Consider the following 144179-nt stretch of genomic DNA (forward strand, 5'->3'; position numbering starts at 1 on the left):
AGGCGATGTCAGAGGAAGGCCCAAAAAATTGCCAAAGACTTCAGTCACTCAAGCTATGGACTGCTCTCTCTGGTACCATCTGGCAAGCGGCACCGGAGCATCAGCTCTCGAACCAACAGGCTCCAAGACACCAACAGGCTCCAAGCCATATGACTGTTGAATAGTTAATCAAATGGCTACCCGGAATATCTGCACTGACTCTCTTTTGCACTGACTCTATGCGCACTCTCATGGCTCTACCCACACAGGCACACACTTACACTGACACTCCCACACAAACACATACACACTGCTTGTATTTATGAGAGGTATTGACATGTTGAATGCACCAAGCTGTCTGTTTGAACTACTGGCGCACAGCTCGGACACCCATGCATACCCCACAAGACATGCCACAAGAGGTCTCTTCACAGTCCCCAAGTCCAGAACAGACTATGGAAGGCACACAGTGCTAAATAGAGCCATGACTACATGGAACTATATTCCACATCAAGTAACTCATACAAGCAGTAAAAAACAGATAAAAAAAACACCTTATGGAACAGCGGGGACTGTGAAGCAACACAAACATAGGCACTACACATGCATACACACACACACACACACACACACACACACACACACACACACACACACACACACACACACACACACACACACACACACACACACACACACACACACACACACACACACACACACACACACACACACACACACAATAGCATAGGCACTATACACACATGTACACATGGATTTTGTACTGTATATATGTGGTAGTGGTGGATTAGGGGCCTGAGGGCACTCAGTCTGTGATTGAATTGTAATGTTTTTAAAATTGTATAAACTGCCTTCATTTTGCTGGACCCCAGAAGAGTAGCTGCTGCCTTGGCACCTGATGTATTTGGTGCATGTGTCAAATCCAATATTATTTAATTACATTTATATTTACTATACATCTGCACGTACATTACATTACATAAGTCCTCCGAGTGAGACTATATAAAAGGCTCATAAGGGTATTAGCATTTTTGTGGCACATTGTCAAAAAGGGTCAGCATCCACTGATAATCTCTTAAATGTAATGCCAAATATCTAAATCCAATCATAACACTTTTCAAAACACCTGTTTATGAACGTAGCACAGCGCAACACTTTTAAACTGCCTTCATTACACAGAGTGACACGCTAATCAGCATTAGCTGCAGATGTGTTCTTTTTTTATAGGTATGGAGTGATTATGGATTTTTGTACTGTATGTAACCAACGCCTGGGGGCAGCAGTGTGTCAGCTGGCTGCTGCTGCTAGCCCAGCACACCCGACAATTTTAGCATGTCTCCATGCATGGTTATAACCCCTTCCCCTCACATCGATGTGTGCTTCAGAAGGCTACTGACTCTAATCCAAAACTGCTGCTGTCGCTTCCGTTTAGAGTGCCTCTGATTAGACTGCAGGGGTCCACCATAAATAAATAACTCCTTTCTTCTCCATTTTTTTTCTTCTGTAGCACAGAGATAATATTAAGGATGAGATATGAAAGAGTTTATGAATAGGTTGAGCGGGTTATGTTGCTGTTTTTCGACGCCCGACATGCCATTTCCCCCCCAACGCACACATGGATTACAAGGAATATTGGATGGTTGGTTTTATGAATGTCCATGGAGATGTTTTAGTTGGAGGTTAGAAGACAATACAACTCATTTCATTCTCTTTTAATCACTTCCTATAAATGTCAGATTTTGTGATTTTGCGATATACAATATTTGATGGTAAATTTGATTGTCATAAAACTATTGTTAACAATGGAAATTACATTTACATTTTACATTTAAGTCATTTAGCAGACGCTCTTATCCAGAGCGACTTACAAATTGGTGCATTCACCTTATGATATCCAGTGGAACAACCACGTTACAATAGTGCATCTAAATCTTTTAAGGGGGGGGGGGGGGGGGGGGGTTAGAAGGATTACTTTATCCTATCCTAGGATTGCTGTTTATCTTACCCTTAGCTTTACTTGATATTCATCTACATTTACCTGCTATTTCACTAGAACCTTTTCCGTATACGTACATGTAATGTATGTAGGAGACCTTTCAAATTTGCCTATATTGAAAAAGAAGGGGAGAAATGCCATATCTGACAGATCAATGGACTTCCTTGATACAGTATACACAATCTTATTACGATTAAAGAGGGGACTGTCTTGGAAATCCCAAAATAGTTTCCAACAAATCCTGATCAAAGAAAAAGCAGACTGTCTATGTCTGGTTTATGTGTGTCTATGGCTCTGTGTGCCAATGATGACGCTCCTCAAGTCTTCAAATGGGTCTTGTATAAACATAATCAAACTCTGAGGGCCGGATGATGTTGGAAAATCAAATAAATAGAGAGCAGTCGGTACCATAAACATTTGAGGAAGGATACCACAGAGCCATTCAAAAGGATGGCTACCCATTTGGGCTGTTTCATCCTGGCTGGAAAATGGCTCTTACAGGATGATTCATGGGAACATCACTAAGGGCAGAAAATAGAACCCAAATTTAAGGTTTATGGGAAATACATAATCTGCATTCATGTGCCACTGTGCCTCAAACGAAAAGTGGACTGAATATGGAACCTTTAAATACAGTATTTCAAAGAAGAGGAATGAGTGAGCTTTTTGAGTTTTGAGGCTTTCATCATATTTTACTTGGATGTGGAGAACTGAGGCAGTGGCTATATTCTAATGAGGGCCCGAGAGAGTCCTCTCAATGATGGCTGCCAGTCTTCAAATACCCAGTTAAAAGAACAAGAGGTGGAAGGGTGGCAGAATGGAAATGACTCTCTTTAGTCACACAGAGAGATGAAGCTCAAACACACCTTGTAAAAGGTGGGGGATAGACTGAAGATAGTTTTTGTAGCTGTCTGAAGTGGTTTACATACTGTACATTTAAATAACATTATAAAGGGAGATCTTGAACAAGATATTCCACTTGATACAGACAAAAATGAACAATATCACAGTTACGTTCCAGCACTCCATGGCACTGTGTGTGGCTATGCGTGTGCACGTGTGTGCTTAACTTGTATGAAAATTCATACTAATTGGACACTAATGGCTCATTGAGCTTGGAGCTTTCCCTATGACAACTGCAACCAGGCACACTGCTGAACCCCCCACTGCTGAACCCCCCACCCACCCCCAGCACACACACACACACACACACACACACACACACACACACACACACACACACTCAAGTCACTTGTTGTAATGCTCCTCTGAGGAATCCCTGTCACACCCTCCCTTAATGACCAAAAATGAGAGCAAGAGAGAAAGAAAGAAAGAGGAAAGAGGATACAGGGTGTGTGTGTGTGAGCTGCTCTGTATTCTTTGCTCCCACCGTGATGCAGAAGCTCCAGACTGAGCTATGACTCATTAACAGCACTAAGTGAGATCTCTCAGGTCAGACAGCGAAGAATACAGATAGATAGAGGTAGAGACAGAGAGAGAGAGGGAGAAAGAGAGAGAGAGAAAGACAAAATATGGAGAGAGAGAGAGAGAACGAGAGAGATAAGCAAAACAACCAGCCGAACATGTTCACATATAAATGTGGTCAGAACTATTCACATCGTTTTGATGATCTCCCCTAAAGACTGGCAAAGACTATAGCAACATCATGACACTTCCTCTTTACTATATGTACAGAATTGCATATGGTATCATCTTTATACTGCATACAATATGCTATATAAACTATACTGTATGCTGCTGGCTGGTATATATACTGTACTTTAGCCTTTAATACAACATCACCTGTCTGGTGGTCCCTGGTCACCGTAGGCCCATTAGGACTTGGAAACATTGAGTCATTTAACCCATTCTGCCATGACATAACCCTTAGTATAAGCCCTCTCCTCTGTGAGTCAGCAGAAAGACAGACAATGCAGTGGCAATATCACAGCGCCTCTGACAAATTGGTTACATAAACAAGCCTTTACTCCTGCCTGCCATTCCAGTCCAATTACATGGCTTTTAGAGGTCAGGGAAAGACACAGATTTCAGAGGAGATTAGGAGTCACTCCAGCAACCCCAGCTACAGTCCTCTCAATGGGACTTCTATGGTCTTATTCTTCAGCAACATCACAGAGGGAGAGAGAGGAAGAAGGATAGGTGGTAAAGAGGGAAATTTAGAAAGGAGAGAGAGAGTGAGAAAGTCAGAGAAAGAGAAGAGAAAGAGAGTTAAGGTTTGTCAATACAGTCCCTTTAGTGTAAGATAACATTCAACTGGATGGTGTTGGTTTACAAATGCAGTGGTGTAAAGTACTTAAGTAAAAATACTTTAAAGTACTACTTACGGTGGTTTGTGGGGTATCTGTACTTTACTATTTATATATATTTTTTGGTTTTACTTCACTACATTCCTAAAGAAAATAATGTACTTTTTATGCCATACATTTTTCCTGATACCCAAAAGTACATTTTGACAGGAAAATGGTCCAATTCACGCACTTATCAAGAGAACATCCCTGGTCATCACTATTTCCTTTGATCTGGCAGACTTACTAAACACAAATTATTTGTTTGTAAATGATGTCTGAGTGTTGGAGTGTGCCCCTGGCTATCTGTAAATCCATTTATTTTACTCAAATTGTGCTGTCTGTTTTGCTAAATATAAGGAATTTGAAATGATTTATACTTTTATGTTTGATACTTGAGTATATTTTAGCAATTCCATTGAATTTTGATACTTAAGTATTTTTAAAACCAGATACTTTTATACTTTTACTCAAGTAGTATTTCACTTGGTGACTTTCACTTTTACTTGAGTAATTTTCTATTCAGGTATCTATACTTTTACTCTAGTATGACAGTTGACTACTTTTTCCACCACTGTACAAATGCATAGGAAAGAAATACGGCAGACAACATTGGAACACCATACATTTTCCTTGACACCCAAAAGATAATTTTTTGCAGGACAGGAAAGTGGTCAAATTCCCACACTTATCAAGAACATCCCTGGTCATCTCTACTGCCTTTGATCTGGCGGACTCACTCAACACAAATGCTTCTTTTAAAAATGACAGTGGCTTGCGAAGTATTCACCTCCTTGGCATTTTTCCTATATTGTTGCCTTACAACCTGGAATTAAAATTGATTTATTGGGGGGTTTGTATCATTTCATTTACACAACATGCCTACCACTTAGAAGACGCAAAACATATTTTTTATTGTGAAACAAACAAGAAATAAGACAAAAAAACTGAAAACTTGTACGTGTATGACTATTCACCCCTGCAAAGTCAATACTTTGTAGAACCACCTTTTGCAGAAATTACAGCAGCAAGTCTCTTGGGGTATGTCTCTATAAGCTTGGCACATCTGGCCACTGGGATTATTGCCGATTCTATATGGCAAAACTGCTCCAGCTCCTTCAAGTTGGATGGGCTCCGCTGGTGTACAGCAATCTTTAAGTCATACCACAGATTCTCAAATGGATTGAGGTCTTGGCTTTGACTAGGCCATTCCAAGACATTTAAATGTTTCCCCTTAACCACTCAAGTGTTGCTTTAGCAGTATGCTTAGGGTCATTGTCCTGCTGGAAGGTGAACCTCCATCCAGTCTCAAATCTCTGGAAGACTGAAACAGGTTTCCCTCAAGAATTTCCCTGGATTTAGCGCCATCCATCATTCCTTCAATTCTGACCAGTTTCCCAGTCCCTGCTGATGAAAAACACCCCCACAGCATGATGCTGCCACCACCATGCTTCACTGTGGGGATGGTGTCTCGGGGTAATGAGAGGTGTTGGGTTTGCGCAAGACATAGCGTTTTCCTTGATGGACAATAAGCTCAATTGTAGTCTCATCTGACCAGAGTACCTTCTTACATATGTTTGGGGAGTCTCCCACATACCTTTTGGTGAACACCAAACGTGTTTGCTTACTTTTTTCATTAAGCAATGGCTTTTTTCTGGCCACACTTCCGTAAACCCAGCTTTTTGCAGTGTACGGCTTAAAGTGGTCCTATGGACAGATACTCCAATCTCCGCTGTGGAGCTTTGCAGCTCCTTCAGGGTTATCTTTGGTCTCTTTGTTGCCTCTCTGATTAATGCCCTCTTTGCCTGGTCCGTGAGTTTTGGTGGGCGGCGCTCTCTTGTTGCTTTGTGGTGCCCCTTGCTTAGTGGTGTGGAAGACTCTAGGGCCTTTCAAAACAGGTGTGTATATATACTGAGATCCTGTGACAGATCATGTGACACTTAGATTGCACATAAGTGGACTTTATTTAACTAATTATGTGACTTCTGAAGGTAATTGGTTGCACCAGATCGTATTTAGGTGCTTCATAGTAAAAGGGGGTGAATACATATGCACGCACCACTTTCAGTTCTTTTAATTTTACATTTTTTGATAAAGTTATTTTTCTCATTTCACTTCACCACTTTGGACTATTTTTTTTGTCCATTACATTAAATACAACAAAATAGGAAAACCGCAAAAAACAAGAAAATTGTGCCATCTGGTTTGCTTAATACAAGGAATTTTAAGTGATTTATACTTTTACTTTTGATACTTAAGTACATTTTACCTATTACATTTACTTTTGAAACTTAAGTATATTTAAAACGAAATGCTTTTAGACTTTTACTCAAGTAGTATTTTACTGGGTGACTTCCTATTAAGGTATCTTTACTTTCACTCAAGTATGACAATTGGGCACTTTTTCCACCACTGACAATACCCCATAATAACAAAGCAAAAACAGGTTTTTGGAAATGTTTGCAAATGTATATAAAAAAAGAATATTACATTTACATAAGTATAAAGATCCTTTACTCAGTACTTTGTTGAAGGACTTTGGCAGCGATTACAGCCTTTGTCACGTTCTGACCAGTAAAGGGGTTATTTGTTATTGTAGTTTGGTCAGGACGTGGCAGGGGGGTATTTGTTTTATGTGGTTCGGGGTTTGTGTTTATGTAGAGGTGTGTTTGGTTAGAGTATTCCGGGGGGTTATGTTCTATATTTCGTATTTCTATGTTCTGTCTATGTTGTGTATTTCTTTGTTGGCCTGGTATGGCTCTCAATCAGGAACAGGCTGTACATCGTTGTTGCTGATTGAGAGTCATACATAGGTAGCCTGTTTTCACCTGTCCCTTTGTGGGAAGTTGTGGTTGCATAGCTGTGTGTTTAGCCTGCAATCCTGTTCGTTCGATCGTTTTCTTGTTTTGTTTGTTACATGTTCAATAAAGTTACTATGAGCACTCAACCCGCTGCGTGTTGGTCCACTACGTACGACGACACTTACAGCCTTGTATCTTCTTGACTATGACACTACAAGCTTGGCACACCTGGATTTGGGGAGTTTCTCCCATTCTTCTCTGCAGATCCTGTCAAGCGCTGTCATGTTGAATGGAGAGCGTTGCTGCACAGCTATTTTCAGGTCTCTCCAGAGATGTTCGATCGAGTTCAAGTCTGGGCTCTGGCTGGGCCACTCAAGGACATTCAGAGATTTGTCCCGAATCCAAACCACGTTGTCTTGGCTGTGTGCTTAAGGTCGTTGTCCTGTTGGAAGGTGAACTTTAACCCCAGTCTGAGGTCCTGAGCGCTCTGGAGCAGGTTTTCATAAAGGATCTCTCTATACTTTGCTCCATTCATCTTTCCCTTGATCCAGTCTCTGCTGTTGAAAAACATCCCCACAGCATGATGCTGCCACCAGCATGCTTCACCGTAGGGATGGTGCCAGGTTTCCTCCAGACGTGATGCTTGGCATTCAGGCCAAAGAGTTCAATCTTGGTTTCATCAGACCAAAGAATCTTGTTTTTCATGGTCTTAAAGTCCTTTAGGTGCTTTTGGCAAACTCCAAGCGGGCTGTCATGTGCCTTTTACTGAGGAGTGGCTTCCGTCTGGCCACTCTACCATAAAGGCCTGATTGGAGGAGTGCTGCAGAGATGGTTGTCCTTCTGGAAGGTTCTCCCATCTCCACAGAGGAACTCTGGAGCTCTGTCAGAGTGACCATCGGGTTCTTGGTCACTTCCCTGACCAAGGCCCTTCTCCCCTGATTGCGCCGCTCTAAACTTCTTCCATTTAACAATGATGGAGGCCACTGTGTTCTTGGGGGCGTTCAATGCTGCACAATTGTTTTGGTACCCTTCCCCAGATCTGTCCCTCGACACAATCCTGTCTTGGAGCTCTACGGACAATTCCTTTGACCTCATGGCTTGGTTTTTGCGCTATCATGCACTGTCAACTGTGGACCTTATATAGACAGGTGTGTGCCTTTCCAAATCATGTCCAATGAAGTGAATTTACCACATGTGAAAAAAGTCAAGGGGTCGGAATTCTTTCCGAATGCACTGTAGATTTCCATAACTTAATACATTTCTGATAACCTACCTTAATCATTTTATCACTTCTATTTTAGCCAAAGCTTTCTTCTGTATTTTTGGGTGTATGAGCCCTTCTATATACGTTTTCCCTGGACAGTGCTTAGCTGTGTTGCATTACTGCCACCAATGTTCTTATGGAAACAACCCTGGATTACAGGCAACTAAAACAGAAAAGCACAGACGTTTTAGTGATATAAGCTGCTTATAACATTAAATGGATTATCAATAACCGCTGATACTGGTTGATCCTTTTTAATGAATACAATGTGTCAATTAATCTCCATTTGTTTTACTGCAAAGAGAAGCTCCTTGTTCTGCAGTTGCAGTTGTTTAAATCTGAGTTAATATTGCCACCTCATGGCCATGTTAGACTGTACATCCATACCTAGAGGATGCTGCCTCTGTCTGGAGGACATGTTGTCATATTACAGGGTTAATTGGTTTACTGATTAGATTTTGCACTGTGACTGTTTACAGAATTATCTTTCTATGGATCCGTCACACCTCTTAATCTCCAAAACTCAAAGTCCCAGTCTGAATGTCATATATACTGACCATTTGTTATGCAATAAACTACTCAGATTTGAACTAAGGTATAGAGATGGTTAGCTAGTCTTTTAAAAAGAAAGACAATTTAAGAATTTGACACTCTTTGAATGTCATCGGGCTGATCAAATAGAAAGAAGGCTTACCTGAAAAGAATAGAAAACTTACCTGACTAAGGTAGTTGTGTTGAACCACCACAGGTCTGTTGGGTCAAAACAAGGGTAAAGCTGTCATAAAAAGTGGGTCTTTTTTGCAGAGCTTTGTCACCCAACCACCCACCAACTCATTGCATTTACACTTGAGAGTTTTGTGTGTGGTTTCTGTAAGTTAGAAACATTTAAATAGTGAGAAACATGCATAAAGAGTAAATAACCATTACAAAGCACCAGACTCAAGCAAATTACACATGTAAAAGGTAAATGCACATGAATAAGAACATGCGTATCGGCTATGGGCCTGCAGCGGTGCCAGTAAATACATTGGTCAAGTTTGTCTTGCATGGCCCGGTGCCCCGGGTGGGTGTAGTTTGGTTCTTAAAGGTCATGAACAGTCAAAGTCATGTTTTTCATGAAATTGGATGATATTTGGATAAAGCCAGATCAAAGTATGATGACCAAAGTATGAAAAATTACTGTTGCTTCTACAGTGATACAATTTGATCATATAGTTCCTGATCCCCTCTTCCATGTAAAACACTTGTATTCATTATTAAGGGAATAGGGTGACATCACATTAACTCTAATTTTAATACACTAATGGTAACATGATATTCTCTTACCTAACTTAAATAAGTACTGCCTTGTAACCAATATCAGAAAAGGCGTGTTTGCAGAGCGGCATGGTTAAATTAGCTACAGTTGAAGTCGGAAGTTTACATACACCTTAGTCAAGTAAATGTAAACTCAGTTTTTCACAATTCCTGACATTTAATCCTAGTAAAAATTCCCTGTCTTAGGTCAGTTAGGATCACCACTTTATTTTAAGAGTGTGAAATGTCAGAACAATAGTACAGAGAATGATTTATTTCAGCTTTTATTTCTTTCATCACATTCCCAGTGGGTCAGAGGTTGACATACACTCAATTAGCATTTGGTAGCATTGCCTTTATATTGTTTAACTTGGGTCAAACGTTTCAGGTAGCCTTCCACAAGCTTCCCACAATAAGTTAGGTGAATGTTGGCCCATTCCTCCTGACAGAGCTGGTGTAACTGAGTCAGGTTTGTAGCCCTCCTTGCTAGCTCATGCTTTTTCAGTTCTGCCCACACATTTTCTATGGAATTGAGGTCAGGGCTTAGTGATGGCCACTCCAATAACTTGACTTTGTTGTCCTTAAGCCATTTTGCCACAACTTTGGAAGTATGCTTGAGGTCATTGTCCATTTGGAAGACCCATTTGCGACCAAGCTTTAACTTCCTGACTGATGTCTTGAGATGTTGCTTCAATATATCCACACAGTTTTCTTTCCTCATGATGCCATCTATTTTGTGAAGTGAACCAGTCCCTCCTGCAGCAAAGCACCCCCACAACAGGATACTGCCACCCCCGTGCTTCACAGTTGGGATGGTGTTCTTCGGCTTGCAAGCCTCCCCCTTTTTCCCCCAAACACAATGATGGTCATTATGGCCAAACAGTTCTATTTTTGTTTCATCAGACCAGAGGACATTTCTCCAAAAAGTACCAACTTTGTCCCCATGTGCAGTTGCAAACCGTAGTCTGGCTTTTTTATGGCGGTTTTGGAGCAGTGGCTGCTTCCTTGCTGAGTGGCCTTTCAGGTTATGTCGATATAGGCCTCGTTTTACTGTGGATATAGATACTTTTTTTGCCTGTTTCCTCCAGCATCTTCACAAGGTCCTTTGCTGTTGTTCTGGGATTGATTTGCACTTTTCGCACCAAAGTACGTTAATCTCCTGGAGACAGAACGCGTCGCCTTCCTGACGGCTGCATGGTCCCATGGTGTTTATACTTGCGTACTATTGTTTGCACAGATGAACCTGGTACCGTTTGGAAATTGCTCCCAAGGATGAACCAGACTTGTGGAGGTCTACAATTATTTTTCTGAGGTCTTGGCTGATTTCTTTGGATTTTCCCATGATGTCAAGCAAAGAAGCGCTGAGTTTGAAGGTAGGCCTTGAAATACATCAACAAATACACCTCCAAATGACGTCAATTAGCCTATCAGTAGCTTCTAGAGCCATGACATCATTTTCTGGAATTTTCCAAGCTGTTTAAAGGCACAGTCAACTTAGTGTATGTAAACTTCTGACACACTGGAATTGTGATACAGTGAGTTATAAGTGAAATAATCTGTCTGTAAACAATTGTTGGAAAAATGACTTGTGTCATGCACAAAGTAGATGTCCTAACCGACTTGCCAAAACTATAGTTTGTTAACAAGAAATTTGTGGAGTGGTTGAAAATCGAGTTTTAATGACTCCAACCAAAGTGTATGTAAACTTCCGACTTCAACTGTACATAGCTACTCTACCGGCGCCAAAATTTGACTGTAGGGTGTCAGCAAAAATAATTAAAAGTTGACCTTATTCGACTATGGCAAAGATATACAGTATCAGTCAAAAGTTTGGACACACCTACTCATTCATTCACGGTGATTCCCACCGTGAAGCATGGAGGAGGAGGTGTGATGGTGTGGGGGTGCTTTGCTGGTGACACTGTCAGTGATTTATTTAGAATTCAAGGCACACTTAACCAGCATGGGTATCACAGCATTCTGCAGCGATATGCCATTACATCTGGTTTGCGCTTAGTTGGACTGTCATTTGTTTTTCAACAAGACAATGACCCAAAACACACCTCCAGACTGTGTAAGGGGTATTTGACCAAGAAGGAGAGTGATGGAGTGTTGCATCAGATGATCTGGCCTCCGCAATCACTTGATCTCAACCCAATTGAGATGGTTTGGGATGAGTTGGACCGCAGAGTGAAGGAAAAGCAGCCAACAAGTGCTCAGCATGTGAGGGAACTCCTTCACGACTGTTGGAAAAGCATTCCAGGTGAAGCTGCCAAGAGTGTGCAAAGCTGTCATCAAGTCAAAGGTTGGCTACTTTGAAGAATCTAAAATATCAAATATATTTTAGTTACTACATATATTTTGGTTACTACATGACTCCATATGTGTCCTTTCATAGTTTGATGTTTTCACTATTATTCTACAATGTAGAATATAGTAAAAAATAAAGAAAAACCCTTGAATGAGTGGATGTGTCCAAACTTTTGACTCGTACTGTATGTGTGTTTCCCCTTTCATCTGTGTCTGGTGTTAGCTAGTTACTGGCTAGCTCGGTCTTCAGTCAGCATGGAACAAAAGGGGGGAATAGTCGTTAATAACTTAGACGCAGTTGTCAAGTCAACACATCTGTCAGTGCTGATGTGAACTGCATCAGAAGAGACATGCAAAATGGGAGATGTATATAAAAAGAATGACATCGTTGTTGCAATTTCACTGTTTGAGTTGCTTTGTGGACCACAAAATTTGCTTGCTAAGCCTGTCTTTTAAGACTTCCTGGGAGTTAGCAATGAGAGAAAAGGTACTTTTTCAAAAATGTTGAGCATTTATATCCAAAACAAATATTATGGGGGATATTTTAGTCACTCAATAGGCTATTTTACATGAGAATCAGTGACTGTTCAGGAACTTTAAGTGAAATCTCCACCCACCCAGGGCACTGGGCCATGCAAAACGAACTCTGCCATTAACATGTGTAGGTCTACTGATATATGGACTAAAACAAGACATTCAGAAGCTAACCAAATGCAAGAAACACATTACATACTATGTTTAGTGAGTAAAGGTATAAAGAATTAGACTAGCTCTACATAAAGATTGCAACCATTTGTTTGGTACAGTACAAACTTGCACATCCTAGCTTATTAGCATGTTAGGGCTACAAACACTACCAAACAAACCAAGACAACATCATGACTCAAATTGACTAGGCCTCAGTTTCCCAAAAGCATCTTAAGGCTAAGTTAATCTTAGAACCATAGGATCCTATGGTTCCTTTGATAAACGTAAATGCTTTTGGGAAACTGGGCTTTGGCCATATCCGCTCCTAAGTTCTCCCGAACATCTGCCCATTTCCCTCCCTCTTTTTAAAACTCACCTGACGCCCATGGGGAGGGCACTGGTGAAGTGATTGGTCAGTATACGGAAGCAGAGATTGCCTGGCTGGCTTGTCAATAAATAACCTTGAAGGTGCACGGGCTTTCTTTACATAAAGAATTGCATGCACAATGGAATTGTGTGGCAATATTTATTTAATTAGCGTTATTGCTCACACGCACACCTTTCTTTGCTAAAATAAATATATTCAAAACATGCGTCACAAAGTTACCTTTCATCAGTAGTCACAATAGACATGCATTCACTCTGCTGTAATATGATTATTCATAGCCCAGACCTCATGGGCATTGTACATTTGATTAAGCTAGTATTGATACTCCATGTACTGTGAAAAAGATAATTGCACACATTTTCTCATACGTCTGCTTCTGCTCTGTACAACGGTTGTACTTTTTCTGACTGTGTCAATATTCCCTTTGACTCCGACACCCTCTGCAATTGTTTGGACAGTGTGAAACATGCCTCTAAGAACATAATACTAGTTTGTTAGTTTGTGAGAGTACAGACAGCCTAAACTCAATGGCTACTCTCAGATGTACTTAGCAGAGGACTTAGCATGGGTCCTCAGATCCTCAAAAGGTTCTATAGCTGCAACATCGAGTGCATCCTGGCTGGTTGCATCACTGCCTGGTATGGCAACTGCTTGGCCTCCGACCGCAAGGCACTACAGAGGGTAGTGCGTACAGCCCAGTACATCACTAAGCTAAGCTGCCTGCCATCCAGGACCTCTACACCAGGCGTTGTCAGAGGAAGGCCCTGAAAATTGTCAAAGACCCCAGCCACCCCAGTCATAGACTGTTCTCTCTACTACCGCATGGCAAGCGGTACCGGAGTGCCAAGTCTAGGACAAAAAGGCTTCTCAACAGTTTTTACCCCCAAGCCATAAGACTCCTGAACAGGTAATCAAATGGCTACCCGGACTATTTGCATTGTGTGCCCACCCAACCCCCACAACCACTCTTTTTACGCTGCTGCTATTCTCTGTTTATCATATATGCATAGTCACTTTAACTATACATTCATGTACATACTACCTCAATTGGGCTGACCAACCAGTGCTCCCACACATCGGCTAACCGGGCTATCTGCATTGTGTGTGTGTGTGTGTGTGTGTGTGTCCAAACCCCTCTTTTATGCTGCTGTTACTCTCTGATTATCATATATGCATAGTCATTTTAACTATACATTCATGTACATATTACCTCAATTAACCCGACTAACCGGTGCTCCTGCACATTGGGTATCCGGACAATCTGCATTGTGTCCCGCCACCCACCACCCGCCAACACCTCTTTTACGCTACTGCTACTCTCTGTTTATCATATATGCATAGTCATTTTAACCATACCTACATGTACATACTACCTTAATTAGCCCGACTAATTGGTGCCTGTATATAGCCTCGCTACTGTTATAGCCTCGCTACTGTTATAGCCTCGCTACTGTATATAGCCTCGCCACTGTTATTTTTTTGTCTTTTTACTGTTGTTTTTTCTTTCTTTACTTATCTATTGTTCATCTAATACCTATTTTTTACTTAAAATTTTAACTGTTGGTTAGGGCTTGTAAGTAACCATTTCACCTGTTGTATTCAGTGCACGTGACAAAAACTTTGATTTGATTTATATTATGTGTCAAAAAAACTCAAAGGCTTCACCCATCATAACTTCTGAATTTAGGCCATGTGTTTACCTAGTGATATGCAAGAGTTATTACATGTAGATATGCAAAAAGTATTACATAGATAACAAATATATCATATCTGTTCATCTGCAGTGCTACTAGCTTCCACAAACTCATAAATACTACATTACCTAAGAGGAGTGTGCTAGAATTCTGTAGGAGTTCAGCCAGAGGAAGAGATACAAACCATATTGCCTCGGGAAAATCTAGCTATGATCAAAGGATGAACTGAGATATAATGCATTCTAACTGTGATCAAACCTTTCAACTCTCCAGTGACAATAATAAAAACGCTAGTGTCCTTAATTGAAACAATAACAAAGCAGTCACACCGCCTCTGTTTTGGTAAAAAGCTGAGGGGTGGGCCCAGAGAAATGTAACCACTCTCAAAATCATAGACAGAGCTATGGATGCAAGGACTAACCATCCAGGATATCAAAATTAGAGTTCTAATCATGTTTTGAGGCTATACAGTGTCTGTTTACATTAACATTGTTTACAAACATTGGAGTAAAACAAGCTTATATTTTGGGTTCTGATGAGGTATGACATTTATAGTTATATTCTCCAAGAATCAATGGGTTTATCATTAAAGTCCAAAAATATATGTAGGTTTTTTTTTTCTTCAATTTATGCTTTCGCCACAAGTACGAGAATAGGATGAGTCAACAACATTATTTGGATATGAGTTAACGGAATATTAACTTTTAAAAGTTACATTTTCACAGACGGTAATGTTAATACTCTATGTCCTATAGAGGCAAACAGCAGATGGCATAGTTTTGGGTGTCCGGGATGCTTAACTTAGCTTAACTTTCTGTGGTGCTATGGAACAGAACAGTAGTCTTGAATTATGAGTCTTTATCCATATTCATAGAATATGTGACGTAAAACCGAAATGTATAATAAAACAATTTAAATTGAACGATTTACATGATCGTTCCATAATGTTAGTTCTGTTCATTATTTAAAATGGTCCATTGAGCTGACATTCTGCTCCATATTCTTGGACTTGGAACGCAGCTCAGAGATCTATGTTTTGATAGCTGAGCTGATGTTAACTGGGTGTTTGGCCACTTCTGGAGAGTAGCACCTATGATATAAAAGGGGAAAAGTAAACACTTACAATAAAGGATGAAAGTATATACTGCACAAAGGCCTGTAAATTGGGTCCAGCTTTGTTTTCTCTAGGGGGAGCCAGGCGCAGGGCTGGAGAGTGCGGAGCTGGGTTGTGCAGGGGAACACGCAGGGCTGGAGAGGGCGGAGTAGGTCGAGCAGGAGAAGCGATTTTCACCAGTTTCCTCACATCTATGAGGAGCCCAGGCACATCTAAAACTCATTGATTAGATTGAAGAAGGTTTAGTAGTGAAATAACATCTTTCAGAGGTGGGCTACAGCAGATGTGAAAATCTTATTGTTTCTGTGAATGTACAATGTTAGACGAAACAGCCAAGCTGGGTCAGCTCATTTACTGACACTGGCAAACATGCCTTACACAAGCATTACTAAAATGGCAGTGGTGTAAATACTTTAAAGTACTACTTAAGTAGTTATTTGGGGTATCTGTACTTTACTATTTCTATTTTTGACAACTTTTACTTTTACTTCACTACATTCTGTCACACCCTGATCTGTTTCACCTGTCCTTGTGATTCTCCACCCCTCTCCAGGTGTCACCGAGCTTCCCCATTATCCCCTGTGTATTTATACCTGTGTTCTCTGTTTGTCTGTTGCCAGTTCGTCTTGTTTGTTCAAGTCAACCAGCGTTTTGTGTCTCAGCTCAGCTCCTGTGCCTGCCTGCCGACCTGTACCTTTGCCCCCCTCTGGATTACCGACCTCTGTCTTACTCTGACCCTGAGCCTGCCTGCCACCCGAAACTGTTCCCCCACCTCTGGTTTACTGACCCCTACCTGCCTTGACCTGTCTATTGCATGCCCCTGTTGGAATATTAAACTATTGTTTATTTGATGTGGTCTGCATCTGGGTCTTACCTTCATACCTGATAGTACAAACTAGCCATGACTAACCCAGCTGCCACGGACTAACTGCGCAATGCCATCTCCTCTCAAGGAGCCTCCATTGGTAGGCACAAGGAATTGCTTTGTGGGCTGATGGAGGGGGTCCAAACGTTGGCTGAGCGCCATGACCGGGTGTTGGACATGCTGCTGGAGCAATTCCGCGAGTCGTCTGGGGGGCAGCCTGCCACTGTGGTAACCCTACCGCCCCTCAGGAACTCGGTGGTTAGCAGCGCCGCCCCACCGGCCACACCACCTTCCCGAGAGCCCTGGTTACCTCCTCCGGAACGCTTTAATGGCGAGCCGAGCACCCGTCGGGCATTTCTAGCTCAGTGTGCCCTTATTTTTGAGCTTCAGGCCTCCTCCTTCCCCTCGGATCGCTCCAAAATAGCCTACCTCATCACGCTGATGTCTAGAAGGGCTCTCCCCTGGGCTACCGCCATATGGGAACAGCAGCCGTCAATATGAGCGAGCCTGGAGGGGTTCGTGGGAGAGGTGAGGAAGGTTTTTGATGCTGCCTGGAAGCTAATCCAGAGAGAAGCTGCCTGGAAGCTAATCCAGCTCTGGCAGGACACCCGCACTGTGGCCGACTATGCAGTGGATTTCCATAAGTTGGCAGCGGAGAGTGCATGGAACCAGAAGGCACTGTTCGACATGTTCCTGAATGGCGAGGTTAAGGACGAGCTGGCGGCTCAGGAGTTACCCACAAATTTTGACTCCCTCACCGCTTTGACCATCTGCATCGATGAGAGATTGCGGGAACGACGGATGGAGAGGAAATTTGATTTCACTCGCATGTCCAGGGATTGCACCTCGCCTCCGAGTGATCCCGGAAGTCCCCGACGGTCCTGTGGCCGAGAGCACCCGAAATTTCCTGACCTTCCTCCAGAGTCACCGAGGAGGGCCGAGGCACTGTTTCCCAAGCCCATTCAACTAGGCGGTGCTGGGTTGTCGCCAGCGGAACGGCAACACCAGGTCAGCACAAGGAGCTGTCTGTATTGCGGAACGTTTGGTCATTTTTTGACCTCTTGCCCAGTAAAAGACCAGGCTCACCAGTAGGAGCGAGTACTCTGGTGGGCCATATGGGGAACTTTTCTGCTTCCCTTACTCGCACTCCTTTTCATGTCATTCTGCTGTGGGGAAACCAGTCAAAATCTCTCCGGGTCCTCATTGACTCTGGGGCTGATGTGAGCTTTGTTCAGTCTGGAAGCCACACTGGCTTCCAGACTGAACATCCCCACTCCGCCCCTCTCCATTCCCGTGAATGTTAGAGCGTTGGACGGGTGCTCTATAGGTCAGGTCACCCATAACATCACTCCCATCAACCTACGTGTGTCAGAGAATCACACCGAGACCATTCAGTTCCTGCTCATCAAGTCCCCCCAGATCCCTGTGGTGTTGGGATTCTCCTGCCTCCAGCGACACAACCCACTCATCAACTGGTCTACGGGTGCCATCATGGGCTGGAGTCCATTCTGCCACGCCCATTGTCTGAAGTCGGCGCAACCTACCCGGGACGTCTTCCTGGGTCCTCGGTGGTGGTTACGGACCTCTCTACCATTCCCGCGGAGTACCAGGATCTCCGGGAGGTGTTCAGCAAGTCCCGGGCCACTTCCCTTCCACCGCACCGCCCCTATGACTGTGGGATTGTCCTTCTCCCTAGCACCATGCTGCCCCGGGGGCATCTGTTCTCGCTGTCGGGACCTGAAACCAAGGCTATGGATGACTACATTGGGGACTCCATAGCTACTGGATTTATCTGTCCCTCTTCCTCTCCCACTGGCGCAGGGTTCTTCTTCATGGAGAAGGACAAGATCCTGCGCCCGTACATTGACTACCAGGGACTCAATCACATCACTGTAAAGAACCATTATCCGCTACCACTCATTTCCTCGGCCTTCGAGCCACTCCAGGGGGCCACTGTCTTCTCCAAGCTGGATCTATGTAACGCCTACCACCTGGTGTGGATACGAGAGGGTGACGAGTGGAAGACCGCCTTCAACATGGCCAGCAACCACTACGAATATCTGGTCATGCCCTTTGGCCTCCCCAACGGCCCTGCCGTGTTCCAGGCTCTGGTGAATGATGTTCTCCGCAACATGCTGAACCGGTTCGTATTCGTGTACATTGATGACATCCTCATCTTCTCCCCCCCAAGAACACGTGCTCCATGTCCGGCAGGTTCTCCAGCGCCTTCGGGAGAACCAGTTGTTTGTTAAAATATTCCATCAGGAGCAGGCAATAGACAGGTCAAAGCAGGCAGGGGTCAGTAAACCAGAGGTGGGGCAACAGTACCGGGCGGCAGGCAGAGGTCGGTAATCCAGAGACGGGCAAAGGTACAGGTCGGCAGGCAGGCACAGTGTCAAGGGCAGGAAGAGTGGTCAGGCAGGCAGGCTCAGAGTCAGGACAGGCAAGGGTCAACACACTGGCAACAGACAAACAGAGAACACAGGTATAAATACACAGGGGATAATGGTGAAGACAGACGACACCTGGAGGGGGGTGGAGACAATCACAAAGACAGGTGAAACAGATCAGGATGTGACAGTACCTCCCCCTCTAGGGGTGCCACCTGGCGTCCTACCTGGGCGCATACCTGGTTGACCGGGGTGTCGGCGCTGAAAATCCGCGATGAGGCCTGGGTCCAGGATGCCATAACCTTCCCAGTCAATCAGGTATTTGAACCCCCTGCCCCGAGGTCGAATCTTCAGGAGACGCCTGACTGTGTAAGCTGGTTAGCCGTCGATGAGACGGGGGAGAGGGGTGGGCCTGGAAACAGGAGACAAAGGGCTGTAAAACATGGGTTTGACTCTGGACACATGAAAGGTGGGATATATGTGAACGGTACAGGGCATCAGAAGATGAACAGCAGAGGGGCTAATGTTCTTGGAGATGGGGAACGGGCCAATAAACTGCGGGGAGAGTTTGCGGGATTCCACCCAGAGGTGCAGATCCCGGGTGGACAGCCATACCTTCTGCCTGAGACGGTGCCGGGGTCCGATGGCGATCCGCTTGTCGTCAATACCTGGAGGCGGTCTTGAGTAGGGCTGACCGTGCTCTCCTCCAGGTACGACAACAGCGGCGGACAAACATCTGGGCAGAAGGGTATGCCGACCTCCTCTTCCTGCTCATGGAAGAGCGGGGGCTGATACCCTTCTGCCCAGATGTTTGTCCGCCGCTGTCTCAGGGAACACTAAAACGGTGATAGGCACATGACAAAGCTGGGAAGGGTGTTGTGGGCGTATTCCACCCACACTAGCTGCTGGCTCCAAGTGGTGGGGTTGGCGGAGACCAGGCAGTGCAGGGTGGTCCCGAGGTCCTGGTTGGCTCGCTTCGACTGGCCGTTTGACTGGGGATGGAACCCGGAGGACAGGCTGGCCGATGACCCAATGAGGGTGCAGAATGCCTTCCAGAACCGGGATGAGAACTGAGGGCCGTGGTTGGAGACCATGTCCACGCACGGGCAGTCCATGGATCTGGAAGACGAGCTGCACCATGAGCTGGGCCGTCTCCTTGGCATAGGGTAACTTGGGAAGAGAAATGAAGTGGGCGGCCTAGGAAAAGCGATCCACTACGTTCAGGATGGCAGTGTTGCCATCAGACGGGGGGAGACCCGTGACAAAGTCCAGAGAGATGTGAGACCAGGGACGATGAGGGACGGGCAGAGGTTGGAGGAGGCCAGCCGGAGCTTGTCAAGGGGTCTTGTTCCCTGCACAGCCCGTGCAGGCGGCGACAAAGACGGTGACGTCCGGAACCATGGTAGACCACCAAAAGCGTTGTCGCATGAAGGCCAGGGTCCGCCGGGAGCTCGGGTGGCAAGCCTGCCACAAGGAATGGGCCCACTCCAGGACTGCGGAGCGGACAGCGTCAGGCACAAGCATCTGGTTATCTGCCTCCCCAGCTGAGTTCCATCGCCAGGCACGAGGTGGGAAGGATGGTCTCGGGCCCTGGGGTGGTAGCCGTGGGGTTTTAGTGGTGAGACAGGGCATCCGGTTTGACGTTCTTGGACTTGTCCAAGACGTTCTTGGACTTGCCGGTAGGAGAGGGAAAAGTTGAACCAGTTAAACAGCAGGGCCCATCTCGCCTGCCTGGAGTTGAGGCGCTTGGCGGTGTGGAGATACTCCAGGTTTTTGTGGTCGATCCACACAATGAACGCATGTTCCGTCCCTTCGAGCCAGTGCCTCAAAGCCCTCTTCACCGCAAGAAGCTCCTGATTCCCCACATCGTAATTCCACTCCGTGGCGGTGAGGTGGTAGGAGAAGAAAGCGCAGGAATGCAGCTTAAGGTCCAGGGCAGAACATTGGGACAGAACAGCCCCCACTCTGACATCCAAAGCATCGGCCTCCACGACGAACTGAAAGGAAGGGTCCGGATGAACCAGGATCGGAGCTGTGGTGAAGTGGTTTTGAAGGTCCCAGAACGCCCAGTCCGCAACCTTGGACCACGTGAACGGAACCTTGGTAGAGGTGAGGGCAGACAGGGGGGAGACCAGGGTGCCGTAACCCCGGATAAAGCGGCGATAAAAGTTGGCGAACCCCAGGAAGCGTTGCAGCTGCACCCTGGACGTAGGCTGAGGCCAATCCATCACCGCTTTCAACTTCTCGGGATCCATCTTGACGCTCCCAGTAGAGATGATGTAGCCCAGAAAAGAAATGGTGGAGTGATGGCACTCGCACTTTTCTCCCTTAACTTCAGGCTAGGGTCCTTTTTTCTCACTTTCCGCCTGACTGACGTGCCCAAAGTAAACTGCCTGTTACTCAGGCCCTGATATGTATATAATTTGTACCATTGGATATAAAACACTTTGAAGTTTGTAGAAATGTTAAAATAATGTATGAGACTATAACACAATTGATATGGTAGGAGAAAATCCAAAGAAAAACCAACCTGAATTTACTTTTTGAGAGCCCATGCTCTTTCAATGGAAAGCATAGGGGCATATGCAATTGTAAACAAAATGCTAGATGTAAACAGTCTTTGTTGAAGGTTTCAGGCTTGTAACTTGAATAATGAAGAAGGAATGTGAGTTTTAGTACTACACCAGTTTGGAAATCTGTGTTTGATCGCGCGATGAAGAGGATTCGCACCTGCTAATTTTGCTTTCCTATTGAACATACTTCTTTCCGTATGAAATATTATAGTTTAATTACATTTTAGGGTACACGAGGACTGAATAGAAACATATTTTGACAAAGTTTAGGTGTAGTTATTCGGATTCCTTTCTCTGCATGTAGAACAAGTGGATTACTCAAATCGATGGTGCCAACTAAATTGACTTTTTGGGATATAAAGAAGGATTTTATCTAATAAAACGACACTACATGTTGTAGCTGGGACCCTTTGGATGACAAATCAAAGGAAGATTTTCAAAAAGTAAGTGAATATTTAATCGTTATTTGTGAATTTATGAAACCTGTGCCGGTGGAAAAATATTTTGATGTGAGGCGCCGTCCTCAAACAATTGCATGGCATGCTTTCGCTGTAATGGCTACTGTAAATCGGACAGTGCAGTTAGATTTAAAATAATTTAAGCTTTCAACTGATATAAAACACTTGTATGTAGCTACATGTTTAATATCCATAATTTTTATGATTATTTATTTGAATTGTGGATATTATGGATATTAACTTCCACCGGAAGTTGTCCCGCTAGCGGGACGCCTAGCCCTTAAACTATTGTTTATTCGACGTGGTCTGCATCTGGGTCTTATCTTCAGACCTGATACATTCCTAAAGAAAATAATGTACTTTTTACTCCATACATTTTCCCTGACACCCAAAAGTACTCATTACATTTTGAATGCTTAACAGGACAGGAAAATGGTCAAATTCACGCAATAATCAAGAGAACATCCCTGCTCATCCCTACTGCCTCCGATTTGGCAGAGTCACTAAACACAAATGCTCAATTTTTAAATGATGTCAGAGTGTTGGAGCATGTCTGTTGCTATTTGTACATTTTAAAAACAAGAAAATAGGTCCATCTGGTTTGCTTAATATAAGGGATTTGAAATTATTTATACTTTACTTGGACTTTTGATACTTAAGTATATTTAAAACCAAAGACTTTTATTCAAGTAGTATTTTACTGGGTGACTTTCACTTTTACTTGAGTCATTTTCTATTAAGGTATCTTAACTTTTACTTAAGTATGACAGTTGTGTACTTTTTCCACCACTGTAAAATGGTGAAATATGTGTGGGCATGGATGTTCAAAATGAAAAGACTGACTGGTTTGTAGCATCACTCAGACATCAAGCGGGTCCATAAAAACAACAAATGTGCGTAAGGAACAAGGTGTTCGTTGGGGTTACCTAAAACACTATTAGTAGCCATGGTATCAGTTAGCTTTCAATACTAAATAAGGGGAAAGCCTATTGCAAAAATGTTTGCTTCAGTATAGCTCAGCGGATAAGAATCAAGACTATTGCTCAGTATTACCTTGAAGAACCATCTCCTTCTGTCTGTCATTCTGCTGTTACAGTTCAAAGTTCTCCTGTTTAAGTTTGGAGATCTCCTGCTCCAATTCATCTACTCTGTTCATGAGCTTAACGCTGTGGTGGTACTGTTTAAGGACTGGTACTGTTTAAGGAACAATTCAGCGGATGTCATCTTCTGACTTCTGGGTATCATATGAATGCCAATATGGGTGAATGACAAATGCTGACAATCACTGTTCATTGAACACAAGAGGGACAATTTTGAAGCAGTAATGAAACCTAAATAATCCTTACCTTTGGCTGCAAGGGGGTTGGGCTATGAATACCAAACAAAAATACAAAATCAACATGTAAAGTGTTGGTCCCATTTTTCATGAGCTGAAATGAAAGATCCCATAAATGTTCCATATGCAAAAAATGCTTATTTCTCAGAAATGTTGTGCACAAATTTGTTCACATCCCTGTTAGTGAGCATTTCTCCTTTGCCAAGATAATCCATCCACCTGACAGGTGTGGCATATCAAGTAGCTGATTAAACAGCATGATCATTACACAGGTGCACCTTGTGCTGGGGACAATAAAAGGCCACTCAAATGTGTAGTTTTGTCACACAACACAATGCTACAGATGTCTCAAGTTTTGAGGGTGTAATTGGCATGCTGACTGCAGGAATATCCACCAGAGCTGATACCAGAGAAATTAATGTTCATTTCTCTACCATAAGCCGCCTCCAATGGCGTTTTAGAGAATTTGGCAGTACGTCCAATTGGCCTGACAATCGCAGACCACGTGTAACCACGCCAGCCCAGGACCTCCACATCCAGCTTCTTCACCTGCGGGATCGTCTGAGACCAGCCACCCGGACAACTGAAGAAACGGAGTATTTCTGTCTGTGGGGAAATATTGTGGGGAAATATTTATTCTGATTGGCTAGGCCTGGCTATGCCCTCTCAGGATCACCCATGGCTGTACACCTGCCCAGTCAAATGAAATCCAAAGACTAGGCCATAATGAATATTTCAATTGACTGATATCCTTACATGAACTGTAACTCAGTAAAATCATTTAAGTTGTTGGATGTTGCGTTTTATATTTTTATTTAGTATATGTCAGTTGAGTTGTCTGACTTGAACTTATTTGGGTGGAACAGATGCCCTCTTCCTCTGCTTTGGAGCCTGGGGTTGGACATCGTTATTACTGTCAATTTATTTGATCTTGCTTATTGTGTGGAATCGGTTGTCTGAAACAAATACAAGGTTGAAGAAGACATTTACCAGAGTTAGGGTCATTGGTTAGGCTTAAGCCAACCTCTTTCCCACTCTAAATGGCATTTAGCCTGGCATAACTATAGCGTGGAGGTTTGACTACTATGAGGGAAAGGAGGATACGTAGTCAGTCGCACAACTTATGCATTTAACCCAACCCCTCTCAGGGAGAAGTTGTTGTTGGGGCTTCAGGCTAGGTGGGATGCTAGCGACCCACCTCGACAACATCCGGTGAAATTGCAGAGCGCGAAATTCATAATACAAAAATCGTAATATTAAACATTCATGAAAATGCAAGTGTCAGACATTGTTTAAAAGCTTATCTTCTTGATAATCCAACCGCGTTGTCAGATTTCAAAAAGGATTTACGGCAAAAGCATACCATGCGATTATCTGAGGACAGCGCCCCGCATACACCAGCATTAAAAACATTTTCCAAACCAGCAGAGGCGTCACAAAAATCTGAAATAGCGATAAAATAAATCACTTATCTTTGAAGATCTTCCTCTGTTTGCAATCCCAAGGGTCCCAGCTACACAACAAATGGTCGTTTTGTTCAATAAAGTCCTTCTTTATATCCCCAAAAAGTCAGTTTAGTTGGCACGTTTGATTCAGTAATCCACCCGTTCTCCTCGTTCAACATGCAGACAAAGGAATCCCAAAAGTTACCGGTAAACTTCATCCAAACAAGTCAAACAACATTTCGAATCAATCCTCAGGTACCCTAATATGTAAATAAATGATACAATTTAAGACGGAATGTAGTATGTTCAATCCCGGAGATAAATAACGAAGTGCGTGACCTCCTTCATGCGCGCCACAAGACTAGAGTCCTAATGAGAAACACCTTGAAAAACTACAACTACTTGCTCATTTTTCAAAAAGCAAGCCTGAAACCCTTTCTAAAGACTGTTGACATCTAGTGGAAGCCATAGCAACTGCAATCTGGGAGGAATTCCTTTGAATTTCCCATAGAATAGCATTGAACTAGCCTGTGAAATCCAAAACATTTTTTTACGGATGGATTCTCCTCGGGTTTTTGCCTGCCATATCAGTTATGTTATACTTACAGACATTATTTTAACAGTTTTAGAAACTTCAGAGTGTTTTCTATCCAATGCTATCAATTACATGCATATAATAGCTTCTGGGCCTGAGTAACAGGCAGTTTACTTTGGGCACGTCAGTCATCCGAACTTCCGAATACTGCCCCCTAGCCCAAAGAGGTTTTAACTGCCTTGCTCAAGGGTAGAACATAATATTTACATCTTGTCAGCTCTGGGATTCGATCCAGCAACCTTTCAGTTACTGGCACAACACTCCTACCCGCCAGGCTTCCTGCCGCCCCCTCTATGGACAACAGTTGCAAAAATTCCAGACCAACACCCATGCAATGACCAACAGACCAACACCCATGCAATGGAACTCCTTATTTTTATGCCCAACCAAATAAAATGTGGGTATGGGTGGTGGTTAACATCATGCTATTATCTAACCTGTTACCATTTGAATATTCTATTCTTGTTAAACTTATAAAAGGTCAATTTTCCACCTGACATTTTGCAGAGTGAACTCTTTCTCCTGATGTTCCTGTGTGGACTGTTTTCTCCTTTCTCATTACTATATTCTCATAAAAGCTACTATAAGTGAAGAGGGTGTGCACACAGCATTATGGGCCAACCAAAATTTCCCCTGGGTGCTGACGTAGGGCTTCTTTTTTACTTCTTTTGACTTTATATGGCGGTTGGCAACCAACTTTACAGTGCATTACTACACCCAACTGGAGTGTGGACGTCAGTTCATCTTTCAATCTTTCAATGGGAATATGCTCTTAAAAACCAATGAGGAGATGGTAGAGGCTGGACTTGCAGCGCGTTGAGCATCACAAATAGAACCTATTTCTATTTTAGCGCCTGGCCACGCAGACACTCGCTGAGGCGCACAAGCAGTGTTGGTGCAATGATTGAATAACATGTATGTGTACATTTATTTTTCAACGCTCACGCACGCGATGCAAGCAGCGTAGCTAGCTAGCATTAGCCAAGCACACATGCAATATTGGTGGACCAGTCTACTTATCATATCTTTCCATTTCATGTGAATTTCATGTGAAATCCTAGGAATAGATTTGTATTGTTAACTTACCTATCTTCATCTCCTTGAACTTTCAGCTTCCTGTTATGCGTTGACTGTTTGACTAATTCTAGAAATTCAAATTGTACGACCTAGCAAGCTATGTCTCTCTCCTACATTGAGCTTGTCATTGTGGTGACTCGTTGACTGCAGAATTTAAAATATTTCTAGCTAAGTCACTACGTTACCCTCACGTTGGGTGTTCACTATCAAGTGGTAAATTGCCGCGTGGTGCTTAGGCGGCCCAGAGTGGCTCACTTGTGGGCGTGCTGGTAGCATATGCCAGCCTATAGCAGCACCTTCGGTTGTGCGTCAAGGATTCAGCATAGCAAGTGTGTATGAAGGTCTGGTTATTAAATGGGTAAATAGTTATATAGTAATATGTTCTAAAACGCTCTGGTGACAAACACACTTTGCTACCCTGTTTCCAATCGTCCACATGGCTGGGAAAACCTATTCAAGTAAGTAAATACATTTCTAAAATGTAAAAAAACAAACAATGTATTATTAGCTAACTCGCTATAGTGCAGGCTAACTCAAATGAGCTGCTAACGTAGCTAACAGTAGTTAGCTTTCTAGTCAACTTTACATACTGTATAGATAGCTAGCTAAGTGAATAAAACACAACCAGCTACCCAACTTCATATTAGCTAGCTATCTTGATGTATTTATCACTGTAAAATAAACTCCAAATGCATTTGTAGGTTGCTAGCTAACAGCCATGGAGGAGGGTGAAAGGATAGCAGCCCCAACTGTCAAAGTGAGAGAGTAGGCTATTCTGGACAGGGCAAGTACTTTTGTGTAGTTCCAGTCCCTAGAAGTGAGGATGGATATAATAGTAACATAATATTCAGTGCGGTCCAATTTGACTATAATGAAGTCTGTTTCTTGTGAGGTTTTCTGTCCTCAGACACAGAGAGCTGTGAAAGAATGTCTGCAGATGAAGAGGTCCCAATGAAGAGCAGTGGTTCTCAGTCCTGGTCCTGGGGACTCAAAGGAGTGCACATTTTTGTTTTTGCCTTAGCACTGCACAGCTGATTGAAATGATCAACTCATCTTCAAGTGCTTCAAGTGGTATTTATGTATTCATTTGTGATGCTATCCTTGATATGATCCTGCTATTGTCACATGCTACACATGCACATGTGTGTGCACATGCATCTATCAATCCAATGTTATAAGGGATATTATACAGTACTTTAGTAATCCTAAATGACCTGGTGATGTAAAAGTCTAATAATGACATTGTCTTCCAAATTCCTACAGATACCTTGTAACTGGAGATTCCTTCAAAAGGATTGCCTACAGTTACCGTGTAGGGCACTGCAATAATAGTATTCTTCCATTTACTTAGCTATGTCAACTGCAGTTATTCAATTCCTAGTTTCTCTCCCTCAGATGAGGGTGCTGTTTAGGTAAGGGTGTGATGTCTGTACAAAAACTAAACAGACTATTTTAAGTCACCCATATTGAAAAATGTAGAACAATTAGACACCCTATAACCCACACCTACACACTCATGTATAAATCTGTTTGATGGACTGTGTTGCGTAGTAAGCAGGCTCAGGTGTATAACTTTGGCTCCTACTACTTTCAAAGAATAGGCAAGAGAGCCAACCTTGGAGAATAGTAAGAAACTTCATTATTTCTATAACTACGCTATATTGTTTGCCCTCGTGTGTCTGTGCATGATTTTCAGTATAACGTACTCTGCAGCCACTTAGTGTGGACACCATGTGAGGCCACACACACAGAGATTCCTGTTGAACACTCTCTTTAACTACCTTTCTCAATAAAAGTCTCTCTCCTTCACTTCATCCCTCTCTCCCTAAATCCTCTAGGTTATATCAGCTGTGTCGGTGAACCCCTCTCACATATGAACTGGCTACATAGAGGGCACAGCATGATCAGAGGTGAGAGGTCACTTGGTCGGGTCAACAGGAAGTATTATTAAAGAGATGCTTTACATTGAAATACAGATAGAGATGCAGTAGTCCTGTAGGTAACTGCATCTCTATCAGTTTTGCATTTTACATTCTGATGATTAACAGTGTTAGAATAAACATCTCTCTCACCTGCGGGTATGTTTTTATTTTTATTTTACCTTTAACTAGGCAAGTCAGTTAAGAACAAATTCTTATTTTCAATGACGGCCTAGGAACAGTGGGTTATCTGCCTTGTTCAGGGGCAGAACGACAGATTTTCTACCTTGTCAGCTCGGGGATTCGATCTTGCAACCTTTCGGTTACTAGTCCAACGCTCTAACCACTAGGCTACGCTGCCGCCCCGTTTTGATGTGAGAGAGGATGCCAACCCCCAGTCCCCTCATCGCCACCTCACCCACTCTTAAGATAACCTTTGGGCCGACTGGGAGCCCAAGGCTGGTTAGGAGACACCACTAGAGACACTATTATGTAATTGTGATGAACTGAGAGAATATTAACGTAGCACAGTGATTCATTAATCATATGCTGCCTTCCCTGCTCCTCTGTTCTTACCACTTTCCCTTTCTGTCTTTTACACCTCTCTCGCCACCTCCTCTTTCTTCCTCTGTATTTCAATGCACACCAGATGTGCATTGAAATACAGATTGAACTTGTATTTATAATATTACAAGTATAATATTTATAATGCATATATTATGTATTTATAACACTTTGATAATGAACTTCTTTCAATAAATCATGTCACATTCTCTACTGGTTGAAATTAAGTCTCTCGTTTGATTAAATACTACACCTATCCTGTGTTTATCAGATCAATGCAGATGAAGGAAATTAGATATTGAGATTAACTGGTTTTAGAGTATTTACATGATGCATAGGAAGTGTACTGTACTGTTTTTTTAAAATTCTATTTCTGTATATAAGAATTACAAATCTGCCTTTAACTACTTAAATCATGTTTCTAGTCCATTGCATAGTTACAATGTGTAACCACTGATGTCCCAGGACCATGATTGGTAAACACTGTTGAAGTGTATAATTGTACTACATACATGCACACAGCATCATTCAAAGACTGGAATTTGATACTCCTGGTATTGGATATGACTGAAAAATAATCTCAAAGACATTCATACCTGAACTGTACCTTTATTTGCCAAAGTAGAATACATGATCAGTGAATATATTAAATGTACATATACAACTTGCATCCCAAAGTTATATTATATTCTACTCAATCCATAGGCTTCATTAATGTCATTCAGACTGTTTTGACATTGATACAACTGGCTATGATAGCTGAGGTTCATAGCTAGGTTCTGAACTAATATATATACCAAACGTTTTAGGGTCCATACACAGACTGGCTACATAGCTAGCTACACATCCATAGGCATACAGGTATTTTTTTATCCTCCACTGCACAATAAGCAAAAAAATAGTTAGCTAGCTACGTTACTTCATATCTGCATAGCATGGCAAATATCAGCAAGGCAAGCTTTAAAAAATTGTAATTTAAATTTGCTGTATATGCTTTAGCTAGCTAACGTTAGGTTCTTTACATCCACTGTTTCTCAAGGCGACAGCCTGGGTTGCTGGTTGTTTCAGGAGCCCCTAAAACATGGAACAACCAGAATTACAATTTCATACTCATGTCAACAACACCCATAAAGCTAGCCAGCTAGCTGGCTAATGTTAGCTGGTCAGCTAGCTTGCTAAATCGCGATTTTTGTAAATGTACTTTATGACAAAAGAACATGCATTATGCTCTCAACTGTACATTTTTTTTGCATGATTCATTGTGATGTTATATTCACTTGCTTTCGTCCTAGTATTTTTGTCAGCCATCGTTGTTGAACAAAGTCTCCAGCCTTGGGTCGCGTAGGGTCAAATTTGTCATGGGAACCACTCGATATGATTGGTCATTGCTCAGCGGTCGCCGCTGGTGATTTGCATGAAGTTGGGAAAAGTGTATATTTTTCACCTCCTCCCACGCCACCTTCACACTGCCCAAAGATCCCCGCTATATCCGCTTCTCACCACTTTCCTTCCATTGAAAATTGTGTTTACCACACGGCACCGCATGCTAGTGAACACCGGCATTAAGTTTCGACTACATAAAAGGACCCGCGTAAAATAAAGGCAAAAAAGGGGAAGCTAGCTAGCGCTAAAGCTAAGGGAGTGGTTGTTGTTACGAATGACCAATTATGCCAAAAAGAAAGTATCCCCCTAACACAGAAGAACAACTGAGAGATGGAGTTCACAAAAATACTTGGACAAGATGGAAACTACGGTGACTGTTAATGTTTGCTAACAATCTAACTTAGCTAGCTAGCTAGCATACACACATTTAGCTCATAACATGTTTCCACGGCGCTAGCACCAAAGTTCATATAGCTAGCTAGGTTAAGAAGTTACACATTATCTTGTCATTTAGAGGTAACGTTAGTTTAAGTCAAGTTAACTCGCTGGCGAACCAGCTTGAGGATTTAGCTAGCTAGTAGATCATCTTAGCTAGCTACTGTCACCCAGTTAGCCCAGAACACTGAACTGATCGCCGATTGTGGCTTTCCGTAGGACGGACATGGTCACAATCCTAATCTGCCAAATGCCTTTTTTCCATAGGAGAATTTCCAGAACCTTGACAAATCTCGGATGTAGTAAAGAAAGAAACACCGACTTCACTGTTCCATAAAATGTGAGTACTCATCTTTTGATAGGACTGCCACAGTTGTTATAGTGTTGTACAAAGTTGATATGATGTTCCCATTAACCTCTATGGGCTAGGTGGGACGAATTCGTCCCACCTACGTAACAGCCACTGCCAGCCTGTGGCGCGATTTTCAAAACCTTAAAAATCCTATTACTTCAATTTCTCAAACATATGACTATTTTACAGCCATTTAAAGACAAGACTCTCGTTAATCTAACCACACCGTCCGATTTCAAAAAGGCTTTACAACGAAAGCAAAACATTAGATTATGTCAGCAGAGTACCAAGCCAGAAATAATCAGACACCCATTTTTCAAGCCAGCATATAATGTCACCAAAACCCAGAAGACAGCTAAATGCAGCACTCACCTTTGATGATCTTCATCAGATGACAACCCTAGGACATTATCCTGTTAGGGCTAGGGGGCAGCATTGACACGGCTGGATAAAAAACATACCCGATTTAATCTGGTTACCACTCCTACCCAGTAACTAGAATATGCATATACTTATTACATATGGATAGAAAACACCCTACATTTTCTAAAACTGTTTGAATGGTGTCTGTGAGTATAACAGAACTCAAATGGCAGGTCAAAACCTGAGAGATTCCTTTACAGGAAGTGGCCTGTCTGACCATTTGTTGAACTTCTTTTCCATCTCTATCATTTACTAAGGATCTCTGCTCTAACGTGACACTTCCCACGTCGTCCATAGGCTCTCAGAGCCCGGGAAAAAACAGAATGTCGTCATTCCAGCCCCAGGCTGAAACACATTATCGCCTTTCTCAAGTGGCCGATCAAGAGACACTAGCTTATGCGCGTGACCCCGACCGCCCCCGCCTTTGGGATTTTTTCCTCTGTTTGCCGAAAAGGAGATTCCCTGTCGGAATATTATCGCTTTTCTACGAGAAAAGTGTCGTAAAAATTGATTTTAAACAGCGGTTAACATGCTTCGAAGTACGGTAATGGAATACTTAGAATTTTATTGTCACGAATTGCGCCAAGCGCGTGACACTTCTTTACTATTTCGGATAGTGTCTGGAACGCACGAACAAAACGCCGCTATTCGGATATAACGATGGATTATTTTGGACAAAACCAACATTTGTTATTGAAGTAGCAGTCCTGGCTGTGTATTCTGACGAAGACAACAAAAGGTAATGAAACTTTAATAATAGTAAATATGATTATGGTGAGTGCTAAACTTGCCGGGTGTCTAAATAGCGAGCCCGTGATGCCTGGGCTATGTACTTAGAATATTGCAAAATGTGCTTTCACCAAAAAGCTATTTTAAAATCGGACATATCGAGTGCATAGAGGAGGTCTGTATCTATAATTCTTAAAATAATTGTTATGCTTTTTGTGAACGTTTATCGTGAGTAATTTAGTAAAATGTTAGCGAATTCCCCGGAAGTTTGCTAGTTCTGAACGTCACATGCTAATGTAAAAAGCTGGTTTTTGATATAAATATGAACTTGATTGAACAAAACATGCATGTATTGTATAACTTAACCTCTCTAGGCTAGGCGGGACGAATTCGTCCCACCTACGTAACAGCCACTGCTACCCTGTGGCGCGATTTTGACTGAGAAATTTTGTTTGAGAAATTTGACTGCACCAGATACTGACTGTTACTTTTGATTTTGACCCCCCCCCCCCCCCCCCCCCCCCCCCTTCGTTTAGGGACACATTATTCCATTTCTGTTAGTGGTATGTCTGTGGAATCTGTTCAGTTTATGTCTCAGTTGTTGAATCTTGTTATGTTCATACAAATATTTACACATGTTAAGTTTGCTGAAAATAAACACAGTTGACAGTGAGAGGACATTTCTTTTTTTCCTGAGTTTATATTTAGTTCTGGATGCCCCAATGAAGTGTTTGTTTAAGGTCTCTGATGTGGTCCATTGGTAGATTGGCATTATGCATCATTGACTGGTTTTCCTTAACAGTTCAATATGGTGGTTTTACCACAGGGGCAAGTATTTCTCCTTGTTTCTCTGTCTCTATTTCAATCTCTCTCTCTTTGTCTGTCTTTATTAATCTAAATCTCTTTTTATACCCCCGCCCCTTCTCTTTTTCACATGAGTGAGAGCAGAGTAAATCCTTGATATGATAACATAAGGTCTTTGTTGTGGCCCCTTGGTAGATTGGCGTTATACATCATTCTATAATAGCTTATCCAAAACAGTAAAATATGTTGGCATTACCACAGGATCTCTCTCTCTCTCTCGTTTTTCAGATCACGAGTGAGAGCAGAGTAAATTCTTGATATGATAACATTATTGGCATGTTTTTTAAATTAGTTGTTAATTTCTTTCTTACCAAGGATACTGATGAGATTGTCAGTGATGCAGAAATGCCAAACCAAACACTGGATCATATAGCAACACATGGTTGTATGGTTGTGGACTGTGCCTATGGTTGTGGACTGTGCCGACAACCTGGGGTGCAACACATAAGGGGAAATTGAACATCATTGGTTTTAAACATGTTTAGATGAGAAACCGAATGACAGAGATCACCAAACCAATGGGGAGACATTGCTGAGACTGAAGGGCAGGCTATATTGGGCATTAAAGTCTCATCTGCCATTTTGGGTTTACCGAAGTTTGATTTGATCAATGGAATGTTCCCTGACTACATGCACTGTGTGTTACTTGGCGTGTGAGACAGATGGACACTTTATGGATTGATTCTAAGAGCTATGCACAGCTATAATACATTGGTACACAAAACCAGATAATTTACATACAGTATTCATCCTCTTTGGCGTTTTTCCTATTTTGTTGCATTACAACCTGTAATATAAATTGATTTTTATTTGGATCACATGTAATGAATATACACAAAATTGTCCAAATTGGTGAAGTGAAATGAAGAAAAAAAACTGAAAAGTGGTGTGTGCATATGTATTCACCCCCTTTGCTATGAAGCCCTAAATAAGATCTGGTGCAACCAATTACCTTCAGAAGTCACATAATTAGTTAAATAAAGTCCACCTGTGTGCAATCTAAGTGTCACATGATCTGTCACATGATCTCAGTATATATATATACACACCTGTTCTGAAAGGCCCCAGAGTCTGCAACAACACTTAGCAAGGGGCACCACCAAGCAAGTGGCACCATGAAGACCAAGGCGCTCTCAAAACAGGTCAGGGACAAAGTTGTGGAGAAGTACAGATCAGGATTGGGTTATAAAAAAATATCCGAAACTTTGAACAGCCCACTGAGCACCATTAAAGAATATGGCACCACAACAAACCTGCCAAGAGAGGGCCACCCACCGAAACTCACGGACCAGGCAAGGAGGGCATTAATCAGAGAGGCAACAAAGAGACCAAAGATAACACTGAAGGAGCTGCAAAGCTCCACAGTGGAGATTGGAGTACCTGTCCGTAGGACCACTTATCATGACACAAGCTGAGACCCAAATGCAGACACAGGAGGCAGATGGTTGGAGTTTAAGATGTTTAATAAATCCAAAAGGAGTAGGAAAGAGAATTGTCATGGACAGGCAAAAGGTCAAAACCAGATCAGATTCCAGGAGGTACAGAGTGGCAGACAGGCTCGGGGTCAAGGAAGGCAGAATGGTCAGGCAGGCAGGTACAGAGTCCAGAAACAGGCAAGGGTCAAAACCGGGAGGACTAGAAAAAGGAGAATAGCAAAAGCAGGAGTACAGGAAAAAAACACTGGTTGACTTGGAACACACAAGACAAACTGGCCCAGAGAGACAGGAAACAGGGATTAATACACTGGGGAAAACAAGCAAGTGTGACGCCACTTTAAGCCATACACTCCACAGAGCTGGGCTTTATGGAAGAGTGGCCAGAAAAAAAGCCATTGCTTAAATAAAAAAATAAGCAAACACATTTGGTGTTCGCCAAAAGGCATGTGGGACTCCCAAACATATGGAAGAAGGTATTCTGGTCAGATGAGACTCAAATGTAGCTTTTTGGCCATCAAGGAAAACACTATGTCTGGCGCAAACCCAACACCTCGCGATCCCCACAGTGAAGCATGGTGGTGGCAGCATCATGCTGTGGGGATGTTTTTCATCGGCAGGGACTGAGAAACTGGTCAGAATTGAAGGAATGATGGATGGCGCTAAATCCAGGGAAATTCTTGAGGGAAACCTGTTTCAGTCTTCCAGAGATTTGAGACTGGGACGGAGGTTCACCTTCCAGCAGGACAATGACCCTAAGTATATTGCTAAAGCAACGCACGAGTGGTTAAGGGGAAACATTTAAATGACTTGGACTGGCCTAGTCAAAGCCCAGACCTCAATCCAATTGAGAATCTGTGGTATGACTCAAAGATTGCTGTACACCAGCGGAACCCATCCAACTTGAAGGAGCTGGAGCAGTTTTTCCTTGAAGAATGGGCAAAAATCCCAGCGGCTAGATGTGCCAAGCTTATAGAGACATACCCCAAGAGACTTGTAGCTTTAATTGCTGCAAATTGGTGGCTCTACAAAGTATTGACTTTGGGGGGGTGAACAGCTATGCATGCTCAAGTTTTCAGTTTTTTGTCTTATTTCTTGTTTGTTTCACAATAAAAAATATTAGTAGGCATGTTGTGTATATCAAATGATACAAACCCCCCCAAAATATATTTTATTTCCAGGTTGTAAGGCAACAAAATAGGAAAATTGTGAAGGGGGGTGAATACTTTCCAAAGCCACTGTATATGCATCTCATGAGAAAGAAGTTAGATTTGTAGCAAATTATACTTTTTGTACAGCGACAACACCTCTGCCACACCTTATTAGATTTTCCCCAAAAACAAATAGCAGGTGAATAGCACGCTATTCTCATGCTTAAGTTCAAGGTCAGAATACACATAGAGAGAAAAGTGCATAAAGGACGAATTATGTTTCATTTACTCGCACTATAATCAGGTCAGAATCGGGGCCCCAGTCTGGAATCATTAGGACCCTGAACAGCTTCTACCCCCAAGACATAAGACCACTAAAGAAGACTGCTAAAAAAGCTAATCAAATGGCTACCCGGACTAGCTGCAATTGACACTTTTTTTGCACTAACTGTCTTGCACTGACTCTATGCACACACTCACACACTACATACGCCCACACAGCTAACACACATACACATACATACTGACGCCACACAGACACTCACACCTCAAAAACCCACTTTCATACTCAACACATACGCTGCTTTTACTGTCTATTAACGATCCTGTTGCCTAATCACTTTACCCTATATGTACAGTACCAGTCAAAAAATTGGACACACGTACTCATTCAAGGATTGTTCTTTATTTGTACTATTTTCTACAATGTAGAATAATAGTGAAGACATCAAAACTATGAAATAACACATATGGAATCATGTAGTAACCAAAGAATTGTTAAATAAATAATATATTTAAATATATTTTAGACTTTAGATTCTTCAGAGTAGCCACCCTTTGCCTTGATAACAGCTTTGCATGCTCTGGTGTGCCTTGTTAAAAGTAATTTGTTTAATTTCTTTCCTTCTGAATGCATTTGAGTCAATCAGTTGTGCTGTGACAAGGTAGGGATGGTGTACAGAAGATAGCCCTATTTGGTAAAAGACCAAGTCCATATTATGGCAAGAACAGCTCAAATAAGCAAAGAAAAATGACAGTCCATCATTACTTTAAGACATGAAGGTCAGTCAATGCAGAAAATGTCAAGAACTTTGAAGGTTTCTTCAAGTGTAGTCGCAAAAACCATCAAGCGCGATGATGAAACTGGCTCTCATGAGGACCACCACAGGAAAGGAAGACCCGGAGTTACCTCTGCTGCAGAGGATAAGTTCATTAGTTACCAGCTTCAGAAATTGCAGCCCAAATAAATGCTTCACAGAGTTCAAGTAACAGACACATCTCAACATCAACTGTTCAGAGGTGACTGCATGCATCAGGCCTTCATGGTTGAATTACTCAAAAGAAACCACTACTAAAGGGCACCAATAAGAAGAAGAGACTTGGTTGGGCCAAGAAACACGAGCAATGGACATTAGACCGGTGGAAATCTGTTTGGTCTGATGAGTCCAAATTTGAGATTCTTGGTTCCAATCGCCGTGTCTATGTGAGATGCAGAGTAGGTGAACGGATGATCTTCGCATGTGTGGTTACCACTGTGAAGCATGGAGGAGGAGGTGTGATGATGTGGGCGTGCTTTGCTGGTGACACTGTCTGTGATTTAATTCGAATTCAAGGCACACTTAACCTCCATGGCTACCACAGCATTCTACAGCAGTACGCCATCCCATCTGGTTTGGGCTTAGTGGGACTATCATTTGTTTTTCAAAAGGACAATGACCCAACACACCTCCAGGCTGTGTAAGGGCTATTTGACCGAGAAGGAGAGTGATGGAGTGCTGCATCAGATGACCTGGCCTCCACAATCACGCAACCTCAATCCAATTGAGATGGTTTGGGATGAGTTGGACCACAGAGTGAAAGAAAAGCAGCCAACAAGTGCTCATTATATGTGGGAACACCTTCAAAACTGGAAAGGCATTCCTCATGAAACTGGTTGAGAGAATGCCAAGAGTGTGCAAAGCTGTCATCAAGGCAAAGGGTGGCTATTTTGAAGAATTTAAACTATAAAATATATTTTGATGTGTTTAAGACTTCTTTGGTTAATACATGATTCCATATGTTATTTAAATAGTTTTGATGTCTTCACTATTATTCTACAATGTAAAAAAATGTAAAAATAAAGAAAAACCCTTAAATGAGTACTGTACATACAGTAGCTGCCTCAATCACCTCATATCCCTGCACTTCCACTTGGAACTGGTACTCCCTGTAAATAGCCATGTTATTTTTACTTGTTATTGTTATTACACCCTAATCCTAATTCTGTTGTTATTCACTTTGTATTTATTCCCCATGTCAGTCTGCCCAAACAGCTTTGACTTCTAAACACTGAGAGGAAAATCATCCTGTGCTCTTGAAAGTTTACTTTCTGGAGAAAACTCATTAACATGCTAACTTGAGCTGTATATTCCCAATACAGTACTTCCCAAAAATATTTTGATTAAAAACTCTCGCACAATTTTAGGCAGTTTATTTTATTACATTAATCAATATTGAAACATCAAATAAACATGCAAAGTATAACTATCTATTTACAACAATTTCAGCAAACAAAATGTCTACATTCAAATGTTACAGTGTGAACACATTTTACAGGAAGATGTCCCAAGAACGTTGACGTCAATAACACAACATCACCTTGAACATTTTAGGAAAATAGGTTTCTCCAACGTTGGCCAATCAGTCTGTCAGAGGCAAGTGGGTAGGGGAGGGAATGTAGAATAGTACACTCTCATTGGTCAGGTTGGTTGCTTGGACTTGCAGTACCTGGACATGTGTCCTGTGTATCATGTATCCTGCCATTGCGGATATTTATCCAATACTGTGTCCATTCACTGCAGCAAAACAGATCACTAATTATGTAGTTACATCTTGGGAGAGGAGACATTGAGTCTGGAGTCCAAAAAGAGGGGCTCACTTGACAACATTATTAAATAGCAAACACATTTGTTGCAAATCCACAGTAAAGGGAAATTGGGAATGGGAATTTGTGGGATTCTCGTGAAACAAAGGGAATATTTCCTTAGTGGTTTGATTTAGTGGATTATTTTGCTCCATTTTGGCACTGGCTACAGTAGCGTAGGGGATATCAGGGGACCCAACACAATGACCATGTAACATACACTGTAAGTTGACCGTCATGATTTAGCACTGATCTACATATATTAGTTCAGTGCATTTTTCTTCTTTACCATAGACCAGATTCTAAGAGATCAAACTTTACTTATAAAGTTGCTCTAGCAACATAGAGAAGCATTTTGTATCAAAACTGTAGTAAGTTCAATATAAGTGTACATTCAATGTAAGTAACATCTAAGTTTGGTCCCCAGTGACAGTATAATTGAGGGCAGTTCTCTATAATATTAGATTTTTAGATAGCCTCCGTTTGTATTGCATTACAATCAATACTTATCTTCCCTAGTCTAGCAAACAACCCAATGAAAACCCAAAACAAGCAAAGAAACAGAAAGCAAAATAAAGTTATTGGTAACCGTGCAAAACAAAACCGAAATAATTGTCTTTCTATTTTCATCAGTAGTTAGCTCATTATCAAAGATATTTGATATTTCATTCTATTGCACTGAACAAGACCATGTTTGGCAGAGCAAATGCATTGGATTGCATTTTAGAAAAAGAGAAGGCTAGAAGAAAACCCTTATGGCGAAAATGAGATTAACACAAATGTTAATGTTGCATTCTGGCGAATTATTTCAAATATAAACTTCCATTATGTACATTAATTAAGAGAATGCATTACGATGATCAATATCATCATCATGAAACAAATCATTATGTTGTTATTCTATGCTCTGGACAACCTACTTGTCAATGGCTTTACGGAAATGGGTGAAAGCATTGTAACAGAAAAATGCACTTAATATTTAGGATATAAACAAACATGCATAGATTGTGAGACTGTGTCTGTCTGCACAGGACTATGGAATGTTGCAGTGTTCCTTTTGCATGCTGATATAGCATGCTATTACCTTCGATGTAGGATTTTTCACGCAGCAATGGGAACTAAGAATTAATCATTTCAAAATGTACGCAACAAAGTCAAAAGAGAACCATGAAGGATTACAAATCAAATTGAAATCTTTGGTCCTTTGGTTACTTAAATGTGAAAACATTATCGGGAATATATGACATTCGTCATCACACACAACACTCACACGACAGAGAACAAGGACATTGACAAAAGATTGAGGAAGCTTTGCATGTTAGTTCAACATGCAAAGCTTCCTGGATGATGAAACGATGATTGATGATGACATCCTGTTAAAATACAGTAGAGGTTTCACCTCTATTTAAAATGTCCTAAAACATCTAATACAAGGTACTAGCTTAACGATTAAGATGGCATGTATCACAAAGCACAGTGGAAAATACTATTTACCAGCTCCAATGAAACAATACGGCATATATCACTGTTACTCGCGTGTCCAGTAGGAGCTGTGTATCCACACCATTCTATTGCATTATTCCAGTTAAGGTGCTGGCAGTTGTGTCCCTTGTAAAACATACTGGAAACAGAATAGTATGATGAAAAATTAAATAAAATAGTTTATAGGTGCCTTTGAGAGTAAATTTCCATAATGTGGTGGAGAGAGGAAATGGTAGCGAGGGGGGGTGAGAAAGAAAGAGAGTGGATGAGAGAGAGAAAAAGAGAGAGAGTGAAATGTCTTTATTCTTTTGAACTTTTGTGAGTGTAATGTTTACTGGTAATTTTGGTATGTTTATTTCACTTTTGTTTATTATCTATTTCACTTTCTTTGGCAATGTAAACACAATGTTTCTCATGCCAGTAAAGCAACTTAAATTCAAGGTTTAAAAAGGCTTCTAAAGTTTGACATTTGTACTTTAAAATGTCACACTTGATTTGCAATAATGAAAAATGTATCAACCCCTACAAAAAAAGTAATTATAGTCCATATAATAATTCACATTTCATGTTGCTGCAGGATAATTTTCCTGCTGTAGAAAACTGGCTCATATTAAGATCCTACATCTGTAGGTCGTCTATGACCATCAGCAGGCGAGAATAAAATAACAACATGGAAATCAATCAATTATGAAAGCTGTAATGAGCTAAATAAGGTATAATAAATGTGGCATGGTTGACTGTACACTATGCCTCACTCATAACATGAATGTAAAAATGTGCATTGTTTAAAAAAAACTAAAAAAAACACGTATGAATCACAGACAGAAACATACCCAAACACACTCCCACACCCCTGTGATTACAAGTACAGGTAGTATGTCCAATAGAGGAGGTTGACGAATACAAAGGAGAGGGGGAAGGTCATCCTGGAGTAATTGTCTATTAAGTGGGGATTCTCCACATGGCAACAGTTTGCAGCTTTGCGTAGGACCTTGCGGAGGAGGACCAGGACAATGAGGCATCGGTTGGGGGGCTCCTCAGGGGCCTCAGGCTTGGCACTGCCAGTGGGGCTGGAGGGGCAAAGTACCAGCTCAGCTGTGGCCGCTAAGGCCGCTTCATCTACAGCAGCTTTCTCCTTACGCCTCTTGGCCCTGTTGTTTTCAGCGGCGATGGTGGTGACCATGCCATTCATCTCCTCGTCAAAGCCTCCCATCTGGTGACCGTACTGGAGGAGAGGAGGGAGAGAGAGAGAGAGAGACAGTGAGAAGAGGACTGAAGAGTCGCCCCAATCAACTGATGTTCTCATCTGAAATAAACAGAAAAATGGTGGAGATACTTACATCCATACAGTACGAGCAGATGAAACATGGCAAAGGTGATGAAGATGATGATTCTGATAATGATGGGGATGACGATGACGATAATAATAATGCTGATGATGACAATGATCAAGATCATGTAAATTATTGCAATGCTAATGATGATGAACATGACAATAATAACCGCATGACTGACGTTAACAACACTGAAGGCCTCACCATGACAATGTTGGCGTCGGGATGGTTAAGGGTGCAGAAGTGGGCCACGGCGTACTCGATCAGGGCTCCAAAGATGAAGCTGAAGCAGATGCCCAGGTACACGTCGATGGCTTTGATGAAACAGTTGGCGTTAGGCAGGGACGTCCTGGCACCCATCATTAATGTGGTCATGGTCAGAACCGTGGTCACTCCTGTCACAGTACACAACACAATGGTTGGATGATTCATTAAATGTTTGAAATCATCAAGATGTCCAGTGTCCTGAAGTTTTCATTTCAATTCACATATAACAACACAAACCCTAAGGCTTAATGACGGACTACATCTGTAGTCACTCCACACATGAGGAATTCAGCTTGAGTTGACTTACCTGACATTAATACATTGAACAAAAATATAAACGCAACATGCAGCAATTTCAAAGATTTTACTGCATTACAGTTTGTAAGGAAAATCAGTCAATTGAAATGAATTAATTCGGCTCTAATCTGTGTAACCCTCTCACCAGGCTCGAATATGACTCTCACAATATTAACTTATGCAGAGTATCTCAGCAGCATGGGATGTTAGGTGAGAAGGACATCTCCAATAAGAATTCCTATTGTAAACTATCTTGGGTTATGACAATAGGGTATTAATTTCAGATTAAAAGATTATAGGTTTCTGTTATTGAATCAGGATAAACCATCCCATGCATTAAATTAAATTGAAACAATCAATGACTCCACCAAGGCAATATACATAACGTTCCATATGTGTATTAAAACCTTTTCAAACACAAATACATTTTCAGACACAACATCAAAAGAAATAAAAAATAATCCCCAATGAGTCGTGCACAACCCGTGTCCAAATTATTTCAAGTTTGCTTGAATAAACCGTTGGCGCGCGTTTGAGCTAAAATAAAATGAAGACACCCAAAAATATCCTGAAGCACCTCACGTTGTGGTTACTCACTACTTGGTCGATATTCCCTCAGCGAAGTATGGCAGTTCCATGCAGGTTTCCTCACAAAGTCCAAGGCAAGCACAGCTACCCATGCAGACAGTACTCCTTAGCCGTAACCGATATCCCATGGGAACACGAACTCGTTAAGCTTCCCAAGCCATTATCTCCCGATGTCACTCGATGCTAGGCTAACCTCAAGGCAAATACCTCCACGACGAGACGGTAGCTTCAGTCTTTACTAAGTTTTAACAAAATTATAACAACTCTTTTATAAAATAAAACATGTATTTCCCTTCATACCTTAGTAGGTATGGGTTTTGTTCTAGTTCTGTCGTCTTCTTTTATAATTTTTCTTCACCAACCTTCCTAAGGTAAAACGTCCATCCTTTCATCAAGGTCTTTTTCCCTCTCTTTTTTCCCAGGCCTCCCTTTAACCAGATCAACTCCCATTGGCCACAACTTAACAAGCGACCGTATTGGTCAAAACTTAAACTTCAAAATAAAACAAACTATTCATTTATACATTAAATAAATATTTCTTCAAAAAGCATAATGCATTAACAACATTACAGTTTAGGAGCAATTCAATCATCTTTTAAATATAATACCAATTAATTATAACAAATAAACTCTATACCTGGTTCAAACAAGGGTATTACATATGGATTTCACATTACTGGGAATACAGATATGCATCTGTTGGTCACAGATGCAGTACCTTAAAAAAAAGTAGGGGCGTGTTGTTTGACAAAACTGCACACTTTAGAGTGGCCTTTTATTTTCCCCAGCACAAGTGCACCTGTGTAATGATAATGCTGTTTAATCAGCTTCTTGATATGCCACACCTGTCAGGTAGATGGATTATCTTGGCAAAGGAAAAATGCTCACTAACAGGGATGTAAACCAATTTGTGCACAACATTTGAGAGAAATATGTTTATTGTGTATATGGAAAATATCTGGGATCTTTTATTTTAGCTCATGAAACATGGGACCAACACTTTACATGTTGCGATTCTATATTTTTCAATGTACATCAGGCTAGATGTATAAGTAATATTACAGTTATGTGAAGGTAAGCTAACAGGAGTATGAGTCACTTGTGGAACAGTCTGTTTTCTCTAACCGCCTGCATTCTACAGATGAAGGATCTCAATTTGATCACCCTTTTGCAGGATAACCTTCCTGCAATGCAGGAACATTTTTTACTTATAGTGTATTTTAGGTTCAAAACAACAAGCTCTCACAGTCTCACGTCAGAATTAGACATTCTTCCATGTTTCTCAAACGTCAAATTTCAAAATTGTTTCAAGTGTTTGGTTACTTCTCTGTATCATTCCAAGTTTAAGTTAAGGCATTAACTCCGAATTCTTAAGGTTAGGAATGAACTCCGAATGGTTAACCTGTCTGGGCTAGGGGGCAGTATTTTCACGGCCGGATGAAAAACGTACCCAATTTAAACAGGTTACTACTCTGGCCCAGAAACTAGAATATGCATATTATTAGTAGATTTGGATAGAAAACACTCAGAAGTTTCTAAAACTGTTTGAATGGTGCCTGTGAGTATAACAGAACTCATATGGCAGGCAAAAACCTGAGAAAAATCCAAGCAGGAAGTGAAAAGTCTGAGAATTGTAGTTATTTTTATTCTCTATCGAAGCTACAGTGTCTGTGGGGTGACGTTGCACTTCCTAAGGCTTCCATTGGCTGTCTAAAGCCTTCAGAAAGTGGTTTGAGCATTTTCCTGTCACTGGGCAGATAATAGGAGCTCAGTTACTGAGTGGTCTGCCTGGCAACAAAGGGATTGGATATGCTTGGTCCCGCGAGCGCGCCCCTCCTTCTTTTTCTTCTTGAATGAATATGCTATTGTCCGATTGGAATATTATCGCAATTTTACGTAAAAAATACCATAAAGATTGATTTTAAACAGCGTTTGACATGCTTCTAAGTACGGTAATGGAACATTTTGACTTTTCGTCTCTCGTTCCGCACTCGCGCGTTATTATGCCTTTGGATAAGTGATCTGTACGCATGAACAAAACGGAGGTATTTGTACATAAATATGGATTATTTCGAACAAAAACAACATTTCTTGTGGAAGTAGCAGTCCTGGGAGTGCATTCTGACGAAGATCAGCAAAGGTAAGAGCATATTTCTAATACTAATTCTGAGTTTAGGTTGCCCCGAACTTGGCGGGTGTCTGAATAGCTCACTGTGATGGCTGAGCTATGTACTCAGAATATTGAAAAATGTGCTTTCTCCGTAAAGCTATTTTAAAATCTGACACAGCGGTTGCATCCAGGGGTAGTCTATCTATAATTCTTAAAATAATTGTTATATATTTTGTCAATGTTTATGATGAGTATTTTTGTAAATTGATGTGCACATTCACCGGAAGTTTTGGTGGGAATACATTTTCTGAACATCACGCGCCAATGTAAAGTGCTGTTTTTGGATATAAATATGAACTTTATCAAACAAAACATACATGTATTGTGTAACATAATGTCCTAGGAGTGTCATCTGATGAAGATCGTCAAAGGTTAGTGCTTCATTTAGCTGTGTTTTGGGTTTTATTGACACATGTCCTTGCTTGGAAAATGGCTATGTGATTATTTTTGTCTATGTACTCTCCTAACACAATCTACTGTTTTGTTTTCGCTGTAAAGCCTTTTTGAAATCGGACAATGTGGTTAGATTAACGAGAAGTCTATCTTTAAAATGGTGTAAAATAGTTGTATGTTTGAAAAAAGTTGAATAATGACATTTTGTTGTTTTTTTCCCACGTAACCCATAGAAGTTAACCTGTTAGGGCTAGGGGGCAGCATTTGCACGTCTGGATAAAAAAAATGTACCCGATTTAATCTGGTTACTAATCCTACCCAGTAACTAGAATATGCATATACTTATTATATATGGATAGAAAACACTCTAAAGTTTCTAAAACTGTTTGAATGGTGTCTGTGAGTATAACAGAACTCATTTGGCAGGCAAAACCCTGAGACATTTTCTGACAGGAAGTGGATACCTGATGTGTTGTATTACCTTTAAACCTATCCCATTGAAAAACACAGGGGCTGGGGAATATTTTGGCACTTCCTATTGCTTCCACTAGATGTCACCAGCCTTTACAAAGTGTTTTGAGTCTTCTGGAGGGAGATCTGACCGAACAAGAGCCATGGAACGATGATGTCCCATTAGACACCTGGCGCGCGAGTTCATGTTGGGTACCCTCGTTCCAATACGTTATAAAAGAGTATGCATTCGTCCACCTTGAATATTATTCATGTTCTGGTTAAAAAAGGCCCTAATGATTTATGCTATACAACGTTTGACATGTTTGAACGAACGTAAATATATTTTTTCCCCTCGTTCATGACGAGAAGTCCGGCTGGCTTAGATCATGTGCTAACAAGACGGAGATTTTTGGACATAAATGATGAGCTTTTTTGAACAAAACTACATTCGTTATGGACCTGTGATACCTGGAAGTGACATCTGATGAAGAGAATCAAAGGTAATGGATTATTTACATAGTATTTTCGATTTTAGATCTTCCCAACATGACGTCTAGTCTGTATCGCAACGCGTATTTTTCTGGGCGCAGTGCTCAGATTATTGCAAAGTGTGATTTCCCAGTAAGGTTATTTTTAAATCTGGCAAGTTGATTGCGTTCAAGAGATGTAAATTTATAATTCTTTAAATGACAATATAATATTTTACCAATGTTTTCTAATTTTAATTATTTAATTTGTGACGCTGACTTGACTGCCGGTTATTGGAGGGAAACGATTTCCTCAACATCAATGCCATAGTAAAACGCTGTTTTTGGATATAAATATGAACTTGATAGAACTAAAAATGCATGCATTGTCTAACATAATGTCCTAGGAGTGTCATCTGATGGAGATTGTAAAAGGTTAGTGCATCATTTTAGCTGGTTTTATGGTTTTGGTTACCCTGTCTTCGAATTGACAAAACATTACACACAACTCTTGTAAATGTACTGTCCTAACATACTCTAAATTTATGCTTTCGCCGTAAAACCTTTTTGAAATCGTAAAACGTGGTTAGATTAAGGAGATGTTTATCTTTCAAAGGGTGTAAAATAGTTGTATGTTTGAAAAATTTGAATTTTGACATTTATTTGGATTCAAATTTGCCGCTCTTGAAATGCACCTGCTGTTGATGGAGTGCACCACGGGTGGCACGCTAGCGTCCCACCTAGCCCATAGAGGTTAAGGTAAGGCATCTGCCTGGTGGGTGTGCTTCCTGGTTTGAGAAGCAGTGGTTTACCGATACAGATCCTTGCGGGGACAGAAGACTGGCTGATCCAGAAAGAGACCCAGGAGAGGACCACCAGCAGGCTGGAGGGAACGTACGTCTCCAGGATGAAGTACAGGATGCTTCTCTTCAGCTCAAAGTGGAAGATCAGCTTGGGGTAGTGGCCTGTGAGAGAGAGACAGAGTGAGATGACAGCACAGAGACATGAGAACAAGTGTGCAAGTAGAACCCAAAGGTTCCTGAAGGTTTCAATTTACTACCAACCATCAATTTAAAAGATGAACGTGGCTAACATTTATTGGTAGATTATAATTTATGTTGAGTTGCTTGTCATGCCCATAATTGCCAAAAGCTTCTTGCTGCTAAATATCATTTTAGGCACCCCTAACTAAATGTGTCACGCACGCTAGTGTTTCATCTGTCACAAGAGACTAAAACTAAACAGTAGCCAAACGGTAGTATATGTGTGAAAGGATAATGTTAGAGGTAGGACGTGAAAGTTGAACCTGTTTCATAGATGGCCTCAGACGCAGAGGTGTAGTGGTCCTCTACTGTGTACTGAGCCAGACGCAGAGTATCCAAACCACTGACCGACTCATTCCCTCTGGTCCAGTAGAACATCACATCATTGATGTTGTAGCCCCCTGTATAGAGAGAGAGGGAGAGAGAGAGAGAGAGAGAGAAGAGAAGAAAGATGATGTCAAGTCAAAAACAGCAAGATAGGTAATGGGGATCTATTGCACTAAGTGGCTATATGTTTTGAAATAGCACTTTATCACACATACCAATGTACTACTTATGCATCTAAAATACAAACTACCATCCATAAAATTATTAATAAAGGTTAGCTGGTCACTGAGCTGTAAGTGTGCGACAGCCACAAGTAAGCTTTACAATGTTAATGTTTTATTCAAACTACTTTTTATTAAATATGTTTATTTAAGTAACGTACAGCAACAGCCCTCCATTGCACATTGTGAAGAACTGTGACAGTAAGACTGAATAGGAAATGCTAATTCAAATGCAGGGCAAAAGAAGGGGGAAAAAAGAAGGCCCGAAGGAAAGAACGGCAATGAGGACATCACTGCTTTAACAGTTTCCTTCCTGCCTAACACGACAGCGGGTGATTCATACATATTTCACGTCTTATATATATCAGGTGGAAAAAGTACTCAATTGTCATACTTGAGTAGAAGTAAAGATACCTTAATAGAAAATGACTCAAGTAAAAGTGAAAGTTACCCAATGAAATACTACTTGAGTAAAAGTCTAAAATGTACTTAAGTATCTGTCACACCCTGATCTGTTTCACCTGTCTTGTGATTGTCTCCACCCCCTCCAGGTGTCGCTTATTTCCCTGGTGTATATATCCCTCTGTTTCCTGTCTTTCTGTGCCAGTTCGTCTTGTATGACTTTCAAGTCAAGAAGCTGTTTTCCTGTACTCCTGCTTCTATTATCTTTTGCTAGTCCTCATGGTTTTTTACCCTTGCCTGTTTTCTGGACTGTGTACTCGCCTGCCTGACAATTCTGCCTGCCCTGACCTCGAGCCTGCCTGCCACTCTGTACCTCCTGGACTCTGAACTGGTTTTGACCTTTTGCCTGTCCATGACCATTCCCTTGCCTACCCCTTTTGGATTGTTTAATAAATATCAGGAGTCAAACCATCTGCCTCCCGTGTCTGCATCTGTGTCTCGCCTTGTGCCCTTATAGTATCAAAAGAAAAAGTCTAAACCATTTAAAATTCCTTATATTAAGCAAATCCGATTGCACAATTTTCTTTTCTTTTTTTATTGATGGAAGCCAGGGGCACACTCCAACACTCAGACATGATTTACAAACAAAGCATTTGTGTCTAGTGAGTCTGCCAGATCAGAGGCAGTAGGGATGACCAGGGATGTTCTCTTGATAAGTGTTTTCAATTTTCCTGTCAAAATGTAATGAGTACTTTTGGGTGTCAGGGAAAATGTATGGAGTAAAAAATACATCATTTTCTTTAGGAATGTAATGAAGTAAAAGTTGTCAAAAGGATAAGTAGTAAAGTACAGATACCCCCAAAAACTACTTAAGTAGTACTTTAAATTAATTTTACTTGAGTACTTTGCCCAACTGCATAATCCTACAGTCCAGCTTACATAGGATTTAGAAGAGCTCACAGTGACACTTTATAACAGTGCACATAAACATTTGTTGTAAAGTGCTTACTCAATGTATACTGAAATCTGGACAGAAGGTTCAGGAGGGCAACTTAATTCCCTTCAATATTATTTATTGCTGACACGTTTTAGAGCAAGCTGTTTACTTTAATTGGCCTACATTTATAAGGAATAAAGTCATAAGCTACATAGGATCAACATTTCTTCCTGATAATATAGCTACAGCGCCGAAACAGAAAAGTCTCAAAAGTTCAAAGCCCAACCACCTGGCACTTCAGGCGGGCTAAAGCAAACACTCAAATGATTTTAAATAGCATTTGAACCCAGGTCTGCTCCGAAATACACGTTTTCTATCCCCACGTCAACCTTGTCTTTAGAGATTCATTATGAGACGTAGTTTAGTAATTGACCTGCAGAGGGAGACGTAGAATAAGAAGCCCTACGACACGGCTGTGACTGGAGGAGAAGAAATCTCCATTAAAACGGGACACACAGAATCCCCATTTCCTGTGTGCTTCATTACATTAAATACTCATTATCTTATGGCTCTTACTCTACCCTCTCACCATCTCCCGAGAGACAAAACATGTGTGAAAATCCAGGGAGTCATAAGTTATTGAGGAAAGTGTGTTTAATGTAATGTAGAGCACCCCGATGAAAAGTAACAGAGACATTGAAGCCGCTGAGGATCTCTTGTTGTAACTTTTTCAGTGTTATGTTTTCCCTATTACCAACGGATTGCAGAACTCATGATATTGTGACTGCCGGGTCAGGGCAATGTGCAAATTTGGTATGAAGCATGTGCCGGCGCCGTGGTCCTGTGCAATAGCGCGGAAATGGTTACATTAGGAAATTAGGGGCTGTCTTAAAGTGCTCTGAAGCCTGAAAAGTGTACTGCACTGCAGCCTGGAGAGATGAAAGCTTTTGCCTCTTAAAATATCCTGCTCACTGAGACACTGAGATGAGGGCATCTTAAAAAATGTCTGCATACAGACTTTTAAAATCTTCAAAACCAAATCTCGCTACAGTGTCCTCCACTGTGGTGAGCGTGGTCTCCTCATTAAGCAACAATCAAACATGGCTGTGAATGTCTTCCGACTCCAGGCCTTTTCTGCTGTCAGTAGCCACTAAAATATGTCACCGCCATATCTATCTAAACACCTGGTGCTCGTCTTGTCTTTAAACTTCCTTGTTGGAAGTAAAGTGTGGGCTGTGGAGAGAGGAGGAGCGGGGTGCAATGTTACATTTTTGGCAGCACATTAAAAAGAATGAAACCTCACAGTCTGGCTCTTTTCAGTGTGCTGCTGAAGCAAGGCTGTGGAAGTCTGGGATGCACAGTATACGTTTAACCTGGCAGTAATGTAAAGGGGAAAATCCTTGACTTACCTCGACATGTATTGAGTGGGATGAGTGGGACAGGAGCTCCCTCTGGTTGAGTTTGTTGTTGACATGATGTTCGAAGTGTTGCTTTGGCAGCGATTTGGCTATAGCTTAGCACGACTTGCTGTCATTAAAGAGTGTGGAGGTGAGCGAAGAAGAGGGAGGGAGAGATAGTGGGAGAGAAGGATGAAGAGAGAGAGAGAAAGAAAGAGAGAGAGCGAGGAAGAGAGAAATGAAGGGAAAAAGAGAGACTTCTGCTCTAAACCCTTTGCGTTCCTCCCTTGCTAGCTCCCTGCTGTTTTGAGCTTATGTAACACAGAGCTACAGCTAGAGCTGAGGCTGTATCAGAGACAAGACAGGCGTGATCCCAATATGTGGATGGCTGGTGAGGGCTGGTGACTAGTGTGAAGAGGGTTTTGGGGCCAGCCAAGGATAAGAAGCTGGGCCGACGGGGGCAGACACTGTCCCTGTTTCCATGAGTTACAGGCAGCTTTGGGTATGACCCAGTTTTGCCTTATGTATAATAAAATAAATGGGGAAAGTACACCTACACATGAACACACCCCTGCTCGCTTTCTCTCTTTTTCGCACACACACACTCTCTCTCTCCCTCTCTGTTTTCAACAAAACCATCAAACCTAATCAAGCCCAACAGCTCCTTTCCTTAGTATTACAGTTGCCAAGGCACCCTAGTAGCAGCTTAGGCAGAGAGCTCTGTACATTTTCTTACTATTTATTCACTTTCAAGTGTTTTTCTGTTTGAAGTCTAAGTCTATTTGTTTCCTGCCCGTGAATTCATGGCAAATCAGCTTTCTTAAAATAATAAACAACAAAAAATAGGCGTATTCCAACCGAATGAAAACACACTAGCTAGCCAACTAGCTAGCTTGGTAGCATTACTAGCTAGCTAGTGTGTTTTGATTTGATTCTAATACACCAGTCTATTTTTTGTTGTTTCTACACTCTCCTCGCTGACAGTGATGATTTCATTGCTCAGGAGATTTCCTCTAAAGTTATGTAGTAAGCTGACTTTCATCATTATCCTGAGTGTATGGAGAGCTCAAAAACGTAATCTCGTTTTAAAAGACCAGAGAGAGTCAACGGCTACAGAGAAGTCGCAGTCAGACGGCGGGGACGGCGAGGCACCGGTGAGACACCTTGAATGGAGAGGAAACTGTTTTGACCATATACTCCCTCTGCTCAAGCTATGTGGTTCCCTCTTGACTGTTGCTCCATCTGATGGAGGCTTCAAACACTCAAAACGTTCAACTGTTGGCTGACAATCATAGTCCAGACCTACTCTGTCATGTAGCTGTTTATTTTTTCAATGTTTTAATTTTGCTTTTTCAAGGGCTTTGAGATTCTTTCTGTAATGAAAAGCACTTTAGAAGATGAATAAATTATTATTATTATTACTATTATTAGACAGCCACATGTTTAGCTGTAGAAGTTCATCTGAAGTGAAATCTTACAGCTCTCCAGTTGCAGAGTGCAGGTCTGCTTGTCCATGGGGTACTTGGTCAGGTCCATGTTGCAGGCCACAGTGGTGGTGATCCTGGAGAGATGAGAGAAAAACGCAGGTCAACAGTTGTCAACCTCAAAGGTTTCTTTCCCCCTGGCCGAACCACCTCATTGTTTACCCATGTATTCCTTCTGGCCTACCTCTGAAAGAACTACTACAACTGTTTCTGTCCCTGGTCTCTCCTCAATCCTAACCTTCGTTTTCAGGTATCTAATTTAACCTGTTGGGGGTAGGGGGCAGTATTGACACGGCCGGATAAAAAACGTACCCGATTTAATCTGGTTACTACTCTTGCCCAGTAACTAGAATATGCATATAATTATTGGCTTTGGATAGAAAACACCCTAAAGTTTCTAAAACTGTTTGAATGGTGTCTGTGAGTATAACAGAACTCATTTGGCAGGCCAAAACCTGAGAAGATTCTGTACAGGAAGTACCCTGTCTGACCATTTCTTGGCCTTCTTGATCATCTCTATCCAAAACAGGGGATCTCTGCTGTTACGTGACACTTCCTACGGCTCCCATAGGCTCTCAGAAGGCGGCAAAAAGCTGAATGGTGGCTTTGCAGGCCCTGGCTGAAAAACATTAGCGCATTTTGATAGTGGTCGATCAGAGAACAGAGACTGGAGGCGCGTGCACGAGGCGACCCCATGTTTTTATTCTTTCGTCTTTGAACGAAAACAACGACTCCCGGGCGGAATATTATCGCTTTTTTACGAGAAAAATAGCATAAAAATTGATTTTAAACAGCGGTTGACATGCTTCGAAGTACGGTAATGGAATATTGACAAATGTTTTGTCACGAAACGCGTCCGGCGCGTAACCCTTCGTCACCCTTGGATAGTGTCTTGAACGCACGAACAAAACGCCGCTATTTGGATATAACTATGGATTATTTTGAACCAAACCAACATTTGTTATTGAAGTAGAAGTCCTGGGAGTGCATTCTGACAAAGAACAGTAAAGGTAATCAAATTTTTCTTATAGTAAATCTGAGTTTGGTGAGGGTCAAACTTGGTGGGTGTCAAAATAGCTAGCCTGTGATGGCGTGCTATCTACTCAGAATATTACAAAATGTGCTTTCACCGAAAAGCTATTTTAAAATCGGACACCTCGATTGCATAAAGGAGTTCTGTATCTATAATTCTTAAAATAATTGTTATGTTTTTTGTGAACGTTTATTGTGAGTAATTTAGTAAATTCACTGGAAGTGTTCGGTGGGAATGCTAGTTCTGAACGTCACATGCTAATGTAAAAAGCTGTTTTTTGATATAAATATGAACTTGATTGAACAAAACATGCATGTATTGTATAACATAATGTCCTAGGCGTGTCATCTGATGAAGATCATCAAAGGTTAGTGCTGCATTTAGCTGTGGTTTTGTTTTTTGTGACATTATATGCTAGCTTGAAAAATGGGTGTCTGATTATTTCTGGCTGGGTACTCTGCTGACATAATCTAATGAAATCGGACAGTGTGGTTAGATAAAGGAGAGTCTTGTCTTTAAAATGGTGTAAAATAGTCATATGTTTGAAAAATTGACGTTTTTGGATTTTTGAGGAATTTGTAATTCGCGCCACGCCTATCATTGGATATAGGAACAGGTGTTCCGCTAGTGGAACGTCTAGATGTAAATTAAACAAATTTTAGATTCTTCAAAGTAGCCACCCTTTGCCTTGATGACAGCTTTGCACACTCTTGTCATTCCCTCAACCAGCTTCATGAGGTAGTCACCTCGGATGCGTTTCAATTAACAGGTGTGCGTTGTTAAATGTTAATTTGTGGAATTTCTTTCCTTCTTAATGCGTTTGAGCCAATAAGTTGTGTTGTGACAAGGTAGTAGTTGTATACAGATATCCCTATTTGGTAAAAGACAAAGTCCATACTATGGCAAGAACAGCTCAAACAAGCAAAGAGAAACGACAGTCCATCATTACTTTAAGACATGAAGGTCAGTCAATCTGGAAAATTTCAAGAACTTTCAAAGTTTCTTCAAGTGCAGTCGCAAAAACCATCAAGCGCTATGATGAAGCTGGCTCTCATGAGTGCCGCCACAGGAAAGGAAGACCCAGAATGACCTCTGCTGCAGAGGATAAGTTCATTAGAGTTAACTGTACCTCAGATTGCAGACGAAATAAATCCTTCACAGAGTTCAAGTAAAAGACACATCTCAACATCAACTGTTCAGGGGAGACTGCGTGAATCAGGCCTTCATGGTCGAATTGTTGCAAAGAAACCACTAACTAAAGGACACCAATAAGAAGAAGAGACTTCCTTGGGCCAAGAAACATGAGCAATGGACATAGATTTTTTATTTAACCTGGCAAGTCAGTTAAGAACACATTTTTATTTACAACGACAGCCTAGGAACAGTGGGTTAACAGTCTTTTTCACCTTAGCAGCTTGGGGATTCGATCTAGCAACCTTTCGGTTACTGGCCCAATGCTCTAACCACTAGGCTACCTACCGCCCCATTAGACTGGTGGAAATCTGTCATTTTTTCTGATGAGTCCAAATGTGAGATTTTTGGTTCCAACTGCCGTGTCTGTGTGAGACGCAGAGAATGTGAACGGATGATCTCTGCATGTGTGGTTTCCACCGTGAAGCATGGAGGAGGAGGTGTGATGGTGTGGGGGTGCGTTGCTGGTGACACTGTCTTTTAATTATTTAGAATTCAAGGCAGACTTAACCAGCATGGCTACCACAACATTCTGCAGCGATACGCCATCCCATCTGGTTTGGGCTTAGTAGGACTATCATTTGTTTTTCAACAGGACAATAACCCAAAACACACCTCCAGGCTGTGTAAGGGCTATTTTACCAAGACGGAGAGTGATGGAGTGCTGCATTAGATGACCTGGCCTCCACAATCACCCGACCTCAACCCAATTGAGATGGTTTGGGATGAGTTGGACTGCAGAGTGAAAGAAAAGCATCCAACATGTGCTCAGCATATGTGGGAACTCCTTCAAGACTGTTGGAAAAGCATTCCAGGTGAAGTTGGTTGAAAGAATGCCAAGACTGTGCAAATCTGTCATCAAGGCAAAGGGTGGCTACCTTGAAGAATCTAAAATATATTTTGTACAATGTAGAAAATAGTAAAATGAAAAAACTTGAATTAGTAGGTGTGTCCAAACGTTGGATTGGTACGGTATGTGCTCACTCACATGATACAGAACAATGCAGTTTATCATTGATGGGGGTTGTGAATCAATTAACCTGTTTGGGCTAGGGGGCAGTATTGAGAATGTTGGAAAAAATATGTGCCCATTTTTAACTGCCTCCTACACCAACTCAGAAGCTAGAATATGCATATTATTGTTCAGGTTTGGATAGAAAACACCCTAAAGTTTCTAAAACTGTTTGAATGGTGTCTGTGAGTATAACAGAACTCCTATGGCAGGCAAAAACCTGACAAGGTTTCATGCAGGAAGTGGCCTGTCTGACAAGGAGTCGTGCGTCTTGCATCTGTTTATTGAAGAGTAAGGATCTTAGCTGTAACGTGACAATTCCCAGGGCTCCAATAGGCTCTCAGAACCCGGGAAAAACCTGAACGATGACGAGGCAGCCTCTGGCTGAAACAGATTATCGCCTTATCCAAGTGGCCGATCAGAGGACCATTGAATGAGGCGCATGCACGATTCGCCCCCGTGGAGAAATTTCATTCGGCTGTTTAGCTTATTGCAGATTCCCGGTCGGAATATTATCGCTTTTCTACGAGATAAATGGCATAAAAATTTGTTTTAAACAGCGGTTGACATGCTTCGAAGTACGGTAATGGAATATTTAGACATTTTTTGTCACGCCATGCGCCATGCGCACGACCGTTATTTACCATTCGTATAGTGTCTAGAACGCACGAACAAAACAGAGGATATTTGGATATAACGATGGATTATTTGGGACCAAACCTACATTTGTTATTGAAGTAGAAGTCCTGGGAGTGCATTCTGACGAAGAACAGGAAAGGTAAGAACATTTTTCTTATAGGAAATAGGATTTTGGTGAAGGCTAATCTTGCCGGGTGTCTAAATAGCTAGCCGTGATGGCTGGACTATGTACTTAGAATATTGCAAAATGTGCTTCATCCGAAAAGCTATTTTAAAATCGGACATATCGAGTGCATAGAGGAGTAATGTATCTATAATTCTTAAAATAATTGTTATGCTTTTTGTGAACGTTTATCGTGAGTAATTTAGCAAACTGTTAGTAAATTCCCCGGAAGTTTGCGGGCGGTATGCTTTTTCTGAACGTCACATGCTAATGTAAAAAGCTGTTTTTTGATATAAATATGAACTTGATTGAACAGACATGCATGTATTGTATAACATAATGTCCTAGGTGTGTCATCTGATGAAGATCATAAAAGGTTAGTGCTGCATTTAGCTGTGGTTTGGGTTTTTGTGACATTATATGCTAGCTTGAAAAATGGGTGTCTGATTATTTCTGGCTGGGCACTCTCCTGACATAATCTAATGTTTTGCTTTCGTTGTAAAGCCTTTTTGAAATCGGACAGTGTGGTTAGATTAAGGAGAGTCTTGTCTTTAAATAGCTGTAAAATAGTCATATGTTTGAGAAATTGAAGTAATAGTATTTCAAACGATTCAAAAATCGCGCCACTGAATTCAGGTGGCTGTTACGTAGGTGGGACGAATTCGTCCCGCTTTGCCCATAGAGGTTAACAGAAGCCTTGGGCTACTGTCCGTTCAGCACCAGCATACCAGTCTAAACAAGTCATCACCACAGACAGCACCTACAGTGGGGGGAAAAAAGTATTTGATCCCCTGCTGATTTTGTACGTTTGCCCACTGACAAAGAAAGGATCAGTCTATAATTTTAATGGTAGGTTTATTTGAACAGTGAGAGACAGAATAACAACAAAAATATCCAGAAAAACGCATGTCAAAAATGTTATAAATTGATTTGCATTTTAATGAGGGAAATAAGTATTTGACCCCCCTCAATCAGAAAGATTTCTGGCTCCCAGGTGTCTTTTATACAGGTAACGAGCTGAGATTAGAAGCACACTCTTAAAGGGAGGGCTCCTAACCGCAGCTTGTTACCTTTAAAAAAGACACCTGTCCACAGAAGCAATCAATCAATCAGATTCCAAACTCTCCACCATGGCCAAGACCAAAGAGCTCTCCAAGGATGTCAGGGACAAGATTGTAGACCTACACAAGGCTGGAATTGGCTACAAGACCATCGCCAAGCAGCTTGGTGAGAAGGAGACAACATTTGGTGTGATTATTCGCAAATGGAAGAAACACAAAATAACTGTCAATATCCCTCGGCCTGGGGCTCCATGCAAGATCTCACCTCGTGGAGTTGCAATGATCATGAGAACGGTGAGGAATCAGCCCAGAACTACACGGGAGGATCTTGTCAAAGATTTCAAGGCAACTGGGACCATAGTCACCAAGAAAACAATTGGTAACACACTATGCCGTGAAGGACTGAAATCCTGCAGCGCCCGCAAGGTCCCCCTGCTCAAGAATACATATACATGCCCATCTGAAGTTTGCCAATGAACATCTGAATGACTCAGAGGACAACTGGTGAAAGTGTTGTGGTCAGATGAGACCAAAATGGAGCTCTTTGGCATCAACTCAACTCGTCGTGTTTGGAGGAGGAATGCTGCCTATGACCCCAAGAACACCATCTCCACCGTCAAACATGGAGGTGGAAACATTATGCTTTGGGGGTGTTTTTCTGCTAAGGGGACTGTACAACTTCACCGCATCAAAGGGACGATGGACGGGGCCATGTACCATCAAATCTTGGGTGAGAACCTCCTTCCCTCAGCCAGGGCATTGAAAATGGGTCGTGGATGGGAATTCCAGCATGACAATGACCCAAAACACACGGCCAAGGCAACAAAGGTGTGGCTCAAGAAGAAGCATATTAAGGTCCTGGAGTGGCCTAGCCAGGCTCCAGGCCTTAATCCCATAGAAAATCTGTGGAGGGAGCTGAAGGTTCGAGTTGCCAAACGTCAGCCTCGAAACCTTAATGACTTGGAGAAGATCTGCAAAGAGGAGTGGGACAAAATCCCTCCTGAGATGTGTGCAAACCTGGTGGCCAACTACAAGAAACATCTGACCTCTGTGATTGCCAACAAGGGTTTTGCCACCAAGTACTAAGTCATGTTTTGCAGAGGGGTCAAATACTTATTTCCCTCATTAAAATGTAAATCTTTTTATAAAATTTTTGACATGCATTTTTCTGGATATTTTTGTTGTTATTCTGTCTCTCACTGTTCAAATAAACCTACCATTAAAATTATAGACTGATCATTTATTTGTAAGTGGGCAAACGTACAAAATCAGCAGGGGATCAAATACTTTTTTCCCCCACTGTATACCCCTATAGAAAATTCAAGGTGTGTCAATAAGCAGAAGCAGAGACATGCTGTTCGTTCAGCACCACCCCATCTGGGGTGCGTTCAGTTCGCTTCAACGTTTGCCTTGTTGCGTGACGGTTTGTACTGAACAACACATTTAATTTGAGGTACATTTGCTCCTGCTTGGTTGGTATGGTGAGGCGTGGCCTGATCAATAATGGTTTGACCATCTGAAATCACAAAACTGCTGACTGTATCTGCCATCTGGGCCACCATAATCACGTTTTTCAACTGATCGTTCAGTACAGTGCTGTTTCCGTTGAATTCAATGTTGTACACCGCTCTGTCGTACTGAACGCAACCCAGTGTAAACAAATCTTTGTAAATAAACATTTGTTGTTCATTTCCCTGCCTAGTAAAAAAATTGAATAAATGAAAAGGGGACCTATCTAATTCCAATAGTTCAAGGACTTTGCATTGTTGGATCCATCTGTGTGTGTGTGTGTGTGTGTGTGTGTGTGTGTGTGTGTGTGTGTGTGTGTGTGTGTGTGTGTGTGTGTGTGTGTGTGTGTGTGTGTGTGTGTGTATGTGTGTGTGTGTGTGTTTCTCCCACCTCAGGGCGTAGAGCACCGTTCCATTGGGGAAGATCCTGATCAGCCTGTTCTCCACAGTGATGTCATGGAGGAAGGACTTTTTGGAGTCTACGATGAAGGTGTCTGGTACCCAGAGCAGCTCCACCAGCCTGCCGTCCAGACTCAGGCTCTTGTTACCCTCAAACACCAGGCGCTCGTCTGTCCAGCGCTGACGCAGGAAGATAGTGGCCGTGTAGTCCTAAAGTTCAATTCCAAAGGTCACCATAGTGCAGTGGTACTGCAATAACATTACAGCTTCAAGTCTAAACACTGATTATGTAACATAATAAACATACTGGAATGTAATATGTATTTTATTATCACAATGTATAATGTGTCATATGACACAGGAAGTTGTCTCACCATGTTGATCTCTGATATGGTGTCAATGCTGGCAATGTCCAAACTCATGCCCACAGTCACTGGCCCATCTACAGAGATGAGAGATCGACACACAGAGAAAGGGTGAGAGGGGAAGGAGAGAGAGGAATAACAGACAGAAAGAGAATAGAGAGAGAGATGTCCTTGCTTTACTTTCCGTGTCAATAAAGTATACTGAATTGTACTCAACACAGAGAGGGAGGGACAGAAAGAGAGAAAGAAAGAACAAGGGAAACTGAACAAGACATGAAAGAGAGGATTCAAAACACCGTGAGGAATCATAAAAGCAGTAAAATGAAAGTACTGTTATTCAAAATGCCTCAAGACAAAAAAATAATCATGTTTAAGAAACTTATTGCTGAATACTTGACATCAGTGGCAACAGCAAGAGTGTCGCATGCAGCCCCACACATATATGAATGCTCCTCTTTTCCCCCTCTCTCGTTCCCTCTTTTTCTTTCACTTACCCACTCACATTCTTGTACTGTATAACACTGTAGTATTCCTGCTTTTGCTTGCCAAAAATACGGTTGCCTAACCTTTGCGCATGTGTAATCCTGTATGTATGTATGCATGCATGAATGGGTAAGTCTGGACCCCAGGAAGAGAAGTGGGTGCGATTGTAACAGCTAATTGGAATCCAAATAAACAAATACTTGCGTGCATACCAAGCTCACCTACACTGAGGACTCTGTAGAGAGAGAGAGAGAGAGTATGTGTACGTGTGTTTGTATTTATGTGTGTGCATTTCTATCCTTTCCAGGAAGCTGCCCTCTTGTGTGGGGTTCATGGCAATCAGGAGTGCACTCATCTCTGCTAATTACGTTTGCTCTGATTCGGTTCAGTCTCAGCGATCACTAATCAAATGGTAGGCACATTTAGAGGGATTCTCTGAAGCAGCAACAATGACAAGGGATTTGTGAGAACTACAAACACTGTGCGGAGGATCAAAGGCTACAATACCTTTATGTCACTGTCTCGAGGTTACACTGTATGTAAGGGATTCCGTAATAGGAAGTCACACTGAGTATGCATGGGAATTGTGTCTGCTCAGACAAATAACATACTTTGTCAGCTGCTTACTCTTGATATTAATAGCTTAGCCCTATGAATCAAATCACCATCTGTGTTTTGTATCATGTATTTATTAGTATTTAGTAAAAGCGAATGTTCGTCATTCACATACTGTGCATTGGGAATGAGATTGCTTCCATCTGCCAGGTAAAAGCTCAGGGAGATTTATGCTTAGCCAAAATATGGTAATATTGAAATTAATATTGGAATATGGTAAGCCACACAATCACACAGACAAAAAAAACACGCACGCACGCACGCGCACACACACACACACACACACACACACACACACACACACACACACACACACACACACAGCTCCTTTGAGCCTCATCTCATTTTCCAGGGATGTGTGCAATTTCCCTTACTGTCAAAAAAAGGCCTGAGGTACTTGTTGTATCCTTTCATCAGCTTCTGAATGGTGGGAGGCAGAATCTCTCCCTCTTTCACTTCAGCGCTGAGCAGCGAGTTCTCCAACATCCTGAGGAGAAGAAAAGAACGGCAAAAGAACAAATTCAATAATTTTGTGTCCTTCCCCTCAGTGCATTTATCCTCAGTGCATATCAAATGGTTCCTGCTATTCAGCCTGACTATCCTATCTCTGTGCTTTGCCAGTTGAGCTCAACGGTACTTTCTGAATAACTTAAGCTGTGGTAAGAGAAGCACCAGATTAAAAGGCCTCCAAACAACTTGGAATGAAAAGGGAGAAAAGAACAAAACCTCTTTTTCATAATTGGTTTACTTCGATCCCAAATGGGTCAGAATACTTGAAACATTCCATCATCAGCAATCTTCAACTCCCCCCTCTTCCTCTACACGCTTGAATCTGCTCATCTCCTGAGCTCAGATCAGCTTCCATATGCAGTTCCACTGATTGTTCTCCTTAAAGGCATGTAGCGTTGTAGGGAGATGATTATTTCACCAGGGATTGAGGGGAGAAGAACACTGTAGAACACATTCATGCACCTTCCCCCGTGGTGGTGCTGTCCGTTTGTGCATAACAATCTGGAATCAAAAAATGCTCGCAAATGGATGAAGCCCTGGAGCTTAGTTAGCGATGTAAGCAGATTAGGCCAAGTGTAGTAGGCAGACACAGTACATTCATCTTCATACGCTAGCAGGCATGTATGTGCCCTAATTGTGCTCACAGTCAACAGCCACTCATTTTCAGTCACTTGAGTTAATTATCTGTTCAAACAAGGTTAAAGGATTTTACTCATGAGTCCAAAGAGCATTCGTTGCTGTGTTGAATTTAAAGTCTATTTGTAGACTTTTCAACACTGCCACAGTTTCAGAAGTTCACATAAAACTTGATGAACGCATACAGACAGTGACTTGTAACGGCAGTAGCGTTTGACACTATCTGAGAAAACTGGACTGTTTATAAGTTAAAAGGGATCTTAACTAGCTTTAAAAGCCTCTAGTAAGTGACTTTTTTAAGTGTGCTTTAGCTTCTAGTAATCAAATTCCCTACACAACTCTCAGACTCAACCATATTCTAACAATGCAAAGACACGTCATGAATCCAGATGAACTTAAATGCATTCAGGACAGTCTTTAAATAAGAATGACTTTAAGAGTGACTTTTTTTTAAATTGGCAAGACAGGAGCACATTCACTCATAACACCCGAGACTTGTTCTACCTGACCATGTCAAAATCGTTTACAGGATTCCGTGAGCAAAGTATTGATGAAACCCTTCCAGGAATGTGTATGACAGGCAGGCTTCACTCCAGCCCTGGAAAGGAAAAGTCATATTTGTGACAGGGCCCTTCATTATGAAACTGGGTCACCTCGAATGACCCATACCTACACACACACAGTGTAAATGAAGGGGAGGAGATGGGTTAAAGAAGGATTTTTAAGCATTGAAACAGTTGAGACAAGGATTGTGTATGTGTGCTATTCAGAGGGTGAATGGGCAAGACACAATATTTACAGTAAGGGCCTTTGAACAGGGTATGGTAGTAGGTGCCAGGCTCACCAGTTTGTGTCAAGAACTGCAACGCTCAAGTTTCCTGTGTGTATCAAGAATGGTCCACCATCAAAGTACATCCAGCCAACATGACTCAACTGTCACACCCTGATCTGTTTCACCTATCTTGTGCTTGTCTCCACTCCCTCCAGGTGTCACCCATTTTCCCCATTATCCCCTGTGCATTTATACTGTGTTTTCTGTTTGTCTGTTGCCAGTTCGTCTTGTCTCGTCAAGCCTACCAGCGTTTTTCCTGTACTCCTGTTTTTATTTCTAGTCCCTGTCTTCTAGTTTAGCCAGTTTTGACCATTCTGCCTGCCCTGACCCTGAGCCTGCCTGCCGTTCTGTACCTTTCGGACTCTGCTCTGGATTACTGACCTCTGCCTGCCCTTGACCTACTGTTTGCCTGCCCCCTGTTTTTGTAATAAACTTTTGTTACTTCGAACTGTCTGCATCTGGGTCTTACCCTGAGGTCTGATATCAACTGTCGGAAGCTTTGGAGTGAACATGGGCCAGCATCCCTGTGGAATGCTTTCGACAACATGTAGAGTCCATGCCCCAATGAATTGAGGCTTTTCTGAGGGCAAAAGGGCTGGAGGTACAACTGAATATTAGGAAGGTGTTCTTAATGGTTTGTACACTCATTGTAGTCTGCTGGGATCTATTATTTTGGAGTGAGATGGGGAGAGAAAGAAAAACAGGATGACAAAAAGAGAAAGCGCACAGTTACGTGAAAGGTTCTGTCTGTACAATGAGAAAAATGCTCATGATGATTAATCCTAGAAATCCTCTAGAGTCCACATCAACATTATGAGATAATAGATCATAAAATCATAAGATTGTTCTCCCATTAGATTTATTCCCCACCAAACCTATAACCTATTTCAGACCCAATTTCAACCCCTTTGAGGGGACGAAGGTGTGAAAGAATCCCACTACTGCCCAAATGTCTACACTATAGAAACACTGGAGGAAGCATTCTCTCTCCTACCTGCCAAACAGTCTTTAGCTTCATCCTGTGAGCTCTGACATTGTATACAGAGAAGTGGACCTTTGAAGGCCCCCAAGGGATAGTCTGGAGAATCAAAGGTTAATATTCCAAAAGGATTCTTCGGCTGTCAATATACAATAACCTTTTCTGGTTCCAAGTAGGGTTCTACATGGAACCAAAAATAGTTATTCAAAGGGTCCTCCTATGGGGAAAGCTGAAGAATCCTTTTAGGTTCTAGAAACTAGCTTTTTTTCTGACTGTGTACCAACACATACCCGCAGCATACTATGGTACTAGTGGGCATTTTATCTACTCAATCATTCGCTATATTGTTAGTGTGTAATGTGTGTGTACTGCCGGCAGAGAAGTCAGGCGCAGGAGAGCAAAGACTATGTACAACGGTGCAGTTTAATAATAAAACCACCGTGAACAAACACAATAAATAAATACAATGGGACAAAACCCTTCGCACGCCAGACATAACATGCACAAACTCTTACAATCAACAATACCGGACAAGGGCATGTGGGGAACAGAGGGTTAAATACGCAACATGTAATTGATGGGATTGAAACCAGGTGTGTGGGAAGACAAGACAAAACAAATGGAAAATGAAAAGTGGATCGGCGATGGCTAGAAGACCGGTGACGTCGACCGCCGAACGTCGCCCGAACAAGGAGAGGGACCGACTTCGGAGGAAGTCGTGACAGTAGCGTGCCGACACTGGCCCCGGGGACGACCCTAACCCTAACTCTCGTGTGGTGGGAGGGCGGTGGAACTCCTGCAGCATTGAAGGGTTCAACACGTCCTCGACCAGAACCCAGCACCACTCCTCCGAACCGTAACCCTCCCACCACACGAGATACTGAAGGCCCCTCGCCCGGCGCCTCAAATCCAGTATGGAGCGAATGGAGTACGCCGGGGCCCCCCCGATGTCCAGAGGGGGCGGAGAAATCTCCCGCACCTCAGACTCCTGGAGCGGACCAGCCACCACCGGCCTGAGGAGAGACACATGGAACGAGGGGCTAATATGGTAATCGGGTGGAAGTTGTAACCTATAACAAACCTCGTTCACTCTTCTCAGGACTTTAAATGGCCCCACAAACCGTGGACCCAGCTCCCGGCAGGGCAGGAGGAGGGGCAGGTTTCTGGTCGAGAGCCAGACCCGGTCCCCCGGTGCGAACAACGGGGCCTCACTGCAGTGGCGATCTGCGTTCTCCTTTTGGCGCGTCACAGGGGAGTATGGGAGTGGGATCCATGGGCCGCTCCTCTGTGTCATACAGCCGAGACAATGCGTCTGCCTTCACATTCTGGGAGCCTGGTCTGTAGGAAAGGGTAAGGGTAAACACAAAACGGGTGAAAAACATGGCCCACCTTGCCTGGCGAGGGTTCAGTCTCCTCGCTGGCCGGATGTACTCCAGATTACGGTGGTCAGTCCAGATGAGAAAAGGGTGTCAAGCCCCCTCAAGCCAATGTCTCCACGCCTTCAGGGCCTTGACAACAGCCAACAGCTCCCATTCCCCCACGTCATAGTTTCACTCCGCCGGGCTGAGCTTCTTCGAGAAGAAGGCACAGGGGCTGAGCTTCGGTGGCGTACCCGAGCGCTGAGAGAGCACAGCTCCTATCCCAGTCTCGGACGCGTCCACCTCCACTATGAACGCCAAAGAGGGATCCGGATGGGCCAGCACGGGAGCCGAGGTAAACAGAGCCCTCAAGTGACTAAAAGCCCTGTCCGCCTCAGCTGACCACTGCAAGCGTACCGGGCCCCCCTTCAGCAGTGAGGTAATGGGTGCCGCTACCTGACCAAAACACTGGATAAATCTCTGGAAAACCCTAAGAACCGCTGCACCTCCTTTACCGTGGTGGGAGTCGGCCAATTACGCACGGCTGAAATGTGATCACTCTCCATCTCCACACCTGAGGTGGAAATGCGATACCCTAGGACGGAGACGGACTGCTGGAAGAACAGGCATTTCTCAGCCTTGACGTACAGGTCATGCTCCAGCAGGCGACCAAGCACCCTGCGCACCAGGGACACATGCTTGGCGCGTGTAGCGGAGCATATCAAAAATGTCATCAATATACACCACTACACCCTGCTTGTGCAGGTCCCTGAAAATCTTGTCAACAAAGGCTTGGACGGGGTACTCATAGTGCCCTGAGGTGGTACTGAAAGCCGTCTTCCACTCGTCTCCCTCCCAGATACGCACTAGGTTGCAAGCGCTTATGAGATCTAGTTTGGTGAAGAAGCTTGCCCCGTGCATTGACTCAATCGCTGTGGCTATGAGCGGTAGCGGGTAACTATACCTCACAGTGATCTGGTTCAGACCCCAATAGTCAATACACGGGCGCAGACCTCCCTCCTTCTTCACAAAAAAGAAACTCGAGGAGGCGGGTGAAGTGGAAGACCGAATGTACCCCTGATGCAGGGATTCGGAGACATATGTTTACATAGCCTCCATCTCCGCCTGTGAGAGGGAATAGATGTGACTCCTGGGAAGTGCAGCGTCTACTAGGAGATTTATCACACAATCGCCCCCTCGATGGGGTGGTAATTGAGTCGCCTTCTTTTTAGAGAAGGCAAGAGCCATATTCAGGGGGAATGCACACGGTAGAGACCTGGTCTGGACTCTCCACCGTAGTAGCACCAACGGAATCCCCTAAACACCTCCCTGAGCACTCTCGCGACCACCCCATGAGAGCCCTCTGTGGCCAAGAAACAGTGGGGTTATGAAAAGCTAACCAGGGTAGGCCTAGCACCACAGGAAACACAGGAGAGTCAATAAGGAAGAGACTAATTCTCTCCTTGTGACCCCCCTGCGTCACCATGCCCAGAGGAGCGGTGACCTCCCTAATCAACCCTGACCCTAATGGTCGACTATCTAATGCATGAACGGGGAAGGGCATAGCCACAGGAACAATGGGGATCCCTAAACTATGGGCGAACGCTCTATCAATAAAATTCCCAGCCGCGCCTGAATCGACAAGCGCCTTATGCTGGGAATGCAGGGAAAACTCAGGGAAAGTGACATACACAAACATATGTGCAACAGAGGGCTCTGGGTGAGAATGGTGCCGGCTCACCTGGGGTGATGCCAGAGCGCCCTGCCTGCTGCCTCGATACCTAGACAAACCAACCGGCACCGACCGGCAGTGTGACCTGCGGCCACAGATGGTGCACGAGCTGGAACCCCCTCCGGTCTCCCTGTGCACCGCCCCTCCCAGCTCCATGAGTATAGGAGAGGGGGTGCGTGGGGATGGAACTAACAGACACCGATCTGAACGTCCGCGGGTAGCCAGCAGGTTGTCCAGCCGGATAGACAGGTCCACCAGCTGGTCAAACTTGAGGGTGGTGTCTCTGCAGGCCAACTCCCGACGGTCGTCCTCGCGCAGACTGCAACGATAATGGTCGATCAGGGCCCTGTCGCTCCATCCCGCGTCGGCAGCCAGGGTCCGAAACTCCAGGGCGAACTCCTGGGTGCTCCTCATCCCCTGCCTCAGATGGAAGAGGCGCTCACCCGCTGCTCTACCCTCGGGCGGGTGGTCGAAGACGGTGGGTGAACTCCACAACAAACTGGTCCAACGCCGCATCTCCCTCTCTCCACACGGCATTGGCCCACTCCAGGGCTTTCCCGGTGAGGCACGAGACGAGGGCGGACACCCTCTCACAGCCCGAAGGAGCCGGGTGGACGGTTGCCAGGTATAGGTCCAGTTGTAGTAGGAACCCCTGTCAGTTCGCAGCCGTCCCCTCATATTCCTGGGGAAGGGAGAGACGAATCCCACTAGGCCCCGGAGAAGGAGGGGCGTGTAGTGGAGACACCGGTTGTGCTGGTGGAGGCGCTGGGAGAACTCCCCGCAGGAGAGCAAAGACTATGTTGCAACGGTGCAGTTTAATAATAAAAATCACCGTGAACAAACACAATAAATAAATACAATGGGACAAAAACCTTCGCACGCCAGACATAACGTGCACAAAGTCTTACAATCAACAATACCGGACAAGGACATGTGGGGAACAGAGGGTTAAATACACAACATGTAATTGATGGAATTGAAACCAGGTGTGTGGGAAGACAAGACAAAACAAATTGAAAATGAACGTCGTCCAAACAAGGAGAGGGACCGACTTCGGAGGAAGTCGTGACAGTACCCCCCCGTGGAGCCGCGCGCTGACACCGGCCTCGGGGACAACCCGGAGGGCGAGGCGCAGGGCGATCCGGACTAAGATGGTGGAACTCCTGCAGCATTGAAGGGTCCAACACGTCCTCAACCGGAACCCAGCACCTCTCCTCCGGACCGTACCCCTCCCACTCCACGAGATACTGTAGGCCCCTCGCCCGGCGCGAACAAGGAGAGGGACCGACTTCGGAGGAAGTCATGACATTGTGAAAAAGGTCAATAAAAATACAATATTAATATACACCAGTCAAGCACTTTTCCCTAGATGAAAGCCTTGCCTCTGTGTAGTGAGAAATCCCAGCATGCACTCTGACAGACCTGGTACACCTGCCTGCCTACTGCTTCATCAGCTGACACAGTAAGGCAATAGTCATGCTGCATTCATAACCAAGTGGCAAGTGTGAATTTCCCAGTTGTGAAGTCATAAATACCAGTTGGATACATTCATGTGCTTTGAACTCGCTGAGAAATGCATATTGGCTGATGGCCAACAAGCTGCGTCAACCATAATCTAAAAGTACAGCTTTCATGCTTGTAAAAATGTAACAGTTCAAAAACCATATTATAGATAGAATTTTATAAATAATATTTCGTTGTTACATTTAAAGGACAATTTTGCTACTTTTCAAACTCATATTCATTTTCTCCAGCACCATACCAGTGTGCATATACAGTGGTTCCTTAATTAAAAGTTACGAGCTTATGCATTGACTGTTTGTGGTAGATGGTGGCATTCTGTCATTGCACCACACTATCACAAGGGGGAGTTAGAACGCTGATCTATCAGTAGTCTAAACTGTGGCAATTAATGGAGGCGTTTTCGGTCTGAGTATCTCCTTTGGCACTAGAGTCCTGCATCAGGCAACAACAACAAAAACTGTTGGTGGTCCTGGAGTTAAGAGAGAACGTGGGTAAATACAATGGGGGAATTTCACTTGACATGTGGACTGACAATTTTCCAAAAAATAGGCACGGTGGGCTTTTGGTTTCTCTCCCTCTAAAAACAGAAATAAATAATAAACTGGCTTTATTTACAAATTAGTAAGAATGTCTCAACCCATGTTCAAGAATGGCCTTTTTCCATATTTTCAGATTACAATCGCTTACTATCGATTATTTGAAATGAAATAATCTCCAAAATATCGTTATTTTTTTAACAAAGTGATTATTATTATTATTAACCCTGCATTCTAATTATATAAAAGCCCCTTAAATATTCTCACAGATCAGATTTGCCCTAACAAAAAATGCCCCTTAGATATTCATTTAGAATCCTCCAATCCTCTAAATTTTATAATTGGCGGAGTCACATTTTTAGATATACTGTAGGTGACATGAGTCTCACTAGTGTTGAGTAATGTGCTGTTAAAAGTGTTGTAGGTCTTATTTATTTCTTTTTATTTTACCTTTATTTTACTACATAAATGTCTACTTAGTCTGCTGTTGTCTTGACCCAGTTTATGCCCTCATTTGCAATGCAAACCATAACGAATTACTATGGGAATAAATGGATAGGCAAGTGGAAGGGGGGAAAAGTAAGGAACTTCTCTGTCGGCCCAGGAGGCCTTCTGAAAATGTTTTGTCATTGTTTCTGTGACCAAAATGTTTATTGACATTTAAATTACATTCTTTAAGAGTCTTGTTTAAGTAGTATTTTAGTATTTTGATACTTTGTGCAAGGCAATTGATAAGCATGAAAAACTTTGGTGATGGGGCCTCCCGAGTGATCACTGCACCTGTACATAGCCCATCTATAATTTAGCCCAAACTACTACCTCTTCCCCTACTGTATTTATTTATTTTATTTATTATTTTGCTCCTTTGCACCATATTATTTATATTTTAACTTTGAACTTTCTTCAAATTATAATTCTACAATTCCAGTGTTTTACTTGCTATACTTTATTTACTTTGCCACCATGGCCTTTTTTTGCCTTTACCTCCCTTATCGCACATCATTTGCTCACATTGTATATAGTCTTATTTTTGTCTATTGTATCATTGATTGTATGTTGTTTTACTCCATGTGTAACTCTGTGTTTTTGTATGTTGTCGAACTGCTTTGCTTTATCTTGGCCAGGTCGCAAATGTAAATGAGAACTTGTTCTCAACTTGCCTACCTGGTTAAATAAAGGTGAAATAAATAAATATATAAATAAAATAAAAGTGGGGCAGTTGTCTAAGACACTGCATCGCATTGCTACAGATGCTGGTTCGATACCCGTGCTGGCCGCGACCGGGCGACCCATGAGGTGATGCACAATTGTTCCAGCATCGTCCGGATTAGGGGAGGGTTTGGCCGGCCGTGCAGTGGGCTTTTGGTTTCTCTCCCTCTAAAAAACAGGGAGAGAAAACAAGCATAGCAGGCTGAGAATTCTGCAAACAACATTTCTAGGATGGGCTACCAGCAGAACAATTCGATTTTTTCCTTTTATTCAGATTACAACCGCTCACTTTCGGGTTATTTGAAAACAAAATAATCTCCAAAATATCATTATTTTTTAAACAAGGACTTGAAAATGAGATCTGCAAACAACATTTCTAGTCCGTGAATGACAATGGTAAATGACTGTAATTAATACATTCGTTCAATACATTGGAATACAAAATAAGCCGTCCATCCACCCATTATGGGCTATTAGCAGGACAATAGACTCTTGCCAAGAAGGAGGGTAGGGGGAGAATTGTATCGTTAAGGATGAATGTTTTCAGTTTATGTCAAAAAAGTTTGATCGGGTTTAAATCAGGAGACCTACATGTAGAGATGAAAAAAACATTTGTTTAGATATACTGTAGGCCTTCCGTAGGTGTTGTAGGTCTTTAATTTATTTTGATTTTTATTTTGGTGCTACCCGTTCGAGGGTAGGGACTGTAACCACCAGAGGACTTGAAAATGAGCCGGAGCTGAGAGGATCACCAAAACTAAAGGTATTTTGGTATTAGTACATTTTCTTTAAAAAAATGTATATAGCCTATCAATGTGTATGCATACTGTGTAATAAAATCGATAATTGTGTACTAAAAATGTGAATATGTTTTTGCAGAGCATACAATTATGCCGACAACCATCCGTGGAGATCAGTGGACGAAGGGCTGGACAACAGGCCGCACAGAAAAAAAGGCATGGTTCCACAGAATACCAACTGGGATGGATCCAGAGGCAAATGTGCCTTCTTCATCAACATCTTTATGCTTTCGTTAATAAAATAATTATAAAAATACTCTCGCCAGCTTTGATCCATGCCTGGGCCTGCAGGACGCACATTTCTTTGTTTGTCAGACGAATCATTGGGTAGAAACTACAGAACAGTACAAACAAGAGAACACGCATGGTTATGTAATGTTCTGAAAAAAAATAAGATATATTGGTCATATTGGGCATGGCTCCCAAGTGGCGCAGCAGTCTAAGACACTGCATCTCAGTGGTTCAGTCCCTGGTTCAAATCTAGGCTGTATCACATCTGTCTGTGATTGGGAGTCCCATAGGGTAGAGCACAATTGGCCCAGCATCATCGGGGTAGGCTGTCATTCTAAATAAGAATTTTTTCTTAACTGACTTGCCTAGCTAAAAAAAATTGTAATGTGTTTCGTTTCGTAAATATGAATTCACATTTGTGGTGCCACTAAATAAACAATGAATTATTTAAATCAATATTGTCAATATTTTTATTATCATTCAAAAAATATATATAATGGAGGGAGGTGGGACAGGGAGTTAAAACCTGTTACGGCTAGACGGTAGCGGAACGTTTCGACAACATCCGGTGAAATTGCAGAGCGCGAAAATCAAATTAAATTATTCAAAATATTTAACTTTCATAAAATCACAAGTGCAATACACCAAAATAAAGCTTAACTTCTTGTCAATCCAGCCACCATGTCAGATTTCAAAAAGGCTTTACGGCGAAAGCAAACCATGCGATTATCTGAGGACAGCACCCCACCATACAAACACATGAAAATCATATTTCAACCAAGCAGGTGCGACACGGAAGTCAGAAATAACGATATAATTCATGCCTTACCTTTGAAGATCTTCTTCTGTTGGCAATCCAATATGTCCCAGAAACATCACAAATGATCCTTTTGTTCGATAAACTCCTTTTTTATATCCCCAAAATGTCCATTTATTTGGCGCGTTTGATTCAGAAAAACACCAGTTCCAACTCGCCCAACATGACTACAAATTATCTAATAAATTACCTGTAAACTTTGTCCAAACATTTCAAACACCTGGGAGGGTGGCTTCGGCTCTCGTCCAAGCTCGGATCCCCGCATCGCCATGTCGCCTGGGTTGCGCCCAACCGGCTCCATCCCCCCTTTCCCCGTTAGGCACGGCCGCATGGCACACCCCCTTTCCCCAATTAAATAGAGACTATTTCCCACTGGCCTACACACAATACGCCATAATGTCAAAGTGGAATTATGTTTTTGTAATATTTTACAAATTAATAAAAAATGAAAAGCTGAAATGTGGAAAGCCTAAATAATTTCAGGAGTAAAAATGTCTAAAACCATGTTTCACTGTTTTCATTTTGCGGTATTATGTGTAGATGGATGGGAAAAAAATATATTTAATCAATTTTGAATTCAGGCTGTAAAACAAAATGTGGAATAAGTCAAGGGGTATGAATGCTTTCTGAAGGCACTGTATGTTAAAACTGCATGTTTCAATGATCTGCGGTTATAAATAGGCCTAAATTGATTCTCTGTGACATCACATGGTAGGATTAAACGTAAGGGAGGATATTTTCTTGCTCCCTACGTGGATGTGAATCTCAATGTTTGAAAATCAGTTTTTTTATATGTTTTAACTTTTCATAATGTTATCGGGTAGAACTTTTTAACGTAATATTTTTTATACAAAACCTATAAATGTGTCATTTTCACATATGTAATACACTGGTATTGTGCTGGAGACAATGAAAATGATTGGAATTGCCCTATAACTGCCGAAAATGCTGTTATCAAGGTATTTCCGTAGTAGGTGACGTCAGAGGTCTGCATGTGGGAGAAGTCGGGGTTCAGGGATGATAGATGAGTTTCCCACTAGTAATTATCAATTGGTGGGCCGTCCAAGTGGATTTTTCCCAGTCATATGTGGTAAATACCCACTTCCCACTTGGTTACGAATGCAGCATGACTGATATAATAGTGCTGGGCAGCTGGTCCTTTCCAGCATTATTGGAACATACAGTGATCCCAATAACTGAAACAATGACAACACTGCTGTTAGGAATTGGGGATATTGGTTGATTACTCACTCTCTCTTGCTCTGGCTTTTGTGATCTCTAATCTCTCCCCCACTTCCCCCTCTCGCTCACTTTCCTTATCTCTCTCAATGCTTCTGCGGCATTGAGAGAGGCATCCTCCACAAAACATCTCTGCAGAGAAAATTATTTATCTGTAAAATACCAAATCACACTTATGGCCAGTGAAATGGTTCTCAAAGACCAGTGCCACAGTGGGACTGGTCATTGAGTGGGGCCGGTTCTAGGACTTTAACGACCGTCGTAAACTTTCTCTCTCTCTTGCCTTTGCAGTTTCCAAGAATGGAATGTCTGAGTGGTATAGAGAGAGTCTTGCCCAAAGAACTTCAACATCCAAAAGTGGATAATGAAACAATATTTCTAAACATAAAGAATGTGGGAAATGGTCAGTGGGGATCCAAATAATGATTATGTCGTATCATTTGTGATGTCATTAAAGATGGTATAACGGAAACATTGTAACTTTAACCTCTACGGGATCGGTCACCCCGTATTGTATTATCTTTTACTAGATCTTTTACTAGATCTAATGTGTTATATTCTCCTACAATGATTTCACATGTCCACAAACTCCAAAGAGTTTCCTTTCAAATGGTATCAAGAACATGCATATCCTTGTTTCAGGTCCTGAGCTACAGGCAGTTAGATTTGGGTGTGTCATTTTAGGCAAAAATAGAAAAAAAGGGTTACAATCCTGTTAAGAGCTTTCACAATGTATATGTCAGAATTACATCTAAATGTTGTAAAACGAACGTGATTAAATATGAAACTATTTGTGAGAAGATGTAATGTGATTTTAGATTTTAGAGATAATTGTTTTTCATGTAAAGTTTTACCCAGTCAGTAACCACGCCCATGTGAGCACAGACATTATGCCAAAAGGATGGAACGCCCCTTTTACCAGTTTGCTTATAAAGGACTCCAAAGAATTAACACATTTGACCAGAATATGCTGGGTTGCTGCCGGTGTGGAAAGTGGTTATAGCAGTACCCTGAATAATCAACCATTGAGACCAGAAAATGTGGAGGGTGGCTATGCGTTGAAATGGTTGCAATTTAAATATAGACCAGTACATTCACGGGTTGCTACTGGCGTGTAAAATTGTTTAAAACTACTAGACAGTAATACAGGCAGCGCGAGCTGAATATTTAACAAATGGTCTAAAATTACAAGACCCTCTGAAACTCGACGAGTGAAGAAGACTAAGACATGCACTGCTTGCAACTCTGCATTATTTTGTTAGTTAGTAATAAATAATTAAGCCAATTTGTGTAAACCGAGTCATCATGTAGACTAGGGTTCGTGCAGATTTATAGAATATTGCGACATTCAGAATGAGACTGATATGAGGTAAAAATACATTAATAAGTGACTGTTATCTATAGATATGAATATATCTTACAGGAGTTTAATTTGGGAGAGTGTAACTCGTTAAATACGTTTTCCCATGGTGCCCCAAGTTACTGTAGAGAGGGGATGGGGGGTTGAGGGGATGGTGATGCAGTGTGTTGGGGTGGGGGAGTCAACCCCATGTGGAAGCCTCCTTTTCAGATCTTGTTTCAGTGTAATAGCGCTTCCCGGGGTCCCTGCTCACACAGAGATGAGGCCGGTGTCAGCCGAGGCAGTGCTCACGCATTTCACAACAGATTAATTCAGTCCAGCACAGCCCCTGCAGAGATCTGAGTAACACTTTCCACAGCCCCTCTCCCTCCTCCCTCACTCCTCATCCCGCCCACTCGACACCTGCACACTTCCATCAAAACCGCTCTCTACCTCTTCCATCTTTTAATGGCAATCCCACTCCCCCACTCTCCTGTCTTCTCCCGTAGGAACAATCCCTCTGGCGTATGGCACGACATTCCAATCCCGCTCTACAGCAAGAGGAATGGGATACATCTAGATCACTGTAGATCTCTGTATAATTTATTTAAACTATTCTTTTTCCAATCATGCCAAATATGGCGAGGGTTTGGTGCCCAGAAGATGTTATGTGAAGCAGTGTTGGTGTAACTGCAATCATTGTACATATCAGAATACACAAGTCAGAATCGGGATACAAATTAGACCACGGAAGTTAATGTTTCAAGTTTTATTAGTGGCATGTATGGGATACACATGGTACACACCATCCAACAAAATGTAATCTATATTCAAGGCCATAGTGCCTAGTAGACTGAGTAGACTGTTATGCATGAAGGATCCTTGCACCTCAAGGTAAAAATGTAATCATGCAACTTAATTTCTCAAATGCCAACTAATGACTTTTGAAATTCGATGAACTGTTTCAATGTGCCCTTTTGAGTGTACACTTTTGACCTCCTCCCCCAGCCCAAGGCTAAGTCAGAAGAAGCATTCATTCCCCAGTGACAGGCAGGAAGGGAGAACAGGTGAAAACAAATGGCATCAGCCACATCCTCAGTGTGCAGTTGAAATGTTAGTTGGCTGCGCACTGGATGCTTCGCCTGTCAGGTCAAATTAAAAGACATGTTTTTTTTCATACTCCTGAGAATATAAATGTTTCTGCTGTGAAATGGGATTTGACGAAAGACTGTGCTGTTCTCTTACGAGATTATTCATCCCCGCTCTGTTGGGACTTAAGCAATGTCCTCAGACCTTCACCCACTCGAAGACATTGAGGATGGCACAGCAAAAAAAGTCCTTGTGGGTTCTGTGTCTGAGGCGTTCAGATAAAGAAACTGATGTTTCTTTCTTCCCTGCTATCCTAGCTCCCAAAGCTCTTTGACTTATGGTTGGAGAGGAAAACTCTCTTGCCGAATACTTCATACTTCCTCTCCCAGGCTACTGTGTTTTGAATTCTAAACATGAGTCCCCTAAGTACCCTGAGCGTCAAACTTATTCTCCAAATGTGCACCTTCAGCTGTTTTACCCAACTTAGCAATAAAGTTAGAAAAGTTATTTTAAATAAATTCATATTGGTCAGCATAAAATCAGCACCAGATAATGCATGGGTATTCTTTGGCAGCCATGTATTTCATGCGCAGTGTGCAACCTTTTATTGGCACCTATTGCACCTATCTCTGTCTACCTGTCATCTTGGGCTTACTAGCACATGACATACAATGGAATCTTACATGCCAAATATAATATTTCAGATACATTTCTGCTATTTATTTCTACCTGCAGGCTGCAATGTTTTATTCATTGGCTTTATTTATTTTACCATTATTTATCTAGGCAAGTCAGTTAAGAACAAATTCTTATTTTCAATGATGGCCTAGGAACAGTGGGTTAACTGCCTTGTTCAGGGGCAGAACAACAGATTTCTACCTTGTCAGCTTGGGATTCAATCTTGCAACCTTTCGGTTACTGGCCCAACGCTCTAACCACTAGGCTATATGCTGCCTAGCCAGCATACAGCATTGGGATTTTATGACCAGTTTTTTTGTAAAAGAGCCACTAAAGCCTACTGTATCTCTGTGTGTGTGTGTGTGTGTGTGTGGCTTGCTGATTGTCTGGGAGTCTTTTCTATGTGATTTTCCAGCCTATTACCCATAGATAATTAAGCTGACGCATTGCTAACTTGGCAGCTACAACTGTCATGGCCTCTGCAAACTCTACAATGACGTACAATGAAATATTCAAGCACGGTTGAGCCACCCTCAATCAACTGGCTTTTTCCTTTATTTTGTTAATGTTTTTACAAGATTTTTTAACATGGTGGTTTGATCATGTAGGATCTCATGTTTATAATGCAATATGTATACATTACACTACTCCCTCTCCAGAGCAAATGTTCACCGTTCAAGTCAAGAACTTACTACATACAGCGAAGTTGTAATAGTTGTGAAAGTCAATACATGGTCGATACTAGCTTTGTGTGCAAAAACACAACATGCTACTGTAAGGATTTTAATGACACATTTTACATTTTAGTCATTTAGCAGACACTCTTGTCCAGAGCAACTTACAGTAGTGAATGCATTCATTTCATACATTTTTTTCTCCGTACTGGTCCCCCGTGGGAATCGAACTCACAACCCTGCCGTTGCAAACACCATGCTCTACCAACTGAGCTACACGGGACAATGATGGCAAAATTATGGCAAAATGATGGCAAAAGCTATATCTTCCGCCCCTGCTCAACAGGCCACCAAACAGCATACAATGCTACCCACAACAAAAATAGATTGTTCTTGAGTTACCCAAGACAGAATCCCATTGACATTCAAAGGGAAACTTAGTGATTAACCTGTCTGGGCGAGGTGGCCACCCTAGTCAACAGCCAGTGGAATCGCGTGGCGCGAAATACAAATACCTCAAAAATGCTATAACTTCAATTTCTCAAACATATGACTATTTTACATCATTTTAAAGACAAGACTCTTGTTAATCTAACCGCATTGTCCGATTTCAAGAAGGCTTTACAGCGAAAGCAAAACATTAAATTATGTCAGGAGAGTACCCTGCCAAAAATAATCACACAGCCATTCTCAAAGCAAGCATATATGTCACAAAAACCAAAACCACACGCTAAATGCAGCACTAACCTTTGATGATCTTCATCAGATGACACTGCTAGGACATTATGTTATACAATACATGCATGTTTTGTTCAATCAAGTTCATATTTATATCAAAAACCAGCTTTTTATATTAGCATGTGATGTTCAGAACAAGCATACCCACCACAAACTTCCGGTGAATTTACTATATTACTCATGATAAACGTTCACAAAAAACATAACAATTATTTTAAGAATTATAGATACAGAACTCCTTCATGCAATCGCGGTGTCAGATTTTAAAATAGCTTTTCGGCGAAAGCACATTTTGCAATATTCTGAGTACATAGCTCGGCCATCACGGCTAGCTATTTTGACACCCACCAAGTTTGGGGCTCACTAAACTCAGAATTACTATTAGAAAAATTGGATTACCTTTGCTGTTCTTCGTCAGAATGCACTCTCAGGACTTCTACTTCAACAACAAATGTTGTTTTGGTTCCAAATAATCCATAGTTACATTCAAATAGCTCCATTTTGCTCGTGCGTTGAGGTCACTATCCGAAGGGTGACGCGCGAGCGCATTTCGTGACAAAAAAATCAAAATATTCCATTAACGTACTTAGAAGCATGTCAAACGCTGTTTAACCTGTTGGGGCTAGGGGGCAGTATTTTCACGGCTGGATAAAAAAACGTACCCGATTTAATCTGGTTACTAATCCTACCCAGTAACTAGAATATGCATATACTTATTATATATGGATAGAAAACACCCTAAAGTTTCTAAAACTGTTTGAATGGTGTCTGTGAGTATAACAGAACTCATTTGGCAGGCAAAACCCTGAGACATTTTCTGACAGGAAGTGGATACCTGATTTGTTGAATTACCTTTAAGCCTATGCCATTGAAACACACAGGGGTTGATTAATGTTTTGGCACTTCCGATTGCTTCCACTAGATGTCACCAGCCTTTACAAAGTGTTTTGAGTCTTTTACTGTGAGATCTGACCGAACAAGAGCCATGGAACGGTGATGGCCGATTAGACTCTGGCGCGCGAGTTCATGTTGGGTACCCTCGTTCCAATACGTTATAAAAGAGAATGCATTCGTCCACCTTGAATATTATTCATGTTCTGGTTAAAAAAGGCACTAATGATTTATGCTATACAACGTTTGACATGTTTGAACGAACGTAAATATATTTTTTCCCCTCGTTCATGACGAGAAGTCAGGCTGGCTTAGATCATGTGCTAACAACACGGATCTTTTTGGATATAAATGATGAGCTTTTTTGAACAAAACTACATTCGTTATGGACCTGGGATTCCTGGAAGTGACATCTGATGAAGAGAATCAAAGGTAATGGATTATTTACATAGTATTTTCGATTTTAGATCTCTCCAACATGGCCGTTTGTCTGTATAGCAAAGCATATTTTTCTGGGCGCAGTGCTCAGATTATTGCAAAGTGTGATTTCCCAGTAATTATTTAATTTGTGACGCTGACTTGACTGCCGGTTATTGGAGGGAAACGATTTCCTCAACATCAATGCCATAGTAAAACGCTGTTTTTGGATATAAATATGAACTTGATAGAACTAAAAATGCATGCATTGTCTAACATAATGTCCTAGGAGTGTCATCTGATGGAGATTGTAAAAGGTTAGTGCATCATTTTAGCTGGTTTTATGGTTTTGGTGACACTGTCTTTGACTTGACAAAACATTACACACAACTCTTGTAAATGTACTGTCCTAACATACTCTAAATTTATGCTTTCGCCGTAAAACCTTTTTGAAATCGTAAAACGTGGTTAGATTAAGGAGATGTTTATCTTTCAAATGGTGTAAAATAGTTGTATTTTTGAAAAATTTGAATTTTGACATTTATTTGGATTCAAATTTGCCGCTCTTGAAATGCACCTGCTGTTGATGGAGTGCACCACGGGTGGCACGCTAGCGTCCCACCTAGCCCCAAGAGGTTAAAAAGTCGCGTTTGACAGGATTACCAATGCCTTCAATATGGCAGACCAATCCGAACTCCTCTCTCGGCATGTCCGCCCACTCATTATTTCAGCCAATCATGGCTAGTGGGAAGGTTGCTAACTTTTTCTGTTGCTTAACCGTCAAGGATCGTAATTTAACAATTTTATTCGTATGTACAGATGGCATACAAGTTTGTTATTAAGGCGGATGAAAGTTCACATGTTCGAGAAGGCATTTCTGCCAAAAAATGCATTTTGATAAAAAAAAACATCTCTCCTGTGAAGTCGTGACTAGCGACATACGCCTAGTTTCCTGAATTGGTCACAAATGTAAATTTTGTGTTTCCTTGGGAGCAGCAGAGCCTGAGGAGGATATGAGAGGAAGCGAGACAGTAATTAGGTAAGTGGCTTTGGCTATATGGAAGATGACTCAGGGGAGGAACAGAATACAGAGGACGTGAGGTGCTTGTTAGAATCTAAGGTTCAGTCCAAACCCTGCATTCCCCTGTCTCCAGGCTGGTCTAATTGCTGATGCAGACAGTAGAATGTGCTGCTTTGCTGAAAATGTTTTTTTCCTCAGCAAAGGAAAATAATTTAAGGGACAATCATCAATTTTTGGATTGAGACAAAGCTGGAACTACCAAATAGATGACCTGGGACTTGAACTTATCTCAACAGAACACTACTTTAGAGATGTATAAAAAAACATCTGATTTTGGAGTGTAATGTACCTTTAAAACTAAACTAAACATCTAAAACAGAACCATCAAATATAGATGTTTATTAACGCAATCTATAATTACTCTTTACAAACTTTCCATCCCATTAGTGCACTAATTGACTTGTTGGGGGGAATGGTTGACCACCCAGAAAAAGACACTCAATAGGAGAATTACTTTGGTTTCTTCCACAACACTGGATAAGACATAACAGGCATGTTAATGAGAACCTGTATAAAAAATAAAGATATACAAACAACTTTGTCTTCCTGAGGGGTACACCATGAAGGAAGCGAGATCTACTCAAGGTTTTCTAAAGCTAGCCAGCTTCACTTAGCTTCACATTCCAGCTCAGGCTTCATTCGCACTATGACAGTGGATATTGCTCGTCCGCCTGCCGCCAGTGGTGTAAAGTACTTAAGTACAAATACTCTAAAGTACTACTTAAGTCGTTTTTTGGGGTATCTGTACTTTAATATTTATATTTTTGACAACTTTTACTTGTAGTCGACTACATTCTTAAAGAAAATATTTATGTATACATACATTTCCCACTGACACCCAAAAGTATTTGTTTCATTTCGAATGCTCAGGCAGGACAGCAAAATGGTCTAATTCACTCACCTATCAATATAACGTGTTGTCATCCCTACTGTCTCTGATCTGGCGGACTCAATAAACACAAATACTGTGTTTGTAAATTATGTCTGAGTGTTGGAGTGTGCCCCTGGCTATCCGTAAATTACAAAAAACAAGAAAATTGTGCCACCTGGTTTGATTAATGTAAGGAATTTGATATAGAGCATTTGCTTTTACTCCAATATGACAATTTACTTTTTCCACCACTGTACTTACAGTAAGTGCATTTAAAACCAGACACATTTAGACTTTTACTCAAGTAGTATTTTACTGGGTGACTTTACATTTTTCTTCAGTCATTTTCTATTCAGGTATCTTTTTTTACTCAAGTAGTACAATTGAGTAACTCTAGCAGGCTTGTAACTGTACATGCTTGTCACAGGTTTTCATTGAAAGCAATGAAAGAAAAGTTATCTTGGAAATTCAGCAGGCTACGGTGGGCAAATAGTCTTTTAGAAGTGGCGCCTTTATGATATTGCTTATCGTTAATGGCATCTTTGGTGCGTTTTGGTGTGCTGATCATTGCATAAGCACCTTTTTTTCCCACTCCCATCGATAAAATAATTGTATTAAGTCATACAAAGCTGTACTGTGCATTAAGTTTCGAATGCATTCTGTCACTACTAAATGTGTAATATAATAGGTATTTTAACGTTACTATTTTTAAACACACAAAAAACATTTGATAAAAATATTTAATCAGTCATCTTCATCAAATTAAGGGGATGATGATGCAACCTTTGCAAGAGGGAGGGAATCTGATAGCATTGTTCATCAACTCGAGACTCAGACACTTCATTCAGGGTAAATGGAGTTAACCCTGAGTTAGCCTGCCCAGGAGCAGGTTAGTTTTGAAGGTTTCGTTTCCATTGAAATGTACCTGGCTAAAAGGTGAGCCACTTTTGTGGTACCGGTTATCCCAAGTTCAACTCAGTTGACCAAAGTTACCTTGGTACCTCCTCAAACCTGATTCATAGTATAGGGCTCTGGTTTTGACTAGCCAAGCAAAATGAAAACAACTGTGAAACAGTAGGCCTGCACACCAGAGATTTAAACAATTTGGGCAGTACATTTCACTATGAAAATTACCACTTTTTGGTCTGTCTAGCAGACAGGAGTATACAGTGCGTTCGGTAAATATTCAGACACCTTGACTTTTTCCACATTTTGTTACCTTAAAGCCTTATTCTAAAATGGATTTAAAAAAAATCTCATCAATCTACACACAATACCCCATAATAACAAAGCGAAAACAGGTTTTTAGAAATGTTTGGGAAATTATTCAAATTATAAACATAAATACCTTATTTACATAAGTATTCAGACCCTTTGCTATGACACTTGAAATGCTGTTACCATTGATCATGCTTGAGATGTTCTACAACTCTATTGTGGTAAATTCAATTGATTGGACATGATTTGAAAAGACACACGTCTATTTAAGTTCCCACAGTTGACAGTGCATGTCAGAGAAAAAAAACAAGGCATGAGGTCGAAGGAATTGTCCGTAGAGCTCCGAGACAGGATTGTGTCGAGGCACAGATCTGGGGAAGGGTACAAAAAAAAAATCGGCAACATTGAAGGTCCCCAAGAACACAGTGGCCTCCATCACTCTTAAATGGAAGAAGTCTGGAACCACTAAGATTCTTTCTAGAGACGGCCGCCTGGCCAAACTGAGCAATCGGGGGAGAAGGGCCTTGGTCAGGGAGGTGACCAAAAACCCGATGGTCACTCTGACAGAGCTCCTCTGTGGAGATGGGAGAACCTTCCAGAAGGACAGCCATCTCTGCGGCACTACACCTATCAGGCTGTTATGGTAGTGGCCAGACGGAAGCCACTCCTCAGTAAAAGGCACATGACAGCCCGCTTGGAGTTTGCCAAAAGGCACCTAAAGACTCTCAGACCATGAGAAACAAGATTCTCTGGTCTGATGCAGCAAGATTGAATTCTTTGGCCTGAATGTCAAGCGTCACGTCTGGAGGAAACCTGGCACCATCCATACGGTAAATCATAGTGGTAGCAGCATCATGCTGTGGGGATGTTTTTCAGTGGCAGGGACTGGGAGACTAGACAGGATTGAGGCAAAGATAAACAGAGCAAAGTACAGAGAGATCCTCAATGGAAACCTGCTCCAGAGTGTTCAGGAACTCAGACTGGGGTGAAGGGTCACCTTCCAACAGGACAACGACTCTAAGCACACAGCTAATACAACTCAGGAGTGGCTTCGAGACAGGTCCCTGAATATCCTTGAGTGGCCCAGTCAGAACCCGGACTTAAACCCAATCGAACATCTCTGGAGAGACCTGAAAATAGCTATGCAGCAACGCTCTCCATCCAACCTTAGAGAGCTTGAGAGGATCTGTAGAGAAGAATGGGAGAAGCTCCCCAAATACAGGTTTGCCAAGCTTGTAGCTTCATACTAATGAAGACTATGCTGCAATTGCTGCCAAAGGTGCTTCAACAATGTACTAGAGTAAAGGATCTGAATACTTTCGTAAATGTGATATTTCAGTTTTTGGAATTAGCAAACATTTCTAAAAACCTGTTTTGGCTTTTGTTGGGGTTCCTTGTTCCTTGTCAATCATTGGCTTATTGGTGAAATCAGCAATCAGACAATATCTTTAATTAAATCAATCAAACCTTTATTAATGCAATTGCAGACAGAAGTTGACAACGGGAACATAGCATGCATGTTTCCGAGGAAGTTCTGCAAAATAGGAAAGGTCCAAGTTACTTCCAATATGCTTGCAGTCAACCCCTAGTGATTTAACTGCCTACGTCAACACCTTCTACTCATGAGACCAAGCCCATGCATATACAGTTATACAAACTTGCAGAAGAGAACAATAGTCCAGTGTTTTCTAAGGGCTCAGCAGTAATTTTCCACTCCCGTGTGGCTTACAGTGGTATGTCTGACTTGTCTCTTATCTCTTTCACTCCCCTGCAGGGTTCTGTCTATGAATCTCTTTTAGCCTTGAGGCGCTTTCTCACAGACACCCTGTTTTGACTGCAATAACTCACACATCTCTCAGACCATTTCTTATAAGAGAGACTAGAAAATAACTGTGGAACAATATTAAACCTTATAATGCATATATATATATAGCTAATCTGTGGTCCAGGACCCTATAAATGTAGTTGGGGAGGGGTCTTACAGCACTTCCCCTTCTATTAATACAACATAAGCATAATCAATTATTATAATACATCAATCATTTGGTGCAACCCCTATCATGACCCCAAGGTGACCCCATCCCTTTGTCATTATGGGGTATTGTGTGTAGATTGACGAGGAAATAAACACAACAAAATGTGGAGAAATTCAAGCGGTCTGAATACTTTCCGAAGGCAATGTAATCTTGAATCTGCTTTTTTACGTGTCTTCTCAAACTCAACCCCACCTAGTTGCTTCTTTTCTCTTGTGAAGGCAGCTATCAACAGATGCGCCCATCTTGAGGTGTAATACCACTGTGTTATCGTGTTTGTAGGAGTATAAAGACTGTGCATTAGCTTTCAGATTTGATAGACATTCTATAAATATCTCAAAGCAATCTATTATGACTGTGACTGATATGCGAATGTTCCTTCTAAAACCCATAGGCATGGTGTTCCGTAGCTGTTCCCTATTTGGCCAGTAGATTAGAGATTTCAAGTAAAAAAAGAGCACATCGACATTACAGGAGAATGTTTGGGACACAGTGGATACAGATACTCTAAACATGTGGCTTAAAGTTGGACAGGTGTATTTAGCCTGTGGCGCATAAAGAGCAACATGAGTCCCTGGAAGGCAGTGAGGTATGACCTTGCTCGGGGTAGACCTGGCCACACAATAATTAGTCAAACCTGTGAAGTAGAGTACTTTCACATCAGAATCCTGAAAAGACTGACGTAAACATGAAGTAATTTACAGTAGACTGTAGTGTATGGTTTTTCATTTCATTCATTGTCTCAATGTCTGATGCTGTCAAGTTTGTCCAACATCACCATCCCTCTCCACAGCATATAAAGCCTGTGCCAAGGCCACATCTGCTTCTTCACATCTCTTCTTTTCTCCTCAGCCCTCATCTGGGTCCTTTCATATCTGGAAAAGGACGAAGTAGTAGAAGCAGAAATTGATGCTGCTGCAGCATTGCTCATCTTCACAGTGGGAATCCAGTCGACATGGATGTCTTGATAAGAGGTCAGCTGGTGAACCTACAGTACATAGACAAATAATAAGCACACCTGGAGCTCTATTTTAACAAACCTATCGCAATAGTAAATCTTAGTGCTGGCGATAGCATTATAGGTTTGGGGGTGTGTCAAAAATATTTTTGTTATTTTCACAACCGGAATAATGAGCGCAATAGCTGGCGGTGGTGCGAAAGGGCTGGGTTCTGATGAATAAACATAGGCTGTAGCATTCGCACTGATTTAAGGGCTAGGTCTATTGTAAATTGCAGTCTCGACATGCCAAATGCCACGTTTTGACAATAAGAAAGATTAAATTCACTAGGCTATTGATAAGGCCTGAAAAGACAGTATAACATTTGAATACAATTCTAATAAAAATGAAACAACTTGTTTTAAATAAGCTGTGTTTATATACAGTTACAGGCACCATGATTGATCCCCATGGGCGTATAATACAGACAAGGCAACTTAGAGTATGGAGGGTTACACGCAAATAAAACTTTTCACGGGAGCTGGATAAAAATCCAATATAAAGAGAAAAGAGGAATGCCCACTCACCGTTACATTTCTGCCAAATGTAATGTTTTATGTACATCATGGAACCATCTTACAGGTCATATTTGTACTTCTCCAGAAACAGCAGACAAAATTGTACTGCATTCGAGCCATGTACAATCTCACCATAAACCCATGGATGGTGAATCTTTCAAATAAGTTTAGTTTTTTAAATTAAATGAACCTAAAAACAATCATTTTTTAAACTAATATTACTAAAAAGGTTTGGGTTAAGAAGCAAGATATCATAAATCACTTGTCTAGTTCCATGGCACTGTGTTCACACAGTGAACACATACATGTCTTAATACGCATAACATTCACACGTACAAAATACTAGGCTCCTATAAATTGTATCGTTGCCTTAGAGCAAGGCAAAAAAAAGAATAAATCTGCCTTTGTTATGGCATTATAGGAGGACTGAATAGTTCGCAGAAGCATGTCTTTGGTAATCAGATGAGGGACACTCTTTGAAAATGGATCTGGATCGCCTACTTGAACAAGATAAATGCAGGTATGTGAATTGTGAATAATGAAAATGCATGAAAGCAAAAACCTCAAATATTTCAAAGCACTCTCAGTTGACCAATTAAAACTATTTTATTCATAGGCTACTTTTGTCTAATGGCCAGGATAAAAATATGCACTTATCCAAGCTGCTAAACCAGCCTTGATTAAGGGGAGGGTAGGCAATGCTTGGTTTTTAATTAAATGAGGGGAAGCCAATTGATTTTTAATGCTTCTAAATACGAGATTCACTAGCACAAAAGGCACATCTCTCCTTCAGTGGGCAATGTGCATCATGGCTGGATGGGCTGCGTTTCCCCTCTCCAAATTCATTCCATTATCAACTGCATTACAGTTAAGACCTGCTTTTTGTGGGTCTTAAAACTTCCCATTAGCTCTTGATTGTTTGGTTGTTTAATTCATTCAGGTGTTTTAGTGTCATATAAAGATTACATCTATTGTTGGGCTGGAAAAAACAGCAGGTTATCCTATCCCATTGAGGCATTTGTCCTATGCTGTAAAGTCCATCCATTATCCTTCCTCTTATAAAGTTCTCAACCAATTATTTCCATTGACTTACCCGTGATGAAATGATCAGAGCAGACCCTGCACTGACTGCTGTCTGAGTTCAGGTGTCTTCGCTTATCTGACAGTTCTTGCATCTTATCTCTTTACATATTTTGCATTACTCATCTCATATGCATATACTGTATTCTATTCCACTGTATCTTAGTCTATGCCCATCTGACATTGCTCATCTAAATATTTATGTATTCTTAATTCCATTCCTTTACTTAGATTTGTGTGCATTGTGTGTATTGCTGTTAGATATTACTTGTTAGATAATACTGCACTGTTGGAGCTAGAAACACAAGCATTTCGCTACACCCGCAATAACATCTGCTAAACAATACAATTTGACCAATACAATTTGATTTGATCTCCTTGGTGTTTCATGATTGTGGGTAACCTGTTTTTTCCTGTTGTCTTCCCTGCCTTGTTCGAGCAGCCAAATACGGTACAGAAATTGACCATAGTGATGAACCATTTCGTTTTAGTCATGGTTGAAGGGGTGCGTAACTGGTGGCAGGGAAGTCAAACGCAGGAGAGCAGAACTTGGTGAATAGCCGGAGCAGTTTAATATATAAAACTAACGGCATACAAAAACAACAAACACATGGGTACAAAACCCGTAGCGCATCAGTAACACATAGCACAAGTACTTACAAATAAACAATTCCTGACAAGAACATGGGGGAAACAGAGGGAAAATATACAACATGTAATTAGGGAATTGAAACCAGGTGTGTGTGAAAACAAGACAAAACAAATTGAACATGAAAAATGGATCGGTGACGGCGACTGCCGAACACCGCCCGAACAAGGAAAGGAACCGACTTCGGCAGAAGTCGTGACACATGGTTACCATACAGCTTGGGATTGCTACTCAGCTGTTGTTGTTGGAAGAACTGATTTAGTGGTCTTCCACCATGGCCGCCAGGAGGTGTCGTACATCACTTGGCAACTCTCTATAGTGGGCTACAGCAGTCATATTTTTATAGTACAGTAAAGTGGTCTCTTAACACCCCACATAAACAATACTACAGTTTACAATAGAATACTATAGTACTTACTATACAATTCTGTAGTAAACTTAGCCTGGTTGCCATCTCTATTCAGCTATTATGTTCCTCTCCTTGACACTCCTCTCATTTGCCAAAGAAGACTGTCCTTTCAGCAATCTTCAAATGTGAACATTCTATCATTAATGAGCTTGAGATCAGAGGATTTGATCCTGATTCGATAACCCTCACAGCTATCATCCAATCACAATGTTTATGCAAATTAGACTGATAGGAAAACGTTCTAATTTAATTCATAAATTTGATTGGAAGCATTCTAACATTGGGCATTCTGATGTAATACATTTCGTTGTAAACATAAACATTGGGCACAAGGAGAACAGAGGATTCCCGTTTATTGCATTTTTACCAACAACCAATGTGATCACATTACACCAGAGCTCTCACCATTCAAACTTCTCAGTCAGTTCATTGTGAATGCTGTAGCCTATTTTATATCCAGCAAGCAAGAGTAAGATGCTTCTGTCCTCGAAAATACTCTATATATTTTAATTGCTCAAAATAAGTGAGCAAACTATACTGCTACTTCTGGGACATGCATTGGACTAGGCTGGTTCAAGAGCTATACAAGGAATAGAGAGAGGATGGAAGCGAGAGAGGCCAGTGGAGATGCCAGCGGAGATTAATGAATTGCACAAGAAGGGAACAGCAAAGACAGAGATGTGTAAGTTAGAAATGAATTCAAAGGATGGGCTATTAATCCACCATTTGTAGGCTAGCCTACAGTATATATTAGGCCTACAGTGAATTTAGGTGACCACCACCTGTGCTATACAAGCCAGGGACAAAAAATATATATTTATCTGACGCACATTTTGTGAATTGAAGTTAAACATTGACAAATGCTTCAGTTTAATTAAATGTGCAATACAAAAGTACAGTGCCAAGGCCTATTTAATAAAACCCTGACTTTTATAGCATTATGCTATAACACTTTAATATGCAGCTCAACTGGGTGACAACCAATTTTAAATTAAATCAAACATATGAGTTTTGTTTGGTATATTTTATCATCTCAACCAATGTCAATTAGTAAAACGATCATGTGGTTTTAATTATCGGACTCCTGTATTTTTGGGTAAAAACCAGGAAGTGAATGTTAGCAAAACCGAAACTCATTAATTGCACATTTTTAGTACTAATTGTGTATAAAATGGGATATTACAAGAATGTAAAATGTTGTTGACTTCTAAAACATCATTTCGGAATGATGAAATTATTAAAATGTTGTTTTAAAAAATTTTTTTTAGGAACTCTTGAAAAATATATGTTCTACCAGCCAGTTGATTTGCCCATTTAAAGGAATGCTATCTAGTCAAAGGTAGCTATTATGGACAAATATTATTCAGGGATTTTTATTTTTCTGTGCAAATATAAAAATCTTTTCATATTCATTTCAGTATTTACTGTCTCAGGCCCTGAAGCAAGGATATGCATATTCTTGGTACCATTTGAAAGGAAACACTTTGAAGTTTGTGGAAATGTGAATTGAATGTAGGAGAATATAACACAATAGATCTGGTAGAAGAAAATACAAAGAAAAAAAACAACTGGTGTTTTTTAACCACCATCTTTGAAATGCAAGAGAAAGGTCACTGTTAAAGGAATGCTATTTAGTCAAAGCTAGCTATTATGGACAAATATTATTCTGGATTTTTTTTGTCTGCGCAAATATAAAAATATTTTCATATTCATATCAGTATTTATTGTCTGCCTGTTGTCTTCAATATGTTTCACAATATTATTCAGTACATGTCATTTTACAGAGATTATGAGTATATGAACAGTAAACACATTCAGTTACATATATTGTTATATGAATAATATTTGGAAACAAAAGTATCATATTTTATATTTCAAATCGTCCTCATTTAACCAGGCCTGTCTGCTTTAACCAGGCCTGTCAAGTAACTGAGGCAGACATAATGTTAACTAATATTTAAAAAATAGATGAGTTTATCCTAACTGGGACACTGAACCAGCTGGTTGAGATGTTTGCGATGCCTTAGCTATCAAATTTTAAACATTAATTGATGGCCTATACTAAGGCTATTCTTCTGAAAAATATTTTTCTGATATGCATTTCTAGGTGTGCCAGTTAACCCTTGTGTTGTCTTAAGGGTCAAAATATGACCAGCCACTATGTTTAACAGCAGAGAAAAAACCCTAAATTATATTTTTTCAACTTGAAATTTGATTACTTTTCCTAGAGTGACCACAACATTATAAAAAGTGAAACATTGCCTTTGTTCATATTTCAATGAAAGCTGTACACCACCGGGGTACAAAGATTGTCTTAGGGTCATATCTGAAAAACCCACAGACACACAAACATACACAATGGGAAATTGAGATTATGTGTGCTACTGATTGAACTCAGCCAGCAGCTCCTGAAGAAGATCACCATGGTTTAGGAAGAAGAAGTCTGAGCAACAAGGGGGAGAGAGGCCTTCTCATCAAAGTTTGCCTCCACCCCCACCACCACTCTAGTATCTTACCTCCCAAAGAGGAACAAGAATGTGGTCCTCCTGAGCACACTACACAAAACGGCTGAGATTAGTGATCATGAGGACAGGAAGCCAGCCATCATCCTGGACTACAACCACAACAAAGGACAACCTGGAAAAGGTGATTGGAACTTAAAGCTGCAGGAGGATGACTGCCCGCTGGCCCCTGGTCATCTTCCATAACATCATTGACATGTCCTCATACAATCCCTTCATGATATGGAAGAAGGTCAACCCTACCTGGTTGCCTGATAAGCAGAACAAGAGGACGGTGTTCCTGGAGCAGCTGGGAAAGGCACTTGTAACCCCACACATTCAAAGAAGGGAGCGCCTCCCCGGCACAGCAGCCTCTGCAGCACTTGTGAAAGCTGTTCAGGGGGATGAATCTTGTCCTGATCCACCTGAGGTTGCAGCTGGGGCAGGCAAGAGGAGGAGATGCCAATTCTGCCCCCCAAAGAAGGACTGTAAAATAAATACATCTGCAAAGTCCATGCACACACACTTGCATACTGTCCTACATGTGCTAATTAGAGTTGAATGATTTATGTTCTTCACATTTATGTTTGTATCTACTTTATTTTATTCTTGTTTATTGTTGTTGTTTATACACCTTGTGGGTGGGGGCAATGGTTAAAAAAATGGGAGAAGACTAGTATTTTGTAGTTGAATTCCTCATTGTACAGTATATAAGAATAAATCACTATGTTGCCAAAAAAGTTCAAGACTGTTATTAATTCCCTTCAATAAAATGCATTCAAAATTACTTTCTTACTTTCTGCACATTTCTGCTACTTTCTTAGGCTTTGCAAGTGCTATCTCTTGCTAAAAAATATGTTTACACCTATGCAGTACCTTTTAGCAATAATAATAAACCTCTACTTTAGTAAAGAAAACAATTATGACAGGTGTGTTGTAATAAAAACGAGTGGTGTCCACTGATTAAATGCAGTCTTTCTGCATTGTGATGAGGGAAAACCCATATATTCACAAAATTTGTGATGAATGACAGGTTGTTTCTTCATGCAAAATAGATTTGGGGTTTAAAATTAAATTAAGCCGTTTTGTTTTAGGGCTTTAGTGAAGGCGGGTCATTTTTTACCCTTGGGACAAGGGGAGTATACAGAATGTTAAGACTGCACAAGGGTTAAAGGATAATGTAGCCTACATTCTGATGGGCTACAGCCAAGATTTGAGCCTAGGTTTTGAACACTTTTTTAGGAAAGGATTTGATTGATGGATCATTTTAGGATGTGTGTGTGTGTGTGAGTTCGGTTATTCTCTCTGTCTATTCAGAACGTTTCCTAAAGTAACCTGTTATATTCCTCGTATAGCTCAAAATTGAAAAAAATGTAAGCAAGTCATGATGACCAGCATATGTGCGAGGAATGACAACATGTGACAATTTTATGTTTATTTCCTCTCATTAATGGGATGCAACTGAAGCAAACGTAGCTCGATTAACTCTTGTAGGTTAATATTTTCTGTATAATTATTTCACTCTCATTAGGGAGTCCTCTCTAGCCGCTTTGCACAACATGATCTTGCATTGACACTGCCTTCTAACAAGGGAATGACCGCAGCAGGACGTAACGAAATTGTTAAATGTTGTTCTTAAAATTCAAATTCTTTATTGCGCAAAATTTGTGCACACCCCTGTTCCACAACGTTGTCATGGAAAATATAAATGTTGTTTCAAACTACCAATCAACAACTGCGCCGTAAATCCGGCTGCATATTGAACGTTGATATTGCTGAAAGGCCAGTCTCTCTGGCAAATGACAGGAGTGGCAAGGAGTGGAATGTTAGCTAAAAAGACTGGTACCCAGACTAGAGTAAACTGCAGTATACTATACTACACATTGTAGTATCCCTCGATCATGTGTAGTACTTACTATATAATTGTGTAGTATACTGTAGAATACGATTCACTGTATTAATATACTAATATAACATGTGCATATGCCCCGCCCAATCCTGGCCCTCATATCCAATATGTGCCAGCCATGACTGAAAAACATACATGCCAAGTATAGACCATATAGTGTTCCCTACAGGTTATACAATTTAGTTGAAGCTCTGAACTAAACAGTTCAGACCACAAACCTACTTACATACAGGTTATGGACAATTTGCTCTTTTAGTGTTTGTCTATTAAGTTCTCAAGGAGAAAGTCCAAAAAAGATACAAAAATCTCATTAAAAAGATAGTAAAACAATCAAATAACACTACAGAAAATAATACAGTATACTACAACAGAAAACACAACAGTGAATACTGTAGTTTAATACATTGCCTTCAGAAAGTATTCACCCCCCTTGACTTTTTCACATTGTTGTGAACAGCTTAACTTTAAAATTGATTAAATTGAGATTTTGTGTCACTGGCCTACACACAATGCCCCATAATGTCAAAGTGGAATTATGTTTTTAGAAATGTTTACAAATTCATTACAAATGAAAAGCTGAAATGTTTTTAGTCAATAAGTATTCAACTCCTTTGTTATGGCCATCCTAAATATGTTCAGGAGTAAGAATGTGCTTAACACGTAACATAATAAGTTGCATGGACTCTGTGTGCAATAATAGTGTTTAACATACATTTTTTTATGACTTCCTCCTTTCTGTACACCACACAAATAATTATCTGTAAGGTCCCTCAGTTGAGCAGTGAATTTCAAAAACAGATTCAACCACAAACACCAGGGAGGTTTGCCAATGCCTCGCAAAGAAGGACACCTATTGGTAGATAGGTAAACATTTAGAGAATCAGACACTGAATATACCTTTGAGCATGGTGAAGTTATTCAATTCACTTTGGATGGTGTATCAATACACCCAGTCACTACAAAGACATAAACATATTTCCTTACTCAGTTACTGGAGAGGCTGTGATTAGAGAAAACTGAGGATGGCTCAAAAACATTGTAGTTGCTCCACAATACTAACCTAAATGACAGAGTGAAAAGAAGGAAGCCTGTACAGAATAAAAATATTCCAAAACATGCATCCTGTTTGCAATAAGGCACTAAAGTAAAATTGCAAAAAAAGTGGCAGAGAAATTAACTTTATGTCCTGAATACAAGTGTTATGCTTGGGACAAATTCAACTCAACACATCACTGAGTACCACTCTTCGTATTTTCAAACATGGTGGTGGCTGCATCATGTTATGGGTATGACTGTCATCGGCAAGGACTAGGGAGTTTTTTGGGGGATAAAAAATAAACGGAATAGAGATAAGCACAGGCAAAATCCTAGAAGAAAAGCTTGTTGAGTCTGCTTTCCAACAAGCACCAGGAGAGAAATTCACCTTTCAGCAGGACAATAACCTTAATCACAAGGCCAAATATACACTGGAGCTGCTTACTAAGAAGACATGGAATGATCCTGAGTGGCCTAGTTACAGTTTTTACTTAAATCTAATTGAAAATCTTTTGCAAGACTTGAAAATGGCTGTTTAGCAATGATGAACAACCAACTTGAAAGAGCTGGAAGATTTTTTTAAAGAATAATGTGTAAATAATGTACAATCTCAGTGCGCAACTCTCATAGAGACTTACCCATAAAGACTCACAGCTGTAATCACCGCCAAAGGTGATTCTAACATGTATTAACACAGGGTTGAATAATTATGTAATCAAGATATATTGTTTTATTTTTTACAAATGTTAGAATTTTTATTCCACTTTGACATCAGAGTAATTTGTGTAGATCGTTGACAAAAAATTACAATTCAATCCATTTTAATTGATTTTTTTCTTTCTTAAAAAAACGTGTCACAAGCAGTAGAACTGCAAATAGGTTCTGATTGACAGTTGGGTTATTTGATGTAATAGATGGATAAATAAAGGGTGTGGGTTCCGTGATAAATGACTCCAACTGGGAAAATAGATAGCCTTTGATCTTTATGTGATTGTCACAGTTCATACACATGTTTAATACATCTGTTAGATATAGGTTTCAGACATTAGACAACTTTAAATCAACAATTGATTTCCCAGTCATAACAAAAGGAATGGCACGGCTACACAGTTACACAGTACCTGTTGCATTATTTGAACATCTTCTCCAAACATGTCTGTTTTTTCAAGTCACCCAGCTGTGATCCAGCCTCTCCCCTTGATTCTCTCGCTCTTCGTTCTTTCCAATAAGAGGATAATAAAACACTGTAGGGAAGTTGCTAGTGCTTTCAAGGGGAGTCACAGGGACATGAGAGGAGGGCAGACTGACTGACACTCAGACATTACCTGTCTTCATCTCCATTGTGAGGTAAGGTTTTGTGGCTCTTACTGTAAATGTACCTCTATGGTTGAGAACTATGACCTCCATAATGCTTGTGTGTCCTATTTCTATTATGATATGACACAGGCCACAGTTAGGGCTGGGCGATATATCGATATAAAAAAATATATCGATATATTTTAAATGTGATATGAAATTAGACCATTTCGCATATATCGATATAGTTCAAATTTGCGCTTTGATCCTTGCTCCAAGCAAGCTGCAGACCCGGAGCTCTCTGCGCTGCTCCCCGCGCCTCCTCTTTCATGCACAGAGGGGGGAGGGGCAGGAACAGACACTTCAACAAACATGGAGGAAGCAACAGCGTCTGCGGAGCGTTTTGAGGAGGAATTGGTTAGTAAAAGAAAAAGCATTGGCTCAGTAATTTGGAGATGGTTCGGATTCAAAGTATCATATGAGCAACAAAATCACATTATATGTAGGCAGTGCCATAAAAATGGAGTGGAAGCACTACAAATCTTTTTCACCACCTAAAACAGTGGCACAAACTGCAATACGAAGAGTGTGTGAAACTGCGCGCTGCAGAAGCCCCAGCCGCAAGCCGTCGACAACCCGAAAAAGCTCCAGCCCCGAAACAAAGCTCACTGCAAACTTCATTTTCCCGCAGTGTGCCTAATGTCTACCTCAAGACCGCATTACTGTTTATCAAAGTAAAAAAATAGGGGGGAAATGTTTATTGAGTTGATAGTCTGTTTCTTGTGCAACTGGTTGAGGCTGTTCAGATAAGAAATTGAGTTAACAAAAAGCAAATGGTAATCTCAGGCTGATGTTTAAAAAACATTTTCTCAAACTGAGCACTTTATTTTGTTCTTTATTTATATATAATTGCTGCCCTTACTAGGGTTTGTCATATTTTATTATTTTGTAATGTTCGTTATTTGCATCTGTGGATTTGTTAGAAAGGATAAGAAATCTGTAATTTGATTTTAATAAGCCATTTAAAGTTGTCAAACTAAAAAAAAGTTGACTTTTCTCATAAATATATATAATATTTATTTCTGAAAAAGATAGGCCTATTTTATTTTATAGGCTATTTTTGTTTAAGATATTTTTATTTATTTAAATGTGCACCTTATGGAGCTTTGATTTCAAAAAAGGTACTCCTGTTGTTATACAGTGTTTATGCTTACATGTTATTGTTATTTGAACAGCTGAGCATTTAATCTGAACCAGGTGAAGAGCCCTGTTTATTATTTATTCATTTGATTTTTCAACTGTTCACTGAAATAGCCGCTTTCAATAAAACTACTTGAGACATGTCATATCTGGCTTTGACTTTGACTGAACATTTGCTCTCACTTTGCGGAAAAAATATCGGGATATATATCTTATATCGATATTCAGCCTAAATAAATTGGGATATGACTTTTGGTCCATATCGCCCAGCCCTAGCCACAGTGTGAAAATGTGTTTGTTTGCTATTGGGAAATGACCTCGGCAGAGTTAACATTGTCAGGGTCAAGGGTCATATTTGTATGGCTGCAGCTCATTCCTTGTCATGGTTGTTGATATGGTTGTTGGTGCCATTATGCTCCGGTGGCCCTTCTATAAATAGCCCTCTTTCAAATCACCTGGGTAACGGTGAGGGTGACGGTTGTCACTTAGTTAAGTCCATAAAATACACTGGGCTACACTGAGCTGAGCTGCCCTCTCTGCAATGATAGAGATGAAGCCATTGGATCTGTCACTGCGTCATCGAGAAACATGCTACAAGCAGAACTGGAGGTCATGACGCTCAAACAATCTGCTAATTACTGCCCTGCTAGAGCTACCCCGGTCAACTGTAAGTGCTGTTATTGTGAAGTGGAAATGTCTGGGCGCAACAAGGGCTCAGCCGCGAAGTGGTAGGCCTGACAAGCTCACAGTGCTGAAGCGCGTAGCGTGTAAAAAATCATCTGTCCTCGGTTGAAACACTCAGTACCGAGTTCCACACTGCCTCTGAAAGCAACTTCAGCACAATAACTGTTCATTGGGAGCTTCATGAAATGGGTTTCCATGGCCAAACAGCAGCACATAAGCTTAAGATCACCATGCGCAATGCCAAGCATTGGTTGGAGTGGTGTCAAGCTCGCTGCCATTGGACTCTGGAGAAGTGGAAACGTGTTCTCTGGAGTGATGAAATACGCTTCACCATCTGGCAGTCCAATGGACGAATGTAGGTTTGGCGGATGCCAGGAGAACGCTATCTGCCCGAATGCAAAGTGCCAACTGTAAAGTTTGGTGGAGGAATAATGGTCTGGGGCTTGTTAGGGTTTGGGCTAGGCCCCTTAGTTCCAGTGAAGGGAAATCTTAACGCTACAGAATACAATGAGGTCCATACAGAAATGGTTTGTCAAGATCGGTGTGGAAGAACTTGACTGGCCTGCACAGAACCCTGACCGCAACCCCATCGAACACCTTTGGGATGAATTGGAATCCCAACTGTGAGCCAGGCCTTATCACCCAACAGCAGTGCTCAACTTCACTAATGCTCTTGTGGCTGAATAGAAGCAAGTCCCTGCATCAATGTTCCAACATCTAGTGGAAAGCCTTCCCAGAAGAGTGGAGGCTGTTATAGTAGAAAAGGGGGGACCAACTCCATATTAATGCCCATGATTCTAGAATAAAGAAATGTTCGACAAGCAGGTGTCCACATACTTTGGTCATGTAGTGCAATAGAATTGGGGTTACCAATTAGAGTTGTATTTGATACCAATTAAATGTCAATCAAGACACTAATTAGCTACTCTTTAAAGTAACTAATTGAATGGAAAAAAGTATTTATACTGTCCAAAAACTCCTACGGGCAGTAGAACGCTGAAGGGCAGCTGAAGTTGAGCTGAGAAGATCCAATGCCCAAAAACGAATGATCTTTCATTTCATAATTTAAATAATCCCTCCAAAATTTGGCAAGTAGTGAAAGGTTTGGCGTGCAAAAAAAGTTACACAGCTTCCCAAACAATTGTTGGTAGACACACAGATTGTAACTGAGATAACCTCTATTCTGAAAGCCTTAAAATCAGCATTTTCTAGATGCAGGCAGTTTATATGAAAAGGTCAAAGGTATAAATAAAACAGCCCCTTATGAATTTCCCTTACACCCCTGTGCACTCCTCCGCCAGGTTCTCCTTCTCATCCTTCTCCGTTCCAGAAGTGCGTAAAGGCTTGAAAGAATTTGATAGAAAGAAATCCCCTGGCCCTTAAGGTCTAGATCTCCACCTCTACGCCTCGCTGCAGACATCAATGCTCCCCCTTAACATGTATTTTTAACCTCTCGCTTGACGTTAAGGAAATCCTGAAGTTATGGAAATGTGCTTTTGTACTGCCTCTCCTGAAAGGTGGAGATCCTTCGCTACTTGACAACTATCGACCCATGTCAACACCGTCTGTATGTAATGTGGTCTGTGTGTAGCTTGTGTAGAGGAGTCAGGTGCAGGACAGCAGATATGAGTAAATAAATGTAATATACTCAAAATAGACAAATATAATACAATAAAGCGAGCCCACATAACGGACCGTCTTACATACAAACAATTACTCACAAACAAACATGGGGGAACAGAGGGTTAAATAATGAACAAGTAATTGGGGGATTGAAACCAGGTGTGTAAGACAAAGACAAAACAAATGGAAAATGAAAAGTGGATCGGCGATGGCTAGAAGGCTGGTGACGTCGACCGCCGTACGCCGCCTGAACAAGGAGAGGGACCGACTTCGGCGGAAGTCGTGACACTGTACTGTCTAAGGTACTGGAGTCCATAGTTAGTAGGCAGCTGAAGGCCTACCTCCAAGAAAACAACATGTTAAATGGAGTGCAATTAGGTTTAAGGGGTGGCCACTGCACTGTTTCAGAAACATTGAAGGTTTTAAATGACATCCACTGTGCTCTTGACAAGAAGTTACATTGTGTGTCTGTCTTTCCTGATTTGTCGAAGGCATTTGACACCGTGGACCATGCTCTGTTGGTGTAAAGGTTAAAATGTTGTGGAATTACTGTTCAATCTCTAGATTGTTTTATAAATTAGTTAGCAAATCGTGCACAATGTGTAATGGCGGATGGTTGTAAATCTGACTCCATAGAGTTGTGCTCAGGTGTTTCGCAAGCTCCTATTTTGGGCCCACTGTTGTTCATTTTGTATATCAATAACGTTAGGGATCACATTGAAACAGATGTTCATTTTTATGCAGATGATAATGTTCTTTATTCAAATGGTAGCAGTTTATCTTTAGCTTTTGAAAATGTCCAAAGATAATTTAACACCATTCAAAATAATCTGTATGATCTGAAGCTGATTCTGAATTCGGGTAAAACAAAATGCATGGTTTTTCAACTGCCAGGCATGTTACTAATAATGTCATTGCTACATTGGATGAACATACTATACAGCAAGTCAAAGTGTATAAATATTTAGGAGTGTGGGTAGATGACAAGCTGAGCTTCACTGTTCATGTGGAGAACTTGATAAGGAAGCTCAAACTGAGAATGTTTTTATTAATGGCATAAGGCTTGTTTTTCTCATGAGCCCAGGAAGGAGCTGGTACCATATACATTACTGGTGACCTTTAGATTTGAGTTATGTTATCTACAGTACCAGTCAAAAGTTTGGACACCTACTCATTCAAGGATTTTTCTTTATATTTACAATTTTCTACATTATAGAATAATAGTGACGACATAAAAACTATGAAATAACACATATAGAATCATGTAGTAACCAAAAAAGTGTTAAACAAATCAAATATATGTTATGTTCTTCAAAGTAGCCACCCTTTGCCTTGATGACAGCTTTGCACACTCTTGGCGTTCTCTTAACGAGCTTCACCTGGAATGCTTTTCCAACAGTCTTGAAGGACATATGCTGAGCACTTGTTGGCTGCTTTTCCTTCACTCTGCGGTCCAACTCATTCCAAATCATCTGCTCCCGAGTGGCACAGCGGTCTACGGCACTGCATCTCAGTGCTAGAGGCGTCACTTCAAATCCTGGTTCGATTCTGGGCTGTATCACAACCGGCCGTGATTGGGAGTCCCACAGGGTGGCGCACAATTGGCCCAGCGTAGTCCGGGATAGGGTTTGCCCGGGGTAGGCCGCCATTATAAATAAGAATTTGTTCTCAACTGACTTGCCTAGTTAAATAAAGGTTAAATAAAAAAATCTAATAAAAATTGGGTTGAGGTTGGGTGATTGTGTTGGCCAGGTCATCTGATGCAGCACTCCATCACTCTGTGTTGGGTCATTGTCCTCTTGAAAAACAAATTATAGTCCCACTAAGAGCAAACCAGATGTGATGGCATATTGCTGCAGAGTGCTGTGGTAACCATGCTGGTTAAGTGTACCTTGAATTCTAAATAAATCAGACAGTGTCACCAGAAAAGCACCTCCACACCTCCTCTTCCATGCTTCACGGTTGGAACCACACATGCGGAGATCATCTGTTCACCTACTTTGCATCTCACAAAGACACCGCGGTTGGAACCAAAAATCTCAAATTTGGACTCATCAGACCAAAGGACAGATTTCCTCTGCAGCAGAGGTAGCTCTGGGTCTTCCTTTCCTGTGGCGGTCATCATGAGACCCAGTTTCATCATAGCGCTTGATGGGCTATCTTCTGTATACCACCCCTACCTTGTCACAACACAACTGATTGGCTCAAACACATTAAGAACGAAAGAAATTCCACAAATTAACTTTTAAAAAGACACCTGTTAATTGAAAGGCATTCCAGGTGACTATCTCATGAAGCTGGTTGAGAGAACTCCAAGAGTGTGCAAAACTGTCATCGAGGCAAATGGTGGCTACTTTGAAGAATCTCAAATATATTTGTTTAACAGTTTTCTGGTTACTACATGATCCCATATGTGTTATTTCATAGTTTTGATGTCTTCACTATTATTCTACAATGTAGAAAATAGTAAAAATAAATAAAAACCCTGGAATGAGTAGGTGTGTCCAAACTTTTGACTGCTACTGTATATGCAGGCCTCGATCACTACCCTGAGAGCATTTGATTCAGTATATCATGCGGCCCTCCAGTTCATTACAAATCAAAAACGTCCAACACATCATTGTGATCTCTACAGCACCGTTGACTCGTCGTCATTGATCTAGCGTAGGCTTAAACACTGGTATACACTGATTTATATGGCCATATTGGGTTAAATGCCACTTTATCTTAATCAGGTCAGTAAATAAATATAATTTACGATTCCATTCTCATTTGCTTTTAACAGTAGCAAGAATTAGAACATGTCATGGTGGAAATAGTTTGAGTTAGTCAAGTCCGTGGTCCTGGACATTAAAACATTTGATGATCTAGTCACGTTGGTGGAGTTTAAACACTTGGTCGATGTAAATATCAGAGAAGAGTGTAATTGTCTTTAGGACAGCAGTTTTTTAGTTATGACACTTGTGTTTCTTCACGTAATATGTAATTGTTGTATTGTATGTGTGTCTATAGTTTTGTTCAATGTTGTGTCAGTGTATGTCAGTTGTTTTGTCTGAATCTGTTCCCCCTGTGGCTGTTGGACCAGGTCTCTCTTGAAAAATAGATTTTATCTCAATGAGAAAAACCTGTATAAATAAAGCTTAAATAAACAATTAAAACAATTATCTGTGTGCATGAATGGACAAAGACTGTGTGGGATGGGACACTGGACCAAAGCATCTGTACCCAAAGCATATAACACTCGACACCACTGACTTCCAGGCCTCCTGCTGTTATGCTAATCTCAGAGGGGATGGGGCCAGAGCTAGTGTGCCATGGGCCAACATTTTATGGCAGAATAAGGTGGTACCCAGTGGGTTGGACTTTTCGAAGTTGTGCATGGAGGATATTGTGCCTGCAACAAAATGGACTGGCAAGAACAGGATGAGTTCCTGTCACGGTAAGTGTCAAATATGCACCACAACATCCCATCATCCTCTCTGCATGACCCCTGAAGGCATTAGCACAACCGATTTGACTCAGTGCTTGGTGCATGTGGTGCTGAGGGCTGCCTCACTGGTGCTGCACCGTGGCAGTGTCAATATGAATTTCAATGCTTCTGTGGAGAATTCCAATGCTTCTGAGTAATGCGTGGGGAGTCATGATTGAGTGTTGATGTGCCTCAGTAAAACAACAAATGGCGAATTGCTTTGTCCACACACACACACTCAATAAATCCTTCACACTGGTCCCAGTAACACCTCATTTAAAAAGTCTCATACTGTCGTCTGACTTTTGTAAAATCACCATTCATACATACCCACAGGTTCCAGGCAGTCACTGTAACGCTTCTATTGTAAGGTATCTTACCTGCTAATGAGGAGCATGACGAACACTCTCCCTCCAGAGCGGAGCACAGCCATCATTGCTGGAGGTGTGGAGGTGTCTAGTGGAGTCTATCTGAAATAAGAGGATACAGAGAAAACTAAATCCATAAACATAGGTATACTCAGTCTGTTGTGTTTTGACGAGTACAGTTTGTACCAGCATTTTCAACGCACGCACTACTTCACATATGTTCATCTACTGAATAATATTTAGTTCAGAACCAGTGAAAATTACTCCCAAACCCCAGTCTTTTCAGGTGCTGTTTTCAAACTCAAATTAGCTGAGGGGCATCACAGATGTTTCTGAGCCTTCTGTGTTGTTTTTGTAACAGCACACTGTCGACCTCCTTGGTCATCCTATGACTGAACTGACATATATCATCCAGATTCCCCCATTTGTCTTGTGCTGTTATACAGAGAAGTCAGCACATCTTTGGCTGGAAATCATCCTCCCAACAACCAACTCACTAAGCTACTAACATGACCGCAGGGCTTCATTTGAACTGCATAATCACATCACAATAATGACTTATCTGAAACGTCTACTCAAGCATTAAGCTCTCGGTTTAGGTAGAGACAATGAAAGATATTTCATTACTACCTTCCTTAGAAAGCACTCCCTTTAAGGATTTTGAAATGACGGCACATTTAGCTGTTTGGTGAAAAGGAATGTAGCTGCAAAATGATATGCTACTGTAGGTATCATCAACTGCAGCGTTACCTAGTAATGCTTAGTGACAGAAATTTGCTCTCTTTTTACTGGATTTCATTAATAAACAGATTGTTACAAACCCCTTTGGCCCTACAGTCTACGGGGATGGAAACAAGACCCGTAACATATCTCATGCAAATCATAATAGTGAAAAGGAACAGTGAGAACTAAAAGAAATCCACAGACAACTTAAACCTACCGTCAAACACTTCTGGTTTATTTTAAACACACGGTAATGGGGTGTGGGAAAAAGGGGCTGAGCTGGACCCAAGGAAAGAAATAATAAATATCCAAAAACCCCTAAGCTAGTCTTGCTTCAAGCACAGCTAGCTAACTAACCAATAAAATACAGTGGGTGGTCTAACTAGGTTTCTAAGACAAAGTAGGGTACTTAGACAAAGTATTCCAACGGGCGACTTGGCTTTGTACCCCCTTTTCCCACCAACAGTCATGAACCACAACAATACATACTCACATAATTACGGACAAAGTGAGACAGAGAGAGAGAGAGAGCGATAGAGAGAGAGAACAACTGACTGGGTTTTTAAACCAAGGGGATGTGATTGGGTAAGGAAAAGGAGAAGGCGTCTTCAGTGGCGACTGATTGGCGAAACCTGTGACTAGGGCAGATGGAGAGAAAACAAATACACACACAGGATACCTATATCCGTAACACAGATGCATTGTGTTATTTTATACAACGGGTGGGTCTAATCCTGAATGCTGATTGGTTAAAAGCGCATTCCAGCTGGTGGCTATTTCACAAGTTACCACCGGCTAAACCTATGACGTTAAAATGCGTATTTACTGTGTTCCATCTGACTGTGCAATCCAGCCCAGCCAGGCAAGTTATAAACTTCATCTCCACTATAAAAAGCTTTTAGACATTATCTCACATTTCTTTTAGACTTACATTTAGTTTTCAACAGCTGAAATTTGTATAAACCTTTGTCTGGCTCTCCGACAATTGCAACATTGTTTCAATATTCAAATTCGATCTCCAGCTGTCCCATAGTAATGAACGTGTGGGGGTCGGGAGTTGGCAGGGAACAGACAGGCAGGCAGCGTTTCTCAGCCAGTCGAAATCACGAACAGCTGACATCATTTTTATGGATATATACAAAGAAATGTCAACTGAAAAAGGTCAAAACGAAACGAAGTGCGGATAGTTTGCAGTCTTTCCACCTTCAGTTTGAAGTGATTGTGTTAGATGTGTTGTTGGCAAGCCCCTCTTAACATCAGTGTCCTGACGAGTGAGCAAATGTTCGATGACAGGCGAAATCACACCTCATTAGGTTATTGGTATGGATGTACCCAAATAAATGTAACTAGAAAACAGCTTGAACAAATGCAAATGCAGCTACTTTGCTGTTATTCTGGCTGCATCCTTTTTTACATGAATTTAAGTTAGCCGTAGTTGGCTAGCTAGCAAGGGATAAGAAAGTTGCCAGCCAGTATGGCAATGAAACATTTAGAACAAACGACTGGGTCGCTTCTATAGATACAGAAAAAAAAGACTGAACAACTGGGTCGAGTCTCTAGCAACTGAACCGATAAAACGAACGACCAGCCGGCTTGGGTAACAACCCTAGATTTGTGTTGGAACTATATCTTGTGTAAGGATGAAATAGTATGAATACATTTATAGAAATAATGTTTTTAATGAAAATATGGCAATCATTATTTGAATATGTTGGTGACCCGTTATACAGTTTGGAGGTTGATTGGAGTCATTAATACTTGTTTTTCAACCACTCCACAAATTTCTTGTTAACAAACTATAATTTTAGCATGTCGGTTAGGACATCTACTTTGTGCATGACACAAGTAATTTTTCCGACAATTGTTTCCAGACAGATTATTTCACTTATAATCCACTATATCACAATTCCAGTGGGTCAGAAGTTTACATACACTAAGTTGACTGTGCCTTTAAACTGCTTGGAAAATTCCAGAAATTATGTCATGGCTTTAGAAGCTTCTGATAGGCTAATTGACATAATTTGAGTCAATTGGAGGTGTACCTATGGATGTATTTCAAGGCCTACCTTCAAACACAGTCCCTCTTTGCTAGACATCATGGGAAAATCAAAAGAAATCAGCCAATTGTAGACCTCCACAAGTCTGGTTCATCCTTGGGAGCAATTTCCAAACACCACGTTAATCTGTACAAACAATAGTATGCAAGTATAAACACCATGGGACCACGCAGCCATCATACCACTCAGGAAGGAGACACATTCTGTCTCCTAGAGATGAACCAACTTTGGTGCGAAAAGTACTAATCAAACCCAGCAAAGGACCTTGTGAAGATGCTGGAGGAAACAGGTACAAAAGTATCTATATCCACAGTAAAACGACTCTTATATCGACATAACCTGAAAGGCCACACAGCAAGGAAGAAGCCACTGCTCCAAAACTGCCATAAAAAAGCCAGGCTACGGTTTGCAACTGCACATGGGGACAAAGATCATACTTTTTGGAGAAATGTCCTCTGGTCTGATGAAACAAAAATAGAACTGTTTGGCCATTATGACCATTGTTATGTTTGGAGGAAAAAGTGGGATGCTTGCAAGCTGAAGAACACCATCCCAACCATGAAGCACGGGGGTGGCAGCATCAGGTTGTGGGGGTGCTTTGCTGCAGGATGGACTGGTGCACTTCACAAAATAGATGGCATCTAGAGGAGGAAAACTATGTGGATATATTGAAGCAACATCTCAAGACATCAGTCAGGAAGTTAAAGCTTGGTCGCAAATGGGTCTTCCAAATGGACAATGACCCCAAGCATACTTCCAAAGTTGTGGCAATATGGCTTTAGGAAAACAAAGTTAAGGTATTGGAGTGGCCATCACAATGCCCTGACCACAATCTTATAGAACATTTGTGGGCAGAACTGAAAATGCGTGTGAGAGCAAGGAGGCCTACAAACCTGATTCAGTTACGCCATCTCTGTCAGGAGGAAAACAATTCACCCAACTTATTGTGGGAAGCTTGTGGAAGGCTACCTGAAATGTTTGACCCAAATTAAACAACTTAAAGGCAATGCTTTATGTAAACGTCTGACCCACTGGGAATGTGATGAAAGAAATAAAAGCTGAAATAAATCATTCTCGCTATTATTATTCTAACATTTCACATTCTTAAAATGAAGTGGTGATCCTAACTGACCTAAGACAGGGAATTTTACTAGGATTAAATGTCAGGAATTGTGAAAAACTGAGTTTAAATGTATTTGGCTAAGGTGTATGTAAATTTACGACTTCAACTGTATAAAAGTGATAATGCCCTCGACTTCGTCTTGGACCTAACAACATCCATGCCAATATATCCTCCAAACTCACTTAAATAATCACAGATGATGAAGACCTAATATTTGCATCTCATGAAATTTATTTTGATTGGTTTATTGGACAGTCCTTGGTCTTCACTCAGCAAGTACGAAAATAAGATTAAATTAAATGTCAAATAAACCCATTAACGAGAGACAAATGGTTCGAAACACGCAGCCGAGGACGGATTCTGGAAATTATGCAGTCTTTATCAATAAAACAGAGATGTTAAAATTTGAAAAAGTCCACGATAATCATTCCTCATCTATGGTCAAATTTTGCTTTATTGGAATTCTTTGTCAGTTCATGTGTAAAGAAGCACTGGACTGATCTGAGGTTTACTGGACTAATCTGTGGGCTGAACACAGCTGAACACATCAATAAATGTACATGAACGTAACATAACCCTTTTAATCAATTTCTCAGACAGCTGTCAATCATCCAGCCCGCAATGCTAGTGTCACCCTGCCACCAGAGGGTAAACGTCACCCCAATATTACAAAACATCCAATCAATGCAAATGAAGGCACACAACCTCACGAACACTGTACATCCTAAGATTGCACACTTAAATTCAGATAATCACACTCTTGCATACACTGAACAGACTAGCATACAGCACCTTCATTAAATGTGTTGAAGTCAAAAGTCAATAAAGCTTTTCAGTCATCTCCAAACGACAAAGCTCTAGCTATTTTAAGATATGAGGCCATACATATTTATGTCACTGTCTCAATCATTTTCAGTGTAGGGGCCTGTTGCCTAATCTGCCCTGTCCAGCTGTGCTTAATCCAGGGTGGTCAGCTGTACATTATGTCTGTCAGCTAAAATTCTACTTGTCACCCACAAATCCACTGACCACCCTCAAACAGACAGCAGTGTCTAATTAAACCTCTCAAGAGAAACCTCTTTCAGCCATATTTCAGAATCCTGTCATCTTGTCTACCATTTGATTTTAAGCTGACTTGAAAAGGGCAAAAGTGTGTGGAAAAAATATATATGTTTGAGTTACTGAGCACATGATCAAATGTTCTGCCCTTTTCTGTGTTTTCTCGCTTCCCGCCTGGTGTGCTTGGTGAGTCACCTCTTTGTCAGACCCCCTCGTGGTCTTGATTTTTAATTTTTTTCCCTGTCCTGTATCCTGACTTGTTCCCTGACCTCTTAAGGCAACTGGGACTGAGACCCTGACTACTGACTTATACCATTTATGCACTACCGGCCAAGCGCAACCAAGTCAAGCCGGGCTGTACTGAGCTGGCCAGTTTACGCATCCACCACAGTTGCTGAAAAGGACAGTGTGGAAAAATATCAGAGTCAGCAGAGTTTGTTTTGGGTCGGTGTAACGAACGTGAGTAGGGTTCACGGTCTCGTGATAAGATAACCCTGCCTGCGACATCAAAAACAGTGTCACTCTCAGCCCAAGACTGATATACAGTACCTCTTGGTGTAATGGTCAAACGTTGCTTTCTCCCATGGGAAACAGGTATTATAGTACGCACTACATCCCACACTGCTGTAGCATTTAGAGCTGAGCTGATTTTATAAATATGTTCCACCAGCCCAGCTCGCCTCTTACAGGCACAGCAGGCCCTGAGGACTTTGTCTGAGCAGTCGGCTAACCACAGCGGATCCCTCTCCTATGCAACACTCTGTTTCGTCTGCGAGTTCTGATGTTTTGATTTGGGCTCTAATTGACTTATCCTCCTCATCATTCCAGACAAGTTTCTGGCTCCAGTTGCCCTGCATCAGCGTAGGGATGCTTGTGACCTTGCCTTCGCCTCCTAAAACATTACAGGAAATCTGCAGGCTTTGAGTGGATATGAATGTGGTTGGAAAGGAGCTTGCATTTTGAGATGGTGGTGCAGGTGTAGGCGGTACTGATGAATAAGATGATGATAATAATAATAATGATGATGAAGATGATAACGATCAAAGAAGAAGAAAATGAAGAAGACAATCAAATATTTTTTGTTGAATAAAATATCACTCTAAAAACAGTTGATCTGAATGTACATCTGGACACTCTGACAGCTTGAGGGACTGGTTGGCTACATCAGGACAATTTTTGGCATCAGACCTCATCCCAGATGAGTGATGACAGTGCCACTGCAACATCCCAAGTCAGACAGGGCACAAAGGGCCACACGGATGGGACAGCCAGGTCAGTCCAAACCCAAATGTCCCTGGCCCTCACTCCCATGATGCACCTGGGCCAGAGAGTGGGTGGTTGGGAGATGAGGCCCATCAATCTGAATCAGGAAGGAGGGATGAGCCACCTGGTGCTCTGTGCCACCCTCCAGGTCCCAGCTGCACCCATACCTCATCATCTCATAGCACTGCCTGTCTGCCCAACCACCAATTCTGCAGAGTAATGTTTGCACAGGGCATAGTCTCTACCCACACAGCATATAACGAGCACAGCAGGGAAGAAAAAGGGGAGATATACAGATAGAAAGGAGTTTCTTACCACTGTGCATCATCCAATACATGTTTGTTGCCTTTGGATTACTTTTTAAAATGTGTTAAATCTGCTATGTTGTCACTGGGTGGGAAGAGGAAATGACATTCTGAACTCTGGAGTTTCCTTGCTTGGAAAATGGCTGTGTGGTTTTTCTTGTCTAGGCGCTGTCCTAACATAATCTAATGTTATGCTTTCACCGTAAAGCCTTTTTGAAATCGGACAATGTGGTTGGATTAACGAGAAGTGTATCTTTAAAATGGGATATAATAGTTGTATGTTTGAGAAATTTGAATTATGAGATTTTTGTTGTTTTGAATTTGGCGCCCTGCTATTTCACTGGCTGTGTCCCGCGCATCCCACATACCCCAGAGAGGTTAATCACATTGACTTCTGCTCCCTACTTCCTCTTTTAATATCATGCTTGACTGGGAGCTAAATCTGCTGTGCAAATGGTTTAAGCATACTGCGGTGAGATTTGTTGAAACACAAAAATATAACAAAATAAATAAGTAACATTGTGTTTTTTTACAGAGCTGCACCAGAACAGAGACAGTTGTCTTGGCTGTTTCTCAAATCACACAAATATACACATACACTGCTCAAAAAAATAAAGGGAACACTTAAACAACACAATGTAACTCCAAGTCAAACACACTTCTGTGAAATCAAACTGTCCACTTAGGAAGCAACACTGATTGACAAATTTCACATGCTGTTGTGCAAATGGAATAGACAACAGGTGGAAATTATAAGCAATTAGCAAGACACCCCCAATAAAGGAGTGGTTCGGCAGGTGGGGACCACAGACCACTTCTCAGTTCTTATGCTTACTGGCTGATGTTTTGGTCACTTTTGAATGCTGGCGGTGCTTTCACTCTACTGGTAGCATGAGACGGTGTCTACAACCCACATAAGTGGCTCAGGTAGTGCAGCTCATCCAGTATGGCACATCAATGCGAGCTGTGGTAAGAAGGTTTGCTGTGTCTGTCAGCGTGTCCAGAGCATGGAGGCCCTACCAGGAGACAGGCCAGTACATCAGGAGACGTGGAGGAGGCCGTAGGAGGGCAACAACCCAGCAGCAGGACCGCTACCTCCGCCTTTGTGCTAGGAGGAGCAGGAGGAGCACTGCCAGAGCCCTGCAAAATGACCTCCAGCAGGCCACAAATGTGCATGTGTCTGCTCAAACGGTCAGAAACAGACTCCATGAGGGTGGTATGAGGGCCCGACGTCCACAGGTGGGGGTTGTGATTACAGCCAAACACCGTGCAGGACATTTGGCATTTGCCAGAGAACACCAAGATTGGCAAATTCGCCACTGGCGTCCTGTGCTCTTCACAGATGAAAGCAGGTTCACACTGAGCACATGTGACAGACGTGACAGAGTCTGGAGACGCCGTGGAGAACGTTCTGCTGCCTGCAACACCCTCCAGCATGACCGGTTTGGCAGTGGGTCAGTCATGGTGTGGGGTGGCATTTCTTTGGGGGGCCGCACAGCCCTCCATGTGCTCGCCAGAGGTAGCTTGACTGCCATTAGGTATCGAGATGAGATCCTCAGACCCCTTGTGAGACCATATGCTGGTGCGGTTGGCCCTGGGTTCCTCCTAATGCAAGACAATGCTAGACCTCATGTGGCTGGAGTGTGTCAGCAGTTCCTGCAAGAGGAAGGCATTGATGCTATGGACTGGCCCGCCCGTTCCCCGGACCTGAATCCAATTGAGCACATCTGGGACATCATGTCTCGCTCCATCCACCAACGCCATGTTGCACCACAGACTGTCCAGGAGTTGGCGGATGCTTTAGTCCAAGTCTGGGAGGAGATCCCTCAGGAGACCATCCGCCACCTCATCAGGAGCATGCCCAGGTGTTGTAGGGAGGTCATACAGGCACGTGGAGGCCACACACACTACTGAGCATCATTTTGACTTGTTTTAAGGACATTGCATCAAAGTTGGATCAGCCTGTAGTGTGGTTTTCCACTCCAAATCTAGACATCCATGGGTTGATAAATTGGATTTCCATTGATTATTTTTGTGTGAAATTGTTGTCAGCACATTCAACTATGTAAAGAAAAAAGTATTTAATAAGATTATTTAATTCATTCAGATCTAGGATGTGTTATTTTAGTGTTCCCTTTATTTTTGAGCAGTGTATTTGGGAGAGAGGGACATTTCAAAACCTCCAGCCTCCATGAACAGGTCAAGTGTTTCTATTTTCTTTCGAGATAAGATCAGACCGGACTCCTCATTTGTATACACTACTTGATTACATGAAACAACATCAATGTACTCTAGAGCTGTTTGGTGCTTCAGAACTCTTGCCAACCGCTGATAGCTATCTTTAATCTGATAGGCTTCATAGCCTGAGGGTAGCAATAGGCTAAAGTGAAAATTACTAGGGATGTGCATCTCTCCTTTCACAAACAGTTCGATACGCATCTAGATACATTGGGTCCTATATGGTGCGTTTCGGTTTGATTAGGGGAACGAATTGATACGATTCAGTTTGATTCGATACACTAACATTTTTTGCATGAACATATTCATTTTCCATTTTAAATGAATATCTGCTGCTGGATCTGTCTGAGATGACTTCTCTAAGATGAGTGTGTGTGTGTGTGTGTGTGTGTGTGGTGTGTGTGTGTGTGTGTGTGTGTGTGTGTGTGTGTGTGTGTGTGCGTGTGTGTGTGTGTGTGTTTGCACCTAAGCTTTGTCATGGCAAGAAGGGATTCATCTTTTGTCAGATTACTGTCAAAAATCGCATTTTAAAACCCTAACCATTATTTCGACAAAAGCTGGTTCCCTTCCAGCCATTGACCCTGAGCTGAGCCATAGGGCAGGCTGAGCATCTACCACCCCACTATCAATTTATGCCCCCCCCCCCCCCCTATGCCAACATTTATCTTTTGAAATTAGCATGACATTTAGCCAATTAATATAATGCAACTTTATAATTTTACACCCATCTCAAAAGCCAATAGTTTAGACATTCGGGAATTTTACTGGAGAACTTATCCGGCTTTTTCTAATAAATGCCAGCACGCACAACTCGCAGAAATGATTGATGTACTTTATGAAATTACCTGTTATTTTAAAAATAACCAAATATAAATACTGACTGTTTAAAGCAAAATTATCAAAATATGTTTTATTGCGAACCTGAAAAATCTAAATAAAATCGGAATAATTGAAAACCCCAATCAACAGTTGGATATGAGTTGCGTCCACTCCGATTAGCTATGGTAAAACATAATTTTCTACAGCGCATTTGGTAATGGTAACAAATGTCCCTGCAAATTACATTGGTTGTCATTCAACTAATAAAGCCTATGATTTGATATTGCAAAAGCCATTTCCTAATCTGAATGCTGACGGTGCCGAGCAGATGTACGAATAGCCTAGAACAGAGATAGACCTACCTTGTTGGCGTGATTAGCTGTCTACCGCACTGTGCGACGTGCGCACGCACAGTTATCAGACAGTCACACGCAGATACATGCGTACAAGTTCAGTGGGCTACTGAACTGAAGGAGGACACATCAATTGTCACAACAGATAAGAAGAATTTTCGGAATAAAAAAATATGAGTGAAAAACATTAGTGAACCGGAGATTCGTAATGTTTTAATCGTTTTTCTGACCAATATATGCTTCATTTGGATGGGTTTGGGCTCCAGCGGACAGATGAACACGGACCGATGAGTTTCGGTGAATCGTTACATATCTTGAAATTACCCCATGATAAGAACAATCAATGAATTGTATGCATCAAATAATGATTAGCCTGCATTACATAATAATGAATAACCATATTAATCCTCCACTCCATCAGCACATGAACACCCACTTCCACTATAACGCGCACACATCCACACATGGATGCAGGTCTACATATATCATGTGGGGCTGTATGAAATGTGTATATGACCTTCACCTGGTGTGAGCGCTGCCATTCCTTGACACTTTAAAATGCCCGTTCCCAAAAATAATTCAAGTGCATAAAAGGTGATGGCAATTTGTCGAGGTCTTGACCCCAACTAGAATGTTCTAATTAACCGCAATGGCAAAGTGAATATTGCACTCGGTAAGAGTCAATCAAGCATTCAACATAAAGCATGGCTACCCATACAGTAAATTATAGTTTAACCACACAGCATCCTTTCTTTAAGTGGAACATGTACACACGACCTCCAATCTTTAGGAGCGCAACAGTCACACAGCCTTGATATCCACAAAACTGGATGAATATGACACGTTCACTCAATCCCTATAAAGTTGTTTTCACCCTATACACAAGATTATAATTACATTATTATCGGATAGGCTATTGTTCAGTGCTTCACTTTTATATGACACAATGTGATATTGGAGATATTTGTATAAAAAACATGAACCTACATATGTTATTGAACAATTGTTTATTAGGCTACTTTTCATATTCAAAACATAAATTAGCAAACCATTTAAAAACCATTGGAAGTCTACGAGGCTTCAAGTCTACGAAGCTTCAGCGTACTGACTGCTGAAAACAAACCAATATGCCCAACAAACGAAACATGTTCCTTTGATTGAAGGTAGGTTTACTCAACCATATTAAAACATGTAAAACGTAAATACAAACCCTAGAATCATTCATTGTACATGCCAAACTTCATGGGTGGTTGTATCATATTGCAAAACAGGCTACTACAAAGTTAAAAGCACGTAGGCACATTCTTACCTGTAGTGATTGGTGGCCGAGCGCATACCATACATTTCAGCTTATACTAGCGATAAGAGTACGTGTCATCGAATTTTCCTTAGCATTAAAATTAAAGTTGTAACCGGTAGCCCACTTCAGTCGCCAACATCTGCCTGCGAAAACAACTGGTGCTCTGTCAGCGAATTTCCGTCAACAAGGAGAAGCCGCTTGCCTTGTGCACAATGAATCGCAATGGTCCAACCAACCAACCCTACCGCCGCTTTGGGGTCTCTAAAGACAACGCACGAGATGAATGTCACCAACAATGACTTGGCCCACTCAGAACAAATTAATTTATTTACACTATTTATATAATTCCCTTGATGGAAAAACTATTAACATTAAGAACACCATTGGATGATGTGATACATTTTGTTTAAAAAAAAATTCATTGGGAAGCTACATTGACAGTGGCAAAATCACCTCCCATTTAACACTGGGACAAAGTCGTTGTAGAACAAAGCATAGTAGCCTGTCAATTATTGAAGCCCAAAGGAACCAATCGCAGAGGAAATTAATGTCATTTCTGGGATGGCAACATCCAAACGTATTGGAAGACATCCTATTCTTAAATTAGCCACCCCTTTACATAACAGCTTATAAAATGTATGTATTCCATTAACTTTTTAAGGTATAGGGGGAAGTATTTTCATTTTCAGATGAAAAGCGTGCCCAGAGTAAATTGCCTAATACTCGTGCCCAGAGTCAAATATTTGCATATTATTAGTATATTTTGATAGAAAACACTCTGAAATTTCTAAAACTGTTTGAATGATGTCTGTGAGTATAACAGAACTCATATGGCAGGCAAAAACCTGAGAAAAATCCAAACAGGAAGTGGGAAATCTGAGAATTGTAGTTCTTCTTTTGAATCCCTATTGAAACTACAGTGTCTGTGGGGTCACTTCCCAAGGCTTCCATTGGCTGTCAACAGCCTTTAGAAACGTGTTTCATCCTTCTCCTGTTACTGGGCAGAAAATAGGAGCTCAGTCAATGAGTGGACTGCCTGGGACCAGTGAGTTGTTTACTGCGCGGGCCCGCCGCTCCTTCTTTTTCCTCTGTAATGAAAACGCTATTGTCCGGTTGGAATATTATCGATGTTTTATGTTAAAAAATACCCTAAGGATTGATTGTAAACAACATTTGACATGTTTCTACGAACGGTAATGGAACTATTTGACTTTTCGTGTCTGGATTTCCGCTCGCGCGTTATGCCTTTGGATAGTGATCTGAGCACGAACAAAACGGAGGTATTTGGACATAAATATGGAGTATTTCTAACAAAAATAACATTTCTTGTGGAAGTAGGAGTCCTGGGAGTGCATTCTGATGAAGATCAGCAAAGGTAAGAGAATATTTATAATACTAATTCTGAGTTTAGTTGACCCCAGAACTTGGCGGGTATCTGTATAGCTTGCTTTGATGGCTGAGCTATGTACTCAGAATATTGAAAAATGTGCTTTCTCCGTAATGCTATTTTAAAATCTAACACAGCGGTTGCATTAAGGAGAAGTATATCTATAATTCTTTCAATAACTGTTGTACATTTTATCAACGTGTGCTCATTCACCAGATGTTATGGTGGGAATACATTTTCTGAACATCATGCGCCAATGTAAAATGGGTTTTTTGGATATAAATATAAACTTTATCGAGCAAAACATGCATGTATTGTGTAACATGAAGTCCTATGAGTGCCATCTGATGAAGATCATCAAAGGTTAGTGAATATTTTAGCTGTATTTTTGTTTTTTGTGATGCATGTCCTTGCTTGGAAAATGGCTGTGTGGTTTTTCTTGTGAAGTTTAGTTCCTAACATAATCTAATTTTATGCTTTCGCCGTAAAGTCTTTTTGAAATCGGACAATGTGGTTAGATTAACGAGAAGTTTATCTTTAAAATGGTGTAAAATAGTTGATTGTTTGAGAAAATGAAATTATGAGATTTTTGCTGTTTTGTATTTCGCGCCATGCTATTTCACTGGCTGTTGAATAGTGTGTCCCGCAGGTGGGCTAGCGTCCCACGTAGCCCATAGAAGTTAAATGTAGTCCTAACTAAACTTTGAAACTCGACAAAAAAATATGATTTGTGGCATATTCTCATAGTTATAATTGGACCTTTGACACAGCCTGTAATGTGCCTTTGCTGATTTATTGGTACTCTGAAGTAATGAAGTGAAAATAATCCTGGCAGTGCTAGTTTAAAAACGGTTCGCCTCACTACAGAGAAGTAGCTACACACATTGAGTGAGTCAGTGACATAGCTTTCACCTGTATTCTCCTGGTCAGTCTATGATCCCTTATTGATGTCACGTGTTAAATCCACTTCAATCAGTGTAGATCAAGCCGAGGAGACAGGTTAAAGAAGGAATTTTAAGCCTTAAGGAACATGAGACATGGATTGTGTATGTGTGCCATTCAGAGGGTGAATGGGCAAGACAAACTATTTAAGTGCCTTTGAACCAGGTATGGTAGTGGGTGCCAGGCACACCGGTTTGAATGTGTCAAGAACTGCAACTCTGCTGGGTTTTTCACACTCAAAGGTTTCTGGTGTGTAGGGCTGTGGCGGTCATGACATTTTGTCAGCCAGTGAATGTCAAGCAAATAACTGCCAGTCTCACAGTAATTGACCAATAATTAACATAAACAAGTTTAGCATCTCCTGGCTTCCATGCATAGTCTATAAGCCACTGATGCAGACCTGTTAAAAAGTCTAATAAATCCATGATTTATTTTAGACAGGTCTAAAGAAACATGATATGAAGAAAATGTAGTCTATTTCAGAAGAACATAATAGCATTCTCTGAGTTGTCCTTATGTTAAGCCCTGATATGGCTATGACATATGGCTGTGGGCTACACTCAATCAATCACATATATTTTTAGCACTTTTTACATCAGCAGATGTCACAAAGTGCTATACAGAAACCAAGCCTAAAACGCATTATCAGAGCTTCTATAACGTTTCGGTTAGCGTTTAGATCGCTATTAAACACTTTGTTGCCCTCGTTACGCTTGTTACCCTTGTCTCCTGACCCTTTGTGAGGGTTAGGTGGAGGGACGTAGCGGCCAGGTCGATCTCTACGGGACCTGTTAGGTTGGGGACATTCATCATAGCTATTGTCACTGCGGTGGTTACTTGGTAGCCACCCCCTTTGTGCGTAATCTTTTACTGCACCTGCACCTGATGCCGCACCTTCCAATTGGAGTAATGGTTCCCGCCCAAGCTCGAAAATCGAGCTGTCCCAGCTCTTAGCCCAGCTGTCTTTTTGATGCTTCAAAAGCGGTGCATGCAAGCTCTCGGAGTGTCGAGGTCGGCAAACTAACGTGGACAGTAGGGCCCAAGTAGTTGAAGTTGGGAGACTTGTTTGACAGAAACAGTTGTTTGAATGGTAATAGGTCTTCCATTCCTGTTTCAGTGAGCATGCCAAAGTAAACTGAACGACACCTACGATAGTAGGCTTGTGGCTGTTCATTTCGAGCTTGTTTGATATTGTTAGCCAATGAGCTAACAGAGAGTAGCAGTGGCGTAAAAGAGGGGTTGGTGGGTGGTGGGTGGTGGGACACAAGGCAGATAGCCCGGTTAGCCAATGTGCGGGAGCACTGGTTGGTCGGCCCAATTGAGGTAGTATGTACATGAATGTATAGTTAAAGTGACTATGCATATTTGATAAACAGAGAGTAGCAGCAGCTTAAAAAGAGGGTTGGGGGGGCACACAATGCAAATAATCCGGGTAGCCATAGCCACAGGAGTCTTATGGCTTGGGGGTAAAAACTGTTGAGAAGCCTTTTTGTCCTAGACTTGGCGCTCCGATACCGCTTGCCATGCAGTAGTAGAGAGAACAGTCTACGACTGGGGTGGCTGCGATCTTTGACAATTTTTAGGGCCTTCCTCTGACACCGCCTGGTGTAGAGGTCCTGGATGGCAGGCAGCTTAGCCCCAGTGATGTACTGGGCCGTACACACTATCCTCTGTAGTGCCTTGCGGTCAGAGGCCGAGCAATTGCCGTACAAGGCAGTGATGCAACCAGTCAGGATGCTCTCGATGTTGCAGCTGTAGAACCTTTTGAGGATCTCAGGACCCATGCCAAATCTTTTTAGTTTCCTGAGGGAGAATAGGCTTTGTCGTGCCCTCTTCACGACTGTCTTGGTGTGTTTGGACCATTCTAGTTTGTTGTTGATGTGGACACCGAGGAACTTGAAGTTCTCAACCTGCTCCACTACAGCTCCATCGATGAGAATGGGGGCATGCTCGGTCCTCCTTCTCCTGTAGTCCACAATCATCTCCTTAGACTTGGTTACGTTGAGGGATAGGTTGTTATTCTGGCACCACACGGCCAGGTCTCTGACCTCCTCCCTATACGCTGTCTCGTCGTTGTCGGTGATCAGGCTTACCACTGTTGTGTCATCTTGCAACTTAATGATGGTGTTGGAGTCAGGCCTGGCCATGCAGTCGTGGGTGAACAGGGAGTACAGGAGGGGACTGAGCACGCACCCCTTGGGAGCTCCAGTGTTGAGGATCAGCGTGGCAGATGTGTTGCTACCTACCCTCACCACCTGGGGGTGGCCCGTCAGGAAGTCCAGGATCCAGTTGCAGAGGGAGGTGTTTAGTCCCAGGATCCTTAGCTTAGTGATGAGCGTTGAGGGTACTATGGTGTTGAACGCTGAGCTGTAGTCAATGAATAGCATTCTCACATAAGTGTTCCTTTTGTCCAGGTGGGAAAGGGCAGTGTGGAGTGCAATAGAGATTGCATCATTTGTGGATCTGTTTGGGTGGTATGCAAATTGGACTGGGTCTAGGGTTTCTGGGATAATGGTGTTGTGAGCCATTACCAACCTTTCAAAGCACTTCATGGCTACGGATGTGAGTGCTACGGGTCTGTAGTCATTTAGGCAGGTTGCCTTTGTATTCTTGGGCACAGGGACTATGGTGGTCTGCTTGAGCTTTGCACACTCTTGGCATTCTCGCAACCAGCTTCATAAGGTAGTCACCTGGAATGCATTTCAATTAACAGGTGTGCCTTGTTAAAAGGTAATTTGTGTAATTTCTTTCCTTCTTTTTGCGTTTGAGCCAACCATTTGTGTTGTGACAAGATAGGGGTGGTATACAGAAGATATACATATTTAGTAAATGGCCAAGTCCATATTATGGCAACAACAGCTCAACTAAGCAAAGAGAAACGACAGTCCATCATTACTTTAAGACATGAAGATCTGTCGCACTTGAAAGTAGTCAAGTGGTTAGAGTGTTCGGCCAGTATCCGAAAGGTTGCTGGATCAAATCCCTGAGCGGACAGATTAAAAATCTGTCATTTTGGCCCTGAACAAGGCAGTTAACCCACTGGTCCACTGTAGGCCATCATTGTATATAAGAATTTGTTTTTAACTGACTTGCCTAGTTAAATAAAAAATGGAAGATAAAAAACATCAAGCGCTATGATGAAACTGGTTTCATTAGGACCGCCACAGGAAAGGAAGACCCAGAGTTACCTCTGCTGCAGAGGATAAGTTCATTAGAGTTAACTCCACCTCAGAAATTGCAACCCCAATAAATGCTTCACAGAGTTCAAGTAACAGACACATCTCAACATCAACTGTTCAGAGGAGACTGTGTGAATCAGTCCTTCATGGTCAAATTGCTGTAAAGAAACCACTACTAAAGGACACCAATAATAACAAGAGACTTGCTTGGGCCAAGAAACACCAGCAATGGACATTAGACTGGTGGAAATTTGTCCTTTGGTCTGGAGTCCAAATTGTTGGTTCCAACTGCTGTGTCTTTGTGAGACGCAGTGTGGGTGAACGGATGATCTCTGCATGTGTATTTCCCACCGTAAAGCATGGAGGAGTTGGTGTTATGGTGTGGTAGTGCTTTGCTGGTGATACTGTCAGTGATTTATTTAGAATTCAAAGAACACTTAACCAGCATGCCAAACACAGCATTCTGCAGCGATACGCCACCCCTCTAGTTTGGGCATAGTGGGACTATCATATCACTATCACAGGACAATGACGCAACACCCCTCCAGGCTGTTTAAGGTCTATTTTACCAAGGAGAGTGATGGAGTGCTGCATCAGATGACCTGGCCTCCACAATTCCCCGACTTCAACCAAATTGAGATGGTTTCGGGATGAGTCGGACCGCAGAGTCAAGGAAAAGCAGCCAACGAGTGCTCAGCATATGTGGGAACTCCTTCAAGACTGTTGCAAAAGCTTTCCAGGTGAAGCTGGTTGAGAGAATGCTAAGAGTGTGAAAAGCTAGCATCTAGGCAATGGGTGGCTACTTTGAAGACTTTCCAAATGTGTTATTTCCATATGTGTTATTTCATAGTTTAGATGTCTTCACAATTATTCTACAATGTAGAATATAGTAAAAATAAAGACAAACTCTTCAATGAGAAGGTGTTCTAAAACTTTTGACCGGTAGTTTAGCTCATTAATAAGTGTGGAGAGAGCACTTTGCTATGAAACGGGTGCTTGTTGGTTTCATATTTGATGAACAGATAAGTGCTAGCGCAAGATGCGACTGAAATTTGACGAGTGGAGAGAGAGCGAGAGAGAGGGTTGGAAATCTGGAAAGCTTGGCTTGAAGCACTTAGCATCATGACATTATGGTTCTGTTCCGGAACACTAGATCACTTTCGTTCCCGGTTTTGGTTCCGTTCCTTGAAAAATGACGGGTTCTTAACCGGTTCCACACAGACGCAGAGGCATAAAAATGGTATCCATGAGTTCATCTGGCTCTGGGTAAGTAGAAAATATTGCAGTATCCCTTTAACACTCATGCTATCTCTATCTGAATCATGAGTATAGTATCTTCATCTATTCATCTCAATATGTTTTGGGGAAGCATAAATACAGTATGTGTGCACATAGATGCCTTAAAATATCTTGCATATAGCCTCAATCAAAACCAATGAGTTGGCACATATCAACTTCAGAGCTCAACGATCACCCTGCTCTATTCAGAACAAACTCAAGACCATGGACAGCTCAGAATGCCCCTTTACAAAATTCTGCACCATGGAAAAGGCTACAATAGTGCTAAGGCATCTGTGTCACAATGGATAGTAATTTTATTTCACCTTTATTTAACCAGGTAGGCAAGTTGAGAACAAGTTCTCATTTACAATTGCGACCTGGCCAAGATAAAGCAAAGCAGTTTGACACATACAACAACACAGAGTTACACATGGAGTAAAACAAACATGCAGTCAATAATACAGTAGAAAAATAAGTCTATATACAATGTGAGCAAATGAGGTGAGATAAGGGAGGTAAAGGCAAAAAAAGGCCATGGTGGCGAAGTACATACAATATAGCAAGTAAAACACTGGAATGGTAGATTTGCAGTGGAAGAAAGTGCAAAGTAGAAATAGAAATAATGGGGTGCAAAGGAGCAAAATAAATAAATAAATAAATACAGTAGGGGAAGAGGTAGTTGTTTGGGCTAAATTATAGATGGGCTATGTACAGGTGCAGTGATCTGTGAGCTGCTCTGACAGCTGGTGCTTAAAGCTAGTGAGGGAGATAAGTGTTTCCAGTTTCAGAGATTTTTGTAGTTCGTTCCAGTCATTGGCAGCAGAGAACTGGAAGGAGAGACGGCCAAAGGAGGAATTGGCTTTGGGGGTGACCAGAGAGATATACCTGTTGGAGCGCGTGCTACAGGTGGGTGCTGCTATGGTGACCAGTGAGCTGAGATAAGGGGGGACTTTACCTAGCAGGGTCTTGTAGATGACCTGGAGCTAGTGGATTTGGCGACGAGTATGAAGCGAGGGCCAGCCAACGAGAGCGTACAGGTCGCAGTGGTGGGTAGTATATGGGGCTTTGGTGACAAAACGGATGGCACTGTGATAGACTGCATCCAGTTTATTGAATAGGGTATTGGAGGCTATTTTGTAAATGACATCACCGAAGTCGAGGATCGGTAGGATGGTCAGTTTTACGAGGGTATGTTTGGCAGCATGAGTGAAAGATGCTTTGTTGCGAAATAGGAAGCCAATTCTAGATTTAACTTTGGATTGGAGATGTTTGATGTGAGTCTGGAAGGAGAGTTTACAGTATAACCAGACACCTAGGTATATTCTAAGTCAGAACAGTCCAGAGTAGTGATGCTGGACGGGCGGGCAGGTGCAGGCAGCAATCGGTTGAAGAGCATGCATTTAGTTTTACTTGTAATTAAAAGTAGTTGGAGGCCACGGAAGGAGTGTTGTATGCCGTTGAAGCTCGTTTGGAGGTTTGTTAGCACAGTGTCCAAAGAAGGGCCAGATGTATACAGAATGGTGTCGTCTGCGTAGAGGTGGATCAAAGATTCACCAGCAGCAAGGGCGACATCATTGATGTATTCAAAGAAAAGAGTCGGCCCAAGAATTGAACCCTGTGGCACCCCCATAGAGAGTGCCAGAAGTCTGGACAACAGGCCCTCCGATTTGACACACTGAACTCTATCTGAGAAGAAGTTGGTGAACCAGGCGAGGCAGTCATTTGAGAAGCCATGGCTATTGAGTCTGCCGATAAGAATGTTGTGATTGACAGAGTCGAAAGCCTTGGCCAGGTCAATTAAGATGGCTGCACAGTACTGTCTTTTATCGATGGTGGTTATGATATAGATTAGGACCTTGAGCGTAGCTGAGGTGCACCCATGACCAGCTCGGAAACCAGATTGTATAGTGGAGAAGGTATGGTGGGATTGAAAATGGTTGGTAATCTTTTGAAGGTTTAAGAAAAGGCAGGGCAGGATGGATATAGGTCTATAACAGTTTGGGTCTAGAGTGTCTCCCCCTTTGAAGAGTGGGATGACCGTAGCGGCGTTCCAATCTTTGGGGATCTCAGACAATACGAAACAGAGTTTGAATAGGCTATTAATAGGGGTTGCAACAATTTTGGAGGATAATTTTAGAAAGAGAGGATCCAGATTGTCTAGTGATTGGTAAAGAACATAAAATTAAACTTTAACTGCCCGGAATGAATCACCAAGAGACTGCTATGTTATATACTGGAGTAAGCATATTATCATTGTTTACATTTGTTATGTTGCCTGTATTATTCGATTGGGCCAAAATGCAACATCTCATTTGTCTAAGCCAAATTTGCAACAATAAACATGTCACTATAGATGATGCGTCCATGTTTCCAGTTTATTGGTGCCTTGGTGAAAAATGGTAGTATGACAGTATTACTGTAACGGCTGCCGTGAGAGAGAGTAGACCAAGGTGCAGCGGAGTTAGTGTTCATCATTGAATATTTAATAGACGAAAGAACACTATACAAAAATAAGAAAACCGACAGCCAAACAGTCCTGTCAGGTGCAAAACACTAACAGAAACAATTACCCACAAAACCCAAAGGAAAAACATGCTCCTTATGTGTGACTCCCAATCAGCAACAACGAACTTCAGCTGTGCCTGATTGGGAGCCACACACGGCCCAAAACAAAGAAATACAAAAAACCTAGAAAACGAACATAGAATGCCCACCCAATGTAACACCCTGGCCTAACCAAAATAAAGAACAAAAAACCCCTCTCTATGGCCAGGGCGTTACAATTACAGTATGACATTATTACAGTGTGGCAAACATAAAAACGACAGTGTGTTGAACATAGTTGTTAGGTTGTGGGCTACTTCTGTACTTATTCGAGCATTACTGCAAACCTCATGATATCACCGTTGGATTATCATGTCCCCTGTATGAGTGCTGCTATAAACACTCATTAGGCAGATTTTGCCAAAGGGGACTTTGGTATCTGGGGTAAATTGTTTGGAGTTTTTTTCTTCTTCTCCAGAGCAGCTGTGTGGATTAGAGATGAGACTGAAAACAATATAGTCATTCCACCTGAGGTTTTAAACCTTGCCGTTTCCTTTTCCAGTGTGTTGAAATGAGGAGAGTTTTTGTGTTAATTGTACCCAAGCAATGGGCTGAGCAGTGACGTGCAAATTAACCGTGGGAAACCATAGAGTGATTACTGGCAAAATGTAATGAAACAATGTAGACATGAATTTGGGTTGGGTTGTAAAGGTTTGAGCATAGCCTGGAGGTAGGGAGGAGCAGTTCCTCTTCCTGCTGTGTAAGCAAGCACCATAGTCTTGTAGTGGATGCGAGCTTCGACTGGAAGCCAGTGGAGTGTGCGGAGGAGCGGGGTGACATGGGTGAACTTGGGAAGGTTGAATACCAAGCAGGCTGCGGCGTTCTGGATAAGTTGCAGGGGTTTGATGGCACAAGTTGCGAGCCCATCCAACAGCGAATTGCAGTAGTCCAGATGGGAGATAACAAGTGCCTGGATTAGGACCTGTGCTGCTTCCTGTGTGAGGTAGGGTTGTAATCTATGAATATTGTAGAGCATGACCCTGCAGGAGCAAGTCACTGATTTGATGTTTGCAGAGAACGACAGTGTTGTCCAGGGTCACGTCAAGATACTTAGTACTGGGAGGGGCACACCATGGAGTTGTCAACCATGATGGAGAGGTCTTGGAGCAGGCACGCCTTCCCCGGGAGGAAGAGCAGCTCCATCTTGTCGAGGTTGAGGTGGTGGGGCGACATCCAAACTGAGATACTGTATCTGCCAGGCACGCAGATATGCATGTTGCCACCTGGGTGTCAGAAGGGGGGGAAGGAGAAAAGTAGTTGAATGCTATAAATCCATTAAAGAAAAGGATTTCATGAAGCATTGAAACAATCCAGGACTAAAATAAGCGATGTCCAGAAACAAAATCATCAGCTTGATATAGAGTGCCACTCGGTCCAAGTGCAGGCTTAATCTGCATCTGTGCATCTGACCCTTTATTGGCACCGGTCACATCTGATGAGTAAAATGTACTGGGAGATTTTATGATCTTTCTAAGGCTCTACTCTAATTTACTAGTATCAGTGTCTTTCTTCACACTGTGAGCCTACTGCAGTGAGTCATTATACCACTTGCTTGTTCAATTGCACATCTAGACCTTCAACAAGCCCCTAGACATTTCATGTGGCTTCACCCAAAACATTTTTATTTGTTTTGCTGAAAGAACAGTTGGGCGGGAGAAAAGCTTTTCTTCCTTTTTTCAAAAGTTTCTCAAAGACAGCTGCATTGCCTGCATAGCCAAATCTGAACATCATTAATTTTGAGGAGCTGTGAGCACACAGTATAATTGGTTCCCACACCACTAGTTCCCTTTTTTCTTCCTACTTTACAATTTTCTTCCTCTCTCTATGTTTTGGCCATGCTGTTTCCCTGTCTTGTTTGTCCTTTCTCTTTGTGTTTGTGGCTTCCTCTCTTTCAACATTTTTCCACCGCCCATGTTTCTAATACAAACAAGGCTTAGACTTTAGCTACAGTAAGTGCGGATTATCCTTTTTTCCCCTCACACATCAGCAAACTCACACCCTGGCATCACAACGCACGGCCAAAGATTCTCAAGAACATTGAAACTGGCATGCCTCATTTCTGGTGCTTATTCCCCCATAATTTGGGAAAGACACACTTCCGGAAAACTGACAAACACTCCTTTTAACAAGGATGAGCAACACTACAAAACCATCTCTAACACCTCACAGCAGTGCGCTAACTTTTTTCGCACCTCACAGGAGTGTGCTAAATTCACAGTTATAACCACAAATGAGACTGCCCTACAGACCAACTTGAAGAAATGTGTACCATAAAAACCAGCCTTTTCCATTGGACCATTTGTATAATAAAGTCTTAAATGTGGTATAATAATGTTGTTCACAAAGCTACATGCACGTAGGCCACATTTGAGTGGAGATGTGTCACAAACTGTTTGCTTTATACAGGATAACAGAGCTAATTCGTTAGAGATGCATGCCAACATGAGTGCAAATTTAATTGGGTCTCATCTGAAGTCGGTAATGCTAATATGCCAACTTCTGTCTGAAGCGTCTGAACTGTTTGGGCTACAAACTAATATGTGGAAAGGGGAGACTCTCACGAACACAATGTTTTTTCCTCCGTTTTGCTCTATGACCCCCACAAGTGTCATGGTCAGTAGACCATGTTCAACATTCTATGAAAAAACATTACAGTTGAAAATCCCTCAAAACAGAGTCTTTGGAGACTATCTATAGCACCTTTCAAATCTTGAGCGTATCACACTCAAGAAAGTGACAATTAACCCTTTTACTAGACATGAAAAAAGGGACACCACACTTAGAGGTTTATAGGGTTCTACTATAAATATGACCCGTTATTGGAAGCTGGGCGTATGATGCAGCACGTCACTACTTCACAGGAGAAGCATTTGAACTTACATGTGCCTTAATAACAAACTTGTATGTAATCTGTAAATAGAATTAAAATGTGAAATCACCAAGCTGTTTAGACACGGAATACCAGTGTTGTCCTGAATCCAGCTGCTGGTATCGACACAGCTGTCTTCTGTGACTAAAGCAGTCTGAACTAGTTGAAGCCGAGTGGGAATGATAGCTACATGTAATGCCACTTTAATAATGTTTACATATCTTGCATTACTCATCTCATACAGTTGAAGTCGGAAGTTTACATACACTTAGGTTGGAGTCATTAAAACTTGTTTTTCAACCACTCCACAAATTTCTTGTTAACAAACTATAGTTTTGGCAAGTCGGTTAGGACATCTACTTTGTGCATGACACAAGTCATTTTTCCAACAATTGTTTACAGACAGATTATTTCACTTATAATTCACTGTATCACAATTCCAGTGGGTCAGAAGTTTACATACACTAACTAAGTTGACTGTGCCTTTAAACAGCTTGGAAAATTCCAGAAAATGATGTCATGGCTTTAGAAGCTTCTGATAGGCTAATTGACATAATTTGAGTCAATTGGAGGTGGACCTGTGGATGTATTTCAAGGCCTACCTTCAAACTCAGTGTCTCTTTGCTTGACATCATGGTGAAATCAAAAGAAATCAGCCAAGACCTCAGAAAAAAAATGGACCTCCACAAGTCTGGTTCATCCTTGGGAGCAATTTCCAAACGCCTGAAGGTTCCACGTTCATCCGTACAAACAATAGCACGCGAGTATGAACACCATGGGGACACCAGGCGTCATACTGCTCAGGAAGGAGACGCGTTCTGTCTCCTAGAGATGAACGTACTTTGGTGCGAAAAGTGCAAATCAATCCCAGAACAACAGCAAAGGACCTTGTGAAGATGCTGGAGGAAACAGGTACAAAAGTATCTATATCCACAGTAAAACGAGTCCTATATCGACATAACCTGAAAGGCAGCTCAGCAAGGAAGAAGCCACTGCTCCAAAACCTCCATAAAAAAGCCAGACTATGGAAAATTATGTGGATATATTGAAGCAACATCTCAAGACATCAGTCAGGAAGTTAAAACTTGGTCGCAAATGGGTCTTCCAAATGTACAATGACCCCAAGCATACTTCCAAAGTTGTGGCAATATGGCTTAACCTCTACCTTTATAAAGTCAAGGTATTGGAGTGGCCATCACAAAGCCCTGACCTCAATCCTATAGAACATTTGTGGGTAGAACTGAAAAAGCATGTGTGAGCAAGGAGGCCTGCAAACCTGACTCAGTTACACTAGCTCTGTCAGGAGGAATGGGCCAAAATCACGCAACTTATTGTGGGAAGCTTGTGGAAGGCTACCCAAAACGTTTGACCCAAGTTAAACAATTTTAAGGCAATGCTACCACATACTAATTGAGTGTATGTAAACTTCTGACCCACTGGGAATGTGATGAAAGAAATAAAAGCTGAAATAAATCATTCTCTCTACTATTATTCTGACATTTCACATTCTTAAAATAAAGTGGTCATCCTAATTGACCTAAAACAGGGAATTTTTACTAGGATTAAATGTCAGGAATTGTGAAAAATGAGTTTAAATGTATTTTTCTAAGGTGTATATAAACTGCCGACTTCAACTGTATGTATTATATACTGTCCATTGCATTTTGCCGCTCTGACATTGCTCATTCATATATTTATGTTTATATTTTCTTATTCCAGTCCTTACTTACGGTATATTTGTGTGTATTAGGTATTTGTTGTGGAATTGTTAGATATTAATTGTTAGATATTGGTGCAGATATTGGTCAGAATTAGAAGCACAAACATTTCGCTACACTCGCAATAACATCTGCTAACCATGTGTATGTGACCAATAAAATTTGATTTGATGTACATATGTTATTGTCTCAACTGTATCAAAAGTTATTTTCATTGCTAGCAAATTTTTTTTAGCTATATAGCTAGCTAGCTAGAGAGTTGCATACAGGTACCATTATAGCTTGCTTCATCCCGCAAAAAGCCGTTGTTTACAGATGGCTCGTTGCGGGATGAAGCAACATTAAGCCAACTAGCTGAGCTGGCTTGTTCCATTCTACTGTTAATGTTGATTGCTGATATGCTAAGGCATGCATGACATGACAATCATCTTTTTAATGTTTGCTAGTTTGTCGTGTTTAACTAGCTAGCTACTGAATATAGCCTCTGTGATGTGAATGGCAAACAATTAGCAAGCTAATCAAACCCCATTTTGCATAATCGGCACACATGCTAAGTTGGCTAGCTAGCCACAATGAAATGATAGCTAAATATCTAGCTAGCTATTGGATTATAGATTTTGAGGTTGTTTTCTTGCATGTTCAACTAGCTGGCTAGCTAGATGAATACAATTTACATCTAACCAACTGGTAATTGTGAGGTTAAATGTTTGCTAAATCTAGCTAGTTATCTTGTGTCTGCATTGCCATTGTTGGGCTGGAAGCAATTTAAGTGTGTACATGGCATTTTAGTACAGCTGTAGCAGTCAACAGGAAATAACAAGCTATAGGACATTAATGAATGTTTTAAGAATTTTTTCTTTCTGGATTTAGTCTTTCAGTATAAACCTGCTCTCTGACACCAGAACAAGGAGATGATCGAGGGTGAACAAGCAACACTTCAAGTATTTTTTTCTTTGTACTTTGAGCTTAATACTTGAATTTGGGGGTCAATGAGTGTTATTGCTGGTATGCAGGTTTCAATATCTTGTCTATTTTTTGTCTTATTTCCTCCTTTACAGCTTTAATTGTCTTGAGCCCGGTGCTGTTGTGGCCAAGGAGCTTCCACTCAGATGGAACCTGGTTTCAGTTCCTGTGCTATGTTGACATCCTTCCTCCCAGAGATGTGAAAGCATCACCCGGACGGGACACAACCCGGCCCAATTTTTTTTTTTGTTGAGAAGATCAGGACTTTGCAATGAAAAGGACTTGAACATTACATGTCCTGCTCCAAAGGGCAGGACAGAAATATGGGCTCAGGCTAAATTCCTTTGTTCCTAACATAACATGACCTGAACCAAGTTACTGAAATAATTACATTTACGTCATTTAGCAGACGCTCTTATCCAGAGCGACTTACAAATTGGTGCATTCACCTTATGATATCCAGTGGAACAACCACTTTACAATAGTACATCTATATCTTTTTTTGGGGGGGGGGGGGTTAAAAGGATTACTATATCCTATCCCAGGTATTCCTTAAAGAGGCCTATAATCTTACGATATAGGCCTTGGTCTAGATTTCGTTTTTACCTAAGCCTTTATGTGTTTGTGTGTTTTAAGTTGTTCCTAATTGTAGGCTACTACCGTTAGCGCTTGAAGTTGATAAAGAAAGATTTCAACAATATAATACTTAGTTTTTTAAGCACTACCTCACTGCTTTAGCACTTCGCCACAGTTGCATGTGTTCCAATGTGAATTATTTAAGAGATGGTTGGGTCTATGGCTTTAGAGGGTCTGAATGATGCTAAATGGGCGTAAACAAAGAACAGCACTGTAGCCATTCAATGTGAGGTTATCTTTATTATACAACAATAGGCAATTTAATACTCTAAATTGTTTTCCTATTGGGGTAAGTTGGTGAGATAATGTTCAGAAAATCAATTTTGGCAATTTGGTGAAAGTATTCAATTTCTAAATGTATGTCTCCCAAGGATTAATGTAGATTAAGTGTGAAAATCCCAGCAAAATGTTTGAATGCCTTTTTCTTCTAAATACTGTAGGATTATAAGTGTATCAACTTTGAAAGCAACATTACTTCACCATGTTTCCTCTAACCACAGTGTATGATATGCCATTTTGAAGCTCTGAGTCTGTACTTTCATCCAATGTAAAATTCAACATTTAACATTTTGGAACATAAGACTGAAAAGAGATTGTGGGTCACAAATGGCATCTTCTACTTTTACAGTGCCATCTCCAATCTTATACCCTGAATATGACCTATTCCTTCACACATCACTAATCTGTGAAAATCATCAAACACAAATTTACACACAAGGTCAAGCATTCTGTAAAAAATACCTTATTCTCAGTAAACAGGGGTCACTAGTTATCTCACATTCTGAGAAGATTGCATGAGGGATGTGGGTTGGGATGTAAGTTTGCTGAAAATAAACGCAGTTGACAGTGAGAGGACGTTTGTTTTTTTGCTGAGTTTAGTTGCAAAGTAGCTTAAAAAAAGTAAGTAAGTAGCTCAAATGCTAAAGTTTTCCGTGATGAGATTTGAACACACAACTTTCGGGTTGCTAGACATTCACGTTATACGCCTACCCATCCACCCTGACCAACCAACCTACCTTCTTTTTTTTACCTTAAGTAACCTACTATCTTATGTAACCATACCAAATGTAAAATATACTAATTTGAGTGTCCTGGATTTATGTTTACCATGTTACATTAGTCTATGAGACTTGGCTGAATAAGGTGCCTCTTCCACCTGAGCAGAGAAACAGCAACTTATACTCATATTGTACTGTATTCACCATGCACTCATACATACAGTATAAACAACTGTACATGTATACAGCACTCTTGGGTAATATGTATAGTACATCTGTGTGAATATTAGACAAATATACAGTAAACATCTGAGTCAATGTGAGTGTAGCCATACAGTTGCCACATGTACTGCAACTCTAACATGCTGACCACACTGCTCACGTGGGTGCAATGTTATTCAATCATTGCACCCACACTGCTTGTGCACGTCAAAGAGCGTATGCGTAGCCAGGCGCTAAACTAGAACTTGGTTCTATTTGTAACGCTTGAAGCACTGCAAGTCCCGCCTCTCCCATCTTCTCATTGATTTTTAGGAGCATATACCCACGTGCCATCTCCTCATTGTGGGTGATTGAAAGATGAACTGAGGTCCACACTCTAGTCCAGTTGGTAGTGGTAATGCACCTAAAAGTTGGTTGCCAACCGCCATATAAAGTCCAAAGAAGAAGAAAAAGCCTGAAGGAGGAGAGATTACTAGAAACAAACTTTTACCATTTTATCTGTGAACTAATTGTCGGAGTAGAGGACCTTGTGCATTTCAGGTAAAATAACAACCCAATGTTTATATCCCAAGACAAACTAGCAAGCAACAGCAAGCTAGCTAGCTAAATTGCCATAAATGTTTAATGCTCTTCGACCTGTCCCCAAATACATATAGTTGGTTCAGAGTTTGTTTTGATATTTCAACCTGCGTGTCCTAATCGCATCTGGTGTTGGTGGAATAAATCAGCATGGGCTCGATAGCACACGCGCGAGCCGTCTGGTTAGCATGTTACTTTCTCTGCACCGCATCTCTTCTTGCACAGCATCTTTCCTGTATCTCTGCTGCAGTTTCCACCACTCTTTTCTCTGAGTTACTGTCATTTGGGTTCCAGAATCATCCTAACAGATCAAGTGACAGGGGTGTACTCCATGTCTGATGAGCAGGTCTGCCAGATCGCTGAGTAATGTGAGGGACTACAAAACCCTGTCAAGCATGATATCTGCACTGTGTAATCTCTCAGAACTAACTTTGCCTCAGGACACAGCAGCTGTTTTTCTGCTCTTCTACCAAGCGTAAACTTGTTCCTTCATCCTTTTAAAGGATATCGCTAAAGCAAGTTAAATCCTCCCCTCCCTGGTTTTCAGTTTGAGTAATGGTTTGTATCTGAAGTTTTTTTTATTTCACCTTTATTTATCCAGGTAGGCAAGTTGAGAACAAGTTCTCATTTACAATTGCGACCTGGCCAAGATAAAGCAAAGCAGTTTGACACATACAACAGCACAGAGTTACACATGGAGCAAAACAAACATACAGTCAATAATACAGTAGAAAAATAAGTCTATATACAATGTGAGCAAATGAGGTGAGATAAGGGAGGTAAAAGCAAAAAAAGGCCATGGTGGCGAAGTACATACAATATAGCAAGTAAAACACTGGAATGATAGATTTGCAGTGGAAGAATGTGGAAAGTAGAAATATAAATAATGGGGTGCAAAGGAGCAAAATAAATAAATACAGTAGGGGAAGAGGTAGTTGTTTGGGCTAAATTATAGATGGGATATGTTCAGGTGCAGTGATCTGTGAGCTGTTCTGACAGCTGGTGCTTAAAGCTAGTGAGGGAGATAAGTGTTTCCAGTTTCAGAGATTTTTGTAGTTCGTTCCAGTCATTGGCAGCAGAGAACTGGAAGGAGAGGCGGCCAAAGGAGGAATTGGCCCTGGGGGTGACACCTGCTGGAGCGAGTCCTACAGGTGGGTGCTGCTATGGTGACCAGCGAGCTGAGATAAGGCGGGACTTTACCTAGCAGGGTCTTGTAGATGACCTGGAGCCAGTGGGTCTGGCGACGAATATGAAGCGAGGGCCAGCCAACGAGAGTGTACAGGTCGTAGTTGTGGGTAGTATATGGGGCTTTAGTGACAAAACGGATGGCACTGTGATAGACTGCATCCAATTTGTTGAGTAGGGTGTTGGAGGCTATTTTGTAAATGATATTACCGAAGTCTTAGAGGGACTATCATTTGTTTTTCAACAGGACAATGACCTAACACACGTCCAGGCTGTGTAATGGCTATTTTACCAAGAAGGAGAGTGATGGAGTGCTGCATCTGATGATCTGACTTCCACAATCCCCCGACCTCAACCACATTGAGATGGTTTGGGATGAGTTAGACCGCAGAGTGAAGGAAAAGCAGCCAACAAGTGCTCAGCATATGTGGGAACTCCTTCAAGACTGTTGGAAATGCATTCCAGGTGAAGCTGGTTGACAGAATGCCAAGAGTGTGCAACGCTGTCATCAAGGCAAAGGGTTGCTATTTGAAGAATCTCAAATATTGATTGTTCCACACTTATTTGGTTACTACATGATTCCATATGTGTTATTTCATAGTTTTGATGTCTTCACTATTATTCTACAATGTAGGAAATAGTAAAAGTAAAGAAAAACCCTTGCATGAGTTGGAGTTCTAAAACCTTTGACCGGTAGTGTATGTAAACTCAGCAAAAAAAGAAACGTCCTCTCACTGTCAACTGCGTTTATTTTCAGCAAACTTAACATGGGTAAACATTTGTATGAACATAACAAGATTCAACAACTGAGACATAAACTGAACAAGTTCCACAGACATGTGACTAACAAAAATGGAATAATGTGTCTCTGAACAAACTGGAGGGTCATGTCAGGATGAGCCTGTAGGAAGGGTACCACATGAGGGAGGAGGATGTCTTCCATGTAATGCACAGCGTTGAGATTGCCTGCAATGACAACAAACTTAGTCTGATTATGCTGTGACACACCGCCCCAGACCATGACACACCCTCCACCTCCAAATTGATCCCGCTCCAGAGTACAGGCCTCGGTGTAACGCTCATTCCTTCGACGATAAATGCGAATCTGACCATCACCCCTGGTGAGACAAAACCGCGACTTGTCAGAGAAGAGCACTTTTTGCCAGTCCTGTCTGATCCAGCGACGGTGGGTTTGTGCCCATAGGCGATGTTATTGCCAGTGATGTCTGGTGAGGACCTGCCTTACAACAGGCCTACAAGCCCTCAGTCCAGCCTCTCTCAGCCTATTGCAGACATTCTGAGCACTGATGGAGGGATTGTGCATTCCTGGTATAACTCGGGCAGTTGTTGTTGCCATCCTGTACCTGTCCCGCAGGTGTGAGGTTCCGATGTTCCCGATCCTGTGCAGGTGTTGTTACACGTTGTCTGCCACTGCGAGGACAATCAGCTGTCCGTCCCGTCTCCCTGTAACTCTGTCTTAGGCGTCTCACAGTACGGACATTTCTATTTATTGCCCTGGCCACATCTGCTGTCCTCATGCAACCTTGCAGCATGCCTAAGGCATGTTCACACAGATGAGCAGGGACCCTGGGCATCTTTATTTTGGTGTTTTTCAGAGTCAGTAGAAAGGCCTCTTTAGTGTCCTAAGTTTTCATAACTGTGACCTTAATTGCCTACCGTCTGTAAGCTGTTCGTGTCGTAATGACCGTTCCACAGGTGCATGTTCATTAATTGTTTATGGTTCATTGAACATGGGAAACAGTGTTTAAACCCATTACAATGAAGATCTGTGACGTTATTTAGATTTTTACGAATTATCTTTCAAAGACAGGGTCCTGAAAAAGGGATGTTTCTTTTTTTGCTGAGTTTATATATATATAGATTGTTTTAAATGCTCGTAAGAGTGCTGTAAATGTGCACATTTTCCTATTTCAAAAATATATTTTGTTCAAAACAAGCTGTTCAGTTACTTACTACTCTACCCCTCAGTGACTCTGCCTGCAGTAGAAGCTCCGCGGGCGCACAGGCCGTGCGAACATTGCTTGGATTGTTTTTCCAGCTATTTGCTATGCGGGGATCTGCCCCAATGAAATCGCAGGATTTCATAGCATAAATTATAACAGCACAAAGTAAATGGACCGTCCTGGGGTGCTCAAATGTGCGTTGAGTCAGAACTTCTGTTTCTGCTCTAGTCTCCCTCCCAATCAATCTGTTGTGCCAGAAGGCTTACTTCCGCACGTTAGACTAGATCTTCTCTATCAGGTACAGATGGCGCTAAAGCAAATTCGAATTCACTTGTAAATAAATAATCCTATCAGGGAGCCTCGGATCTGATAAAAATCTACATCCAAAAAGAATAGAAGGACAGAGGGATACACTAGCTATAACCTCATTGTGGATCTGGTCGTACAAAAAAAGCATGATTGTGGCTCCCCATGGTGTTCATCAGGTTTTACTGTAGGTGACATAAAACCGGGTGTATCACAAAGCATTATTAAATTAATTAGCCAGTTATTGTCACGCCCTGACCTGAGAGAGACGGTTTATTTCTCTATTTTGTTAGGTCAGGGTGTGGGGTGGGCATTCTATGTTTTTGTATTTCTTTGTTTTGGGCCGAGTACGGTTCCTAATCAGAGGCAGCTGTCTATTGTTGTCTCTGATTAGGAATCATACTTAGGCAGCCTTTTCCCCACCTGTGTTTGTGGGTTATTATTATTTCTCTGTGTGTACGCCACAGTTGCGTTACGTTTCTTGCTGTTTACCTGTTTATTGTTTTGGTTCGGTTTTCTTGTAATAAAGATGTGGAATTACCGGCACGCTGCGCCTTGGCTCATATATGACAGGGAATTTGAAGATAGAGAACGTGACAGAATAACCCACCACAAGAAGGCCAAGCAGCATGTGCTGACTGGGAAGACGAGCTGGACCGGGGAGAATCAACAACAGAAGCCCGAGAGGCAGCGTCCCCAAAACATTTTTTTGGGGGGCACACGGGGAGATTGGCGAAGTCGGGGTTGAGACCTGAGCCAACTCCCCGTGCTTACCGCGGGGAGCGAGTGACCGAGCAAGCACCGTATTAGGCGGTGATGCGCACTGTATCGCCAGTGCGCAGTCACAGCCCGGCGTGCTCGGTGCAACCTCCTCACAGTTGCCATGCTAGAGTTGGCCGTGAGCCAGGAAGAAGTGTGCTGGCTCAGCGTTCCTGGTCTCCAGTGCGTCTCTTTGGTCCAGGTTATCCTGCGCCAGCTCTACGCACGGTATCCCCCATTCATCAGCCCAAACCAGTTCGTCCAGTGCCAGCGCTCCGCCCTTGCTGGGCTAAAATAAACATCCAGCCAGGACGGGGTGTGCCAGCCCTAAGCTCCAGACCTCCAGTGCGCCTCCACGGCCCAGTATACCCTGTGCCTGCTCTGCGCACCCAGTCTCCTGTGCGTCTCCCCAGTCCGGTGAGACCGGTTCCAGCTCCACGTACGAAGCCTCCAGTGATGATCTATGGTCCGAAGCCTCCAGTGATGATCCATGGCACGAAGCCTCCAGTGATGATCCATGGCCCGGAGCCTGTAGTGATGATCCATGGCATGAAGCCTCCAGTGATGATCCATGGCCCGGAGCCTGTAGTGATGATCCATGGCACGAAGCCTCCAGTGATGATCCATGGCCCGGAGCCTGTAGGGAAGATCCATGGCACGAAGCCTCCAGTGATAATCCATGGCCCGGATGCTGTAGAGATAATCCATGGCAAGAAGCCTGTAGGGATGATCCATGTCCCGGAGCCTGTAGAGATGATCCATGACACGAAGCCTCCAGTGATAATCCATGGCCCGGAGCCTCCAGTGATGATCCATGGCACAAAGCCTCCAGTGATGATCCATGGCGCGGAACCTGTAGTGATGATCCATGGCACGGAGCATGCAGCGACGGTCCCCAGTCCGGAACCTACAGCGACGCTCTCCAGTCCGGAGCCTCCAGCGATGCTCTCCAGTCCGGAGCCTCCAGCGACGCTCCCCAGTCCGGAGCCTCCAGCGACGCTCCCCAGTACGGAGCCTCCAGCGACACTCCCCAGTCCGGAGCCTCCAGCGACGCTCCCCAGTACGGAGCCTCCTGAGACGGCCTGCCCGGAACCTCCTGAGACGGCCTGCAGCCCGGAACCTCCTGAGACGGCCTGCAGCCCAGAGTCTTCAGCGACGGTCTGCAGCCCAGAGTCTTCAGCGGCGGTCTGCAGCCCAGAGTCTTCAGTGGCGGTCTGCAGCCCAGAGTCGTCAGCGGCGGCCGGCAGCCCAGAGTCTTCAGTGGCGGTTGGCAGTTCAGAGCCTCCGGCGATGATCAACGGTCTGGTTCCTCCGGCGACACAGAAGTGGGGGGATCAGTGGGCGGTGTGGGGGCTACGCCCCGAACCAGAGCCGCCGCCAAGTATAGATGCCCACCTGGACCCTCCCCTACAGGTTCAGGTTTGCGGCCGGGAGTCCGCACCTTTGGGGGGGTACTGTCACGCCCTGACCTATTTTGTTAGGTCAGGGTGTGGGGTGGGCATTCTATGTTTTGTATTTCTTTGTTTTGGGCCGAGTATGGTTCCTAATCAGAGGCAGCTGTCTATTGTTGTCTCTGATTAGGAATCATACTTAGGCAGCCTTTTCCCACCTGTGTTTTGTGGGTAGTTATTTTCTGTTTTGTACTCGTTACCTGACGGAACTGTTTGGCTTTTCGTTTTGTTTCTTTGTTCTAGTGTTTCATTGTTTAATAAATATAATGAACACTTACCACGCTGCGCTTTGGTCCCCTCTCTACGACAGCCGTAACACCCTCGGGTAAAAAGGCTGTTTTCATCAGGCTGACACGGGGGCGTGGCTAGTTACGAGGCAAAGTATCATCATCATATCATCTCGTTAGAGAACTAAAATCACATTACTATCGTCACAAAAATATTCTCTTCATCCTTGATATTTTCTACACAACATAAAGGATGTAAACCTGATATACACAGTGGAAAAACTCTTCAAGTTACAATTTTTTTCATTATAACGTCTTTATACCATTTTTAATGACATCACAAAATAGACATTCATTTTCCATATTCCATCTCTCATCCTTCCCCCCCATTCGGATGTTGAAATATATTGTCCCAGTGTTCAATGTTGGATGATGAGGTTTTTGGGTGGTAAAACCTTCTGTAACAAAGGGATAGTTATTTCCCAATACTGAGGAGAAAAGGGAGAGATTCCCCTCCTGCCTAAATCACGACCCAGTGTTATGGTGTCAAAACCGGCCCACACCCCCTTCCCCAGGGTCTGGTAGTTGTCAGCTATTTACCCAGCTGATGTGAGGGCTTTGATCCTCACCCATGACAGAAGTAAAAGTCAAATGAGCATTGCGTGAGGTGTGGTCAACATAAAAAAATAAATGTACACACAGGTTATTCAATCATTGCACCCACCATGCCCGCGCGTACCAACGACCGTCTGCGTGGCCAAGCGCTAAAATAGAAGTCAGTTCTATTTGTGACGCTGAACGCGGTGCAAGTCCTGCCTCTCCCATCTCCTCATTGGTTTATAGAAGCATATACCCACGTGCCATCTCTTCATTGGTTATACCCACGTGGGTGATTGAAAGATGAACTGATGTCGGTCGGTCAGTTGTGGTAATACACCTTATTATGAAAGTTAGATGCCAGTCGCCATATAAAGTCCAAAGAAGAAAACGCCTGGAAGGAGGAGTGATGACTAGGAGCGATTCAGTTGACCGTTTTATGTGTTGATTAATTGTTGGATTAGAGGACCATTTCAGGTGTCACGTCCTGACCCTTGTAAGATGTCATTTTCTATAGTAGAGTGGTCAGGGCGTGACAGGGGGTGTTTTTGGGTGGTTTTCGTGTTTTCTGTTTCTATGTTGTTTTTCTAGGTTTCTATTTCTATGTTGGGGTTGTTGGGATGATCTCCAATTAGAGGCAGCCGGTTCTCATTGTCTCTAATTGGAGATCATATTTATGTAGGGGGTTTTGCCATTTGGTTTTGTGGGTTGTTAATTTTGAGTAGTGTGTTTTCTCTCTGCGTCACGGATTGTTGTTTTTGTTATTTTAAGTATTTGGTGTATTGTATTTAGTTTCACGGTTTAATAAAGATGTGGAACTACAAACACGCTGCGCCTTGGTCTACTCCTTTTGACAATCGTGACAGAACAACCCACCAAAAAAGGACCAAGCAGCGTGGTGGGGATCAGCTGGAGGAATGGACTTGGGAGGAGATTTTGGAGGGGAAAGGACCCTGGAGGCAGGCTGGGGAGTATCGTCACCGGATGGAGGAAATTGAAGCAGCAAAGAGGGAGTGACAATACTACGAGGCGCTATATCCACCAAGAGGCAAGGTGGAGAGGCAGCCCCCAATTAATTTTTTTTTGGGGGGGGGCATACGGGGAGTTTGGCAATGTCAGAGGGGAGACCTGAGCCAACTTCCCGTGTTTACCGAGGAGAGGGGTGGAGTGAACTGGAGCCAGTCAGGGTGTCAAGCGCGGAGCTCGACGCAAGATTCCGGAGAGAGGTACTGGCGTTAAGAGCGCTGTGGAGCGGGCGTGCTGAGGAGCGAGTGGATGAACGAGCAATGGGTTATGGTGTGATGCGCACTATATTGCCCATACGCACTCACAGCCCGGTGCGCTCGGTGCAAGCTCCTCACCGGTGTAGGGCGAAGATGGTCATTCAGCCAGGAAGGAGTAGGCCTGATCAGCATGCCTGGTCTCCAGTTCGCCTCCATAGCCCAGTACGTCCTGTGCCTCCTTCCCGCACTCACCCTGAGGTGCGTGTTACCAGTCTGGCGCCACCTAGGCCAGTTCCACGCATCAGACCTCCAGTGCTCATGCCCAGTCTGGAGTGCCCTGTTCCTGCTCCCTGCACTCGTCCTGAGGTGGGGGTTATCAGTCTGGCGCCACCCATGACAGTACCACGCATCAGGATTCCAGTGCACATTCCCAGTCCAGAGCTTCCGGCGACAGTTCCCCGTCCGGAGCATCCAGCGACGCTCCCCAGTCCGGAGTCTCCAGCGACGCTCCCCAGTCCGGAGTCTCCAGCGACGCTCCCCAGTCCGGAGTCTCCAGCGACACTCTCCAGTCTGGAGCCTCCAGCGACGCTCTCCAGTCTGGAGCCTCCAGCGACGCTCCCCAGTCTGGAGCCTCCAGTGACGCTCCCCAGTCTGGAGCCTCCAGCGACGCTCCTCAGTTCGGAGCCTCCAGCGACGCTTCCCAGTCCGGAGCCTCCAGCGATACTCCTCAGCCCGGAGCCTTCAGCGGTGGCCCGGAGCCTTCAGCGGCGGCCTGCAGCCCGGATCCTCTAGCGGCGGCCTGCAGCCCGGATCCTACAGCAGCGGCCTGCAGCCCGATTTTTTTCAAAGATTTTTCAAATAAGCTACATTGAGGAACTATCGTCATTCTCAATGGATGCAAAAACAGACTTTGTTAACATGCTGTTTGAGGTGAAGAAAAAATTACTTTGAGAAGCTGCACAGTGATGGTGAGTTAAGACAATCAGACAGTGTCAGATGGGCACATTTATAAGCCTACATAGGGGCGCAGACCAAGTAGCATAGGCCTACTTCTATGCATAATCAGATGTGTGTTCTTACTCAAGATTGCTCATAATAAAAGACAACGAATGAATTGACAACTCATAAATGGAATGAAATAAACCCAAACTTTTTTTTCACAAGTGTAGCCTAGGTTGTGCGCTCTACAGACAATGTGTCCACTCCTACAATGACAACGCTAAGACTTTGATGTGATAATAATATATTGAATGCATTAACAGAAATCACCATAACCAAACAAACATTGTAGATTAGAAATTATGGTAATTAATGTTGAATGTAGTCTACTACTGGTGTGCCATCCTTGTGGCCTATGCAATGGATTAGTCCACTCAGACAGGCATGAATCAGACAGGTGTCTCGTGTGCCATACATGTTTTGTATATATGTATTTGCTACTGCTCGACTAAAAAAATCATGGTCAACCAACAGCCTATCACCAAACAATCGACCAGTTGACTAAATGGGGTCAGCCCTACACCGAACATTTGTCAATATTGACAAGGCGTGGATATTTAGGCACTGTTAGGAGAGAAAGACAGAATGAAGGAAAAGGGAAAGGAAAAGACAATGTCAAAGTCAATGGAGTCTATGCTGGATTGAATTAGACTGGAATGAGCCGTTATTGAGAGAGAGAACTGGGCTGTGAGTGTGTGTGTGTGTGTGTGTAGTGCGACCTGACTGGGCTGGAACTACGTGATATAATAACGATAACCATGACAAACAAAGAAGAGGACAGTGTCTCGCTTGCGGAGGTGAAATATATTTTAAACCAACAAAAATCATTCTACAAGGTTCTAACATACATGGAAATAATGTATCTGTAGTATTACAGTTGAAGACTGAAATTTACATACACAGGTTGGAGTCATTAAAACTCGTTTTTCAACCACTCCCAAATTTCTTGTTAACAAACTATAGTTTTGGCAAGTCGGTTAGGACATCTACTTTGTGCATGACACAAGTAATTTTTCCAACAATTGTTTACAGACAGATTATTTAACTTATAATTCACTGTAACACAATTCCAGTGGGTCAGAAGTTTATATACACTAACACAGAACCCAAACCGTCCGGGCGCGTGCGCCATCGTGCGCAAAATGATTTTGTCCACCCACACTACACGCGATCACCACACGCAGGTTAAAATATCAAAACAAACTCTGAACCTATTATATTGTCTTGGGGGCGGAACAATGTTTTTAGCGCATTTTCTTGCTTGCATTTTTCAGTGACCCTGTTGAAATGTATTTTGATTCTTCTGATTTCACCGGGATTGAGGAGTGATAACATGGGTAAGTACATGATTGCATATTGTACAATAGTGATGCCAGGACAGAAGTTAATACATTTAATAAATGCTAATTGTTTTACACATTTAGGCACTTTCCTCTCAAAGACTCCATTATGCCAATAATATACATGATGGCAGGCTGATTACTATAATTAGCCAGTCTGTTTCACCTTACAACCAAACCACTCTGGGATGAGATATAAACAATGCATTTACTGAATAAAAGCCCTTGAAATAAGAAACTGTAATATTATACAACTAAAAATAAACCATGCTTTTCTAAACAGCATGGATTAACAGACACCACCTGCTAAAACAGAAGTTGGTCGCCCTTGTATTATTGAGGCGCAGACAGGGAAGGAGGAGTTTATGGGTGCATCCCATAAATGTGCTGAGAAGGGAGCATGGGCAATATTACCACCTTGTCCAGGAGCTGCTCTTGGACCCTGCCCGACATCACCGATACTTCCGGATGAGTGCAGAAGAGATGGAGACTCTTCTGTCTGTTGTTGGCCCAGACCACACCAAGCAGACGACCAACTACAGGACCCCAATAGAGCCTAAGCAAAGACTAGCTATCACTCTAAGATTAGTTATTGGAAAAGGTTGTATTGTGTAAGCAGGTGCATGGATGTGAAGAAACTCCAGCAAACTTGTGATCATGATGCTCCACAGATGTAGATGTAGGAAGCAGATTACCAGTTATAGTGTCTTCATTATACTCAAGGTAAGTAAGACACACTGTTCTTTAAGTCTTATTTATTATTATTCAAGGTGACATTAACACTCACAACAAGGCATGGTGCACCTGTTGTAGGTGACATTAACAGTCACATCAAGGCATGGTGCACCTGTTGTAGGTGACATTAACATCAAGGCATGCTTAACCTGTTGTAGGTGACATTAACATCAAGGCATGGTGAACCTGTTGTAGGTGACATTAACGGTCACATCAAGGCATGTAAACAAATACGGCATATCCCTCCCAATAACAATACCCACTGAATAGCAAAAAAACGATTTAAAAAGTTAAATGCAAGGTGCAATGCATATATAACTGCAACAACAAAGTGCAAATAGTGCTTCCCTTTTTAAAACACTTAAACAGAACATGAGCCTAAGTATGCGCAGGGCTGGGTTCTGCCTTTTCGGAGGTGATTATTGATGTGACTGGGAGTCTCTAGCCTAGCTCTCTTGAGAGAATGTACTGTCATCCCAGCTATATGTTGGAGACCTAGGTTCTGGTGAGTATTGATCCCTCGGCTCATCGTACATGATTGGCTGCAGTCCATCTCTTCCGTGCGTAGTACTTGCGGGCGGTGGTGGTGGCAGTGGTGTTGCCTGCTGGTCATCCCAGTTATGTGTTGGAGACCTAGATCCTGGTGAGTAGGAATATTGATGCCTGGGCTGGCTGTGCATCATAGGCAGCAGTCCAGCTCTTCCATGTGGAGCATCAAAGAGCCATTGTGGTGGTGGAGGTGGTAGCAGAGGTGTTGCATGCTGGTCATCCCAGTTTACAATCAATGACAGTAGTTGCACTTTCAGACGTCCCTTGTTTCCTCCTATTTTCTTCAGCTCTGGCACAAGGCTGAGCACAAATGCCTCATCCTCTGAGGTAACAGCAGAAGGGATTGGCTTCCTGACAAATGCAAGCAGCTCTTCATCCACATCTTGATAGTTGACTTTCTGTTTTCTTTTTCTTGGCTGCCAGTCTTGAGATGTGCCTGTAGTGGTTGGTCTTGACTGTTGTTCAGGCATCTGAAGCACAGGGTCATGGCTCAGGGACACCACGTCGTCTTCAGCGTCATCGGGCACCATAGGTTGTGGCGGAGGCGAATCAGCATTTTCAAGGCTGAGGTTGCCTCTTGAGCTTTAAAAAGGTCAACATAAATGAAAAGTTAAACGTGTTTTAACCTCTATGGGCCCACCTACTCAACAGCCAGTGTAATCCCGTGGCGCGTTATTCAAATTCATCAAAAATGCAAAAACTTCAATTTTTCAAACATGACTATTTTACACCATTTTAAAGACAAGACTCTCGTTAACCTCTTACATCTAGACGTTCCGCTAGCGGAACACCTGCTCCAATATCCAATGATAGGCGTGGCGCGAATTACAAATTCCTCAAAAATACAAAAACTTCAATTTTTCAAACATATGACTATTTCACAGCATTTTAAAGACAAGACTCTCCTTTATCTAACCACACTGTCCGATTTCAAAAAGGCTTTACAGCGAAAGCAAAACATTAGATTATGTCAGCAGAGTACCAAGCCAGAAATAATCAGACACCCATTTTTCAAGCTAGCATATAATGTCACAAAAACCCAGAAGACAGCTAAATGCAGCACTAACCTTTGATGATCTTCATCAGATGACAACCCTAGGACATTATGTTATACAATACATGCATGTTTTGTTCAATCAAGTTCATATTTATATCAAAAAACAGCTTTTTACATTAGCATGTGACGTTCAGAACTAGCATACCCCACGCAAACTTCCGGAGGAATTTGCTAATAATTTACTAAATTACTCACGATAAACGTTCACAAAAAGCATAACAATTATTTTAAGAATTATAGATACAGAACTCCTCTATGCACTCGATATGTCCGATTTTAAAATAGCTTTTTGGTGAAAGCACATTTTGCAATATTCTAAGTACATAGCCCGGGCATCACGGGCTAGCTATTTAGACACCCGGCAGGTTTAGCCTTCACCAAAATCAGATTTACTATTATAAAAGTTTGATTACCTTTTGTTGTCTTCGTCAGAATGCACTCCCAGGACTGCTACTTCAATAACAAATGTTGGTTTGGTCCAAAAGAATCCATCGTTATATCCAAATTGCAGCGTTTTGTTCGTGCGTTCCAGACACTATCTGAAAGGGTAAATAAGGGTCGCGCACATGGCGCAATTCGTGACAAAAAAAATCTAAATATTCCATTACCGTACTTCGAAGCATGTCAACCGCTGTTTAAAATCCATTTTTATGCCATTTTTCTCGTAAAAAAGCGATAATATTCCGACCGGGAATGTCCATTTAGCTAAACAGAGGAAAGTAAACAAAGCTTTCGGTCGACGCGGGCACGAGCCTGAGTCTCACAGTACTGTAACCAGCCACTACCCAAACGCGCTACTTTGTTTCAGCGAGAGCCTGCAAAGCCACGATTCAGCTTTTTACCGCCTTCTGAGACCCTATGGCAGCCGTAGGAAGTGTCACGGGACAGCTAAGATCCTCACTCTTCAATAAACAGAGACAAGAAGAACGACACCTTGTCAGACAGGCCACTTCCTGAATGAAACCTTCTCAGATTTTGGCCTGCCATATGAGTTCTGTTATACTCACAGACACCATTCAAACAGTTTTAGAAACTTTAGGGTGTTTTCTATCCAAATCAAACAATTATATGCATATTCTAGTTACTGGGCAGGAGTAGTAACCAGATTCGGAGATTCAGGTTTGTTTTCTGATACACGTAAAAACGTTTTTTTTTTCTCTCTCTTTTTTCTCCCCAATTTCGCGGTATCCAATTGGTAGTAGTTACAGTCTTCTCATCGCTGCAACTCCCGTACGGACTCGGGAGAGGGGAAGTTCGAGAGCACTGCGCCCTCCGAAACACAACCGAACCAGGCCGCACTGCTTCTTGACACAATGCCCATCCAACCCGGAAGCCAGCCGCACCAATGTGTTGGAGGAAACACTGTACACCTAGTGACTGTGTCAGCGTGCACTGTGCCCAGCCCGCCACAGGAGTCGCTAGTGCACGATGAGACAAGGATATCCCTGCCGGCCAAATCCTCCCAAACCTGGACGACGCTGGGCCAATTGTGCGCCGCCCCATGGGCCTCCCGGTCA

The 144179-nt window shown here is 42.0% G+C and overlaps 1 protein-coding gene across 2 annotated transcripts; it reads right to left on the bottom strand.

Moving 5' to 3' along the window:
* Nucleotides 1-38303: 38303 nt before the first annotated feature.
* Nucleotides 38304-113166, bottom strand: LOC106576778 (gamma-aminobutyric acid receptor subunit pi). Of its 2 annotated transcripts, XM_014154177.3 has the most exons (11): nucleotides 112902-113166; nucleotides 101665-101754; nucleotides 60856-60968; nucleotides 59393-59460; nucleotides 59011-59228; nucleotides 52007-52089; nucleotides 47508-47645; nucleotides 47014-47166; nucleotides 41771-41961; nucleotides 41573-41664; nucleotides 41283-41457 (listed from the first exon to the last, which is right to left on the bottom strand). In XM_014154177.3, exons 2-11 carry the CDS (start codon nucleotides 101718-101720, stop codon nucleotides 41421-41423), a joined length of 1149 nt encoding a protein of 382 aa, XP_014009652.1. In that variant the 5' UTR covers nucleotides 101721-101754; nucleotides 112902-113166; the 3' UTR covers nucleotides 41283-41420. The 2 variants fall into 2 exon arrangements, with proteins under 2 accessions (XP_014009650.1, XP_014009652.1); XM_014154175.3 differs by lacking the exon at nucleotides 41573-41664 and having other exon boundaries at nucleotides 38304-41457; nucleotides 112902-113163.
* Nucleotides 113167-144179: the final 31013 nt, after the last annotated feature.

Source organism: Salmo salar, chromosome 18 (assembly GCF_965601325.2).
Source record: "Salmo salar chromosome 18, fSalSal1, whole genome shotgun sequence".
Classification (NCBI taxonomy): domain Eukaryota; kingdom Metazoa; phylum Chordata; class Actinopteri; order Salmoniformes; family Salmonidae; genus Salmo; species Salmo salar.

What these genes read in the sequence shown, in the direction of transcription:
- LOC106576778 (XM_014154175.3), bottom strand. Translation starts at nt 101,720, where the DNA reads ATGATGGCTGTGCTCCGCTCTGGAGGGAGAGTGTTCGTCATGCTCCTC. An exon ending in CCTCAGGCCTTTTTTTGACA is followed by an intron (nt 59,461 to 60,855) that starts GTAAGGGAAATT and finishes TCATCTCTGTAG; the next exon opens with ATGGGCCAGTGACTGTGGGC. An exon ending in CACTCTGCAACTGGAGAGCT is followed by an intron (nt 47,646 to 52,006) that starts GTAAGATTTCAC and finishes CTCTCTATACAG; the next exon opens with GGGGCTACAACATCAATGAT.